General features: G+C 38.5%; 1 pseudogene; it reads right to left on the bottom strand.

Moving 5' to 3' along the window:
• Positions 1-39,330: 39,330 nt before the first annotated feature.
• On the bottom strand, positions 39,331-132,475 carry LOC149163308 (putative alpha-glucosidase Os06g0675700; annotated as a pseudogene).
• Between the last annotated feature and the right edge of the window lie 11,704 nt (positions 132,476-144,179).

Raw genomic sequence — 144,179 nt, 5'->3', positions numbered from 1 at the left:
TTGCTGCTAGTTGATACCATTCCACCTTATATGTTGCAGTCAGTCATGGCGACATTCTATATGCTGGCACCTGAGTTTGCAGTGTAGTGCCATCCTATTCCATCATGTTCAGTTGGTACCTTATGGGATCAGTCTTTGATTTCAGTGATCCGTTGCATCTTTCAGCATCATTGACAGTTTTATATGTGATATTCAGACATGTACTTACTCATTATGATCAGATGATCCATTATGTATTTTTACAGTCATTTATACTTGTATACTTAGTGGATCCGCTTGTACTTGATATGCGGACATGCTTTACTTTTCCTGAGCATGGGTATGCCCGCCTCAGACAGTGTTTCTTTCTGATCTCCTTTCGGTGGCTTGGCAGGCTGAATTCTGGTGAAGTCCTCCTCGGTTTTTCGGCAGAGTTCCTTTCCTTGTACTTACTTAATGTATTTCGGCCATCATGTTCCCCTTCTGACCTCATACATTAGGGGGCATCTGTTATAGCTCCAAATCTCACTCTTATGGTTTGTGATGCTGCACTTATGGCCTAGGGCAACCCCTCCTTCCAGACCTGGTCCAAAAATTTAAAAAACAGTGTTTTATTCCCTATACGCGACTTTGCCCTGTGTTAAACGCGTGTACACGCGGTTCTGTCATACCCAACCCGCGTGTATCTATTAAAACACTTAAAAAAAATATAATTTCCTCTTTTTCGGGCGGTGATCGCGGGTTTACCTGCTGGATCACCTGTTAGTGCCCGTGGCCTAACTGTTCCCAACCAACTCCTAACTAAAAAACTACTTTGGAGAGGGTATAAAAAGACATCAAAGGGAAGGCCAAGGAGAGAGAGAGGAGAGCAAGATTATTATGCTGAGATTTTTCCCTTAGACCAGGTCTGAAGTCCTTGGTGCATCCTGCACTTCCCCCATTTTGCATAGGAAACCCTTGTTTCCATGTGTATTGGTGATCATTCATCCTTGACATCATCATTGAGTAAGACTTGGAAGGAGCTCTTGCTGGAGGCTGGAGGCTGGAACGAATCTGGGAGGAAGCTTGCTTGGAGCCTGCTGAAGGTGTTCAGGTGATATCTTTCCGATATATGTACTTTATTTGCCTTTATATATGAAGAAACACGTCTTTGTTCCCGAATAATCTTTCTTTATGCTTATGAGATTCTTGTGTTGAATTCTTATGAAAGTAGTTACTTAAAGATTTTTTATAACTAACTTTATAACATAAAGATGATTTATACATAAACTTCTATACATGTACTGTTGTGTTCTTTGATTTGTTTGTCTTGCAGGTCAGAGAAAGAAGAAGGGAACTCCAAGAAGGGTTTGCACCCTAACGGTCTTCTCGAACGTCGGACCTTAGGTATGTACCCTAAACATTAGAATTTGCTTAAAAGTAAAAAAGATGGCTGTGTGTGTGTGTTTCTTTGTATAAGCAATTTTCAGTCTGGTAGAGTCTCAGCCCAAAGGACTCTAGGGGTAATTTCCCTTCAACCACCGAGAAGAATTGAAGAAGGAAATACTAGATGAATTATTGTCTCTTGACACAGTCATGCGAGCGTTATATTCCAAGTTTGGTACTGTGCATAAGGCAGTCATCCATTTCAATGGGTGGCAGCAGCGATGTGCTAGGAGAGCATGTATCTTGTCGAATGTGCATGCTGCTATTGATTACATGCAAACATGGATGATGAGATACAAGGGAGGCCCACTTTAGTTTCCTAAGATGATGAAGCCCAGAGCGGTCGAGCTGAAGGCACGCATCCAGAGTCTGATCCGGAACTATGAAAAGCTCCCACAACTCATCACTAGTCTATAGACTTCCCATGCACATGCATTCAAGAGAATGGATTTTGTTGTGTGCGCACATGTGATCCCATCTATTGGGACACTCACCCAAGCAAAGACAAAGGCACATGTCTGACTAGAGCTTGGCTTGTACTTTGACGAGTTGATGCGCATAGCCACTAGCCCAGACTTGTCATTTAATGCAGAAACCATGCACGAGTATGTTGCTAGTCCAGCTGCACTCAAGACAATGATGTGCATGCTATCAGATGAGTTGGATAGAGGAGCCCAAGCAGTGTGCCCAGATGCTATGGAGGCAAGAGTTAGGTTCCAGAAGGATGTCACCTTAGAGTACACATACACCATCATGGACTACCGATCTTGGCATCAGTTTGCTACTGTCGACCACCATGAGGATGTCGAAGAGATGGTCTTCCAAAAGTTTTCCGAGTCATAGCGATGTCTTGCATGGCTTGCTCAAGAGATTTTGTCTCACATGGGTACATGTGCATTGTAATGTAATGTCTTGTCAAGTGTAAGTTCAAGTGTCGATAGTTGGATGTAACAGTCATAGAGTAGATTAAGAGTCATGAGGGTATATGCACTGTCAGAAAGGGGAATGTCAAGGGCCACCGCACCCTTTGCTATAAATAGTCCCTCATAACTCATTGTATAGGCTTTTGGTCATCCAATCTTCCAGAGGACTATATTAGATAAAGCTTGGATAATATTGTAACGCGCCTTGGCTTCTCCACTGCATAGAGCTAGTATATCTCTTTGGAGGAGTACGCAATTGCGGCTGTAATGTTCCGCTGTCGGAATTAGTGGATGGACATGGATGTATTGTATGACTAGAACTTAAACTTCTTAATATAATAGTTCCAACACATTTCATGCATATGTTGTATTGTATTTCAGCTATCTTGAGTACTCTAAATGATATATGTATCTATTTTCTTACGCATGTATGTGTAGCTATTTATGCATACGTATGTATGAAGATTTTTGAAATGTGCTATTGGTTTAACCATCAATTTAGATCGCTAGATAACTTTCCTTCCATGTTGTGATGCATCTATGCGTTTGTGTTCCCTTCTTAACTATGTGCTATCATAGATTTCCAAGGGGCACACTCACCTCACCCTCTGTGTGTTAGAACCTCTCATACACCTTCCTTGACTTACTACATACGTCACACCCTTGCTACCAACAGGGTCATCTGACTTGCCTTTGTGCAAAACTGCGGTCAAGGCATTACCGTACGACCCACTGCTGGGACTCCTACACCAAATGGTCTGAGGTCTAATTGGGACTTCTTACCGGGGAGATCCCCTGACATGTTGGCGGGTCCAACACCATCAATAGAAAGGAAAAAAGGTATTTTGGCACATTACTTATGAAAATAATGGAAATTAGGAGAAAAGGAACATGAAAGGTCATAGGTTGCATGTGAGGAGGAAAATGGAGGAAAATAAAAGAAAATTGAAGAAATTAGAGGCCTCATTAATAAAAAGGTTTCTGAGCATCAATTGGTACCTTTTGTCAGTTTAGTTTTGGAATTTGCCTCAGAGAGGAGAAGAGCACCAAGAGGAGAAGGAAAGTAAGCAAGCAAGGAAAGGAAAGGAAAAGAAAGGAAAGAAAAGAAGGACAAGGAAAGAAAAGGAAGTCAAGATTCAAGCAATTTCGATAGGAATACTATAAGGTAATAAGTTGCATGTGTGATTTCCTTACTGGTTTTGATGTGCATAGTATGTGCATGTTGGTCTATGGTTATTTTTGAGTCGTTGAGATTGATTATTCTAGGATTGAGAGTTGATTTTAGCCTAGCATTTCCATTTCTAGATAGCCATGGTGTGATGGGATTATTCTCGATTTGAGATTTGGATTATTAGATGGTTTTGGAATCCGAGGTGAGGTGGTCTCAAGTAAATTCCCGAAGGCCTAGGAATCCCTTGACTGAAAATAGAGGGATACACGGTAAAACCTAAGGGTGGAGACAGGAAAATTCCTCAAGGATGGTGAAGAAATTATGAGGCATCCAAGCTTGGTTTGGTTTTGTGATATCGACACCAGTTTAGGTGTGATCACGGTATGGAGAGCATGGAGGTGGTTTAACCTCTAGATTCCCTTATTTGCCTTTGGTTTGGTTATCCCATGAGATACCACATTCATGCTTGGAATATGGCACGAGGGTGATTGGCTAAAAGAAAGATATGGTTCAGCCAATCTATTGTCAGGTGGAATGTGGAAGTCCCAAACCTAGTTGGTAATTGCATGTGGTTACTAAAGTCTAAGTTTCCTTTTACTCTTTGTAAAGAAATGTACTAGTTATTATATGGCTTTAATGGTTGTTCTTATGGTTATTTATTTGGTTGTATGTTGGTTATAAGCATGGTTATATGACATTTCTCAGTCATGGCTCAATTCATGTTTCTACTTGTACCTGAATAAATAATGAATGCAAGACCTAATTGATGATATGACAGCTAATGTGAGAAGGTAGAGACCCTTCTTGTTAAACCTCAACTAAGTTTTCAATCCCTTATGTTCAAACTGGCATTCATGACTCGTAGGTTGCACATCTACCAAGTGTTTGAAAAAATGTTAGTCCTGGATGGGGATGGTCAGGTCAAGTCCTGGTTCCAGTTTTGGTTTGTAAGCATTGTCTTAGCCCCAGCCTTGGAAATTAGCCTTAATTTTCACAGTCATTGGCACAACAATGGCAGAAAAAGGCCACAGTCACATTGATGCAGGCCTATGGGAGTGAATGGGAACCCATAATCGCATGGAGGCCTTTGTAAGAGAGCGATTGGGGCTCAAGGTTAGGGAAAAAATGATTTGTCTCAGGGGTTGGACACCCGGAGGATTTGGGTTACTCTTGGAGGTCTTCTGGCACATGAAGGTAGTCAGTAAGGTATTAAGGTTTCGACTCCGTTTTCTTAAGGTCACATAGGAGGTTGACTCATATCATAGTGACCCTCAGCTCATGTTTATGATGTAGGAGGTTGACGAAATAAGGTGATCATCTAAAAATAGACAAATGGTTACTCTATAACCAATCAATGTCGTTAAATGGATTCTATACATGGTTTACCTTTCCCCGAGGGTCCTGATTTTCCACTAAACACTACTGGTCCCACTTTGACTTTACCTTTTAATCAGTGCTTCACTCTGCATCATTGATCTCCTGTCTCCATATCTAACCACTATCAATTTCCCCAATCGCTAACTAGTCCATTGATTTTCCACCGTTGATTTACTCTGTTTAATCCAATAATCATTACGCGATCTTGCGCGGACTCTAGCACAGTATTTAACACTTCAGAGGCACGTGAGAAAGGCTGTTTTCTCCCTCCTCTGTCTGCTACGTGTCGAGCTCTAAATTTAATTGCACAGACTTGGAATATTACCACTTAACACTTGAAAGGCACGCGAGATACCAGTTATATTTTTCCCAAATACTACCATGTGCATAAATCAAAGCTTTAATAAAGCATTTAAATAGAGGTTTAGCGTTTAATCTCGATATTCACTTTAAACAAGAATCAACATTGATTTACGATAAAACACATAAAGGTTGTGGTTTATAAATAAAATGTTAAAAGAGAGGAAATACCTGTTTAGGGTCCAAAACACCGAGGCACAAACATGAATGAACTTTTGCACCAGAATTAACACACAGCTGCACACTTAATCAATTTATTCAATAAAATGGAAATTACAGGGCCTTGGCCCTCTCGGCTCAATTACAACAGTTTTATTTGACCTCTGTCACAACTTCAAACCCTATCTATCACTCAACTCTCTCTTACTCACTCAAATCCCTATCATCTCAGCTAATCCTTCCCCATTACATTCTTTTCTCTTTTATGAGTCAAATCCTAGACTAACTGCATTGACATCTCGATCCCTATCTTAATCAATCTAATAATTAAATCTCTATTCTCAAGCTCTATTACACATCTATGCTAACAACTTATCCCTTAGTTTAAAAATAATACAATATTCTAATTATTACAATAACTGAATATAAAGACACATACAAGAGACCCAACTCTCTCTATTAAACCTGATTTTTGACCCTTTAGGTCAATAATAGTCGTCTCATTTAGCCACAGGATGTGAACAAACAATCACATTGCTGGCTAAGTCCAGATGCTCTGGCATCAGACTCCCGGGGAAGAAAAGAATCATCCCTTAGACTTTCAGGATTTACTCCATACTTCTGCCACTCTGCTACTGTCAACCAACTAGCATCCTCCACATGTTGTCCTCTCCATTTGACTAGATACTGAAAATAAACCTGTCCTTTGGTTCTTTTGGATACTCTTTTCTCAAAAACAGCTTCCACCTCTTTCTTGACTGTCTTTGGCATTTGTTCTTCCCAGTTCAAAGTTTGAACTTCATCTTCTGTAGCTTCCTTCTATAGCTCTATCTCTGTCTCTTTGTATGGATACAAATCTACAACATTGAAGATAGGTGATATTCCAATTCCTTCTGGCAATTCAATTTCATAAGCATTAGTTGAAAACTTTCTTACAATTCTACATGGTCCTATCTTTTTCATCTTTAGTTTATTGTAAGTTTTAGCAGGAAATCTTTCTTTTCTCAAGTATACCATCACTAAATCCCCCACTTGGAATTCTTTTTCTCTTCGCTTCATATTAGCTCTTTGTTTGTATTTGCCACTACTTTCCTGCAATTTTCCTTTGACATCTTCTTGTAGTCTTTGCATCTGCTCTGTAAACTCTTCAGCTTTTGCACTTCTTGTCTCTTGTTTACCCAAATTTATGAGCTCATACACACCTCTTGGATTCATTCCAAAAACAATTTGAAATGGACTCATTCCAGTACTTTGGTTTGGAGTGTCATTATAAGCAAACTCTGCCTGAGCAAGTGCTAAATCCCACTGCTTAGGATTTTGATACACTAAACTTCTCAATATGTGCCCCAAGATTCTGTTTACCACTTCAGTCTATCCATCTGTTTGAGGATGGTATGCTGAAATAAAACTAAGGTTAGCACCTAGTTTCTTCTAAAGAGTTCTCTAGAAATGCCCAACAAACTTTGTATCCTTATCAAACATAATACTTTCAGGAAATCCATGTAACCTTACAACTTCTGAAAGAACAGATTAGCAATATGTGTTGCATCACTAGTCTTCTTACATGCAATAAAAAGTGCCATCTTGAAAAATCTATCTACCACAACATAAATGGAATCATCCCCCCTTTGAGTTCTAGGTAACCCCAAAACAAAATCCATACTAATTGCATCCCATGGTCGGTCTGGTATTGGCAATGGCTGGTACAATCCTATATTTTGGCTTCTCCCTTTAGCATGCTAACATATCCTGCACCTCTCAACAAATCCCTTAACATCAATTTTCATATTTGGCCAACAGTAAAAAGTATTTACCTGAGCAAAGGTTTTGTCTTGTCCAATGTGTCCAGATAGTCCTCCATTGTGTTTCTCCTTAATTATGTTTTCCCTCATAGAACATTTGGGAATACACAATTTGTTACCTTTAAACAATAAACCTCCTTGGATAAGATAATCTAACCACTGGCTCCTGTTATGAACTATTGGATTTTGTATAGTTGTATAAATATCTTTGAAATATGAATCATATTTATACATATCAACCATTTCTTCAAATCCTACAATACCAACTCTTAATTCTTGCACCATGAAATTTACCCTGCTCAAAGCATCAGCAAGCTTGTTCAACTTACCACTAGTATGTTTGATCACAAAAGTAAAGCTCTGTAGAAACTCTACCCACTTGGCATGTTTCTGGTTCAATTTTGGCTGGTTGTTTATGAATTGTAATGCATGATTGTCATAATACAATATAAACTCCTTTGGTAGCAAATAATGTCTCCATTTTTTTAAAGCTTATACAATAACATAAAAAATTTATCATAAGAAGAATACTTCCTCTTAGATTCATTTCGTTTATCACTATAGTATGTTATTGGTCTCTGTTCCTGGCTCAAAACTGCTCCAATTGCAACTCCACTAGCATTTGTTTCAACATGAAATACTTTTTCAAAATCAGGTAAAGCTAAAACTGGTTTATCTATGATTTTCTTCTTCAGCAACTTAAAATTTCTGTCTATTGCTTTTGTCCACTTGAATGGCTGGTTAGTCTCCTTGATTGTTTCAATAATTGGTGCACAAATATGACTAAAACCTCTGATAAATTTCCTATAAAAACTTGCAAGACCATGAAAGCTTCTTACCTCAAATATGTTCCTTGGAATAGTCCAGTTTCAAATCACTTAGATTTTCTTTGGATCATTTTCAAACCTTATTTAGAAACTACAAATCCCAAGTAAATTAATTCTTCTTTCATTAAACTACATTTCTTCAGATTTATTAGTAGTTTCTCTTTCTACAGAGTTCTTAAAACCAACTTAAGATTCTCCAGATGTTCTTCTTTGCTTCTACTAAAAACTAGAATATCATCAAGATAAACAATAACAAACTTGCCTGCATATTCCTTAATCCAAAATGGATTTTGGATAGATTCCTAAGTCTAAGTGTTCCTCCCAGAGGAAAGTGAAAGTCCAAGGAAGTTCCTGGAAATAGCCCCATTGTAAATATCTTTTCATTCTGAATCTACTGCAACTTGAATGGGAAAAAATGGACTTAGAATGCGGAAGTTATCACTAGAAGAAGTTGCCCTTTGTTCTTTGGAAAAAGAGTCAAAATCCCCTAAAATGGGCAAAAAACCTTTATAAAGGGAAATCGCATTGGAACAAGGAAAAGGGCCAGACTTAAGTGGAGGCGGAATAAACCTCGATCTGTAGATCCAATCAATTGGTTCGACGATAGACACATATGTGATATTAGGACCCTGGACCTGGTGATTGCAATCATGCGATTCACCGATCACTGATCATTGATGATTGGATTGGAGAATCGGCATCGGCGATGCACAAAACCCCAGGCTGAGCAATGTTGTGATCGCCGATATCAACAATCAGTGATCGATGACACCCAATGCCGATAAAAGGGTTGGACCCAATAAAATTATAAATGATATTTGATAATATTTCAAGTTCGGAAAAGGGCTTTTTCAATGTAAATCACATTTTCGGTAAATGAATGAAAAACCAATGAAATGCGAATAAAGTGATGAAACAGGACCCGAAAGGGTTTTTTAATGCAAATATATATTATTTCAAGTCCGATATGAGTGGGATTTTCATGTTTTAATGTATTTTTAAATACAAAGGGAAATCACGATACAAGCGGGATTTCGGGTGAGCCAAAGTCGGTATGTGGTTTTCGTCAGGCTCCGCTCGAGCCCATACACTGGCTGCCATGTGTCCAGGCCCTGGAGAGAGAAAACCATGATTTTCAGGTGGTTAACCCCTGTACGAACGAGCCGCCCGAAATGAACCTCAGCTGTTGGATCCAGATCTCCCAGATCAATGGTGGGGATGTGATAAGCGACATAAAGGCAGACCTGATAGGGTTATAGAGTGGATTTAAGGGATTTTCAAGTTCGATAAAAGGCATTTATGCAGATTTTTCAGTATTTCTGATGTATTTCTTTATGTAAACAAAGAAATGATATCTTTGGGATTTCAACGTGCTAGTGGCCTTTTCCGTTGCAGAACAGGTGGCCACCATACCATGGGACGTTAGCAATGATTGTTAAATACTCCAGAAGGAAGATGAAGGGATAGCGACTGGGAGCCAGAGAGCCTGAGAATTAAAATGAATAGACAGGCACCGATAGGCTTAAAAATCTGTTCACTGACAAAGACAGAGGGCTTGCTGAGTCTGAGAGCATGATTGAGAGGCATAAGCAAGCAACACAGAGAGCTGAAGGGGTGAGAAAGCTTGAGAGTACGATTGACAGGAAGCAAAGCTGCAGAAAGGTCACTGGAAGGTTGTTGAGGATCACTTGGAGGTCAAGCAGGTCATAGAGGCATGCATGGGCCAAGAGAGAGACCTCAAGATAGCCAGAGCCAAAGAGCAAGAGCCAGAGCAAGAGCCTAGAGCCAGAAAGCTAAAAGCTTCAGAGCCAGGGGATAAAAGGGTGTCTAAACCCATTGTTTCTATGTAAAATAGTGGAGTTGAGCCATGAGCTTGTAAAAAAAAATACTTTTCCATAATCTCAGAGAGCCTAGTCGAGTTGACTAGAGCTCAAGGAGATGTAGCCCAAGGGTTTTGGGTGAACTCCAAATTAATATTGTTGTTCTGTGTGTGTTTTATTGTTGCATTGTATCTGTTGTTTTTAATTGCTGCTATTTTCTTTATATCAGTTTAAGCAAATTAATTTACAACACCTGAACAGTTTAAAACAAACATAAGCATACACTTATATTGTCAAGCACACATTTAATTCTGCATTGGTTAATCAATAAGACTTGGGAATATTTAAAGCTTTGGAAGTGGGAGAGGTTCTTGTAAGTTAGACAAGAAGCCTATGTGCCCCATTTTCAGATCAGGTGGTATTAGAGCCTAAGTTTGATTAAACCCACCTTCAAAGAAGGTTATATCAGAATTCTTGATTAACAAAGCAAAGATTGCTTGTCTGAAAGGTGTTTAAACAATCATAGGTTGATTGTATGCTTGCTTGCAGACTGGTTATTGTTTGAGTTTGTAGAGGTGAAGGGAAAGCTACTGATAGCTCAGTCTAGGAAGGACAAGAAGGAAGAATGGTTGAAGGCATTCTTCTATTCCAAAGGACCACAAAGCAATCCTTGAAGCACAAGAGGTTTGTTGCAAAAGGTTGCTTAATAAAGCACTTTACTAATCTTGTTTGAAGTTCTTTTGTTCATTGGTATAATGACAACTTCTACAAGTGAATCCTCAAATTCCTTCTCCATCACAAGTCTCTCTGATGGAGACATGAAGCAAGACTTGTTCATCATGATGGACAAGGTGAGTGAAATGTATGAGGATGGAAGAAAGAGCAACATACTTAGAAAGTAGTTGAATTCCATGAAGGAAGAGAAGCAGTTGCTTTCTAACAGACTGCAGGAAATGGAGAGGCAACTTTATATTGCAAATATGAACCTGAAGAGGATGCATGAGTTGGAGTCACAGCTCTTGGAGTCACAACTCTTTGTTGCGAAAGAAGCCTTGGTCAAGTATCAACTTGAAGAAGGGGTAAACCATTCCAGTTTGTCTTCAAATTATTCTAAGAATTCTTATATTGGTTCTTTTGAAAAGAATAATAGGTTCCAAGCTAATGTCCAAGATGGGCTATGAAGGAAAGGGCTTGGGAAAACATGCACAAGGTGTTGTTGAACCAATAATGGTTGAGGAAAGGCCTAAGTATTTGGGTCTTGGCTATGGACAATATTATGGAAAGAGTTCCAAAGCTACCATGAAGACCATTAGAATAGCTCCAAGGAGGAGTTGCATTGCAGAGTGTGAAGATTGTGTTAAGGAGGAATGCAATAGCTTGAAACATCACTTGCAGGATGCAGGTGTTCAAAAGCACACACTTGAACCAGAGAGTTGTGGAAACTCTGAAAGCATTGAAGAGATTGAGGGTGTTCCAAAGGGAGCCACTTCTTCAGTTGCTTCACCTCCTCATGAAGGCAATAAAGGTGAAAGAGGCAAGTATAAATCTGGTTCTAAACATATTCCTTTTGATTTTGCAAAGCATGGTAAATTTCCACATAAGCATGGGAGAAGAATTGCATGTTCCTTTTGTGGTTTGGATAAACATCATGTTTCTAGATGTTGGAAGAGAATGGCCACATAAAGGGAACTTTTGAAGGAAAAGAAGTAAAATTCCAAAGGTCCATTGGACAAGGAAAATCATGTTGTCAAGAGGATGCACATGTGTTGCACTTACTGCCATAAGTAAGGGCATCTTGCTGAAAGATGTTGGACTCTGAATCCAACAATGCTTCCACAAAAGCTGAAGAAAGTGGAAAGAGAAGATGGCAAAAATAGAAAGGAAGTTCCCATGAATGATGTGTCTTAGGATGATTCACATGTTGATGCTAATGTGCAGACAAAGGAAAGGCCGTGGAACTAGATTGGTAAGAAATGGTTAGAGTTCCTTTCCAATTAAGGTTGCATTTCTATTGATGGACCTATTTGCATTTCTTTGTTGATGAGATGCAAATTGTAGGTTCTTACCAAGAAGGTGAATGGAAAAGTTGAGTAGGAGACTCACTTTATTGCTGCAACATTATATTTCATTTCAGCTTCGAAAGTATAGTGTACTTAAGTGAAAGTTGAAGGATGAAATGCATTCATGAGCATGATGTGCATGGACATAGGGATGTTGATGTTTTCCTTGTTTTGAACATTGATGTGTAATTAACTTGTAGGGATGATCTCTTTGACATGCATGTGATGAAATGTTGACTTGAGAGAAGTTAACTTGGTCTCCAAGATGGAGGTAATAATGAAGTGTTTCATCTTTTGAAAAAGAGTCCAAATGGTTTTTTTCTACATGCTTGACTTGAAGAGTCATTTGTTTAAATGAATGTTTTGTGGGCTTGTTATCTAGTCCATCATTTGTATGCAGATGTAATACATGGAGGTGTTCACAAGCTGAGAAATCTATTTCTTTTGTTGAAGTAGGAGTTTAGGCCATCCAGTTGTTGCCTGTGTTTGTGTTATTGTTAACAGTTGTTGTTGACAGCTTTTCAAATAGGTACAAATGAAAGCTTTGTGGAGTAGATGAACTTCACATTTGTTTGAGCCACCTTGGATTAATTATCAAGGCAAAGAAGTTCAAACCACCTTCTATGACCATTTCAGCAGGAAGGCAAGGAGGAAGATAGTTCTTCTCAGGTTGACCAGCCGATCTAGGAATGGAAGTGGTCAGAGACTTTGGTTCAGAGGCATTATGGAAGGCAAGTGTGGGGAGGCTTAAAGAAGAGAGTGTTGTTACTCTCAGGTATTGTTGAGATTAGTATATTAGTCTTTTGGAGACCAAAAGTTCTTTTAGTGGGAAGGCGTGATCCAAAATGGATTTTGGATAGACTCCTAATTCTAAGTGTTCCTCACAGAGGAAACTGAAAGTCCAAGGAAGTTCCTGGACATAGCCACATTGCAGAGATATTTTCGTTCTACATATACTGCATCTTGAATGGGAAAAAATGGACTTAGGATGTGAAAGTTATCACCAGAAGAAGTTGCCCTTTGTTCTTTGGAAAAAGAGGCAAAATCCCCTAAAATGGGCAAAAAACCCTTATAAAGGGAAATCGCATCGGAAGAAGGAAAAGGGTAGAACTTAAGCAAAGGCGAAAGAAACCTCGATCCACTGATCCGATCAATCAGATCAGCGGTAGACATATATGAGATATCGGGACGCTGGACTTGGCAATTGTGATCACGTGATTCGCCGATCGCCGATCACGCGATCGCTGATCGCCGATGATAGGATCGGCGAATCGAAATTGGTGATGCACATAACCCTGGGCCAAGTGATGTTGTGATCGCCGATATCAGAGATCAGCGATTGATGACCCCCGATGCCAATAAAAGGGTTGACCTGATAAAATTATAAACGATATTTGATAATATTTCAAGTCCGGAAAAGGGCTTTTTCAATGTAAATTGCATTTTCGTTAAATTAATGAAAAACCAAAGAAATGTGAATAAAGCAATGGAACCGGACCTAAAAGGGTTTGTTAATGCAAATTATATTATTTCAAGTTTGATATGAGTGGGATTTTCATGTTTTAATGTATTTTTAAATACAAAGGGAAATCACGATACAAGAAGGATTTCAGGCGGGGCGAAGGTGGTAAGTCGTTTTGGCTGGGCTCCACCCGAGCCCATACACTGGCTACCACGTGTCCAAGCCCTGCAGAGAGAAAACCACCCTTTTTGGGTGGTTAACCCCCATACAAACGAACCGCCCAAAATGAACCTCAACCGTTAGATATAGATCTCCTAGATCAGCGGTGGGGATGCAGTAAGTGACATAAAGGCAGACCTGATAGGGTTATAGAGCAGATTTAAGGGATTTTCAAGTCTGATAAAAGGCATTTATGTGGATTTTTCATCGTTTCTGGTGTATTTCTCTATGTAAATAGAGAAATGATATCTTTGGGATTTCAACACACTAGTGGCCTTTTCCATTGCAAAACAGGTGGCCACCATACCTTGGGACGTTAACAATGATTGTTAAACGCTCTAGAAGGAAGATGAAGGGACAACGACTGGGAGCCAGAGAGCCCAAGAACTGAAACAAACAGAAAAGTGCCGATAGGCTTAAAAAGTCATTCAACGAAACAAACAGAGGGCTTGCTGAGTCTGAGAGCACGATTGAGAGGCATAAGTAGGCAGCGCAGAGAGCTGAAGGGGCGAGAAAGCCTGAGAGTGCGATTGACAGGCAGTAAAGCTATAGAAAGGTCGTTGGAAGGTTGCTGAGGATCGCTTGGAGGTCAAGCAGATCACAGAGGCACGTAGGGGCCGAGAGAGAGGGCTCAAGATAGCCAGAGCTGAAGAGCCAGAGCCAGAGCCAGAGCCCAGAGCTAGAAAGCCAAGAACTTCAAATCTAGGTGATAAAAGGGTGCCTAAACCCATTATTTTTGTGTAAAACAGTGGAGTTGAGCCATGAGCTTATTAAAAAAAGAAAGACTTTACCATAATCCTAGAGAGCCTAGTCGAGTTGACTCGAGCTCAAGGAGATGTAGCCCAAGGGTTTTGGGTGAACTCCAAATTAATATTGTTATTTTGTGTATGTTTTATTGCTACATTGTATCTGCTATTTTTAATTGCTGCTATTTGCTTTATATCAGTTTAAGCAAATTAATTTACAACATCTGAACAATTTAAAACAAATGTAAGCATACACTTATATTGTCAAGCACACATTTAATTTTGCATTGGTTAATCAATAAGACTTGGGAATATTTAAAGCTTTGGAAGTGGGAGAGGTTCTTGTAAGTTAGAGAAGAAGCCTAAGTGCCCCATTTTCGTACAATTCCTTCAAGACTTCATTCATCAATCTCATGAATGTTCTAGGTGCATTAGTGAGTCCAAAAGGCATCACTAACCACTCATACAAACCATTGTATGTTTTTAATGCAGTCTTCCATTCATCTCCTTCTCTAATTCTTATTTGATGATATCCACTCTTCAGATCTATTTTAGTAAAATACTTTGACCCACTCAAACAATCCATCAAATCATCCATGTGTGGTAAAGGAAAACTATACCTGATAGTGATCTTGTCTATGGCTCTGGAATTAGTACACATATGCCATTCACCCCCTTTCTTTGGACTGAGTACTGTTGGTACAACTCATGGACTAAGACTTTCTCTGATTAGTCCTTTATCCATCACTTGTCTTCCAACTTCTGCATTCTCTTGAGGAGTTGATCTGTATGCTACTTTGTTTGACAAACTTTCTCCTGGTATTAGGTCAATATGATGACTAATACTCCTAATTGGTAGCAATGCATTTGGCAACTCATCCACAATAATATCAGCAAAATCATTCAACATAGTTTTGATTTCTTCAGGTAAATCATCTAAGCTTGTGGAAGTCAAAATTACTTTAGGTCTCCCTATGATGGCAAAATACATTTCTTCACATTTTCCAACCTCTTGCAACAGCTCCTTTCCACTCATCAGCATAACACTGTGTCTAGTTGTTCCTTTGTCAGCTTCATCCTTTAATGGCAGTAGTGTATGTTTATTCCCATCCTTCTCCAGAGTATAAGTATTTCTCCTCCCATTATGAATAGCTTTCCTATCAAACTTCCAAGGTCTTCCCAGCAATACATGGCATACATCCATTGGCATTACATCACACAATATCACATCTTTATAAGTACCAATCTATATCTCTACCTTGCATTGTTTTGTCACAATAATCTGATGTCCTTTTTGCAACCATGACACTTTGTAAGGAGTAGGGTGTACTATCTTCACTAATCCTAGCTTGTCCACCATTTCTATAGAAACAAGGTTATCAGTGCTTCCACTGTCAATTATCACTTTACAACATTTTCCTTTGGATTTGCATGTAGTTTTGAATAAACTCTTTCTCTAAGCTGGTTCTCCAGTCTCTTTCTCTGCCTTAAGCAATACCCTTTTCAACAATAGGGATTCTCCTACTTCAAGGGATTCTTCCTTGTCTACAATTTGAGATTTTTCTTCCTTTGCCTCAGCCACATTCACATTCCTCTGACTTGTTGCTTTATTATGAGGACAGTCCCATGATCCATGTCCCCATTCTTCACATGTATAACATCAAATATCTCTTCCTCGGCCTCTTCCTCTGGGTGCAAATCTCCCTCTATTAAAGTCTCCTCTCTATGGTGGTCTACTACTTGAACTTCCTGCTTCACTCTGATGTTGCTGAAACCTTGGTCTGGTAGTTCCTCTACCTCTTACTGAACTTTTCCCTCTATTCCTCTAATTTTGTTTCCTCAACATCTTCTCTTCTGCCTTCAGACCTGCTTGGTAGGCATCTTCAATTGTCTTCAGACTCAGCAAGCTAATCTCATCCTGTATGTCATATCTCAAGAAATTGATGTATCTTGCTACCTTCTCCATGTCATCCTCTACATGTCCTACTGTAATACTCAACCTATAAAACTCTTATGTATATTCTTTGATAGACATTCCTTTTTGCCTTAAATTCTGTAACTGTTTGAAAAGATTTAACTGATAATCTTTTGGCATAAATTTAGCTTTCACTTTACTCACCATTTTATCCCATTGCTTGGTCTTGGACTTTATTTTTCTTGTTCTGGATGTTTTTAGTTCATCCCAACAAATCGCTGCATGACACTTCAATCTGGTAACTACAAATTTCACCTTCTTTTTATCATCAACCTCTTCATAGTCAAAATATTTGTCCAATGCATGAATCCAATCCATCAACTCTTCCACATTGAGAATCCCTTCATACATAGGAATTTCCACCTTTGGTTTTCCACCTACTTTAGCCAACATCTTGATAACTTTGGTAGTCTCATTTTTCTCCTCTTCTTCTTCGTCAAAAGATTCTTCTACAGCACTGGCAACTCCTTCATTAGGTGCTATCCTCTGAGCAGTCTCCATTGTGTCCATCCTTGTATGCAGATTCTGGATCTCCTCCAGTAGAACTGCACTTTCTTCAGGTCTTCCTTGACCTATGCCAACTCCTCTCCTCGGTGGCATGTTTACTGCAGTTAAAATCAATCTCTGTGCTCTAATACCAAAATGACGCATGAGGTTGACGAAATAAGGTGATCAGCTAAAATTAGACTAATGGTTACTCTATAACCATTCAACTTCGTTAAATGGATTCTATACATGGTTTACTTTTCCTTGAGGGTCTCAGTTTTCCACTAAACACTACCAGTCCCACTTTGACATTACCTTTTAATAAGTGCTTCACTCTGCACTATTGATCTCCTCTCTCCAGATCTAATGGCTATCAATTTCCCCAATCGCTAACTAGGCCATTGATTTTCCATTGTTTATTTACTCCGTCTGATCCAATAATCATTGCGCGGACTCTAGCACAGTCTTTAACACTTCGGAGGCATGCAAGAAAGGTTGTTTTCTCTCTCCTCCATTTGCTATGTGTCAAGATCTAAAGTTAATCGCACAGACTCAGAATATTACCACTTACCACTTGAAAGGCACGTGAGATACCACTTATGGTTTTCCCAAATACTACCATATGCATAAATCAAACATTTAATAAAGCGCTTAAACAAAGGTTTAGCATTTAATCTTGATATTCACTTTAAACACAAATCGGCATCGATTTATGATAAAAAAACATAAAGGTTGTGGTTTATAAATCAAACATTAAAACAGAGAAAATACCCGTTCAGGGTCCAAAACACCGATGCGCAAACACGAATGAACTTTTGCACTAGAATTAGCACACAGTTGCACACAAACAATTTATTCAATAAAATGGGAATTACAAGCTCTTGGCCCTCTCGGCTCAATTACAACAGTTTTATTTGACCTCTGTCACAACCTCAAACCCTATCTATCACTCAACTCTCGCTTACTCACTCAAATCCCTATCATCTTAGCTAATCCTTCTCCATTACATTATTTTCTCTTTTATGAGTCAAATCCTAGCCTAGCTGCATTGACAGCTCGATCCCTATTTTAATCAATTAACAATTGAATCTCTATTCTCAAGCTCCATTACACACCTACACTAACAATTTATCCCTTAGTCTAGAAATAATACAATATTCTAATTATTACAATAACTGAATATAAAGACACATTCGAGAGACCCAACTCTCTCTATTAAACCTGACTTTTTACCCTTCAAGTCAATAAAATTCATCTCATTTAGCCACAACATGTGAACAAACAATCATATCGTTGGCTAAGTCCAGATGCTCCTGCATCAGTTTACCCTAGGCAAGCTGGTGAAAATGGGTAAATGTGGGAGGAGGTGTTACATAAACTTTCATATATGTGTATATATATATATGTATATGTATATGTATATGTATATATATATGTATATATATATATATATATATATATATATATATATATATATATATATATATATATATATATATATATATATATATATATATATATATATAGATAGATAGATAGATAGATAGATAGATAGATAGATAGGATGCCAAGATATGTCACTGTGGAAGAAGAAAAATATCAAACATAATTACTCACTATTGATTCCACTTTAGAATATGGTTGAAAATTCTTCTTTTGGCATCAAGGATCAACATAGGTATAAGACATATTCATATTCTTGTCATGAAAATCTTTGGAATATGGAGAAAATCCACAAAAAATATTTCATTGTTCCAAAGAACCTCATAGAGGAGAGACGGAACCCTTCACAAGTCTAGGATGGCTAACATTTTCAAGCCTTACGAATCTCAAAGATCTAGGCCACTAGCTACTTCAGAATGTCACCTTTTGATGTTACTCTTGTTCTACAGACTTTGATTTCCATTGATATATATGCCTTAGAATTCTTTGCTAGATTGGAGACAGGGCCTGCAACCAAATATTTATCCCAACAAAAATCGTTTAAGCCAAAACTATGCCATGCATAGACCTCGACTTCTCCATGAGAGAAAGTCTTGAAGAAAACATAAACATGGGCTCTTTCCTTTGTTATTCTCCAAGAGTCATAGAGATATATTTTTTGAATCCCTAACGAAGAATGAAACCTAAAACCCAAGTTCAAAATAAAAAAGAAAATAATCCCAAGCCTCTAGTTTGATGAACCTCTGCTCCATAGGGCAAAGATGGTTTCATAGCTCGATTACGTGATGAGATGCAGATCAATCCATACTTTGGTGATGAGGAAAATTGCCCTTTTTATATTATTTGGAGGGGCTCAAAGTAAAATTTGAATTTCAAATAAAGTGGAGGGAAAAATCCCTTAAATGTTTTTTGAATTTGAATTTTAAAAGGAGAAAAAGTATTTTTTCTTGAATTTAGATTACATTTTAAAATAAATTTGAAAACCGTAAAAAATAACCTTTTGAAATTATTATTTAATTTGATGGAGATGAACCAAATTACTTGACCATATGACTTGACCAAATAAGAGCTAACACATCATCACCGTTTGGAGTTTTTGTCGACATTATGGGTACTTCATCTTCAAACAACGATATCTCCAAAACCGTGAAGGCACTCATAGTGTGCCACATACTACCAGAATCGACTCGACGAGGAGAATCCAAAGGAAATGACCTTGATTTAAAATTCACTAAGCTTCATTTCTAAAAGCCTCAACAAGTGCAGGGTATGTCCATCGTCTAGAGAATCTAAACCCTAGATCTAGGGTTTTTAGCCATCCTTTCATTGGAGCTACCAACTAATGGAATCCAAACAAATATTAAGAGCATTAATTAACTACCGTTGGCATCGATGACAACACCATTCAACAATAAAGCCTTCAAAGTGTTGAGGAAGTTGATTATGGGGGAGTGTGAAGAAAACACGATTCATGAATAGATATGAAATCTGGTTTTATGTTCTCATTGGATTTCAATCGATTTAATAAAATTGCACGACTCTTTCTTTTCACAAGATATCAAATACAACATTTTTTTTTTGACAAATGTAATACAATAGATTATGGCAGAGCTCATATTGAGATGCATTAACATATTCAAATCCATTATATTTCTCCTCCTCTTGGCGTAGTCTATGATCTTTGCTGGTAAGAGGTTGCAAATAAGTTGAGAAAGATGTCATCAAAATTTTCCTTTTGGATTATAATTTGTAGAAGTGTGGAGGAAGCAATTTGTGGAGTGAAGGATGTGGGATGCAATTTGCAGGGTGCGGATGAAGCAATTTGGAGAGAGCGGTTGTGAGTGTTCATTTGAGTTTATGAGGAAGATGTATCGGATTTGAGAAAGTATTTGGTTCTTCATGCTCATTGGATTTCAGTTGATTTCATAAAATTTTCTGAGTCATTCTTTTAAGATATCAAGTACAACACATTATTTTGACAAGTGAAATATAATCAATTATGGCAGGGTTTATATTGAGATACATTAACATAGTCAAATCCATTATATTTCTCCTCCTCTTGGTGTCATCTATGATCTTCACTAGAAAGAGGCTACAAAGAAGTTCAACAAGATGTCCTCAAAATTTTCCATTTGGATTATAATTTCCAGGAGTGAAATTTGCGGAGTGTGGTTGCGTGTCACCATTTGTGTTCATGAGGAAGGTGGAATGGATTTGAGAAAAGATCTTATTCTCCATGTTCATTTGATTTTAGTCGATTTAATAAAATTGCATGATTCATTCTTTTCAAAAGATAAAAAATATGATGCATTCTTTTGAAAAATGAAATACAATAGGTTATGGTAGGGTTTATATTGAGATGCATTCACATATTTGAATCCATTATATTGCTCCTCCTCTTGGTGTTGTCCATGATCTTTGCTGGGTTGCAAAGAAATTGAGCACAACATCCTCACAATTTCCTGTTTGAATTATAATTTGTGTGAGTGCAGAGGAAGTTTTGATTATGCTTCTTATACACTCCGCACAACTTTAATCAATGTATTAATGGTACAGACAAATACTATGTTATATTGCAACCATTAATCTTGCTTCTTATAATTTTAATAAATTCTTAAATAATTTAAAATATCAAAATTTAAAATAAAATTCTACATCATCCAAAATAAACTGACAAAAATTGAAGAGAACAAAACAATGGAGCAAAGGATTACTCTTCTCAGTATTACGAACAAGTTAAATAAGATTACATTAGAAACACCAGTATTAAATGACTGGAGTGAAACTCGACTAAAACTGTATTAAGTGAAATTGAACTAGGACACTTGGAGGCATGATTTTGACACGTAACAGATGGTTAGAATTAGATTCTCCAACGCTCCCCCTTAATTACAACAACATAAAAATTTAATTAAGGTGCCTTTTGGTCTATGTCTCAGCTAGGCTTACAATTTAAAAAAATTGACTTTAACTACATTTTCTTTTCTTCCTCTCTTCTTCCAGATTCCGTAGCCTCTATATTGTTTCAACTTTTTTTTTTGTATCCTTCAAACCTCAGTTTATTCATTTGCTGGTTTAGGTCTTCCATTCTTCCAGGTTGTCTATGCATATCTTGGACTTCTTCAAAAAATGAATTATATGTAAGTTGTTGCCACATATTATCTTCTGTAGTGCACTTTTCATCATCAATATGTTGCAACATAAGATTATAATAAAATAATATTTCTTGAGGACTCCAATACTTGAAAATTTCATTAATATCTTCATCATGCATGTTGTCTTCAACATTCATTTCTGTACCTTCTATGCATACCTCATCTAGAAATGGTGTTGCAAGCCATGCTTCAACGAAATTTAACTATTCTTCAAAATCGTTTGGTGTACCTACACATTTGAAATCAATGGTAAGTGTAAAAACATCTGCAGAACCACATTAGTTCTATTCCTTGTGCTCTGTAATGAGAGCTTCCTTCTATTGCACTGCCTTCTTTGACTTCACCTTTGTATCTATTTTATTTTTGTGGGATTCCTTCTTTGTCTATTCCTCTATCTTTGTATCTGTCTCTATCTCTATCTTTGTCTCTTCCACTTCTATACTAACCTATGTTGTTGCAGACAAGTTGTCTTCCATTGACTCAAGTGGGGTTTTCTCACTGAATATCATCATGTCTATATGATTTTTTTGTTGCATCACCTGCAGCCATTCATGATTAGTGAAAAAATATTCATCAAACTTTACATCAGCAATATTAGTTGTTGGATTCAAAGAGGGAAGAGATTGAGCGAAATAGGAGCGTGGTAGGTTAGGGTTTCAGGGATTCTCAACCCTGCCAAACAAACCTGCAACAGCAGAAACCAAATGGAGGTTGCACCCGGACTAAGACGATGGTTGAGAAAGGGATGAGTAGCACGATAGGGGGGGGAGAGATCCCCTCCTACAGGAACATTGCAGTAGGCGAATCAAGCCAATATGGTGCCGCAGGTGGGAATGGGGGAAAGGGTAAAGGGATCTCGATTTTTGGTTCCAAATGGAAGGCAGGTTTGGGTGGGAGATGTCTGCCAAGAGGTGCAAAATAACCTAGATTCATCATCCTGAATAATAAGATGGAATAATATAGAAGGTACATGAAGGACTATTCCCCCATTTGCAAATTTATAGGGGCATGTTCGATAGAGAAAGAATTGATAAACTGGATCCAACACCGATGGCAGCCAAAAGGGCACACAAATCTCAAGATGGGAGCAAAAGGGTTCTTCACAGTAATATTCTCAAACTTGGAAGACAAAGAGAGGATATTTGAAGATGAACCATACTTCTTCAACAATGTCGGCCTCTTCATCAAGCATTGGGAAGAATGCTACAACTCGGACCAGGAAAAACTCCTGGCTTCCCCAATATGGGTTCAGCTTTTTAGCCTACTAATGGACTTCTGGGACCTAAAGATACTACAAGGCATTGAAAACTTGATCGACACTTTTGTAAAGGTAGAAGACTCGATGAGGAATGGCCGATACACCTCCTATGCCAGACTCTGTGTCTACATGAATATAACAAACCACTACTAGACTACATAGAGCTAGAGTACCGTGATGAGGTATGGCCACAACCAATCGACTATGAGCACATCCTGTTTCGGTGCCATAGATGTCATGAATACGGCCATCTGTTCTGAGCTTGCCCCTAAACCAGACAGTCAACCACTCGGTGGGGGAAAGGGATGGAGACCCGATGGCGAAAGTGGAAGGAGACATGTATAAAGAGGTGCAAAGGAGGAAAAGAACCTTGAGATAGGTCAGGAACCACAAAGCACACCAAGTAGAGAAGGAGCAAAGGTTTTAGAATAGATTTTCGGTCCTACAAGAAGAAGATCTAGAGGCCGATAAGGTGGACAACCCTCAGGAAAAAGAAAATCAGGATGACAAAGGAATAGAAGGAAAAAAGAGGAAGGAAATGATGATTGAGGTCGAGCAAGGACCCGAGGATAACATGCAAATGGTGGAAACCCTAATGGAGATAGACAACCAGAAAGATGACCTAAGTGTAGAAGAACAAGTCATGAAAAGGCTATTGCATGAATGAAGACATTTGGATGAAAGATTCATCCTGGAAGACTAGAAACAAATCTACAAAGAGTCCTTTTAGTGATATAGAGACAAGTAGGGCCCAACGATCATAAGTCAACCTGAACAACTAGGGGCCCAAGAAAATCAAGTACAAGAGGCGGGACACAGGGAAAAGGGGAGAAAAAGAGAGGTAGGAAATTGTTGAATGAATCCATACAAATGGTTGGGGAGTTACTCGTGAACTCAGGGAGAGTAGTGCCATTGTCGGAGGTTTTTCATCAGCGGATAAAATTGTTAAAATGATTATTACGACTTGGAACATTAGAGGCCTCAATATTAGAGGAAAATAGAGGTACCTTAAGGAGAGACTGAAAAAGGATAAGCCCAACATTATGATAATACAGGAAACTAAAATTAGCGAAAGAAAGCTAAAAGACATAATGGAAAACTTCAAGGCAGAATACCAAGTCATGGCACAGGATGAAAATGGGAGTGCAGGAGGATTGGTGATCCTATGGAATTCGACAGAAGTGTTGTTTGAAGACTGGGTAAGTATACCACGAATTCTCACAACAAAAGTTCGAAATCTAGGCTCTAGTGAATGGGTTCTGATGTCAGGGGTGTATCGCATCTTCCAGGAGAAAGAGGAGCCTTCCTTCAAAAGTTGAGTGACCAGAGGAATCTATACCTAGATGAGCTACGGGTAGTAAGGGGGAATTTCAACATGATCACAACCTTACGGGAAAAAACGGAGGAATGAGAAGAGAAGATTTGGATATGGAAGCCTTCATTGAAACCATTACTAATTTACACCTAGTGGATATAAGCACAATCAACAGAATTCATACCTCAAACAATAGAAGAGGAGGGGTACACTAAATATCATGCCGCCTAGATAGGTTCCTAATCTCAGAACAACTGATGAGTAAAGATATCTTCATAGAAGCAGCAATACTACTATGTATGGGGTCGAACCACTGGCCAATTTGCGTGGAAGCAGATCTAAAAGATCGACCTAAGAATAGGCCATTTAGGTTTGAATCCTTTTGGCTTAGGAACCCTAATACCCTAAAAACGATGGAGGAATGGTGGACACAAAGTATCCAACAGGGACGGAATAGGAGGCATACCCTCTAGCTGAAGCTTAAATAACTAAAAAAGAGGATCAAAAAGTGGAATAAGGAGGAGTTTGGTCACATCCTTAAAGACCAAATAGAAATCAGCAAGCATATGGTAGAGATCCAATAAAAACTGATAAAAGATGGAAGATCAGAAGACCTGGTGTGGGAAGAAGGGTTACTGATCAATCAGATAGAGGAACAAAGACAACGGGAGGAAATCATGTGGAAGAAAAAAACACAGCTTCAGTGGCTGAGGGAAGGAGAATGTAACACGAGATTCTTCCATAAAGCTATGGTGCATCACCGACAGAATAACCAATAACCTCATTTACTCTCTTAAAGATGCAAAAGGACAATGTAAAACACAACATGAAGAAATGGAAGGACTTTTGGTCAACCATTTCAAATACCTGCTTACGGAGAACACAGACAACAGATCGGAAGCCATCCAAAGAATCACACAAAAAATTCCCAAAATGATAATGAATGACTATAATATGGCACTGATGTGTGTTGTTACCAAATAAGAAGTAGAGGAAATAGTGAAAGGAATGCCAGAGAATAAAGCCCCAGGTGCAGACAAATTCGCTGCGGAATTCTACCAAGCTACCTGGCCTTTCATGGAATAGGAAATCCTGGAGGTTGTAGAGGAATCAAGATGTTATCAAAAGGTATGTCCTATCCTTAGCTCTACTTTTATTGCTTTAATTCCCAAGTTAGCTTAATCTAAGGATACTCAAGGATTTTGGCCAATTGCCCTGTGCAATGTCATTTACAAGATTATCGCCACTCTAATTGTCAAACCCCTGAAAACCATTCTCCCTAGTCTCATTTCCCCTAGACAAACAAGCTTTGTAGAAGGTCACCAAATCCTCAATGGCTTTATCTCATCCTAGGAGGTAGTCCATTGCCTCAAATCCCAGAAGCTATTGGGCATGATGATAAAACTGGATCTTTCCAAAGCTTATGACAGACTTAGCTAGGGCTACCTCGCAAGCATTCTCAAAGCCTATGGCTTTGCCCAAAGATGGATCAACTGGATCTTAGCTATGATATCCTCTCTTGTCTTCTCTGTCCTTCTTAATGGAACCCCCACTACGACATATAACCCATCCAGAGGCCTGAGACAGGGGACCCAATTTCACCCTTCTTATTTATCCTAGTAGCGGACGAGCTGTGCCGATATATAAAGTAGCAGATATGCACTTCCAAGCTCGAAGGGCTAAGAATTTGGGGAAATGACATGCCTATCACCCACCAACAATTTCTAGACGACATTATTCTCTTCTGCCAAGCCACCCTGAGGGAATCTCGTAGCATAAGTGGTATCCTTAACCCTTCATGGAAGCCTTGGGAACCAAGATCAATAATGACAAATCTTGCATTTTCTTTTTCAACACCCAAGGAAATGTTAAGACCTACCTAGCTAGAATCCTTGGGTTTAGCTCTGCAACCTGCCTTCTAAATACCTAGGTATGCCTCTCTCAGATAACCCTCTAAGAAATAACTGCTAGAAAAACATTCTCCAAAAATTATAGGATAAACTCAAGTGTTGGACCTTTTGATCCCTAAATATTGCGGGTAGAACAGTTCTTCTCAAAGCAGTTCTTTAGTTAATCCCCATATACCAACTATCTAGAATGGCGGCCCCAAAAGGAGCATGCACCAAGATGGTAGACATTTTCAAAAAATTCCTATGGGGAGGTGCCCGGCAAACCAGGAAATGGGCATTTGTATCATGGCAGGGCCTCGTTAAGAGAAAAGAAGACGGAGGATTAGGACTCAGAGACCCATACCTCCTTAACCAAACCATGGGCGTCAAACTATGGTGGTGAGGATGAGCGGGGGAATCGATATATGGAAACGTATATGGAATTGTAAGTATAATATGCCCGTGAGAACTAAGGTCATCATCAAATATCAGGACCCGCCCAAAGGCTCTGTGATTTGGAATCTAGTGGCCAAAAATAGATACCTTATCCACCAACATGCCTTCTGGGAGGTCCGCAATGGAAAAGCATCTCGATTTTGGATGGAATCTTGGCAACAAAGTGGGAAAATGGTGGAAAAATAGGAAATCAAGGAAATTTATCAGCAACCCCGGGACAACAATACGCAGGTAGTGAAATAGTACTGGAAGAAGGAGCAGGGGGAGGAAAGTTGGCGAAGATGGAAGACTAGGGAAGACTAGGAACATGCAACAGACACAAATCAATGGGGAAACTTAGATAAAGAACTAAGGACAAGGTAGATAATGATTCGTCAATACCCAGACATTTTGAGATGGGGCCACACTACCAAGGGAACCTTCACCATAAGCAAAGCCTACAATATCCAAGCCCAACATGAAGAGGAAGGACATGATATCACATGGAAAAAGTTCTGGAATGGGAGGTGGTGGTCATAGGTAGCCCACTTCCTCTTGATGGTTAGAAAAGGATGAATCTTGACCTGGGATTAGTTCACAGGGGATTCACTAGCGAAGCAATACCATACCATGTGAGTTCATATTGGGTTTTATATATTAAGGAAAATATGGCATAATATATTGGGTGATATATAGGGGCAAAGGGTTTTTATATTGACAAGTATAAAAAATGGAGCTCAATGTTAATGAAAAAATATAAAGGGGTAGAAAAAATGTTAATTAAAAAATGGATACCTTCAATATCTAGCTGAAGTAGGGGTTTTTTAAATTTGGAAGGTGTATTGGGTTTGTATTTGTAAGGGGTTAAATAATGTGATTTTTAAGGGTATTTTCCAATATGTAGTCAAATTAAGGGTGTTTTTTAATATACCACGAACGCACGTGATAGATCAGAGGTTCATTCAATGAAGCCCCCATGGATTAGTTACAGAAAATAGGCTTCCAAGGGCCCTCCTTTTGCGGGCTATGCCACCAAAATGGGGAAGACATGGAACATATCCTCAAAAACTGTCCATTTGTGGAGCAGAAATGGAGACAAATGCAAGAAGTTTTTGAAAGGATGGATAGAGACAAAAACAATATCATAGGAACAATCCTATTATGGTGAATCCACATCTATTACAGTATGGTAGTAAATAGGTCTTGGAACCTAGGCCTTGGATTCATCCTATGGGCCATATGGAAGGAGAGAAATCATAGAATTTTCAAGCACAAAACAACCTCGCAGGAAAAAGTATGGGAAGGTATTGTCCAGAACATAAGGGAAACAATCTTGGCAGAACCATGGCATGAAGAGGACTGGCAAATGTCGCCCCAAGAAGGTCGAATATTACAAAAGCTAAACCTAGCACCGGGGATGATCGACAGCAAAGCATGGAAGACAAGCAATGTGGGCATGAGCTCGGGGTCCCATTTCACCCCTCCAGAAGAAGGGTTCATAAAGCTCGACTTCGATGGGGCCTATAAAGGAAACTCAGGAGAGGCATGCCTTAGGGGCCTCTTTAGAGACTCCCAGGCCAGCACTTGTCTCATCTATGCAAAAAGTTGTGGGATTGCCCGCAACAATGACACAGAGTTTGTTGCAATTAGACAAGGCTGCTTAATAGCTATGAGAATCGGATACAAAAACCTGGAAGTGGAAGGGGATTCAAGCCTGGTAATCAATATAGTGGAAAAATTAAGAAATGGCACTAAGTGGGACAAACTTAGCTAGAGTTGGAGAACTACAAGACTAATTCAGGAGATAGGATAAATCATCCCCAAATTTGACTACATTCAGGTGAAACATGTCTGGAGATATGGAAACAAGGAGGCTGATTTCCTGGCTAAGGGGGGGTGTAACCATCAGTAAGATCGGATGGAAAAACAATGGCCAATTTGACCAAGGGACAGAACCTTTGAAACCCTGGAGGAAATCTTGGAACAAGATCTCAGGCAGAGCCAGGAGAGCAGGAGCCAAGCAATCCAAGCTCTCGATCGAGATGAGAGAGGGTGTTAGAGGCGACATCCCTTGAGGTGACATGGTTAGTACCAAGGTGTTTATTACAACTACACCCCACATGCTTAAGGTAGAGGGTGTGGTGTCCTCAGCCATGAATGCATGGGATGTGGGCTAACAAGGTGGGAAAGGAAGGAATATGAAAGGGTGGCAAAGATGGGAATGGTATTCGACATGTCAGGCAAGTGAATTTCACAGTGGAGAAGGAAGGCAGTTGAAAGCAGAAGAGAGGCGGAGGAACTTCGTCTGTAGGCTAGAAACAACTCTCTGGTATGTAATCCAGTCTTGCTCTTGTTTAATTTATATGCTCTAGTTGGGTTCTTGCAGAAATTACATGCGCTGGTGGGGGTTTCGATGGGGCGAAGGGAGAGGCAAGAGACTGTCCCAATGGGGCTTAGCACACTTAGGGAGAAAGCAAGAGAGGAAAGGAAAGGCCATGGCCTGGCTCTGTGTGTCATTCATATTGCTTTTAAGCCAAAGTTTTGGCAACGACACAGATAATATGGGGTCGAGCCGAGATACAAGTGCCTACCTGTTGGCTCAGACCGAGGGTATTGGGGATAGTGGGAAATTTATGTTTGGGGGGCCAAGTGATGCCGAGAGAGGCAAGAAAGTGCTATGGGTAGGGGGATGAGACAGTAACAATGCCAACAATTTGCTAAGAAAACCTTGGCATTTGCATATGCATGGTAGTAAGAGCGTAGCTAGGGACCTCGGGTGGAATAAGTGGCAGAGGGGTATGCACAACCTTGGAAGGAAATTGCTGGCTGAGGGAGGGGCATGTGAGTATGACAACAATTGAAAAATTTGGTTCTAGATTGGCCTAAAGGTCTAGCTCCAACTACAGCAGGTGACTAGCAACTACACCATGGCAAGGGGGAGAGGCATGGTGAAGAGATTGGGGAACCACACTTGGAACCTAATTCCCCTAGCCACTTGTGGGCACAGGGATACCTCAACTTGCCACAAGCCATGCATGGTAGAGAAGCAAGGCATGACTAGTCACGACAGGTTGATGCAAATGGAATGATGAATCTAACGGTGTTTGAATGTCTACATGGCATCAAGGAACATGGCATGGCTCCAACAAAATGAGGACGTGGTCGTGGAAGTAAGGGCTTGACGCCTCGAGAAACCAAGAGACCCAACCCAATGGAAGGCCACAAGGGCCGCAAGCCTGCTGAGTACCTCATAGTAGAGGCAGTTGTGGCTTGTAGGGATGAAACCAACAAAGGTATCCATAAGTTGATTAATGACTGGGAAGTTGAGATAAAACATAAAAGGGCACCAAATGATGATATAGAAGTCTGGAGGACGATGGTTCCTGACCCAGGGAATACATGAGGTAGAATTATGTAATTCAAACACACCCTGTACCTATAATTCTTGATGAAAAGTTTGCTTGGAAAAGCGACGAAAAAATTTCTATGGGGATGGTAGTCACAGTACAGGGATTTCCCAATTACAAAAAGACATGGAGAAAATACTATTTCAGTTGCACAAACAGGATATCAGGATGGATCGTATCGATCGTCACATCCCTTGCATAGTGGAGCTATATGGAATGCCAGAGGTAACTGCTAAAGATCTCGGCTCTGTTGGCTCATAATCTAAGGAGCAAAATATCAAGAAGGATTACTTCTTCTATGATTAGTTTTTGTTTATGCGGATTGCATTTGATTTTTTTGTTGTTTTTGTTAGATGTTATATAGTATTTGGACATGAGACTAAGACTTACCTAGCCTTGCTAGAAAGACTGAAGAAATTTTGTTTTTGGATGGCATATAATGCTGATCGAGTGGCCAACACACTCGGTTTCCCCTCGGGGTGAGTTGAGTCCACCTAGTAAAACTGTGTGGTGTAAATTTGCCTTATATATATAAAATAGAAGATGGATGGTCCTGCCAAGCATTACAATCAATATATATATATATATATATATATATATCTCTCTCTATATATATATATATATATATATATATATATATATATATATATATATATATATATATATATATATCTATATATATATATATATATATATATATATATATATTAGTTGTTGGATTCATCATAACATTGAATGCTCTAATGGAAAGTTCACTGTCATCAGCAAGATCTGTTGCTGGATTCACCAAAATTTTATCAGCAAGCTCTCTTTCTAGATTTACCAAATCTTCATCCATTTGCAACTGTGCATAGTGGGATGCAACCAACTTTTCATCTCAATATAGATCTGCTACTATATATCCACGATGCAAATTGAAGAGAACAAAAAGTGGAGGATAGGACTACTCTTCTCAGTATTATGAATCAGTGAAATAAGATTACATTGGAAAGATCATTAATAAATGACTGGAGTGAAACTCGACTTAAACTGCACTAAGTGAAACTGAACTAGGACACTTGGAGGTACGATTTTGAAACCTAATAGGTGGTTGGAATTAGATTCTCCAACACTCCCCCTTAATTACAACCACATAAAAATTCAATTAATATTCCTGTTGGGCTGTCTCAACTAGGCTTACAATTTAAAAAATTGACTTCAACTAAAAATCAAATGAAATACATTTGGTTTTTTTTTTTTTAAAGACATTTGTGAAAGTTTCTTAAAAAAGTTGAGCAACAAATAATCCATCACAAAGGCGCAACCACAGGTAGCTACTATGTTTTCATTGAAATTCATAAAAGAATTTGTGAATGACAACATTCTTCCCCTCATTTCAGATGCCAAGACAACCAAGGAAGCTTGGGATACCCTTTTGGTGTGAGGGGGAGTATTTAAGTTGAAGATGAAGGTTGATCTATAGCAGTAGATCTACAATGAGATGAAAATTTAGTGAATCCCACTATGCTCAGCTAGAAGTGGATGATGAATGAAGAATTTGCAAAAGAAGCATGGAGATGCTTGTGAACCCCAGTGTGCATAGCCACAAGTGGATGAAAATTTGGTGAATCCAAAAACAAAGCTTGCTGATGACAGTGAAACTGCCATTGGATAAGTCAGTGTTATAGTGAATCTAGCAATTAATATTGTTGAGGTAAATTTTGATGAAGAATTACTGGCTAAAGATGAATGGTTACAAATGATGCAACAAAAACATGATATCAACATGATGTTATTTGATGAAGGAATCCCACTTGAATCTGAAAACCAGGTGGAAGACGACCTGTCTATTGCAACACAAGTTAGTACGAAAGTGGAAGGGACAGAGACAGAGACAAAGATAGAGGCATAGACAAAGAAGGAATCCCACAAAGCGAAAACAAAGACAGAGGAAGAGGTAAAAAAGGAAGAGAAATAGGAGAAAGATCTCATTGCAGAGCAGAAGGAATGGAACCAATATGGTTCTGTAAATATTTTTAATTCTAACATTTATTTAGATTGTGCAGTACACAGAAAGATTATGAAAAGGAGTTATTTTTGCTTGAACCATGACTTGCAACACTATACCTTCATAATATAATAATTATTAATAATTTAATTTATATATAATTTGTTGAAAATGCAACAAGATGATGGAGCTTAGTGGAAAGGAGTCGCCTTCACTAAGTGGGCCCACAGGCTATTTTTGGCGCAAAGTCTGTTTTTAGACTATGTCTATTTTTAGACAAATGGATCATGGTCTATGAGTTGCAGGATGCTATTTGTGGATGATTGGTCATGTTGGTAAAAATAGATGGACTTCTATTTTTAGACATATGGGCGGAGTCTATTTTTAGACTGCCAGGCTAAAAATAGAACAATCGAATATTATTAGCTCCTAATAATATTTGGACTATAAACATTATCTTATCCTCTTGGAGCACTTCAGTTTGAGCTACAGATGTGGCACATGCAGTTGTCAGAAGGAAATACGCTTTTCTTATGAGTCAGTTGAGCTATTGCATGGTGGTCTTCAGTTAGAACTCAAGTGGTTGAGTTTGGTGGAGTTGATTGAGGAGTTGATGGAGTTCTGTTCAGTTTGACTTAGTTGAACTATTTGTATTTAGTCTAACTACAGAATACACTAGTGATGAGTGATGTGAATTAATTATTAACTCATAAAGCAACTAAAGAATACATCAGTTAACTCAGTGCATGGACAGTTCAGTGGAGACAGGTGTTAGAGTTGAGTGAAAGGGTAAGACAGCTGTCAGTTGTGACTATAGTTGTGCATGAGATTTGCACAATCAATGGATTGAGTATTGCCAATGAGGATTGCGTGGTTCAGCCAAGGGAAATACGAGTTTGGATCAGCCATTCTCATCTATTCTCATGCAGGATTGTGCAGTGGAGGCAGACAAGCAGTGGTAGAGATTTGAACCTGTGCTTGATTCAGATCTGAGCTAGTTTGTGTGTAACAGGTGGAGATAGTACTGAGTACTTGTGAGGAGTATTGTACTATGTATTGTTACATGTTCTCAATCATTATAATATACAGATAGTGTGGGGTTTTCAGCTGTATTCTTTCCCCGGGTTACATACTATATTAATGTGTGCATGAAATTGATGTTTCATTGTTTTTAATTCTGCAAAATTGATGATCAACGTAGAGGAGGTTATGTATTATGCATGTATTCTGCAATAGTGTATAATCGGATAATCTCTGTGAATAAGTATCATATTATTCAAAATTTCTACATAATTTTTTATATTTTATAATTTAATAATAGTTAAAGAAATTGTGTAAATTAAAATTAATTTTAATTATTATAAAATCGAATTTTATATTTTACATTTAAATTTTATTTTTTTAAATAATAAATAAGTTATATTATTATTATAATAAATATATTATTGTAAAACTTAATGCCTTATTAACTTATTCTATATTTAAAAAAAATATTTCATTTATTAATAACCTAGTTTTATTGAAATATCTAATTTTTCTATTATATTATGATTATTATCATTTGTGTGTAGGTTGAGGTTAGTGGATCAGCTTATTAGATGGAAGGAGTAGCTATTAACTTTTAATGAGATGTTTATGATGATGATGATGATGATGGTTAACGTCCGCTGAGACCAAATAATGGTCTATCGGACCTAAAGAAACAAAATATCTATTCTGATTTAAGATTTTATTCCTATGCTCAAAAAGCTTGGAGAGAAGCCTCCCGAGCTCACTATAATTTTGACATTGTAAAAGGCTAGGAAGGTCAGTATTGTAACAAAGATTGTGAAACTGAGATCTAATGTGGCTATACGCGGGGCACTCTAAGAGGAAGTGGTTTTCATCCTCGATGTTCCTATTCTCACATATATGGTAGATCCTTTCCATCCATGGTGTTTTAGGAACTGCCCAACGACCTGTTTCACTATGGAGCTCATGAGAATTCGTTCTAATCTTTGCTATATTAATTTTCTTCTTTGAGCTAGTTAAAATAGAGAGATACTTTTGATCTTCTAGGGTGGGGTTGATGACCTTCTTATAATAACTTAATTTTCTTTTAGCCGCCAAGTCTCTCTCACACCACATTTTTTCTTTGAACTTAGAAGTAACAATATATTTAATGTTATTTATGTTTTTCAATGCATCATTTTCGTTGATCTCCCAATAGTTTAACCAGGCCCTTGTGTCTTTATGCCACCCTCGATTAAGCCTTAGGTGGTTTTGGCTAGAATTTAAAGCTAGCTTAGGAAGTCTATGATCGTCTATGTTACTGATTTTGTGCTTGTACAACAGAAACCTAAGCATAGCTAGGCTCTCAATAGGGGAAAGACCTGCTTCTATAAGGAGAATAGGATAGGGTGTATTACTTTTAATTTTCAGGTTATAAGTTATAAAACGCTTCTGGATTTGCTCAATCTTTCTCCATGATTCTCTAGAGATGCTGCAACCCCAAACCTCACAGCCATATAAGATAACAGGAGTGACTAAAGTTTCAAAGAGGAACTTCTTTTTATCCCACATTACAAGGTTTGCTATTTTACAATTATTTTCAATACCAAAGTAAGCTTTCCACCCCCCATTAATCCTTTTCTCAATGCTATGGTTCCAGTTGAGCTTGTGATGAATATCAATTCCTAGGTACTTGTAAGAATACACTTCCTCCAAGTTATTATTGTCATACATAAAATTAGCGTAAGTGTCCTTCTTGGATTTGATAATCATAACTTTTGTTTTGTCAGTGTTAACAGTCATACCCATGGTAGAGCAGAAATCCTTAAGAAGCCTGAGTTGCTTATTAAGATCAGATGGGCACCTTGCCAAAAGAACAATATCGTCAGCATAAAGAAGAAGGATGATGACTATCCCAGCTAAGATCGTGCCATCACATCCTGCTTCCTATAAATAGCCTTCGAGCTTATCGATGTAAATGCCAAAAAGGGTAGGGGAGAGAGGGCAACCTTGTTTAACTCCGATGTTACACTTAATATCTTTCGACCACCCTTCATTGCTCTTTAGCTTGGCAATTACATTCTCGTATAACCTTATAGCGGTAGCTCTGAACTCGAGAGGAACCTTTAGCTCTTCTAATCTATTCCAAAGGTTGTATCTAGGAACCGTATCGAAAGCCTTTCTAAAGTTCACAAAGCAACAAAACAAATTAGATTTCTCGTTACGACATTCCTCCGCAATGATCCTAAGCGTAACAAGGTGGTATGTTGTTGAGTGGTGCCTTCTGAAACCTGCTTGGCCTTTAGCCCGCTTACCTTCACTTTCAAGCCATATGCTTAACTTCTTTTCCAAAATACTACCATATAACTTGGCTAAGAGAGGGCTGATCATAATTGTTCGATAATTAGAGGGGTTATTTGTATCCCCACTTTTAAAAATAGGGATAATGAGGCTCTCAGTCCAAGGTTTAGGGAACCCTTGCTTGACTGCTTGATTGAAAAGCTTGTGGATGTGGGGGATGAGGACAGGACATCCAATTTTTAAGATTTCCGCTTGGTAACCTTCAATGTCCTTAGCTTTCCCATTAGCGAGGCGATTAACCCCAAACTTAATGTCTTCTAAAGAGAAAACTTCTTTCGTTGTGAGAAGGGTTTCCAAATTATCCATGACATTTGGAGATTCATAAAGCTTTTTAAGATAGGAATTCCAATCGTGAAGAGCAATTTTATTATTATCCTTAATCTTCCTAGTTAGAATCTGCCTCCAAAATTTCTTAGGAGCTACCTTAGAGAGGTGTAAGAGATTCTCCTGTCTTTGACGAATGTACTCCCTCTTTTTCCTTTTAGTTAGGGCTTTGTATATTTTTATCTTGTCCATTTTAAGAGATTCATCAACAGCTTCCTTAATTGCTCTCCTTGCACTTTTACAATCTTTGTCATACCATGGATTGGTTTTGCTATTTCTTTTATTATTTGAAACTTCAATTGAGAACTTGTTAATAGAATATGAGAGGGTTGTAGTAAAATTATGATAGAGGTCTTCTATGTTGTCTATATTAGATAAAGGAAGCAAATTAGTTTTTAATTCATTTAGAAAGAGATCATTTTTATTTCTATCAAATATTAAGTTCTTTTGGCTATAAGTATTATTTTCTATGGGAACTCTATGCATGAGTCAGGTTCGTGGTGGTTTAAGATGTCAAAATTTATTATTTCGTTGTGAGAGATTCTAAATATCTCTTGAGAAATTTAATTCCCAAAAATAATTTATATTCTCAACTCTCTCCTAAAATATTAATATGAAATAAGTTTTTCATTTTTCCATCTATTTCTATCCTTTAAATTTACTAAATTACAACCTTCTAAATCTAAAATCACCACAATATGAAAAATACTCCGCAAATATTATGTTTCATAATTTCCTTCACTGTACTGGTGCTCTATATATGCAATCAATCTTAATATTAAAGCCAACATTTATAAACAGGCGCATGTATTGTGATCATAACATGAATATGCGATCATAACATTTTGTGAATAAAGTTGAACAAAAGGCGATCGTATGATCACGATAACCCACTACAAATTTTTAATTAATTTAATAATATTCAATCAAATGAAAAAACACTCAAATAATTTAATAATATTCAATCAAATGAAGAAACATTTCAAATGATTGTACGCAAGGAGAAGCTTGTTCATGATTAATGCAATGCTCTGAACATATTCATTATGTGAAATATTTTTATGTATTCCCATCACCCGTCGGAAGTATTTTTCATTGTCATTGCCATTTAAGCAGTCCACGGGTAGAACATGAAATATTTTTATGTATTGAGTTTTCCAACGAACTTCATCATTTTAATTTCCTCAAAAGTTTTATCCGCCCATTCATTGAATCAAACTCATGTCTGCCACAGCCCACATATAGTTATTGTTGGGTTTTGAGAGTGGGCATTCTTGTCTTCTCGTGATGCTACATCCTAATGTTTACTGGGTTGCAATAACGTGCACAAATGTAATAATATTATAGTGTATGAGAATGAATTTGAATAGGTTTGTCTATAGTTTGTTTATTATGAATGTCCCTACATGCTATTATTAGGGGGAACCGGGTTCCAGCGGTCACCTGATCAATTATTAACTCGGCTAATGTGCAATCAAGTGGAAATATAAAATGCATACAGCAGGCAGGAAAAACATGGAAAAAGGTGGCACCTCGGTACTCTTGATTTAGAAAAGGAAAAGTGTATGGGAATATGAATATGGTAATGCAACCGTCTGATTCATGCACAGGGAAGAGAATTGACAACCACTGTCCACACCTATGTTTGCCACCACTATTATAATCGACATTAGAACTTCGAAATTGTCAAACTAGAATGCATGATTGTGACCCGACTTTTATATATATATAAACAAACTACTCACAGTGTTTTCACTGCAGAATTATCTGTCCCATGGTTCACATAAATATATCCGTAGAAAGAAAAGTTCTGTTGAGTACTTGAAATGGTTGGTCACGCAAAAGATGGCAAAAGCTTTTTATTGTACTTCCACTACACCACCCAAAAAACAAATCAATAATTTTCTACTTTAAAGCGGCCGAGGTTCCACGGCATCCAGGTTCAAAGAATGTGAGTTAGAACTACAATCTTGAAGGCAACCATGTGGGGCCATTACACATATGGCGAACGAAAACTTTAAACTATTGGATAATTGCAAACCTTTATTGTGTGCCTTTTTCAATTTCGAGATATTTAAGGAATAAATTTATTCATGCGTATCTCTATACTAAGCTCACCGTCCCAGGCTCAACGTTGGAGACACTACTTTTATCCTTTACCTTGATGATATCATGAGAGAAACCTTCATGATCCAGATAACTAACGTAACTTAGAATCTTTCATCTTTACTATTCTAAGATGGATATGAATGTGAATACGGATAAAATTAAAATTATGATAACTAAATTTAAAAAATCAATTATGATATTTTCCTAGGCTCAACGTTGGAGACATTACTTTTATCCTTTACCTTGATGATATCATTTTTCCTGAGAGAAACCTTCATGATCCAGATAACTAACGTAACTTAGAATCTTTCATCTTTACTATTTTATGATGGGTATGAATGTTAATACGGACAAAATTAAAATTATGATAAATAAATTTAAAAAATTGATTATGATATTTTTATTTATGATAATAATTATTTGGAGATATAAATAGTTAGGTATTGAAATTTATCATGAGCTCAACTGGAACTATAGTATCTTGAAAATGATTATTGGAAGTTGCAAAGCTTACTATGAGTTTGAAAACAATTGTAAGTCAATGGATCTTTGGGTTTGGAGTAAAAAAAATCCCTCTTCGAGACTCTTATTACCCTTGTCATTTTATATGGATGTGAAGTTTGAGGGTGCATTATTTCTAGAAAATCGTAGAGAAAAATTGAGATGATCAAAAAACAATTTATAACTTACAACATCAAGATTAAAGGAAAATACTCCCTATTCTATTATCTTGATTGAAGCTAGTATTTCCCCCATTGAAAGCATGACTATGATTAGGTATATGATGTATAAGAGGAAATTATACAACATCAAAGCCAAGAGGCTCCCCAAAATTGTTTTTAACTCTAGTCAAAATGATGGCCCAGCCGAACGTTAACCAATGTATGGAAAACGTGACGTGGATAACTTGACCCACGTTGTCACTCTACAGGCCTCTCGACCTTTCGGTAATGGACTTTGGTAGGTGAATTGTCACTTCTTAAGGGTTGTTGTCAACTCTCCGTAGGCTCGACTTGATTGCAATCTGTATGTATTTATTACTAACCCTCCTTCCCGGTTGGGAATGGCCACCTGCCGGTTCACCCGGTCTATCCGCCTCCCCTTTTGTTAAACCCTACTCTTTGTGTTTCGGGTCATTTCACTTCCTCCCGTGCTCAGCTCAAACTCTGTTTTGTGGTTTTGTTGACGGTTCTCCGGGCTCGATCCTGGCTCTGCTCCACGGTGGTTTCTATGGGTGATACACCATACCCATGTCCTGAATGCTACTCTGCTGCGGCTCCTGATGGCTTGCTGTGCCTTCGGGCTTTCTCTGCTTTGATTATGGGTTTCTTGGGCGCGCGTTACCTTGCTGGTCTTCACCTGTGTGTAATGGTAAGTTTTGTTTTTATGGGCGCTCTCTGTCACTTGGTCTCTGCTTGTTCCGTTAATTAGTTGTTTTCACTGTACAGATTGACTACAACTTAAGCGCTCCCGGTTGGCTGTGTTCATCCTCGCCTCCGAAGGTAACCTATGGTTCTCTGTTTTACTCTATCCCTGCTCCTGTTGCAACTTCTCACGGTTCTTGTTCCTTGTTTCAGCTGGGGTTATCAGGGTCGGTTCCGCCGGTCTCCTTGTCAAATTGACTGTAAGTGCTGTGCGCTTCCTTCGTTTCACACCTCCATTTCTTTTTTGTATCAATTTACCTTTGGTTTGCCCAAACTCCGTTCTAACCTGGCTCTGTTTTGTGTGCAGGTTGTCTTGGTGGCTAGCTGTCGAGGGTTTGTCCACATTCAACCTTCGGTTACCACTTGAACCTGGCTAATCTCGCAAACTGGTAGGGTTTGCTCCGACCTTAATGTAACTGTAGGCTATGGAGGGTTTGATAGTTTAGGTGCTAGCTCTGTTATGGCTGTAGTGTGTCGGCCATGCCTCTTCCGGCGTTTTGTGACTCTCGTGTCTCTGTTCTAATGTAACAATTTATATGGCCGCATCTCTGAAGGTGTTTGGTGATTGACAAAGCTCAGGAAGTTTGTAATTTGTGTTGGTTTGTGACAACCCACAGTTATGTGGTGAATCGTATTAAATTAACCTCCCTTTCTGCATACAGTATTTGTGTTATTTTATAAAGGAAATGAAACAGTAGTTCGTATTTCTTGGTACCTGTTTGTCTTTGCAACAGCTGAAAGGTTCTGTACTTTTGCTTGCTGGAAATGTATGTCCGTAGCGCTTCCTTTGTTGTCTCGATTCAAATGGGTGTCTGTAGAACTTCTGTTGTTGACTCGATTTCAAATGGGTGACTGCAGAACTCCTTTCGTTATCTCGATTCCTGTTACAGTTAATGGCTATTTGTTCCAATCTCGTTCTTAGAACATACAGAAAGAATTTTATACACGCATGTGAAAATATCAACAGTAGGTTATTTCGTTGGGAAAAATAAGATATAGCATTATTGTATTATAGAGGTTTTGTTTTGCTGTCTCTTTCTCTTGTGCTGGAGGGGTCTCCCCTTTTTGTTTTTTTTCCCGTTTTTAAGTACATGGAGAGCATAACTGCTTCCCCTTTTTCGGTTGAACTGTTCAACCAGAATTTTATAACTGCCATCCAGTTTCTTTTAATAAAGAGTTAACTAAATGCTATTCATCTCCTAAGCTAAAACAACTTACAATTATAATGTTGTGGTCTCTAACGACCTTCTGAAAGAAAATGAAGCAAACAATAATTAAAAAGAAACAACAACAAGCCTAATGACCTGTCCACCTAAGCACGTAATCTTTGTCCTGTTTCTGTTCTCCTTCCATGAGTCAGTCAACTGCCATTCGTCTCCTCAGAGCTGGATGCTCCTGCATCACAAAATCCCTACCTCCAGCTTAAGCAAGGTTGGTATAAGGATGCCCAATCTTGGCTTGACCATTGGGGGATAAAGGGGGAGATCATCTTGGAGAATAAGGATATTATTAAAAACATTGTTACTTCTAAATTTAAGGATAAGTTGTGGGATGATAAGGAGTTAGAAGGAAAAATGAAGTTAAGGTATTTTAAGGAGTTGATAAACCCCACCCTCGCTAACCAAAGTTATCTTTTTGTCTTGACTAGTGCTAAGAAGAAAATAATCATTGCAAAGCTAAAAACTAATTCTCATGAGCTTCGAAGTGAAACTGGGCATTGGTCTATTTCCAAAGCACCTTGGGACAAAAGAGTCTACCCCCTTTGTGGTAATAAGAGAGTTGAAGATGAAGAGCACTTTTTTTCGATTGCCTAACTCTTACATCCTTTTTCTATTCCAAAACATTTGTCACACTACCAGCCTTCTCGACTTGTTCAGTCAACAAAACTACAATGATCTCAGAATGCTTCTCTCCCTTCTTTATGATCATAGAAATAAAATATTAAAGAGTCTCAGTTAATTGCTTACTTTCTTAAGGTATCATATTGGTCTTAGTGTATGTTAACCTCTCCACCAAAATCATCATCGTTATAAATATAATTAAACATGGTTATTTGCGATTGAATCAAAATTAAGTATAGTCAATAATAGTTTTATATAGCTAACTATAGTGAATTATATTTAAGTTTGATTTACTATGTTTATTTAATAAAAAATAATTATAATAAACTACGCTCAACTATGTTATTTATGTTAAATTATTTAGAGTTAACATTGTCTATTATAGGTAATCATATTTAATTATGTGTAACCATAAAAATATTATGATTCATAAGTCAATCATAAAAACATAATCAACCATATCTAGCCAAACACGACTAAACATAGTCAACATAAATCATGGTATAACATATCAACCACAATCAATCATATTTTGTAAATATTTTATTATTCATTATATTAATATTTTAATTGAAAATTTTACTATTAATCCCTACATACTAAATCATTAACTTATTAAATAAAATAACTATATAATTATAAGTGATTAATATATAGATTAACATCATAATTTTTCCAAAGTAAAAAATAATGCCATCTTTATATAATGAGGCTAATAAACTTTAAATATATTACTAGTCTTTGCTTGGACTATCGCATTCCCCTCGTGGTCAACTCTGCATATTTTATTTTTTTTTGCACTTTTAACCAAAGTTTCATTAAAATGATCAATATTTCTATTTTCCTATAAATTCAAAAATAATTTTGCAATTTTTTTGGAAGTCTTATTTCTAATTTTTGATTGGCTTAGCAATCTTTGATATGACATAGTTAACCTCGTGGAGAGCATTTTATTTTCGACATTTATCAACCCATAATTTATTTAAAAAAATAAAAATAAAAAAATACTAATTTTGTGAGTGGTCAGCTCATCGGTGAGTACTCTGACACTAACAATGTTATACTTGACCTTGCTATTCCTGACACTGTTACTGCTTTTCCCAATGTTGTCAGTCCCTTACGTTGGAGGGGGCTAAAATCTCTGTAGATTGTTGAAGAGCAAAGCTCTGCACACTAGTTTCCCATACATTATAATTCTCTGTACAAACTAGTTTTGGACAACTTCTGTATCCTCGCACAATACCATTTTCCAAACTCCCGTGTTTGTGTGAAGACATATTAACAATTAAAATACTCCAAAAAGCTATTAACTTGGAACACAAAGATTCCTCAGAGTGGCTTCCCGCACATTACAATTAAAAACCGTATATTCAAATTATAAAAATGTAATTGTAGCTCGATCTAGCTTTAAACAATATATTCAAATTATTAAAAATTTAATTACACAATGAATGAATGATTGTGTGGGAGTTTAGAGAAAGCACATTTCTCTGTAGAATCAACTTCTTTGCACTACTACTACAAGCTATATGCTATCTTTTACTATGCATATGCTTGATGTGAGAAATCATTCCTTTATGATGTTTTCTAATGTCAAAAACATGAATAAAACTATATATTCAAATTATTAAAAGCATAATTATTTTTTAATTTCAAAAACATAAAATAAAGCTATAGATTCAAATTATTAAAAGATTAATTGTAACTCATTTCTTCTTTAAACTATATATTCAAATTATTAATCCTTTATGATGTTTTTTAATTTCGAAAACATAAATAAAACTATATAGTCAAATGATTAAAAATGTAATTGTTTTTTAATTTTGAAAACAAGAATAAAACTATATATTCAAGTTATTAAAAACTTAATTACGCAACGAGTGAATGGTTGTGTCGAAGTCCACAGAAAACACATTTCTTCGCACAATCAACTTCTCTACACTACTACTGAAAACGATATCTTATCCTTTATTATGCATATGCTTGACGTGAAAAATCATTCCTTTATGATGTTTTTTAATTTTGAAAACATGAATAAAACTATATATTCAAATTATTAAAAACGTAATTGTTTTTTAATTTTGAAAATAAAAATAAAACTATATATTCAAATTATTAAAAACTTAATTGCACAACATGAGTGGATGTTGTGCCAGAGTGAGGAAAAAACACATTTCTCGAACAATCAACTTCTCCACACTACTATTGTGAATGATATCTCTAAGAATATTGCAATTTCCAAAAGCATACGCCTCCTCAAAAATTTGATAGAACATTTCATGTCAATTATACTATTGTTGAAGCTTGTGCAAAAAAAATTCACTATGTAGAGAGATTTGTGCAGAAGGCTTTCACTGTGTAGAGAGATGCATATGGTTGATGTGTTTGACTTTTTAAATTGGATATTTCGATTTGAACCATTTTAGCAGTGCCTCCACGCAATTAAAATGAAAGCAAAAATCTCCTCACAAACCATTAACGATACAAATGTAAATGAAAGCATAAAGAATAACTAATATCTATTAATTAGTTAGCTGCCCAGAATTAATTATGAAACTATAAACAATAGCAACACAACAGTGATAACAAAATGAATAGAAAATTGAACTATAACTATTAATAACTATAATAATTAAACAACAACAATAGTTTCCTCAAACTATCACAATTTTACGCAGTAAGGCTTTCCCTTTGAGAAAGACTCCCTAGGTCTTGCACCATTATGCACCTTCATATTTAATGTTAGATGATTGAACAATAGTCAACCGTCAAATTAATAGTCAGTTAATAATTAATAAAAAATTGAAGTTAATAGTGAGTTAATTGTTAAGTTAATAGTTAATAATAATTAATAAAAAAAATAAAAATTTAAGTCCTAGGAAACTCATTTTAACTGTTTTCCTTCTGTGTCTTCATATCAAGAGAGGGAGATGCAAGAGGTTCATGCATGGTATACTTGAAAGAGGATGACACTTCCAAATTTCCAGGCCGAGTTGAGGAACAGTAAAATAGTTCCTAATAAGCCCAGATCTTTTTGTGAGGGTAAGTTTATGGGGACCATCAAATTACCAGGGGAAAGACCTGAACCGTCTAGCACATCAATGCAATTAGAACCACATATGCATTCAAGCCAAGTTGTAGTAAAATCACCAAAGACAATTTGTAAAAAAGAGTCATTGGCAAGTTTCTTTGTTTCGCTTTGTTAGTTTATCTTTTTGCATTGGGATTCATTGAGTTCCATGAAAGGAGAAAGAGGACAATAGATACAAAAAAAAGCCAAAGTAGAGAATAAATACAATAGACACAGCAAGACAAATATGTAAACTTTGCAGAGTATTATCCTATCATAAATTTGCTAGCAATAACTTGCTTTCTTATTTTATTATTTCCATGCAATGTTTTGTGCAAAGTTTAAACCAATTGATATGACCGTGCTTTTGGGCACCTTTGAAGCTCTATGTTAGTATATTAGGTTTATTTTCTATAACTGTTATTAGCAAAAACTAAATATTCTTACGATTTACTATCTTTATTTCTCTAGAAAAATCTATGTATATAACTTGATCTTCCTTGTTTTCTGGGCATTTTAACAGTTTCATCCCCAATAATACTCTCAGTCTTGGAAGGTGCCAAGAGGACATCCTTTCCACAAAGCTTGTGACTAAATTAACCTAAGAAAAATAAGCTCGGTGCTATGGATATTGAAACTTGGGACTTGTAGGAGGCGATTTGAGATTGAAGAATATACCCAACCATAATAAAATGAAATTTGGAAGAATGAAAACCTTTTCATTTCCATCTTAGGGAAATTCATAGGATCTAGAGTAAAATCCTTGATGTTATCCATATAATCAATGTTTGTCCAACTCTCCATTTTTATTGACTCTGATACATTGTACAAATTGTACCAAGTTCCTTTTAGAAAATTGGCATCCATAGTCCTTGCTATGTGCTTTAAAATAGGGGAGACCAAGCGTAACATATATTTACCAACTATTAAACTTTATACATAAATAAAGATAACATGCAACCAAAATTTATTTACCCTTAGTTGACAACCAAATCTTCTCCTTTATCTATCTATCTATCTATCTATCTATCTATCTATCTATCTATATATATATATATATATATATATATATATATATATATATATATATATATATATATATATATATATATATATTGTGAATTTATGCAGACAAGATGGGTCTCAGTGAAGTAATGTGGTTTAAGGTCATATTTTTATTATAAAATAAATCTAGTAGCTCAGCTCTCAGTACATGATGGGTTGTCAATTTAATGCTCTGGTGTCCGACACTAGAAGGATTTGGTTACTCAAGACACTTGGCATCATTTGTTCCGTGCGATAAGGGTTTGGAAATTTGACGGTCCTCGACGTCCAGGGTTTACTGAGGTAACCGTTTCCTCTACCTCCTATGGCAAATGGAATCATTTGAGTTGTGTCATACCTTCGGTTATTTGCTCTGCAACTGAGAAAAAACTTGTTTGCAACGATGAGGGTTTTAGTCCGTCCAAGCCCGGTTTGATGGTGAGTTACAACATACACCACCCTACCGGTACTCCGCAACCTTTTTGCCTTTCTCCTCGAGTCATATTCTTTTCACCAGTTTCCATCCCTGTCTTGAAGGTGCACAAGCAAGATTTTATGTTCATTTGGTCTTACTATGCAAGTAATTATTGCTTCTGCCAGCTTTCCACTCGAAATGGAGGTGAACTCGGAGATATTCACGCTCGAAGAGCTAATCTTATAGTTTAAATAGGTTTTTGGTTTTATGTTCCTAACTAAGCGGCTACTAATTCTGTAATGGCATAGGTGGGCTTCACAACTCCAATTCCAACTTTCAAGTACCTTTCAGCTCAGCTGAGTTATGATTTGAAATTATCATTGAGGGATTCTTTTTAACAGTGTTTACATTGGAATTTCAGGTACCAACCCATATAGAACCACTACCCTTGCTGGTGTGCTAATCTCAGAGGCATCATACTCATGTATTGTTAACACCTTCTACCTTTCAGGTTGGTTTTACTGTTGAACCCCATGGCGGCTTATCTCTCTCATATAATTTTGTTTGCTTTGTTTCTACACATGAGATTGCTCCACTGGGTACTACCCTAGCTTTTCTGGGTGAAGACGTGAAGATTTGGCAGAGGCTACAAGCCAGACATGTTTTGTAATTATACACTTGTTATTTAATGTATGTTTTGGTCACTCGGTGAGCCGAGGTGAAATACATTCTTCATGGCACAGTTTGATATATGTTTGGCTCCTCTGAGGGTTTGATACTTGTCTAATTCATGATGGGTCTGCATAATTTGGCTTGTAAACTTTTCGAGAGTTGGATATGGTGTTGATGGAAGTAATTAGCACTTTTATGGTTTATTACTCTATCAATTTTTTTTTGGTTTCCTTCATTGAAGCTTGTCTGTCTTGGATACATCTGACTCCACAGAGTCTATGCATGGATCGTTTTTGGTTAATTTATGAAAGTATGGAGCTGCAATAACTCGTTTTACCAAAATATGACTGAGTATTGATCAACCATTGAATTCAGTGGTGAATTTTACCAGTTATTAAATTTAGAAAGAATTAGCTTCGCTCTTAACCTTCCTTACAGTTTTCATGTATGTAGTTTGATTCTCCCATCATGTGACTTTTTTGAAAATATGCTGAGCTTTTTACTTGTGGTTGTCATATATTTTATAAATGTATACTTTATTCAATTAGGATGTTGCATATGCAGAATAGTAACAATGCTCTGTTTAAATATATAAGATATTTTGTATGCAGAATAATAAAAATTCCCTGTTGCCCATGGGGTTTTGGATTGACGGTGAATGGGTGTCTTGTTAAGGCACTCCTTGCGATAGGTCACTGGTTCAAATCCCCGTGGGTACTTAGGTTAGTCTTAACTAGAAAAAAAAATAAAAATTCCCTGTTTAAATATATATGTTGTTTCGTCCTAGCTTATGACATAGAACAGACGATTCCAAAACACCTAGCACATGCATAATCCTTACAATAATTCATGTACTATTATTCATCAATCATCGTAGAATCATTATTCTAATACTGATCAATCATTAATAGCATAATTATTTCAATAATCATTAATTTATAAGAGTTTGAATTCTTATCTATTCATCGCCTTGTAGTTCCTCTTTGGGAAGATCTCACCACCCAACCGTGAGTCTGGAAATTACATCCAAACTCTCCCCCGAGCTCTTCCTCTTGCGAACAATAATATGAGTCTGTTACATTCAAGTATCTTGGGCAGCAAGACTCATTGTCTAACCTAAAGTCACATACCTCTCTGACTGTACTCAAGTTTTTCGCACTGGTTTATTCGACCTAGCTCAAGGAATTCTTGATAGCAATATTTTTCTCCCTTGACCCATCTTGTATTTTTTATTTTCTTGTCTTCTCCAGCCCCCTAGGACTTCCTTGAATTCCTCTTTTGAGGAGACAGGTGAGTAACCACTTTAACTATCTCAAGAGGTTAACAAATGTTTTTAGTTCTTGTCAAAATACTTTAACTCTTAATATTCATTAATTATAAAATAAATATGTTCTGGCCTCCCAGCCATCATTCCTTAATGTTCCGTGTCAATTATTTGATGACAAAGTCATAAAGTAAAAAGATAAAGTGATAAGTAAAACTTAGTAATCCAAATTAACTGTCTATGTAACATGGGGTGTTACATCTCCCCCCCCCCCCCCTTATGAGGAACATTGTCCCTAGTGTTCTTCTTGATTTATGAAAATAATGTTGGATAAGCTTTCCGTGTAAAATCCTCTTCTTCCCAGGTGGCCTCTTTTGGGCCAAAGTACTTCCATTGCACTTTAACCTATGTGACGGCTCGTTTCTGCAAGGTTGTTTCTCTCCGCTCGAAATATGAAGAGGTTCTGCCAGAAACTCTCCTTCTGGTTCGACCTACACATTTTACAACCTACTGTCATAAACTTTTCAAAAAAGAAAGTTATACATTATTTGTTCTATTAACTTATTACCTGTACATTTTCCTAGTTAATTATATGTTGAGGGTTGTACACATATTTGTTTTAACAAGGAGACATGGAAGACATTATGAACCGAGATATGACTTGGTAATGTGAGGTTGTACGTTACAGGTCCAATCCATTCCAAAACTTGAAAAGGACCATAGTACTGAGGTGCTAACTTAGCACAAACCCTCCACTGCAAGGTTCTTTTTCTTGGATTTGCTGTCAAATACATTTGATCCCCTACCTGGAATTTTGAATACATTCTTCTTTTATCTACATAAACCTTTTGTCTATCTTGGGAAGCTTTTAAATTCTGACGAATTTTCTTAACTGTCCCCTCCATGTTGGTTAACATATTAGGACGGAATGTTAGTCTATTGACAGGACTATTCCAATCTATGGGCACCCTGCACTTTCTTCCATATAACACCTCAAAGGGGCTCATGCCCAATGACTCATGGTATCTGTTATTATAAGAAACCTACACTAAATGGAGGTAATCTTCCCACTTATGCGGCTGTTGCATCACAAACATTCTTAAAATGTCCTCTAGAATTTGATTCACTCACTCTATACGACTATCTGTCTATGGGTGTTATGTAGTACTAAATTGAATCTGTGTATGCAATCTAGAAAAGAGTGTTTTCCAAAAATTAGATGTAAATTTTACATCCCTGCTAGAGATTACCACCTTGGGTATCCCATGCAATTTGAAAATTTCTCTCATAAAAATGTCTGCAATTTCAACAGTTTTGTAAGTGCATTTTACTGGTATGAAGTGAGCAGTTTTTCTTAGCTTATCATCCACCACCATAATTGAGTCATGTTGCTTCTTGGTGCGAGGTAAATCAATGATGAAATCCAGGGTAATTGTCTCCATTTCCACTCACGGATGGGCAACGGTTGTAGTAGCCCAGCGGGATGTTGATGTTCTGCCTTCACTAATTGACACTCCAAACATTTAGTTAGGTATGCAATAATATCTTTTCTTAAACCTAGCTAGAAACAACCTTTCCTAATAACAGAAAGTAGTTTCTGGTAACCTGGGTGGGCAACATATTGTTTCTTGTGAAATTCATCTAATATCAATTGTTTGACAGAATTTTGATTAGGAACATAGATTCGATTTCTAAAAGTTATCATTTTATCTAGATTTATGCCACATTCAGACTTTCCCCCTTCCTATGGGCATCAATTTCCTGCTACCAAAGAAACGCATACTCTAGATCCTTAAGGGATGCTTCCTTAATTATATCAGGGATATTTGATCATACCTGGCTGAATTGCACCTCATAGATACAATGAATTTTTCTTCTTAATGCATCGACTACCCAATTTTCTTTCCCCTTAAGGTGCTTCATTTAAAAGTAAAATTCACTCAAGAATGTTGTCCATCTGGCCTGTCGGGCATTTAGTCTGGATTGGTTAAAGAAATTTGTAAGACTACTATGATCCACTAATAGCATAAATTTCTTTCCCAGTAGGTAGTTTTGCCACATTTTAAGTGCATGCACTATTTCTATTAAGTGAAGGTCATAAGGAGAATATCATTACTCATATTCTTTCAATTTGCAGGATTCATAAGCTATAACTTTCCCTTCTTGCATTAATACTCTGCCAATGCCTTCCTTACTTGCATCTGTGCAAACCATGAAAAAATTCTCCGGTCTACTACCTTTAGTACAGGTGCAATAGTAAGTAAACCTTTTAATCGTTCATAGCTTTGCTGGCATTCAACTATCCACCGGAAAGTTCGCCCTTTTTTCTGTAACAAGGTCATGGGAAAGGAAATTTTCAAGAATCCTTCAATGAACCGATGGTAATAACCAGCTAGACCCAAGAAGGATTAACATTAGCAACATTCTTCGTGGTGGTCCATTCCATAATGGTTTTAATCTTCTTCGGATCCATTGTTATACCCTCTACTTATATGACATGACCAAGATACTGTATTTGGCTTTTGCAGAAGTCACACTCACTATACTTAGCATATAATTGATTGTCTCACAGGCTCTAGAACACCATTCTCAAGTAATTTTCATGTTCCACCTGATTCTTGGAGTAAAACAATATATCATCAATAAAAATCAACGCAAACTTATCTAATTATGGCTGAAAAATACCGTGCATTAGACTCATAAAAGTGGTTGGGGAATTTGTAAGGCCAAAGTGTAATACTATGAATTCGTAATGACCATAACGAGTTTGAAACACAGTTTTAAAAATAACTTCTTCCTTAATCCTTATTTGATGATAGCCGGACCTTAGATCAATTTTTGAGAACACACTATCTCCTCGAACTTGATCAAATAAATCGTCAATGCGTGGTAAAGGGTATTTATTTTTGATAGTTAGTTTATTCAACTGACGATAATCAATACACAATCTTAAAGTTCCATCCTTTCTTTGTACAAACAGTACGGGGGATCCCCAGGGGGACACACTAGGGCGAATGTAACCTTTATCAAGAAATTCTTGCAGTTGCATTTTGAGTTCTATTAACTCAAGTATGCTCATGCAATAAGGAGTTCTGGAAACAAGAGATGCACCAGGAACTAGTTCAATCATAAAATCGATATCACACTTAGGTGGTAGTCCAGGAATGGATTCAGGGAACACATCAACAAAGTATTGAATGATGAGAATATTTTCCAAGGAAGTCATTTTTCTCTTGGAATTTGTGTATCCTACATGGATAGTGTAAATCTGACAGCCTTTTCTAATGAATTTCCCCATTTGGTTAGCAGTAATAAGACACAAGTTAATATTTTTATTGATTCCTTGTCTTTCCTCTCTCTGTCTTGACTCAGTAAGGTAGCTAATAGATTTTTCCTTGCAATCAACTAAGGACCAGTGTCCTTCGAACTAATCCATCCCTATCAGTACATCATACGAACCCAAAGGGAGTATATTTAGATTAATGTAAATCTGTTGTCCGGAAATAGTTATAAGACAACACTATGTTTTTTCAGCTACCCTTCTCTTTGCCCCTGTGGCTAGTTGAACTAACCAAGGTTTTTAAAATTTACTGCTTTGCAGTTAGCATCTCTATACAACCCTAGCAAAAACATAGCTTAGGCTAGCACCTGGCTCAAACAAAATAGAGATAGGTTGATTAGAGATCATACCTTCACACTCAATCATGGTGGGATGGTATTCGTCTTGATGGTCATCAAGCGCAACATTAATTCTAGGCATACTCCTTGCCACCTCCCCCACTACGGAAGCTTCTTTCATGTTTGAAATTCGTTATGTCCTTGCCCTATGCAGGAAGTTTTTGTAATAATGGGGTTCTCCACATCCCCAACACTGCAGGGGCTCTTTATGTTGTTGATCATTGACAGGCCTATTAATCTGCTCCGTCTGTCTATTTTCAGTAGATGTTGGGACCTTTGACTGATTCCTTGTTGGAAATTTATTGAAGGGCCTTTGTTACACATTCCTTCCATTGGTAGATTTTGTTTGTCTACTTGGGGGTAAATTTCTCCCCCTCTGGCTCAATCCTCCTTTTGATCCTTCACTCTTACATTTCATTTGTTGATAATAGATACGGGCTTTTCACACTGCATCATCCATTTTCCTTAGGTAATCAACTTCTAGCTTTTCCTTCATAAAGTTAGCTAGAGTACTAATAAAACATTGAATCTTGGCCTTTTCTTCCTACATATACGGTACATACCGTAATAGGGAGGTAAATCGTTTCACATATTCATCCATGGTCAAGGATCGCAACCTTAAATTATGGAACTCCTTTTATTTTTCATCATAATAATGCTTTGTTAAGTATTTATCCTTTAAATTCTTTTGAAATTCTTTCCATGTAACTTGTTCTTCGTCAATTTTTCTTATATTTTTTATTTCCTTCCACCAAAGGGTGGCCTAACCTGTTAATTGATAAACTACCAGTCATGCCTTCAGTTTATCATTGTAGTCATAGATATGGAAATATTTACTCATGTCGATCAACCATGATTCTGCTGCTTCCTTGGACTCTCCCTCAAATGTTGATGGTTTTATATTTTTGAATTCCCCTTGTAATTCCATTTTTTGTCTTTTTGTTTTTCGCTGGTCAGAAACATTATCAGAACGTCCTTCTTCATCTTCCTCATATCTTTCTACCGACTCAGCATTATCTTCTCCTTGATGGACCGTCATGCTTTTCTCCCTATTACCAGCATTGGGGTCTGGTACCCATTGATTCTGTCGGTCGAACAAACTTATAAGGATTATTTCTTGCTCTTGCCATAACCATTTATTGTCTGTCCTTAAATTTATTATCTCAGCACGTAACTATTGAATAGTTTCAAGTAAGGCAACATTGGCTTCTCAAGATTCTTCTCCCAGATGTATCCACATGTCGGGGTTGGACCCTACATAAGTTGCTCTGGCTAGTTTGGTTGTCTTGGACCCATCTACATTCTGCTCCTCGGTGCTTGTCTCTGTGTTCACATTCACATTCACTTAGTTTGATTATTTTGTATTATACATATCCCAGAAGCCTCAATGTGTGAACTCGGTTTTGATACCACTTGTAACAGATATTTACAAACTATTAGACTTTATATGTAGATAAAAATAGCATGCAACGAAAATTTATTTACCCTTTGTTGATAACCAAACCTTCTCCTTTCTATATATATATATATATATATATATATATATATATATATATATATATATATATCGGGAATTTATGCTGACAAGACAGGTCTCAGTGAAGTACTGTGGTTTAATGTCATATTTTTATTATAAAATAACTCTGGTAGCTCAGCTCTCAATACATGATGGATTTCCAATTTAATGCTATGGTGTCTGAAATTAGAAGGATCTTGTTACTCAAGACACTTGCCATTATTTGCTCCATGTGATCAGGGTTTGGAAATCTGACGATCCTCGACGTACAAGTTTTATTGAGGTGATTTTTTCCTACTGTTATCTCGGTTATCTTCTCTGCAACTAAGAAAAACCTTCTCTACAACAATGAGGTTTTCAATCCATCCAAGCCTAGTTTGATGGTGAGCTGCAAGATACACCACCCTATAGGTACTCCGCAACATTTTTGCCTTTCTCTTTGATTCAGATTCTTTTCACCAGTTTTGATCCAGGTGGATATTGGTGGCCACCTGCCAAGTCCACCTGGACCCCCACCATTGTCTTTCTCAGCATTTTTAGTTTCCTTAATTGTAGCACAACTTACTATTTTTAGCAGTTTTTCGGGTCCTGAACTTCCGGAGCCGTTTTGAGGCCCTAAACGACGTTTTTTGGGGAATCCAGGGGCAACATGGGTCCATCAATGTTGCCCGTTCCAACAATGATAGTGCTCGGATAGATCTTTCACACGTCAAACGGAGATCATATGCCAAAGTTACGACCCCGGGAAGTTGATGTACCAATTTACCCCCAAACGGGGCCCACAGTTTGGCGTTTCATCTCCTAGGGTTAGGTTTTGGAATGTTAAGGGTTTTCCATTGTTTCTCAACAATAAATAGGCCTTCGAGCCTCATTGTAACACAGTTCAGAGGCATGTAGCCATCACATCTCTTCTCAGAGATAAGCTACCATCGCCCTAGCTGGTTTATTTCCATTTCTGGTTGTAAGCATATTTCAGTATTTTTCCATTAATGAAATGAAGTATTATTTCCGCTGCATCTTTGTGTATACGGTTATCTCTGTAATTTGTTGCGTTCCTGTTTAAATCCGGATCAGTGGTATCAGAGCGGTCTGCTTTTTCTCTGTTTTTCTTTGCATGTCCCCAACAAGGTCGGGATATAAGGAGTTAGGGCTTGAACTAGTTGAACCTTTGCAAGACCAGCCTCGCAAATCCCGACGACCTCCCATGGCGGACGAGAAGAAAGACGAGGGGGTAGGAGATCCCATCAAAATCTTGCTCGAAGAAGCCCTCGAGCGACAACGGAACGCGATGATGGACAGCTTTGCCCAGATCCTTCAGCGGCTACCCAGAAGCAACGCATCGGCTTCCAGCAGCTACTCTGGAAACACCACACCCTTTAAGGTACAAGTTAATTTTGAAATCCCCATATTCGAGGGTCAGATAGACGCAGATGCCGTAGATAAATGGTTAAATCTGCTAGAGGGTTATTTTTCTGTTCATGAATTTTCGAGTCGGGAAAAGATTGTTTTTGCTCTTCTCAAAGCAGCCCTCCACGTCAAGGATTGGTGGGAAACCTACTGCGAGCAGAAGGATGAAAGTACTGGCTCACTATTTTCAGCCGCACCCACCTGGGATTCGTTCCGGGATGCCATCAAGGAGCAGTACTACCCTGTCGGAAGCTATGAGGATGAATACATAAAGTGGACCATGCTGCGGCAGGGAAGGGACCAAGACGTGCCAGAGTTCACCAATCTTTTCCATACCCTTCGCACAAAGTTGGGTATCAAGGATTCGGAGCAACATTTGATACTCAAATACCGTGGCTGCCTGCACAAGTACATCCAGGAAGAAATACAATTCCTAAACATCCCCTCGCTCGGCGCAGCATACCGATATGCCGTCAAGGTCGAGCAGAAGTTTAAACAAAAGAAGCGAGACTTGGGTTCCGCGAATCCAAAGCAGGGGAAAGGTGCCCCTAAACCACAGAACAAAGGACAAAGCCAAGGCGGGACAGCCCAAGACAACCAGCCGAAGCCGCAAGCAAAGAACAGCGCCGCGAAGCCGAGAAAGGACACTGGGAAATGGTGCGAGTTCCATAAGAGCTCCACTCACAACACAAGTGAGTGTCGGGCCAAGCAGTCACTGGTGGCTGAGCTAAAGGTTTCAGAATCAGATGCATGTTCCGACTCTGAGTCAGAACCCGATAAGGGGTATGAAAAAGGGAAGCAGATCATTGATGCGGATCCCAGCGCCACTGTTGCTACCTCAAAGATCCAGAAAAATGAACCCGAAGATCCAGAGGAGGAGGAGCGTCTCTTCCACTCCCAGATGTGGGTAAAGGGCTCCCTGATACAGTTCATTGTTGATAGCGGGAGTCAAAAGAACCTCATTTCGGCAGAGGTCGTGAAGCGGTTGGGCTTACCGACCACAGCACATCCACAACCATACACCATTGGGTGGCTTCACCAAGGACGAGATCTTCGCGTGAGCCAGCAGTGTCGCCTTCCATACAACATCAAGCCCTTCACAGATGAGGTATTGTGTGACATTGCTCCCCTTGAAGTTTGTGATGTATTACTAGGACAACCATACTTGTGGAAGCGACATGCTGTGTATGAATCAAGGCCCCGTGCTGTTATTATTACATTGGGAAATAAGTTGTTCAGGATACCAGAGGTAGCACCACCTGCCGCCATCTCTTTGATTACTGCAAAACAATGCACTAAGATCATTTCCAAAACCAGGAAATTTGTTTTCCTGATGATACGCCCTCAAGGAAAGAAGAAGACAGTGGCCGCGGCCTCCAAACGGGGTCCCTCTGCACGACAACTACAGATGGACAAGGTTGTGGAGGAGTACGAGGACATCTTCACCTCCCCGGTAGGGGTTCCTCTGCACTGTCAAGTCAAGCACTCCATCGATCTGACCCCAGGTGCGCCGCTACCCAATGGACCAATTTATCGGCGCTCCGTTCTGGAGAACGATGAAATCAAGAGGCAGATTCAGGAGCTCCTGCAGAAAGGTCACATCCGTCTGAGTTCATCGCCCTGTGGGAACCCGATCGTGTTGGTACAGAAGAAGGATGGGACGTGGAGACTCTGTATTGACTATCGGGCGCTGAACAAGATCACTGTCCGTAATAGGTACCCGATCCCGCGGATTGATGACCTCCTAGACCAACTAAAGGGGGTGAAATATTTCAGCAAGATCGATCTGAAGTCAGGATATCACCAGGTACCAATCGAACCCTCCGATGTGTGGAAGACTGCCTTCAAATCCAAGGAGGGCCTCTTCGAATGGTTGGTCATGCCTTTCGGATTGACGAATGCTCCTGCAACCTTTATGAGGCTAATGGATGACATCTTGCGGCCATTCACCAACTCCTTTGTAGTAGTATACTTGGATGACATTCTGATCTTCAGCCAGAGTTGGGAAGAGCACCTCCACCACATCCGACAGGTTCTCCAAACACTGCGGCAACACAAGCTATGTGCCAATTTGGAGAAATGCACTTTTGGCATGACCCAGGTTCAGTATCTGGGATACAGCATTGATGAACAGGGGGTGCATGTCGATTCGGCCAAGATCCAAGTCATTCGGGATTGGCCCTCTCCAACCACTCTAACAGAGCTCCGCAGCTTTCTAGGTCTTGCCAACTTCTACCGCAGGTTTGTGTTGGGGTTTTATCATATTTCTTGGCCCTTCAGTCAAGTCACCAAGGGCGGGGCGAAAGCAAAATTCTTTTGGTCTGAATCTCAACAGAAGGCATTCAGGGAATTGAAGGATCGCCTCTGCACGGCACCAGTGCTCGCGTTACCAGATTTACAACAACCATTTGAGGTCGAGACAGATGCCTCTGACTATGCTATTGGGGCAGTCCTTACTCAACATGGACATCCAGTGGCATATCACAGTGAAACACTTTCAGACATAGTCCGGAAGTACCCCACTTATGATAAAGAGATGTATTCCATTGTACAGGCCTGCCGACAATGGAAGCATTACATTTTGGGGAAGGAAACGGTCATCCACACAGACCACCGACCTCTGCAGTTCATACAGACCCAAGGGAAGTTGCAGAATGATCGCCATCAGAAGTGGTCTACATACCTGCAACAGTTTCACTTGAATATCAAGTATAAAAAGGGCAGCACCAATAATGTTGCAGATTGCCTCAGTCGGCCACCGATCATGGCGCTAACCACCGTGCTCAACTCTTGTGGGCACGAGACTGCTGATTGGCCACTTCTCTACAAAAGCGACCCAGAATTCGGCCACACATACCAGACACTCTTGGAAGGTCGGCATGTTGCAGATTTTCACCTCCAGGACGCCCTATTATGCCACCTCGGTCACCTCTGTGTTCCTTCAAGCGAGCGTGCCAAGATGATTTGGGAAGCACACTACAGTCGGGCTGCTGGGCATTTCGGGGTCGAGAAAACAGTGGCAGTACTGCAAAATTATTTCTATTGGCCGAATCTTCGACAGGATGTTGGGAAGTACATCCAATCATGTACTGCCTGTGCCATTGCCAAACCGACCATTAAGAAGCACGGCCTCTATACCCCGTTGCCTACCCCTAGTTGACCTTGGGAATCCATTTCCATGGATTACATGTTAGGCCTTCCTTCCACTAAGCATGGAAATGACTGTGTTTTTGTGGTTGTCGACAGGTTCTCGAAGATGGCCATTATGATGGCCTGCAAGAAGAATATCACAGCAGAAGCCACTGCTAAACTCTTCTTTGAACGAGTGTGGGTGCCCTTTGGGATCCCACAGTCTATCATCTCAGATCGGGACAGTCGGTTTCTCAGCACATTTTGGTCCAGTCTTTGGTCAATGCTGGACACCAAACTCACGAAGTCCACAGCCTTCCATCCTCAAACTGATGGCCAGACAGAGGTTGTCAACAGGATGATTGTGCACATTCTGCGCATGTATAACTCAAAGCATCCACGCACATGGGACAAGAGCCTCCCCTATGTTTAGCACAGCTACAACCGAGCTCTTCACAGTTCCACTGGCCATAGCCCTTTTCAGGTAGGTTTGGGATTCCAACCACTATGCCCCATTGATGTGGCCATGCCCCGTGCAGCTACTCACATGAATTCAGCTCATGTCCAGTCCAAAACAGATAAGGCCACCAGCTTCATTGAGCGCATCCAACATATTCGCCAGCAGGTCCATGACATTCTTGAGAAATCAAATGCCAAATACAAGCAGCGACATGATCAACACCGGGTGCCACACAAGTTTCAGGTGGGCGACAAAGTCTGGTTGCATTTGCAAAAGGAACGCCTTACTGGAGCCTATCGGAAATTGAGACCACTCTGATATGGTCCTTACACCATTACTAAGGCTATGGGAGACAATGCATTTGAGCTCAGCATTCCCCCATTCCTTCGCCTGCACCCAGTGTTCAATGTGGACCACCTTTGGCCATACTTTCCACCATTGCTAGACACATCCAACATTGCAGAACAACTCAAACCCACAGAATTAAATCCAGATTGCATGGAACAAGCTGCAACTGATCGGATCATGGACACACAGATCAAGAACACTTGCCAACAGAATATCCAACTGTATCGAGTTGTCAAAGCAGGCCAACTCCTTCAGCAGGGCAAGTGGCTCACCAGGGAACAAGTTCAGCAGAAGTTTCCTCATCTCATGGAGGAGCTCAACGCAATGGGGACCATTGCTTCCTAAGGGGGGAGGAATGATCCAGGTGGATATTGGTGGCCACCTGCCAAGTCCACCTGGACCCCCACCATTGTCTTTCTCAGCATTTTCAGTTTCCTTAATTGTAGCACAACTTACTATTTTTAGTAGTTTTTCGGGTCCTGAACTTCCGGAGCCGTTTTGAGGCCCTAAACGACGTTTTTTGGGGAATCCAGGGGCAACATGGGTCCATGGAATGGACCGATGTTGCCCATTCCAACAATGATAGTGCTCGGATAGATCTTTCTAATGAGCTATTGTATGCGTCAAATGGAGATCATATGCCAAAGTTACGACCCCGGGAAGTTGATGTACCAATTTACCCCCAAACGGGGCCCACAGTTTGGCATTTCATCTCCTAGGGTTAGGTTTTGGAATGTTAAGGGTTTTCCATTGTTTCTCAACAATAAATAGGCCTTCGAGCCTCATTGTAACACAGTTCAGAGGCATGTAGCCATCACATCTCTTCTCAGAGATAAGCTACCATCGCCCTAGCTGGTTTATTTCCATTTCTGGTTGTAAGCATATTTCAGTATTTTTCCATTAATGAAATGAAGTATTATTTCCACTGTATCTTTGTGTATACGGTTATCTCTGTAATTTGTTGCGTTCCTGTTTAAATCCGGATCAAGTTTCCATCCCTATCTTGAAGGTGCACAGGCAAGATTTTATGTTCATTTGGTATTACTGTGCAAGTAATTCTTGCTTCTGCTAGCTTGCCACTCTGGATGGAGGTGAACGCGGAGATATTCGTGCTCAGAGAGGTAAGCCTATAGTTTAAACATGGTTTTGGTCTTATGTTCCTAACTGAGCGACTACTAAATTTGTTAAGGGATTCTTTTTAAGAGTGTTTACATTGGAATTTTAGGTACCAACCCATATCAAACCCCTCCCCTTGCTGGTGTGTTGGTGTGAGAAGAATCATACTCATGTACTGTAAATACCTTCTGGCTTGCAGGTTGGTTTTACTCCTTAACCACATGGCGACTTATCTCTCTCAGATATTTTCATTTTCTTTGTTGCTATGCATGAGATTGCTTCACTAGGTACTACCCTAGCTTTTCTGGGTGAAGGCGTGAAGATTTGGTAGAGGCTACAAGCTGGCCATGTTTTGTAATTGTACGCTTGTTATTTAATGTATGTTTTGGCCACTAAATGAGCCAAAGTGAAACACATTTCTCATGGCACAGTTTGATATATGTTTGGCCCCGCTGATTGTTCGATACTTGTCTAATTCATGATGGGTCTGCATAATTTGGCTTGTAAACTTTTTGAGATTTGGATATGGTGTCGATGGCAGTGATTAGCACTTTCATGGTTTATCACTCTATCGTTTTCTGTTTGGATTCCTTCATTGAAGCTTGTCTTTCTTGGATACATCTGATTCCATGGAGTCTATGCATGGATCATTTTTGGTTAATTTATGAATGTATGGGGCTGCAATAACTTGTCTTACCGAAATCTAATTGAGTATTGCTCGAACATTGAATTTGGTGATGAGTTTTACGAGTTATTAAATTTAGAAATAATTAGCTTCACTCTTAACCTTCCTTACAGTTTTCATGTATGTAGTTTTGATTCTCCCATCGTGTGACTATTTGGAAAATATGCTAAGCTTTTTACTTGTGATTGTCATATATTTTATAAATGCATACTTTATTCAAATAGGTTGTTGGATATGAAGAATAGTAACAATGCTCTATTTAAATATCTAGGTTGTTTCATATGCAGAGTAATAACAGTTCTTTGTTTAAATATATAGGTTGTTTTGTCCTATCTTATGACACAGAACAGACAATTCCGGAACACCTAGCATAGGCATAATCCTTACAATAATTCATCTGTTATTATTCATCAATCACTGTGGAATCATTATTCTAATACTCATCAATCATTAATAGCATCATTATTTCAGCAATCATTAAGTTATGAGTTTGAATGATTATCTATTCACCACCTTGTAGTTCTATAATTCCTCTTCAGAAAGATCTCACCACCCATCCATGAGTCTGGAAATTACGTCCAGACTCTCCCCCAATCTCTTCCTCCTGCGAAGAGTAATATGAGTTTGTTACATTCAGGTATCTTGGGCATCAAGACTCACTGTCCAGCCTCAAGTCACATACCTCTTTGACTGTACTCAAGGTTTTCCCACTGGTTTATTCCACCCAGCTCAAGGAATTCTGGATAGAAATATCCTACTCCCTTGACCCATCAAGTATTTTTCCTTTTCCTATCTTCTCCAACCCCCTAGGCCTTCCTTGAATTCCTCTTTTGAGGAGACATGTGAGTAACCACTTTAACTGTCTTAGGAGGTTAACAACTATTTCTTTCAGTTCTTGTCAAAATAATTTAAATCTTAATTTTCATTAATTATAAAATAAATATGTTCTCACCTCCCAACCATCATTCTTTAATGTTTTGTGCCAAGTAATTGATGACAAAGTCATAAAGTAAAAAGATAAAGTAATAAGTAAAACATAGTAACCCAAATTAAGTGTCTATGTAATGTGGGGTGTTACACCAAGACCCCTTTAGCCAATAGAAATTGGGTGTTGATTCCTATTGCATTAGGATCCTCAAGGAATGTAAAGAATATAGGCCTTGCAGTTGAAGATTGTTTAGTGTGAGCTTGAAATGCCAATGTGTAAATATATGGATGAAATTCGTACCTTAGACCTAATGCTTTCCTTGTAGGCATTGTGACTGATTTCCACAAGTAAATCTCTTGGTGCTTTGTTCCCTTCATTGAGTGATCTCTAGAAAAATGATAAAAGGAACCCAATTTAATCCACCTATTGCAAATCTCTTCCATTGTGTTTTGTGAAAATCCACAAATATGACAATATGAGGATCAACATTGTAAGTATGGAGTACTAGAGATCATCCCATTTTGCCAATGCACGACATGGAACCCTGATTCAAGAAAGGTGCAATGAGTTAGTATGAATGGCCTCTTGTTTAGTATTATTTTCAGTGTTGTGCTTGTCATAATAGCCTCTAATAACCCATATAAATTATGATCATTATACTCCAAGATATCATTATAGCGAACTACACTAGCAGCCATAGTTTTGTTACCCAGTGGTCTGTCTGTTCCAAAAGAATTTATTTTGCAAGTGGGATCATCCCATCTAGTGGTGTTCACATTGCTACAAACTAAGCAACAATCTATATGTGCATATTTCCAATGGAATTCCCCTTCCTCTAGCAAGTAACATGTGATGCCACTACATAAGTTTCTACCTCCATGATATCTTAGAGGAAGGTGTATTTTCTTTTGTTTTTGAGTGTGGCCTTTCCATTGGGAGGTTTCCTCTCATTCCAAAAATGTTGCAGCCAATTTCTTTGGTTTATTTGTTGATGCTTTGAATCATTTTGTACAGGTTTTAGATTGGTGTGTGATTTCTTGTTTTCGGATAAGAAGTTAGCTAGTGTTAGGAAGGAATTTTCTACTGGTGATATTGACTATGAACTATTCTTTTAGGTTAATTTTCGGTTGAACTTATTTAGGGTAGATCTATGTGCCTTGTTCTTGTAGGTGCATATGCTTAAGAGGTGTTCATTCCTCTTGCTTTCTATAATGTTGTTTTTTCTTTGACAGTCATCAAAGAGAGGTTTTATGGAAAACTTCTGTGTCCAGAAGCATTTGGAGTGTACATATGCTTAGGGACAATACTCAATGGCAAGCTTCACTGAGGGTTTTGGTTTTGGACTCAAGTAGCATCTATTTCTACTAGTTTGGATCCATAAAAATGAGTTGGAAAATATTCTAATTTTGAGATGAATCTTATTTCTCTAGTAATACCAATAAGATGTTATTCTTCTTTTAAAATATATCAATTACTGAATTGAAGTTCTTTTAACATCCCACAAAGATCAAATAGTCTACGAGAGCTAAATTAATTTCTATTTATAAGTGGAATTATATAAACTCGTATTTTTTCAATACCTTTTTTGTTAGTTAGTGGTGTTCTCTTTTCTCAATTACATCATTTTTGTTGCTTGGTTTTCATATTACAAGTTTCCCACTTAAGTGAATTATAAGTGAGAAATGCTTCCATATTTATTATTTCAAAACTATGTTTATATGTACAAGTATTTGGAAAAGTTCTTACAAGTTAAAGATTGGTTGAACATGAAAGGGTTCTATCAAAGTTGTAAGAATAATGCAATGATGCTCTACATGGAACTTTAGAGAGAAAAAATGGAATTTGGCTATATTTCAAAAAATGGAAAGGCAAGGTCAAAATTGTACTCATTTTGTTTAAAAAAGTAGTGGATCTCAATGAAAATTGTCTATTGTAGATTCTATGAATTTTGTGTCTACTTGTACTTATATTTACGTAAATCTAAGGCTTTACATTACTTAGTCACAAAATGATTTTCATTACTCAGAGCCTTTTACACCAATGTTTGAGTGGCAAAAAAAATTAAACATCACTCAAAACTTGGAGGAGAATGGTTATGTATTTTCTGGGATGTGGTTATGAACTTACACTATGTTTAAATCCAATCAAATGATTGGACAAATGCCAGTGATTTGGTTGAAAAATATAAACAACTGAATGATCTTGGAAGCTCAAGCTTATTGATTCATGTATTTTTTTCCCAGATTTAATTATCTTCATGGCTTGCTTCTGCTTTCTACTAAATGAAGGATTTTAACATTGGTAGGATTTCTTTTGTGCAAAGATTTTTCAATAGGTAAGATTGTTGAGCTGCTTCTGACATGACTTGGAGGTTGAAGAGAAAATATTTAATATGGTCATATTAAACTAATCAACCTAAGTAACTTTTATGTGGAATTTGATAGACTGAAGTGATGCAACTATGAGAGATATACGTTTCCTTAGTGCTATGTGCAAATTATGGTTGCCCTTGAATATATAATGATAATAAATTTTGAAGTCTCTATTGCATCAATTTTCTCATGCTGCTAAAATTTTAAGATCTCCATGTGTTGAATTGCAAATTCATTAGAGACTATCATAGAAAATCTAAAAACACATTGGTTATAAAAATTAGTTGTGTCATAATCAAAGCAGTCACATATATTCAAGGTCATTACCTATCAAAACAATGGAAAGTTAGTTTTTCCTCTATCAACATCCACTCAGACTTAGGTTGTCATTAGTTTGTGAGAGAAAGTATTATCTCCTTTAATTGTTTTGTAATTCAATCATGTATTCTAGGACCTTTGTTATTTGTAGGTTTCAACCCTGTACAGAAATTACCTGCATACGAATTCTAAAACACAGAAAATAAACAATGCAAGAGCATAACACATAAAACACATATACACAGAGATTTTCCCCTGGATCCCAAAACCGGGACTACCAGCTTGATTTTTCATTATATTCCTTTCAATGATACAATACATATTTATACATGTCGAAGCATCCAATACCATGGACCAAAAACCATCGCGTCCAAAAAACCATGGACCGAAAACCATAGGTAGGGTCGCCCAACCTAATATAGGGTCCAAAAAAAAAATTCCAGGGTGCTGCCCCGAACCCCGTAGACGGTGGCTGCCCGCCCCCCTCAAACCCCACGGATAGGGGGGATTGTCGCCCCCCTGTGACCCCCCTGCTGTGCAATCGGCGCAACGAAGGGGGGCTCTGCCCCCCCTCTAACCCCCTGGTTCACTACATAGGTTAGACGTGGAAAGAATATAACACAACCCAACAATCTCCTGCTTGTTGTTTTCTTTCCACAGGGGGCCACAGGAGAGCTTAGTCATTTTTCCAGCCCTGAAATTCCCATTGTTTCTCTACACCAAGAGAACTTCTCAGAGCTCACAGATTTTGTCAATGCATCTGCAGTATTCTTTAAAGTGTCCACCTTTACCAACAACACCTTTTTGTCTTCTATCATATCCCTCACAAAGTGATACTGAACATCAATGTGCTTTATATTTGAATGATAAGCAGGGTTCTTTGCCAAGAAAATTGCACTTTGGCTGTCACATTCTATTCTTATAGCTCCCTGTACTAACCCCATACTTGAACACAATCTCTGCAACCAAACTGCTTCCTTGCTTGCATGAGTGGTTGCCATGTATTCTGCCTCTGTAGTTGATAGTGCCACTACAGATTGTTTCTTACTCATCCAACTGACTGCACCTCCAAATAGGTTAAACACATACCCACTTGTAGATCTTCTCTGATCTAGATCTCCAGCCCAGTCTGCATCAACAAAGCCATGAATATCCAACACTCTGTCCAATCCTGGTCTTCCTTGGTAGCACAAACCATAATCACTAGTGCCACGCAAATACCTGAAAACCCGCTTCACTGCTGTCCAGTGCTCCTTCCCTGGTTTTGACGTAAACCTGCTCAATACTCCCACTGCATGTGTAATGTCGGGTCTAGTATAGACCATTGCATACATCAGGCTACCGACTGCACTCGCATATGGAACATGGGACATGTCCTCTTCCTCTTCTTGTGTCTTGGGACACTGTTCAGCAGATAATCTCACACCTACAGGAATAGGAACCTTCACCGGTTTACTATCCTGCATATTAAACCTCTGCAGTATTGTCTCGACATACTTCCTCTGGTTTAACCAGAGCTTCCTCTTTGCCCGATCTCTTTTAATTTCCATGCCCAAAATATAGTTTGCAGCACCAAGATCTTTCATGTCGAATTTGGAGGATAATTGGGTCTTCAAATCTTGGATAATTTCTTTGTCATTTCCAACCAGCAACATATCATCCACATAAAAGACCAGATAAATAACACGGTCACCAATTAATTTAAAATACACACAGTGATCTGCTTTGCTTTTGGTGAAGCCAAGTCCCCGTATAAATGTATCAAATTTCTGATACCACATCCTTTGTGACTGTTTTAACCCATACAAAGACTTCTTTAACTTGCATACCAGTTCTTTCTTACCCTTCACTGAAAAACCTTCAGGTTGCTTCATGTAGATTTCCTCTTCCAAATCCCCGTGAATAAATGTTGTCTTCACATCCATCTGTTCTACCTCAAAATCAAAAGCAGCAGCAACAAATAAAAGTAACCTAATAGAAGTTACCTTGGCAACAGGAGAAAAAATATCACCAAAATCAATTCCCGGCACCTGGGAATAACCTTTTGCTACCAACTGAGCTTTGTGTTTCTCCACGTTCCCTTCTGCATTTGTCTTCTTTTTGAACACCCATTTGCTGCCAATGGGTTTCCTTCCAGCCGACAACTCCACCAGATCCCAAGCCTCATTTTTGTGCAAAGATGCCATTTCATCAACCATGGCCTCTTTCCAGAGTTTTCCATCCTCTGAATCTACTGCTTCCTTCACAGTTCTGGGCTCATCATTAGTAATAGACAAAGAAAAATTTGAACAGAAAGCAGAAGGACTATACCTTTCTGGCTGCCTTCTTTCTCGAACTGATCTTCTCACAGTCGAAGTTTGTGGCTCTTCATCTTATGATTCCTCCTCTGCTGCAGAGTCTAATTCTTTCTCCTTTAGCTCAAACTCTATCTTTGGTTGGACTTCATGTTTAATAATATCTTTTACCTCTCTGAACACCACATCTCGGTTGTACACAACCTTCCGTGTGACTGGGTTCCAAAGATTATAACCCTTTAAACCATACTTATACCCAATAAAGATGCACTTTTCAGACTTACTATCCAAGTTGGTTCGTTTCTCCTTTGGAACATGTACATATGCATCACATCCAAATACCCTCAGATGTGAAAGAGAGGGTTTCTTACCAATCCATACTTCTTGTGGAGTCTTATCCTCCAACGATGATGAAGGTGACCTGTTGACCAAGTAACATGCAGTATCCACTGCCTCTGCCCAGAATTCATGTCCTAACCCGGCACCACTAAGCATGCTTCTTACCCTTTCTATCAACGTCTTGTTCATTCTTTCTGCGACTCCATTTTGCTGAGGTGTATATAGAGTAGTCTTCTGCCATGCTATACCACACTTCTTACAGAATTCTTCAAATTCCTTGCTGTAAAAATCTCCACCATTATCTATCCTCAGCACCTTTATCTTCTTCTATGTCTGATATTCCACCAGAGCCTTAAATTCTTTAAACCTGTCAAAGACTTCAGATTTCTTCTTAAGGAAATATATCCATGAATTCCTTGAGAAGTCATCTATAAATGATACATAGTACACAGGCTTACCCAGTGGAACCTTCACAGGTCCAAACACATCACTATGCACAAGCTCTAATATCTATTTCACCCTCTTAGCACCAGAGGGGAAACTCACCCTATTCTGCTTCCCATATACACAATTTTCACAGAAATCAAAATCTAGAGAGCTATTACTCATACCTTCTGCCATACCTTTACCATGAAGTATTCGAAGGCCCTTCTCTCCAATATGTCTAAGCCTTTGATGCCACAGCATGGTCTTCTCTACAGAGACCACTAGATTTTCAGCTCCACTTTCAGGAACCACAAAACTGTTGCACCCATCAACAACAGTGCTACCTTGTAGCTTGTACAGAGTTCCAGTCCAAACTCCCCGCATCAATACCAGTGCTCCTGAACCATCTTGTAGGTATCCTTCTCGAACACTATTTTTAAACCTGCATCATCCAACTTGCTTATAGAAATCATATTTCTGGCCAATGCAGGAATATGCAGAACACTCGGAAGTGTTCTAACCCTTCCACCTTGCAACTTCAACTTTACTTTTCTGCGACCAATGATTCTAGCCTTCCTATCATCTCCTAAGAAGACATCACCACCATCGTATTTCTCATACTCGCAGAACCACTCTCTATGGGGAGTGAAGTGAAAGGATGAACCTGAGTCAATCAACCATGCCTCATGATCTACATGTTTACTTGAAGAAGCCAAGTACACATCCCCACCTTCATTTGAGGAGGTTTTCACCTGTGCAGAAGGAGCATCATCAGATGCCTTTCATTTATCAGGATCTTTAGATTTACAGTCCCTTTTGAAGTTCCCTTCCTTTCCGCATTTCCAGCACACCACCTTTACAGGTTTTCCTGGAGATTTAGATCTCCCTCTAGATTTAGATCTTCCACTCGATGACTTATTTTTGTTTCTATTCTGGGATCGTCCTTGTACAGACAAGGCATCACCATTTTGGCTCTCCATATTTTTCCGTCTCATCTTCTCTGTCAGCAAGGCTGAGACTATTTCATCAAACTGCAAAGCAGTTGCATTGCTACCTATTGCAATAACCAGACTATCCCACGAATCTGGTAGAGAACACAACAAACTGATGCACTTATCTTCATCTGAAATTTTAATATCAACAGACGCTAACTGACTTACCACAGTGTTAAATGCGTTCAGATGCTCTGTCACCGAGTCTCCATCTTTCATCCTCAGGTTATACAGCTTTTTCCGTAGGAACAATTTATTCACCAGAGACTTAGATTGGTACAAAGTCCCTAACTTGTCCCACAAAGCCTTTGCCGTAGCTTCCCCTGATACATTCAACAATACTAAATCTGAGACACACAATTGTATTGTGCTCTTTGCCTTCCAATCCAACTTCTTCCATTCTTCATCAGTCACTCCCGTTGGTTTAGTACCTGGATCTACCGCGATCCACTGATATTTATCCACCAACAAATCCTCCATCTTGAGTTTCCACAACTCAAAACTCTGACCATTGAACTTCTCGATCTCTATCTTTCTGCTGCTCACCATCTTCTTTCACCACCAGAATCGATCTCACAGATCTCCCACTGAACAGGGTCTACCACAGGCCCGAGTGAAACCCCTCAGCAACAAAGGCGTCCCCTTGAAGCCAAAACAACTCTGATACCAAATGTAGGTTTCAACCCTATACAGAAATTACCTGCATATGAATTCTAAAAAACAGAAAATAAACAATGCGAGAGCATAACACATAAAAAACATATACACAGAGATTTTCCCCTGGATCCCAAAACCGGGACTACCAGCTTGATTTTTCATTATATTCCTTTCAATGTTACAATACATATTTATACATGCCAAAGCATCCAATACCATGGACCGAAAACCATCGCATCCAAAAAACCATGGACCGAAAACCATAGGTAGGTTCGCCCAACCTAATATAGGGTCCAAAAAAAAAATTTCCCTGGGGCACTGCCCTGGACCCCGTAGAGGGGGGCTACTTGCCCCCCCTATGACCCCCCCGCTACACAATCAGCGCAACGAAGGGGGGGCTCCCCCCCCCCCCCCCCCCTGGTTCACTACGTAGGTTAGTCGTGGAAAGAATATAACACAACCCAAAATTATTAATAATATTGCTGAAGATATTTCCTTTAAACTACAGGAACATTAAATTATGTCAAGTAGTACAAACCACCTGTCACAAGTTTTCACATGATAGAATCCTCTAATGGTGAGAGCAATTACTGGTGAAAAGATTTCACGGGCTAGATTCCTCTAATGGTGAGAGCCATTAGTCACAAGTTCTTTTGTTCAATTAAGTTATCACAATAGGGTTTACTAGGTACTCACCCATCAAAATTACCCAATACTTATAATTGACCCCAACTTCCTATTCATACCTATGGGCATTTTAACCTTAGGGGATGAATTAATTCCTTTGATCATATTTTTACATTTGTAATTATGACTGACAATCAAAGATGTCAGTGTATACCAAAATACATATTACATGTCTTAGAAAGGTTGAACATATTTTGCCATCAAAATAATGGTTTATGTCTAGATTGGATCTATAATTGAGATCCCTTTCAAACATTGCCTATAAATATCATTTGGAAGAAAAATTAATGATGTTGTTGATTGTGAGAAAATCCCATCAAAACATACTACCTCTGAGATGATTTTCATGTTCTTATCAAAGTAGAAAATCTGAAGGTGTCAATGTTTAATGTATTGAAAAATCTTATTTTAGTTGACGCGGGAATGTTGAAAATAGTCCATCGCTCAATGGAAGTGTTATGAAACCAGCTCACAAAAAGATAGAAAAGAGAGATCAATGCCTTAGAATTTAGCCTCTTCGAGGGGGCAACCTCCTTTACATTACACAAATGAGCAATTCTTGGATGATTCAAATCACAAAACCTCCTTTCTATATATAGGAGTCTAAGGAGTCACAATATAACCCAGCCGAACTAACAATAATAATATGAAGCCACAAAAATAACAATAAGGGGATTCTATGGGGCACAATAATAACAATATGCGGACAATAGGGGAACAACAATATTAATAAAGGATACAAGTACAATAGTAATGGGGTAATCACTAGTATTATAGGGACCCAACATGCCCCTCTCCTTCAAAAAAGTGTTGTCCTCAATGCTTGAGTAGTTCTGGATGCTTTTGTATAAAATTCTCATCCTCCCATGTGGAATCTTCAGCAGATAAGTTCTTCCACTTGATAAGATACTCCAAAATTGATCGATTTCATAACTGTCGAGTTCTTGCTTCTGTGACTGCTTTTGGTTCCAATATAATTTTTCCTTCCTCGTCAAGTTCTGGCAATGCTGTTTGAACTGGGAGCTTGTCGCCTATAACCTTATTTAAACATGAAACATGGAAAACTGGGTGCAATCGAGAAGCTACAGGAAGCTCCAATTTGTATGCCATAGTACCAATCTTTTGCAACACCTTGTATGGACCATAATACTTTGGTGATAATTTATTATCCTTCTTAGCTTTCTTGAGGGAAATTTGCTTATATGGTTGTAGCCATAGGAATACCCAATCACCTACATTAAAACTTCTTTCACTGCGATGTTGATCTGCCTGTTGTTTCATTCTATTTTGTGCCAACAAAGAGGTTATACTTTAAGAGTTGGAGGACCTGTTTTTGATTTTTGATGTGATGTTCCACTACTTGAACCTTAGAATTTTCTCTTAAATATGATGTGATGGATGGTGGCTGATATCCATAAAGTGCCATAAATGGGGTAATTTTTGTTGCTGTATGGAAGGAAGTGTTATACCACCATTCAGCCAGAGGCAACCATTTGACCCATTGTGTATGTTTATTAGATACAAAGCAACGAAGATATCCTTCCAAACATTTGTTTACTATCTCAGTTTGCCCATCAGATTGAGGATGATAAGATGAGCTATGAGCTAACTGAGTACCAAGACAAGAAAATAATTATGTCCAAAAATTTCCAGTGAAAATGGGATCTCTGTCACTTACAATAATCTTTGGGTTTCCATGTAGCTTTTGAATTTTTTCCATAAATGTAGTAGAAACTATACTGGCTTTAAATGGATGTGATAATGCACAAAAGTGTGCATACTTGGTAAGTCTGTCAACTACCACCAGGATGACAGTCTTTCCCTCAGACTTGCTTAAACCTACGATAAAATCCATTGAAACCTCCTCCCAACGTTGGCTTGGAATGGATAAAGGTTGTAATAGACCCGGTGTCTTAATTGTTTCAACTTTATTTTGTTGGAAAACAAAACATTTTGCCACAAAATTTTGAATATCTGATTTAAGGCCCTCCCAAAAAAATTCCTTCTTAACCCTATGGTAAGTTTTTAAAAATCCTAAGTGGCCTCTTAAGGGAGAAGTGTGCAATTCCATAAGAATATTTTGTTTTAGCTGGGAATTCTTACAGAGGTATAAGCGATCTTTGTACCATAACGAATCATTTTTCCAGCTAAATGTATCAGATGTACTGGAGTCTTGTTGTAACTTTCGAATAAGTGCCCACACTTCTTCGTCATTCTTCCATTCCTCCCTTGCTTCGTTTATCCAATCTGGTTGGATAATAGAAATGGCACACAACAATGCTTCCACATCCTCATCCTTTCTTGAGAGTGCATCTGCCACCACATTTTGCTTCCCTTTTTTGTAGATGATTTCAAAGTCATAACCCAACATCTTTGTGACCCACTTTTGTTGCTCTTCAGAGGATAATCTTTGTTCTAAAAAGTATTTAAGGCTATCATGATCCGTTTTTACCTTGAAGTGTCTTCCCATTAGGTAGGGTCGCCATTTCTTAAGTGCAAGGAGTATTGCCAACATTTCCTTCTCATAAATAGCTTTGTGTAAAAACTTTCCCTTGATTGGATGACTTTCAAAAGCAATGGGTCTTTCATCTTGCATTAACATTCCACAATAAAAGTTTTTGTGAAGTCTGGTGTAGCTAAGACCGGTGCTTAGCACATTGCCTCTTTAAGATGCTGAAAGGCCTTTGTTGCTTCTGGAGTCCATGAAAATGCATCTTTCTTCAATAATGTTGTTAGAGGTGTTGTTATTCTCCCATAATTCTTAACAAACTTGTGATAATATCCTGTCAACCCAAGAAATACTCACAGATGCTTTATGGATGTGGGGATTTTCCATTCCTTAATGGCTTTAATTTTGCTAGGGTCTACCTTAACTCCTTCATGAGATACAATATGACCCAGATATTCCACCTCGTATACTCCAAAGAAACATTTGGATCTTTTTGCATATAATTGTTTCTCCTCAAATAGTTGTAGCACCCTATCAACATGTTCAACATGATCCTTCCAAGACTTGTTGTAGATTAGTATATCATCAAAAAATACTAACACAAATTTTCTAAGGAATGGTTTGAAAATGGAATTCATCAAACCTTGAAATGTTGAAGGTGCATTGGTAAGGCCAAAAGGCATGACCAAAAATTCATAATGACCCTCATGAGTTCTAAACACTATTTTCGAAATGTCTTCAGTCTTCATTCTGATTTGATGATATCTTGAATGAAGATCCAACTTGGTGAAGTAAATTGATCCATGCAATTCATCCAGTAATTCATCAATGATAGGAATGGGAAACTTATCTTTAATAGTGATCTTGTTGAGATCCCTATACTCTGGACACATGCGACATGATCCATCCTTCTTGTGCACCAATACTACTGGAGTAGAGAAAGAAATTTGACTCGGTTGAATTATACCAGCCTCTAGCATTTCTGCAACCATACATTCAATTTCACTCTTTTGGGCATAGGGATATCTGTATGTCATGATGTTTGGAGGAACACTTCCTGGAATCAGATGAATAGCATGATCATGATCACGAATAGGTGGGAGACCTTTGGGAGTCTCAAATACCTTGGAATGATTGTCCAAGACTTTTTGGAGATCTAGAGAAATAGATGATTCCAATGTGGAAACATCTAGCGAACATAATTGTGCAATTACACCTCTTTGTTCCTTTTTTAGAAGCTTTGTCATACCATTAGAGATGATTATCTTTCCCAGTTTCCCTGCAATACCCCTTAGTTCAACTTCCTTTCCTTCCACAGAAAATTTCATGAAAGTTCTTGAAAATTAAAAGCAATTGTACCCAAGGATTGTAGCCATTAGACTCCTAGTACAACATCAGCACCTCCCATTGGAATGGAAAGCATTGGGCTAGTCAATACATATTATCCCATGGATAGCTTGATATTATGGAACTTTCCAGAGCAATTTATTGTTCCTTCATTTGTAACCATCACTTGACACTCTAGTGATGGATATAAGAAACAATTCAATTCTTTTGCTACCTTACAATGAATAAAATTGTGGGTACTTCCTAAATCAATCAACACTATTACCTTTTTCTTCTTGATTTGTCCTTCTATCTTGATGGTCTGAGGAGTGGTAATTCCTTCCAATGCATTACAAGATATGGTCAGATTCATTTCTTCTTTATCTAGGCTTTTTTCCTGGAGTATATCCTCTTCTTTTGACCTTTCTTTCTCCTTTTCTTCTTCCTCTTCACAATCTATGTAGAATAATTTCTTCTCAGCACACTTATGACCTTTAGTGTATTTGCTATCACAACTGTAACAAAGCCCTTTTGCTCTTTTTTCTTCCAATTGCTGTGGTTTCAACCTTATAGGTTGTGGAAGACTAGGGGCAACAACACTTCCATCTTTATAGTTGTGAGTCGTATGCTTCTTGGTTGCCATAATTTTGTTTTCCATTTTTCTTGCTAACCTGAATGCCTTCTCTAATGAATCAGGTTCCCAAAGGTGAACATCATGTTGGATATTATCCTTTAAAGTCCCTATGAACACATCAATCCTATGCTCCTCTGGAATATTTTTTACCCTTATGTTCAATTTTTGGAACTCCTCAATGTGCTCCATTATTGAACCCTTTTGTTTGAGACTTTTCAATTGGGTAAAAAAAGTGTTGCTTTTTGTATCCTCATAATGTGTTGTCAATTCTTTTGCAAAAATTGCCCAAGTGATAATTTGTTTACGAGAGCAAAGCCATTGATCCCATACAAACTGATTTGGTTCCAAATATAAAGTTGCAATACGTATCTTTTGTGTGTTTTGCACATTATTGAGATTGAAAAATTGCTCCATCTGTAATATCCATGTTGCGTGATCCTTGCCATCAAACTTCCTCATATCGGTTTTTGGAAGATGGTGGGTCTTCAATCCAACATTAGAGTCTATGGAATCATGATTAACATTTCTTTTGTTCTCATCATGAGTTTCCTTTACTACCCTTTCACCATTAGTGACCATTTCTTGTAGCAACTTATTCATATTTATCTTCAATTCTTCCATCTTATCATCCATGCCATCAATTTTAGCATCCATGCCATTCATCTTAGCTTCCATGCCATCCATCTTAGCTTCTACGCCTTTATTTAAACAATCCATCTTAGCTTCTACACCTTTCTTTAAACCATCCATCTTAGCTTCTACATCTTTCCTTAAACCATCCATCTTAGATTCTGTTGCTTTTTGTGCAAGTGACACTTGTTGCACTTGGTCTCGTAATTTTGATATATCATGTTGCATTTCTTCCTTTTTTTCATGAGTCATGTTAGAGCTTTCAGGTTGCTTACTAGGTGTTTGCATTTTCTTTCGTCAGGGCATCAATTACCAATTCAAACTAATTTTTCAAACCAATCTTGTGCAAAAATTTAAAAGAAAACTACATACCTTTTTTCACTTTGTAGAAGCTTGATATTGAACCTGATGTATCTCTGCAATTTCCGATCTTCCATTTCTAAAATTGTGACCTGTAGTAGCCCTCTATGTTCTCTTTCCAATGCCACCAGTCTGATCCAAATTGGATTTTCCAAGGAAGAGTTATGCACAATATCCCAAGCTGACCTGATTATAGACTAGTTCCGTAGAGCTAACTTGTATGACATGCCACGAGTCACTGTTTCAACCTTTGGCTCTAAAAAATATATACAAGAAACTACAGTCTGTCCTCTTTTTGTACCTTCTTATGAGATTTCAATCTGATGCTTAGAGAGAAAGTTATGACGATTTTTCCCAGGTCACCTGTTTGGAATGTAATTTAGGAGTCTGCAAAAAGACCAACTTCCTCAAATCATATCTCTGTAAATATAGCACGAAAAGCTCTAAAATTTGGACCCGAGATTCAGCACGATCTCTTCTCAAATGGGTATTTTTTTTTAGCTTCTGAAACATCGCAGAAAAAACATTATAGTGAAAATGTCACGATGACCTGTTTGGAGTAGCGAAACCCTAGAATCCGAAGCTCTGAAACCAAATGTTATGAAACTGTTGCACAAAATATTGTCACCATGACATTATGGAATCAGTGTGAGTCTATCACCACTCACACTTTCCTCCTTTGCAAGTCTTAAAGCTCAGTTCTTCATGTCAAGCCTTGAAAAATAAGAGAAAGCCCTTAAAAATCTCTAAAACTCTGGTTCCGCACTTTCTTTTAGCATTACTTGCGGTCCCGTACCTATTGGTCATGACTCCTGCGTACTTGACCGCTCTGTTTCTATGTAATGGGTGCGGACCCCTGTAAAAGTAAAAAAGGCACAAGTGCATTATTAAAAACTCACTTTGGGTTATTTCTGGAAGCTTCTAGAGGGAATCTTGAGGTGGCAAGTTTGCTCCTTTAAGGTGCATGCATCCCATACCTAAAGGACCTAACCCCTTGATGTGAGGAGCTTATCCCTTTGAAGGAGGACTCTATCCCCTCATAGGTGGACCTGTAACCTCCTTCCTTTGCACTATAAAATGAGGCATTGGGATAGTTATTGAGGAGGTTAAAAGCTGAATATTTTTTAGGGTAAATGATGTTGGAATTTAGTCTTCCTAATTGAGCTTGAGAGGAGAGATTACATATCTTTTTGATCTCATTGGGAAGAGTGTGAGGATTGTCAAAGTAGAGGAGATTATTTCTTGGACCCTGGGAGGAGATTGTACAACATCAAGGCACCAAAGGTTGTAAAGTTCTTATTATTTTCAATGTTAATACAATCAAGTTTATTTTTCTCAATAAGTTGTCTATTATGGTTTATTTCATGGATTCCTTGATCACCATAATGAATATGATTTATTATATTAGCTATGCAGGTGTTATTTGATGTGTGCTTGTTTGTGATTGCAGGTTCTTAAAAGGAAACTTGTTCGGACGGTTGAAGCGTGGCTGCCACAAACTGGCGTTGGACTTAAGGTAGGGTCTAAAACACCTCTTGGTTTTTATTTATAAATCGCAATATATTTAGAAAAGGGTAGATTTTCTTATTCTGCTTGTCGCTAGATATCTGTTGATACTAGGGAGATCGGTCTTGTCCGCAAGAATGATTTATCCGGCCAAAAAATTGACGACTCCGCTGGGGACTTGAATTTTGGTTTTTGCCTTTACTTTTACTTTGACTTGAGAAGCTTTTTCTTGTTTCTGATTTTTGCCTGATGTATGTGGGATTGGGTAGGTTTTAGATTCTGATTTTTTTTTTTTTTTTTTCACATTTTTGAAAGAGGACCGCACATTCTGTTTGTAACACAGTGCGTACATCCGCGCACTGTTACTTTACTACACAGAGTGGTACCGCATCTGGATATACCAGAGGCCTGCGGACCCTGTCAAATTTTCGAAAAAGCTAAAATCTTTTCATCCAGTTATGCTTAGGATTTGTTTATGTTTTTTAGCCTTTGCCCAGATTTGCATGTGTCCTGTCAAAAATTTCTTGTAAGTGAATTCCATTGGCATTTTGGTTTTAGGTGATTTTCTAGAAGTTTTACGTGCTTGGTTTGATTTTTTCTTGGTCTTTGTAGTAACTCAGAGATTAGAAGCCTAAGAAACCTCAGATTACCCTGGTATTTTTGGTCTTCTTGATGAGTCTGACTGATTTGTGAAATCTGCCCTTGTTGAGAAATCGATCTCGTTTTCTCTTAGCAAAGCTTTGAACGAACTTGTTGGAAAGTTTTGAATTTCATTTTTTAAAAAAGAAAACATAGCTGGGTGTTTTTTGATTAATTTGTTATTCTGAACGAATTAGTCCTTAGTTTGCTGAATAACTAGGTAAAACGTCCTCAAAAAGAAATTTTTAAAGCTTTTTGCTTCAATTAGGTTTTAGAAATTTTTAGATCTCAAGCATAGTTTTTTATAGTTCTGAGTGTTTTCTAGAAATTTTAGAATCTCTTTTGAAAGAAATTGTTTTCTGTAGTTTTTGAGTGTTGAAAAAGAAAGGGATTTTTTCGTGAGAAAAATTTGTAGTCTCGTTTTGAGTTTATTGAAAAAGACAAAAAGATTTTCTTTTCGTTTATATGTTGAAGAAAGATTTGTTTTTCAAAGAATTGCATTCTCAACTCTTTCTTTAGCTAGAAATTCATTGAAGAAAAATAATTGTTTATCATCTTAGGTGCATTTTTAGTGTTTTGGAGTCGAGTCTTCACACCATAAAGTTTCATCTCCATTCCTATTGACTTAAGAAACAACCTATAAAAATAACGCTTAAAGTAAAATTGATCTAGCAATATTTTTGTTTTTAGGGCTCTTATCACCAACATAGCTTAGCCTAGTATCTTGGTGTAGGGAGTAATTAACTCTCCAAGATAGTTAAAACAAACAAGTAACTATATCTTGCGGTAGGAAATAAATTCCAATTGTTACATCTATGCTCTGGGAAGCTCCTCTTAAAGGAGTCAAGCATGAAATCATATCTGAACCAGTGGGGTAATCAATCCTTCCTCATTGGGAACAATAGCATATATACACGTATTAAAAATGGTAAACCTCGGATTGACCATTGTCGAGGAGCCTGGGGTCACTTGTTGGTAAACCTTGGATTATGTCAAGGATCCTTCAAGGGGATTGAGCTTTGTTACTCTGCCCTTGCGTGTGTATCAGATCGTAGACTGTTCCCGTAGGTATATTTGTTTCTATTGGTAACCTTAGTGGCTATTATCTATAGGATTCTTTCCTAAGGTGACGGTGGAGGGAAGATCCCACTGTACCTGGGGCAGACATCGACTAGACTCACTTGGATTCTCTGGGGGGTTCTCTTCACTCGAGACGGTTTTGTGAAGAAACTTGTGCCAGTCTGTTTCATTAAGCAGGTTGTTGGGGTAACTGTTCCAACCGCCCTTTCTGTATTGAATTCTGCGACATTGGATTTCATCACCAACTAGTGTTTTTCGTACAAAAATTTACTGTTTGTGTGTGGTTTGAACTCTTAGATTTTTTAGGTGTGTGATTCAATTGTTTGTTTCTTTAGAGACTTTAGGTGGTTTTATTGAGATTTTCTTTGTTTGCATGTGAAGTAATTAAAATATTTAATCGTGGCTGAATTACCGAGACAATCCCGTAAACTTCAGAGGCAACCTCCCGAGTATTCACCAAGCCAGCTTGAAGGGCTACGAGCTCTTGTAACTCCTAGTGATAGTAGAGTTGGGTCACTGGAAGATAGAGAATATTCTTTAGTTGTGCATCCTCATTATCAAGTTCAAGCAACAGAGTATATTTCTGAACCAATTTCATTTTTCGAAGTTACTAGTAGTATTTCTTCTACTAGTCAATTAGCCGAAGAACCTAAAATTTCTGAGCCTAAAACTAAACCTGCTACCACTCCATCCTCAGAATTTGCTTCTCCAACTTCCAGTGGTCCTGGTTCACCCAGGTAGGAAGGATCATTACCCAAAATCTTCCTTCGGGACTTATTTCTATTGAAGAACTTCTTAGTCCAGAAGAAGATATAAGTCTCACTGAAAATCAACCAACTTTAGAACTTAGGGAGCGTGAATCAATTTTCTACAGTCCACTTAGGAGGGATGCTTGGTACCTCTCATTGACCAACTTTTTAGAAAATTTGGGTCTTAGTTTTTCACCACCTCGAATTCCTTTTCATCCAACACCTAGAGGTTATTATCCTCATTTGAATATATTGAGACAGTCATCCATATTTTCCCAATCACCAGAAGCATTTTTATATGGCGGTCCTTCTATTCCTTCTGGGTATCAGTCACTCACTGGTACTTTTTCGGGAGCATCTCCTCAACCCATTGAACATGGGATATCAACTGGTAATAACAGAACTCAACTGTTGAGCGTAGAAGAAATTCTTATGATGTCTAGTACTATTCCAAATCCGCAACCTTAAGGTAGTCAGTTACCGCCCGGGGGGCAACCTCAAGGTACTCAATTATTGCCTAGGGGGCAACCTCAAGGTAGTCAGTTACTGCCTAGGGGGCAACCTCAAGGACAATACATTCCTTCGAGACAGTACATTCCTCAAGGTCAACCCTAGACTCAATATATACCTCAAGGTCAACCCCAGTATCAATATATACCTCAAGGTCAACCCCAGTTTCAGTACGTGCCTCAAGGTTATCAACCTCAAGGTCAGTACCCAACCCAAGGTTTCCAACCACCTTCTAGTCAATCATTTGTACAAGGAGCTGAAAATGTACCTATGAATTATCAGCCCTATGCTCAACCTTCTATGGGTCCATACCCCGGAATGAACATGGTGTGGGATCCATCTCAAACTCAACAGATTTTGCAACCTAATGTGCAGTTGTCATCTCAATTTGGAAAACCTTTGGTTTCTGGTTCAACCCAGCAACCTGTCCAGCCTACTATTCAAACTTCTGCACCTGGTGTAGCTCATCAGTTTGGGCCTAGTTCACCTCAAACTCTGCCTCAAATGACTGCTGCAACTATTGCAGATTCTGTTCAATCTACCCCACCTACTTCTGGAGTATCGACAACTCCAGTTTCTACTGTTCCTACATCAAATCCTCAAACATCTTTACCTCAGTCCGGACCTACAATTTAGACTTCGGTTTAGATGCCTGTAGGACAACTTGGTCCAAGTATGGTTGTCACAAGTCAACCACAATTCACTTATCAACTGTACCAGGGACAGTACCAATTCGGTCCTGCTGTTCAAAGCCCAGTTTTCCAGTATCAACTGTATCCTGGATATACTTATCAGCAACCTCAACAACCCTAGTTTGGTTTGGTTAATCCTGGTTTTCTGGGAGGATATAATATCCCAAATGCGATTCCAATTCCAAGCTATCCTGGATATCCTCCTCCTGGGGCTAGTCTAATTACCCAGAGTTTTCATGACCCTAACCATCAGTTACCATTTATTGCAACTTTGGACTTGCCTGATTTGTAACACCTTACGAACGATCCGATTAATTATCTTCCGTTTTGGCCGCCAATGCCCAATAAGTTGCCCAGTGATATCCCAAAGTTTGAAGGTAAATCAGGAGAGGATCCATCAAACCATGTGATGACTTATCACCTCTGGTGCGCGTCTGATTCCATTATAGATGATTCAATTCGCTTACATCTTTTTCAACGCACTTTGATTGGTCTTGCAGCCAAGTGGTACATTGAGTTATCGCGAGCTTCTTTTTATAATTTTAGTCAGTTAGCCACTTTGTTCTTAACTCATTTTCAGTTGCCTATCAGATATGACAATGGCACGGAATTATTAACTTCATTAAAACAGTCAATGTCCACATATATTTTAGATCATATTCATGAATGGCAACGTCGATGACATTTAGTGAAAGTTTTTATTCCGGATCAAATTTTAGCAGAATGGTTTGTTAAATCATTGTTGCCTTGAATCACTGAGGATGTAGCTAAGGTAGGAGTTATTACTGAAGAGAAAGTAATTTCTCAAGCTCAGTACCTTGACCTCGTTTATACGCAGTCAAGTACTTTACACGAAAAAATCCCCAACCTTCTGAAACAAAATCAAATAACTGCAGCTCCTTCAGGGTCTCGCTGACGGTATGATTGGTTCAGTTAACACCAAAAGTAAGAAGAGATATTTAAAGAATTCTTCTCCTATTATAACTTTACCAGATTTCCTGACAGGAGACTCTTCTGCTGAAATTCCTGCTGATATTCATGTCGTAGAATCATCTACGACCAAATCAAAATCCGACGGTAAAAAGAAAGGGAAGAAGAAAAATAAAAAAATTCGAAAGAGAAATCAGATGAAACTAAATCTATTGACGAGAAACATAAACCTCGCTATCCTTGTCTCATTTGTGACGAAGAGCATTTTATAAGAGACTGCCCTCATCACGCTGAGGTTGTGAAAATCGTTAAAGGTTCTCAAATGCCTACTGTCTTGAAGGATCCTTTTCCTAGTCAAGATAGTAAGATGATTGATTCTTTCTTAAATGCCTTGGAAGAACCCATAATGATGATGCCTCATGTTAGGATTGCGACGTGATCACAATATTATGGCAGTAAAAGTCCTGTTGGTGGTAAGGAAGTAGAATCTTCTAATTCAAACCCATCAACTTCAACTCCTTCTGGTTTTGATCCACTACAGATTGAGAAACCTAACCCAGACTTAGTAATCAAACCGCCTGCTAAAGGTATACTTCGGAAGTCAGCTTTCAATCCGCATGTGAGAGCTGCTCAGAATTATAACATTGTTGAAGACTTAGCTATTTCCCCTTCAGCAATGTCGGCTTTGGAGGTGCTGTAATCATGCCCAACACAGCGTAAATTACTTTTGTCGGTTATAGGAGCTGTTGATATTCAAGACTCGAACCTTATAATCTTTGATTTAGAGAATAGTACACCTCTCTTACCTCATAAAATGGCTTTCCAAATTCCAGTGTTAGTAAAAAATAGACCCTGCTTTAGGACTATAATTGATGAGGGAGCATCTACATGTATTATGTCGATCCAGTGTTGGAGATCACTTAGTTCTCCTACACTCAATCAATCCCTGACAATTCTAAAGGCTTTTGATGGCCGTGGGTTCCATCCTTTTGGCATTCTACAAGATTTACCTATAGGGGTTGAAGGCAAAACTGTTAATCTAGATGTGGAGGTGGTTGATGCCCCTCTAGATTACAACCTTCTTTTGGGTCGCAGCTGGTCTTACGCTATGACTGTTGTTGTTTCATCGGTCTTTCGGCTTATAAAGTTTCCTCATAATGGAAAAATCATAACCATAGAAGAGCTGACTTATTTTTCATCTAACCCAGCCTCTTCTGAAAGTATCCAACATGTCGGTAAAACAACTATCCCTTATAAGGATGTTGGGGTAGGATTGGTTAAAGATTTTGGTTCACTAGGAACTTTTTCTTTTCCTCCTCCTAACATATCGCTTTCTACTACGACCATTCATATGATTTCATCAAACACTATTGTTTTGGATGATCCGTGGATCATACCTTCAGAATCTGAGGTGGATTCATTCGGTGATGCGATGCCTTTGAGTCCCTATGAAATTGCATATCAGGCTGTACAGTCATTTTCCGACCCTTCTTCAACCAAAATTGATCTAATGAATGTGGTCCATGGAGAATCACTTTCAATATCAACCTCAGATTCAACAACGTTTTCCGAGTTTGTTCATACAGAAGAGCAGATTCATGAAATTTTGTCTGTTGATGATTTACCATGGGAAGATCTTCATCATCAATCTTCGTTCTTACCTGAGCTTGATCATTCTGAAATTGATTTTTCATCTATTTTTACTACTGATTATGTCAAAGAACCACAGAATCCATTGCAATATCCAGATTCTGAGTTAAATTTGGGAAATATTTATCGAACGGTTCCTATTGACATTTCAATTAAACCTGGAATTGTTGAAAACATTCATATAGGTGCTTCCTGTACGAACAGTGAACTCCAAACTTATAAAGCCCTATTTCAAGAATTCCATGACGTGTTTGCCTGGTCATACGAAGAGATGCCAGGAATCAATCCAACAATTGTTGTTCATGAAATCAAAACTTACCTAGATGCTAAACCTGTCTGGCAACATTTGCGTCAGATACATCCGTGAAAAGCTGCTGCTATTAAAGAAAAAGTTGAGAAATTACTTCGAGTAGGTTTCATTTATCCAATTCCCTTAACAGCTTGGGTATCGAATATTTTTCCTGTTAACAAAAAGCAAGGAACGATAAGAATATGTATCGATTATAGGGATATTAATTGAGCTTGTCCTAAAGACAATTATCAAACCCCCTATATCGATCAAATCATTGATGATTGTGCCGGTAATGAAATTTTCTCCTTTATGGATGGTTTTTCCGGTTACAATCAAATTAACATACTCCCTACTGATCAACCTAAAATGGCTTTCATCTGCCCATGGGGGACATTTGCTTATTGCAAACTACCTTTTGGATTAAAGAACACTGGAGAAACTTTTCAAAGAGCTATGTCTTACGTGTTTCATGACATCAAGCACATTGTGCAGCCCTATCTTGATGATTTACCCGCCCATTCGTTAGAGCCGATCATCTCACTCATTTACGAGCAATCTTTATGAGATGTAGGCATTATCGAATTAGGCTGAATCCACACAAATTTGTTTTCTTTATAGAAACGGGTGATTTACTGGGATTTGTTATTTCAAAAGCCACCATTCGTGTCGATCCCTCGAAGGTTGAAGCTATTGTCATATTGCCTCCTCCTTCGACTCTTCGCCAACTCCAAAGTTTGCAAGGGAAAGCAAACCTTTTACGTCGTTTCATTCCTAACTACGCTGAGATAACAAAGGGTTTTACCAGGTTATTGAAAAAAAATACTCCATTCTTTTGGGATGAGATAGCTGAAAAATATTTTGATGCACTTAAACACGCGTTGACCCATGCACCGTTATTGCATCCTCCCAACTACAACCAGGATTACTTCTTGTACCTCGCTGCTTCTCATTCCACCATCGGGATGGTTTTAGTTCTAGAAGATGAATTCAATAGTGAACATGTGATTTACTATCTTAGTCGAACTTTGAATCCGACTGAGCTTAAATATTCACATGTGGAAAAATTGGCCTTGGCATCTGTTCAAGCTGTCCAAAGATTTCGTCATTACATCTTACTACACAAAACTACCGTAATTTCTGACTGTAACCCTATGATCTATATTTTGACCAAACAATTGCTAGGGGGCAAGTATTCCAAATGGATAGTTATCCTACAGGAATTTGACTTGGAATTTGAAAAATCCAAGGCAAAGAAATCTTTGGTTTTTGCGGAACTGATGTGTGACTTCCCCCGTGCTGATACTGAAGCTGTGGCAGAAGAGTCCATTGCGGACGAATCCTTGTTTCTTATGAGTACTCTTGATCCATGGTATGGAGATATCATTGTTTATCTCTAAACCCAATCTTTTCGGCCTAAAATTTCATGATCTCAGTGATGGAAAATACGATTCCAATCCCAACAACACAAAATTATTGGAGATACACTCTTTCGTCATGGGGCGGATTCTATTTTCCGACGCTGTTTAACTCATGAAGAAGCTGAAAAGGTTCTAAATGACTGTCACTCTGGAGCATGTGGCGGTCATATGTCTGGGTATGCCATAGCCCAAAAGATATTGCGCGCTGGTTATTTCTGGCCATCTTTATTTAAAGATTGTATTTATGCGGTCCGAAAATGCCACAATTGTCAAATTTTTGATCGAAAGATGCATGCTCCACTTGCTCCTCTCCACCCTATAATTGTCGTTGGCCCTTTTGCAAAGTGGGGTATTGACTTTATTACATGTAATGCTCACTTGGCCGGGGGGCATGCGTATATCATCCTTGCGGTAGATTATTTTACTAAGTGGGCCGAGGCGATGCCTACATTTTCAGACGCAAAACTGTTGCAATTTTTGTTTTCAATCATATAATTACTAGATTCGGTGTTCCTCAAGCGATTATCACTGATCATGGGAGTCATTTTCAAAACATCATGATGACTGAACTAACAGATCAACTTGGCCTGCGTCACGATAGTTCTACTCCATATTACCCAAAGACTAATGGTCTAGTTGAAGCCATCAACAAATTTCTAGTCATTATGATTCGACGAATCATTGGTATTCATAGGTTGAATTGGCATCACATGTTATTTTCAGCGCTTTGGGCATATCGAACCTCAGTAAAAACATCAACTAGTTTCACTCCTTTTCAATAGGTTTACGGTTTAGACATTGTGCTACCCATTGAATGCGAAATTCTGTCATTGCAAATAGCCATAGAGTTACTCCCAACCACTTCCAAAGAGGAGAAACGTTTGTTGTAATTAGCTCAGCTAGATGAGAATTGACGTGATGCTGCATTAGCAATCGAAACTCATGCCAAACGAATTAAAGCTCAGTACGATCGAAATGTTACACCTCGTAATTTTTCGGAAGGAGACCTAGTCTTACTATATGATCAAGCAAACGATAAGCTAGGGGCTGGAAAATTTGTACCTATGTGGCACTGTCCTTATGTTGTTAAGTGAAATCTGGCAAAAGGGGCCTATGAATTGGTAGATTTTGACGGTGTCACTTTGGGTAAACCCAGAAATGGTCTTTATCTGAAGAGATATTATGCTTAAATCTGGGTGTGGAGATTTTAGTTAGATTAGTTTCTTTCTAGCTGGTGTGTTTTAGATTAGAAAAGTGTGCTTAGTTTAGAGAGTGTTTTTATCATTATTCCTGCTTATCTTGATTTTACTCTTGATATTGTAGATGTCGACATATCTTGAAACATACATTGGTTTCACTGATGGTGCTTGTCGTAATACATGGAACATTTCTTCTGCAGCTTCGGTTATCTATTCACCCTCTGATGAGTTGGTATCTATGCATAGGGTAAGCCTCGGTCAAACAACGAACAACATTGCAGAGTATAGTGCAGTGATTGAGTTATTATCTGAATCCATATCATTCAGGATTCAGAGTTTGATTGTTAGGTTAGATTCTAAATTCGTTGTATTGCAGCTTAATAGAGTTTATGCCATTAGAAATCCAGTGTTATTAAGATTATTTTTGGGAGTTCTTCTCTTGGAATGTGAATTTGACTACATTGAATATCAACATATTCCAAGATATTTAAATACATTAGTAGATGCAATTGCTTCTCAAATGTTAATAGACATTTGCAATAATCAAATAGTAAATTTAAAAACATTCCATAACATGTTTTACAAGATAGCCAATAATAGTGATATAGCATAGCATAGAAGTATGTCAAATATACATTGTCTTCGATCATAGGCTGAAAAACACCTTATGATCGGCAAAAATGATAGTACAAAAAGCAAAAATGTCATATGAGTCTACAAAGGTGATCATCCTATCACTGGTGATGATCACAATAAGAAACCACTGCTCAGGCCACCCTACAAAGGAACCTCCTAAAAGGTCCTGGGACTCCAATCACATAGTGTTGTAACCTAAGTGGAATATCATCTATGCTAGTCTCTGGAATATCTGTTGTCAAACGCTCTAGATGATTTTCCAATTCAGTCAGGGTCTCTATAGATTCATCCCATGGGGTCAGTACTACTGCAGCTAGGTGTCTCCTCTCATAGGGCCAGAGAGTGGCTGGTCACCGTGGACCCACATCTGCATTTGAAATTTTTACTATTAGTTTTCGACGATTTAAAAACAAAAAAATGTAAAACTTAGAAAATGTTGAGAATGATTTTACCTGAGTCATCCCATTGCTCTCCTGGTGGAAGACTCATGTCTAGATCACCACGATAATCCATCCCATCATAAGGAAAATCCTGAATCACGAAAAGTTGGTTCTCCAACCAACGAAAATACTCAGGCGGAAATCGAACAACCTCTGAACCCTCCTTAGGATGACAGGCCATAACTGTAACCCAACGCATTAGCTTAGGTTCACGGGGAAGCCCAACTCCAACAGAAAGATGTTGTGGGACCAACATCAGGACCCTCTCTAGACCAAAGCTCACAACTAAGAAACCATATACAAAGTTTTTTAGTTGTCCATTCTTTGCTCTAGTTAGTTGGCCTTTTACATTCACCAACACAGCTTCGCACCAATTGAATATGGTGCCTCGATAACAGTCTACTGCCATTCACATTTGGGATCCGGTAGTTACATGCAGTGCTGCGCTTCCATAGAGTCTGGTGATAGTAAATGCAATCACTTTAAGTTCAGGACGGGAGATAGTTTTGATATCAATCCCTTTGTCCTTTGTTTGGTCATTACAAAACTCTAGTCGGAGACTATCGACAGACTGGCCACCTGGCCTAGTCCCGAATAGAGATAATCATTCACCTCTCTTGGGCAAACCAGTCAAAAAGTAAATGTCCTCTAGCTCCATTTCGAGCCGGTGGCCACCAATAATGAAACACTGGTCCTGTATATTCCATCTGTCCACCAGCCACTGCAAAAAGTCTACTTGGGCCCTCATGCCAGGTATGGCCCAGAATTTAAATAGGCCACATGCTCTCAATTCATCTATTGAGGGCTGATGATTAATTGTAGAAAGGTCCTGTTAGCTACCTATACCAATAGGTTTCATGTTTCATGATTAGCAGGGGAAGTGCCAATATGATCTGCTTTGGTGATGCAAAGATCTCATATTTTGCTGAAAGACACATGTTTACAGTTGGTTGATGCTGCTCCACTTCTGAATGGGTGATCCAACAGTCTAAGCTGGGTCATGCCATGTTTCAATTTTTGTTGTAGATTAGAGAAAGAAATCTGTCCAAACAGTTCAATCTTGGCAGATAAAGTAGTCAGGTAGAGAATGAAGGTTCTCAACTGTTTAATCTGGGGCCTTGGAAGTGATAAGGCTAGCCTTAGATAGAAAATCAAAAGAAAAATCCAAAGGAAAAGAAAAGGCACATAAGGGTTTGCAAGTCTAAGTGCACCCTCCTTGGAGTAACAAAAAATGCTAGGCAATAGAGTGGGTAGGTAGATGGGGTTGCAGAAGCATGATTTCTTTTATGTCACTGGCCCGAGCAAAGGAAAAACATGGTGCCATTGCAGGTCTCTTATTCAGCAGTTTTGCAGTAATACAATGAAGCATGTCTAACTCCCTGATTATCCCCCATTACATTCATTGCTAACATCCCAACACGACCTATGTTCATGAAAGGAAGTCAAAGTCTTTTGTTGGTTCTTGTTTCTTTAAAAGCCACATTTCTTGTGTAAAAATTCTTTTCATTTTGATCTACTTCCTAAACTAAGTTGATTTCATATAAAACTTAGTGTTTTTCCCCCCTCATCCACCTTTTCCACTCATATTAACTCCTAATTTCTTACTACTTAATTCCCTATGTTTCCCTTTCCCTATTACTATAACACCATGGTGTATAAAACCCCAGCAATATGTATATTCCCTTCCCCTTGGCATTATAGCCATATGTCCAAAGTCAGGGATTAAATTGACCTCTGGTCAGTTTAATAACCTAAGCCCTACTCCTTTTTTTCCCTTTACAACCCTTAGAAATCATTTACCCACTTTACCTACAAAAAACCTTGTAAAAACCCACCTTTACCCCTTATCCTAAGTTTGCTGTAATGTGCATTTCAACACAAAAAGCACCAAATAAACCCATTTTTCCTTTTATCCAAAGTTTGGATGTATAGCGCGCTTTACACAGAAATACATTGAAAAACACATATTCCTTTGGTCTTCAAAGTACCGCCCGGGCGCACATTTCAAGGAATATAATAAAATATTCCCGCCCCGCTGCCGTATGGTCCTTGCATGTTATTGACCCATCGACCGTCGGATCTGGGCTCTCCCATCCGACGGCCCACATCCATATCGGGTCGGCCCCGATGGCTGGGCGTTACCTCCCGAGAAATGGCAGAGGGTGACGTCAGGCCTCTGCAACGCGTCGCTCCCAAATCTCATCGGGAGGCTGCCTGCCATTACCACCACCATACCATAAGCGGTCCGATGGAACCGCTTACCACCCTTTGTATACCGCTTGCCCACATCATCGCTACGTCATGCCCACGTCATGTTAACTCAGCACCGTGTCAGCGCCTGGCCCGCCACTGCTCCAACCTGTCCGCCACCCCACCAGTCCCTGTGGACCACTCACAGGCCGCCACGTCACCCTTCTGTACCCGACCCCACCCCGATGATGTCATGCTGACGTCATCCAAAAAAAGCGCCAATAACTCAAAAAGTCCATATTTTCGCCAAAATTCATGTTTTTTGTCACTTTGGCCAAAAGAACTATTGCTCCGGTTTGCATGCAAAATACGATCTTCTCGCCGCCAACCTGCAGAATTCAACTTAAAGACCGTGGGCGCTTCCAATCCACCTGCATTGTAACCATTGCCGGCAATTCACCAGGTATTTATCCGAATCATTCCCTTCGCGCCTGGTTTTGTCCATAATTCTCCAAAGCTTGCTTTAAAAGAGTGAGGAACAGTGTATTTACCAGCAAATCCCCGTTGACCAGCATCCATTTTTAGTTGTAGGGTCGAAATTTACCTGCACAGTCCACATTTAGCCAAGTTTTCATAAAACTTACAGTCAGTCCGCGCATTCGTGGACTTGAAACCTGAGCTGCACTAATTCACCGGGAAAACAGTGGTACTAGTCCCAACAGTTGCTCATTTAACTCTCTTTGGAGCATTTCAATTGTTCTCGCCACAATTTACCCCGTTTTCCCCTGCAATTTGCCTCACTCTTGCAAAAATACCCCTCTGTGTTGCTCAGTCCAGTAAAACAAGTCCTAATACAAATCAGAGTCCTAATTAGCCATGGAAACACCAGTAGCACTGAACATTCCACCTGCAAATGCCCCACACAGAGAGTTAGAGTGGAAGGCCCTAGGTGATAAAGATTATCAGATGACAGAGTCATTCTCAATGAATTCCAAGTTTAACATCCATATGCTAAATGAGTTAAAGGCTCAACACCTCAGCGGAGCTGATATTTTAGGGATTTGGGACTCCAATTTGCCCATTTTCAACCTTCCTCAAGTCAATGTCCTTCCAGACTTGATCCATAGATGCTGTGAGAACTATGATCCATGTCAAAGAGCTATTCTCAGCCCCTCAGGATCAGTTTTGTTCCATATAGCCCCTGAGGCCATAAATGAGATGCTGCACTTTCACACTGCAAAGCCTCTAACTCCTCTTTCCATGATGGACTTGTTAAAGAAGGTGGCAAGCTGTCCAGTGCCCAGATCATCAAGATTAATCAATTATTTGTTCAGCCAAGCTCTGAAGCTATGAGAACACCTCCTATTGGAAATCCATATCTAAATGACTTGGGCAAAATGCTGGTGGACTTGATCAGTTATGTCCTAGGATACAGGTCATGTGAGGATGTTGATGACACCATTATGGCCATGCCGTCCATTTTCTCCCCTGGAAAGCCTCCTGCTGTGCACTATGATTATGCTACATACATTGCCAATAAGATTCATGAGCAACTGATGAATCTAGAGAGAGAAAAGGTGTTTAGATACACCTCATACATCTATCACTTGTTCTTATTTTATCATCCTGACAGTTTCCCTATTCCTCTCAAGAAGCTTAATGCTCAGGGAAACCCGAGGTCTGTGGTATTTTGGACTTCAGTTTTTCATCACACCTCCTGTTCACCATACACCTACTATGAATTCATAGACCTTTTTATCCATCCAGCTATGACCTTGTTATTTGGTGTCCCTCCTCCAAGATTGACCGATGAGATGCAAAGAATACTCCAGCTCTCAAAGGCCTACAGCATTGGTGATTGTTACTTTTACCAACACCATACAGTGATCAGAATATATGGCTGTGAGTTGGACCCTTATAGGCTGCCAAGATTTGTCCCTATGAGACTCTTTGCCTTGGAGTATTTCAGGCAGTTTGGAAATGCAGACCAGGTCCATTTCCACAGTAAAAACAAGAAGGTGCAACTAAAGGTCAGGAACTAGCTAGGCCCATTTCTTTACAACAAAAGGGAGGAGGGATGGAAGGAAGTGGATAGGATCCTAGAGACCCTCCAATTAGAAACCAGTTTCCGCTGGGTACCTTATGACCCTAATCATTTCATTTCTCTCAGGAGGGTAAAACATAAATTGGGTGGCTATGCTCACATCAGATTGCCTCATATTGAGAAATATGCCAATTTATTAAATTGGAAAGAGGGCACTATAGAGGAGGCAATCACTAGAGAGAAAATGCTACAAAGAGAGGCAAAGAATATTGAGAAAGAGGCTGACTTGGAAACTTATGGGCAGGTTTCCTCTTCCTATCAAAGGCAACTTGGAGCAGCTGCTTCATCCTCTACAACCCACCAGCAAGCAGCTAGAACTGATCATCAGGTATGAGACAAGGGTAAAGAAAAGCAGATGGAGCAGGAGCAACCACCCCCTACAGCAAAACAACAACAAGAGCAGCCAATGCAGCAAGAAGAAACAGCTGAGGCCCCAAAATCCAAAGAGCAGCAGGCTCAAGAAACTGTGCCTCCTAGGCAGGAAACGACAGTGGAGGCCTCGGTACTCCAAACTCCACAGAATGAAGAAAGAAACCGAAAAAGGGATAGAGAGCAGGAGACTCCCCTCACCACATCCACAACTCAAGGGGAGAAAAGGCAGAGGATAAATCCCCTTTCAGAAGAAGAGATGCCTATTGGGCAATCCTTGGGCATGGACCCACCAAGCATGGAGGCATCTGCCAGTTCCTTTTAGCAGGAACAAGAAAGAATAATCGAAGGAGAGGTCAGCTCCTCAAGTCAGCAAAGGAGAGCTGAAACAGGCATCAAGCAACAATTCATTGACATAAAAAAGAGAAATGAGCCACTAAGGCTCCAACTCTATAATCAATTGCTTAAAATGGCCCCTACAAACGAGCAGAGGCTTATGTCAGCTTATGACATAACAGAGGGGAAAATGACCATGAGTCATTTCATGCCAACCATGCTGCAGCCACAGTCAGCTGCAGACTATATAAGGACCAACCTTGAGGTTCTTGCAAAAGACATCCACCCTATGGATCAAATAGAACTTCACAAGCAAACGGGTGAGATGGTCTATTCGACGCTGGCAGACAATACATTCTTGGCACATAGGTTAGAAAATAGCCTGAACAATACAACTGCCCAACTTGAGTTGGAGAAGGCATCCTCTCAGGCCAAAGACAACAGGATCAGGTCTTTGGAGGATATAATCATAGAGCTTGGGCATGACCCAAAGGACCCTAAAGCTATAAAGGAGCTGCTAAAGATAAGAGATTCAGACATTGCAGCTTTAAGAAAGATGATAAAGATCCCAGCAACCCTTCACCCTCAAACAGAAGAGGTTGCCCAGCGAAGGCAGGACCAAGATGTAGCAGCCATGCTGGTATCACTCCATAAACAACTTGTCCAGACAGAGGGAAAATTGGTAGAAACAAAGGCTGCATTGCAGGCAGCCCTACAACACAAAGAAGGAGGCCAAATATCTCAGCCCCCTCAGCAAGTAATCAACCTTGAGGACCCCCCTCAAATTGTCACTCCTCCTACAGTACAGACAGTTGAGACAGCTCCATCAACATCAGCACCAGCACCAACATCAGAGCAGGCTCCACGCCTAGACATGCAGAAGTTGATGAATGAAATTCAAGTCCTAGAAGCCCAGATGGCAGAGCTGAATGAAGCCAAGGAAAAGCTAGCTACTCTTAATGAAAAGTATGACAAATCCAAACAGAGTGTAGCTGAAAAAGGAAGAGAAATAAAAGCTCTTAAGGAGAAGATAAAGGAGCTGGAGAAAGAGCTCACTCTTGACAAAGTGGTGGCTGAGGTCAAAAGAGTTTTATGGGCCAACATTGGCCAATCTATAACAGATCAATGGCAGTATATAGAGACTATTCATGGGCATATGGAGCTCATAGGCAAAGCACACAAGGAAGTCCAAAGAGCAAGGGCATCTCTAGGCAATATGCTTGAGATAGCCAACAGAATGATTAATGTTCTCAATAACCGCACAGGTCCTCAGCTAGCAGCAATAGGGATCCCCAATAGAACTGAAACCATCTTGATGATAAAGAGGGTCCTCACATTGAGAAGCCTGGTGTAAACATTGGATAGAAGAGGCCAAGAAATGCAGATAGAAGTAAACAAATTCATGGATAAGTTTGCAGCATTACAGAGCAGAGGCCTTCCCAGCTTACTGAACAGCGCAGGAAGGCTACTATCACATGAAAATTATGCCAAGAGGGTGAATAATTTTGCCACCAATCAGATCACTACAGGACCAAGTACCTCAGAGGAAACAGGGCCAGCATCCGGGCAAAGTCTCTATGACAGAGTAGAGAACTTATTTTTTATCATGAATGAGATCAAACATTTTTTTGAAGTGCCTCCCAATTTCTATAAATATATAGAGGCAGACGAAACATTAGGTGCAATTTTGAGGCATCAGTTGCCTACACAGGAGTGGTGGACCAGCATGATACAGACATTGCTGTGAACAAACAGGTTTGCACCAAGTTTTTGCATTGGAAACAAGTCATTTTGTTCAGACAGTGGACACATCCACTATGACGGCAAAAGAGTGGACTGAGCCAACTCAACAAACCAATTCGGCCACTAAGAGCAAAATTGACAAATATAGATGACAGGGCCGAGAAAGTTATAGCTCGACAGAACATTAAAAGCGTATCATTCAGTATCAACGCAGAAGCACTCAACCGACTCAGTGGCCTCCAAAGGTCAAAAAGATCTTTGACAGAACTGAAAAGCCATTTATTGTATATTTAGAGTAGCAATAACTCTTTTATCTGCTGTTCTGAAAGTTGGTGAATGCATTTATTGAGTAATTGACTCAGCGTTTAGATATTTTGTAAAACTTATTGTATATATATCCCCTCGCATAAGTTTGCAGAGGCTGTTGATTTTCTATTCAAGAGAGCCTATGTTGTAAATTTTCAGAGTTTTAATACAGAGAGCTAATGGAATTTCCAAAGTTCTGTGTTGTCTGATGCGTTATGGTGTGTTTGCTGAATGCTACAGGATTCCTGCGTATTTCATGGAACAATAAGTTTTCTTTAACCTCTTCGTTATGTTTGTTATCTCCTTCATAATCCATTCATGTTCTATGTTTCACAATTTAATAGCAAAGAAAAAGAATAGTTTCAGGATTTATTCTTAGAATACCCTGAACTCAATCTATGCTGCTATGAATGTTTTCCTCAGTTATAGTTATAAGAGTGTGATTCTTAATTGCTGCACCTTCAGACTGTACCTTTCACAGTGATTGGTGTTCAGGAATTCAAACCTGCTCCTGAGCAATACATCTCTTTTTCACATCACCAGCTTAGTGGAAAATTCTTAATTGCCTTCCACTGGTTAAACATACTTCATCATCTCAATTTCAAGTTTGTTTCATGAAATATTTAAATGGCCCTGCAGTTTCAACAATCCCACTCAACACTTCAAACAATCTGTAACCTCAGACTCCATTGCCCAATGGACTAAAACTATCTGAAGATATCATCTCAGGTACTGAAAGACATCATTCAACCAAAATATAAAACCAAAACCCACACCTCATAGCTAGCCTAAGATCCCCTAGGCAATAGTGAAAAATCATAAGAGAGAGCCCTCTCTGATTACAGGTTGGCTAGAACCTGTAATCCAAAGCTTGGTTAGTGGTTACCCCGGCCGTATTCCCTCAGGAGTCAAAGGGAAAAACCTGGGTGATAACATAAATGGCGACTCAGCTGGGGACCTGGATGAACTTTGCAACCTCCTGTCTGATTCTTAATGCTGTAGATAAGCCTGAGTGACAACCAGATAGCCTTAGAAACTGCCTCTGCTTTGCATTTGCAGGAGTATATAAAAGCTGCCTTAGACAATCTTTATTCAGTCTTAACTTTCATATGGTTGTGCTATAACTGACCATTCCTTGTCAAAATATCACTGCCTCCTTAGAAATTCTCTCAAAGAAAATTATAGAAGCTGGCTCCTAAGAAGAAAACTCGTTACACAAGATCAAACCCAGATCCTGATCCAGCACTTGAGTTTCAAAATCCAAACTTGATTTCAAGAATCCTCAAGAGACACAAATCAGAAGGGACTTTATCAGATTCAAGTTCTGAAGCAGGTCTCCAAACTGACATTCCAACCCCTGCTAAGGCTTCTCTACATCCCCATACAACCAATCCACAATCTCCTAGTTCTTCATCCACTTCACAAGGTATCCTTTCAACCACTCCATCAACTACACACACCCCTTTCATCCCATTTCCTCCACTTGTCCCATTCATCCCTGTTATCCCTATTGTCCCACCAAACATGGCTAATAGATATGCCCCACTGCAGTTACCTGCTAATCTAGGGCCTATGCCTCAAGATTATCAAACCAAGATATCATATTTCGATGGTACTGGCTCTTATTCAGCCCTTCAACATACTAAAAAATTGCAGGACTACTTTGAGAATTATGAGATAGATGATGATGGGGTGAGAATGAAAATTTTTGTGCAAAGCCTAACAGGAGATGTAAGAACATGGTTTAGGTCACTTGCGGCAAACTCTATAGCTGACCCTGAAGCCCTGTATCAAAGCTTTATCAACCGATGGGAGAAGAAAAAGGACCCACTTCATATTTTATCTGAATACAATACTATCAAAAGAGGTCCACAAGAAACTGTCCTGGACTACTGTGCTCGGTTCAACAATGTCTACAATGCTATTCCCCAAAATCTTAGACCCCCACCAGATCTGGCCCTATATACTTTTCCCGATGGGTTTGATTCAGATATGGCATACCAATTAAGAGAAAGAGCTCCTCGGACTTTAGCCGAAATGCAAGACATAGCAGTGAGTGTGGAAGCCAACCTGATAGACAAGAGGAATAGGACTAGAACTGAAAGAAAAACTACCTTTAAAGAAGATCCTTCAGGCTGGGATCAGAAATTAGATGCAATAATCACTGGGATGCATAGATTAGGTGACAGAGTAGAATCAGTTGAGAGGAAGTCATCATGGGAAGCACCACAGAATAACCCTATCAGGAATCCAAATTTTAGGAGAAATCAAAACCCTAACGTTGGCAAGGCCAGTTCTGAACCAGAGATTAGACCCCCATTCCAAGAAAATTATACAGAAGCATCCACTTCTAATGAGCAGATAGATGACACCCACATTAACCTGATGGACCTGAATGATGATCAACAAGTTTTTTTGAGTCAAGAAGATCATAAGGACGATGAAATTAAGCAGTTCCAAACCAAGTCAGGTGAGTCATTTGACTTTAAACAAGGCTATGACACAGCTGTTTATGAAGTTCATAAGCAATACAAGCTAAGGAGCAGAACTATAAATGTGACACAGCCTGACAATACAAAGGACACTCTACTGCCTAAGAAAACTATTGTCACAGAGCCAATTGACAAAACTGATTCAATTACAAATGAAGTAACAATTGAAGAAATAATTGAAGCATCTCCCTCCAAACAACAACCAATGGCTACTTCACCCTTGCAGCATAATCCAAGCAACACTTTTCAAAAGGTGAGTAAAAGGGATAAGTCTCAAGATCAAAATGAGAATCAAGAAGAAAGCCCTAAGAATTCAATTGAAAAAGAAAAGGTTGTTAACCACAACACCAAGATCCAATCTAAAAGACCTTTTGACTTAGAAGCTGAAATTGGAAAATTAAAGATAGCCATACCTCTTTCAGAGTTAGCCAAGCATAGCATCTATAAACAACAAATCAAGAAATCCCTGCAACTCACTCAAAATAAAGATGATGTCAATGTGTTGGATGACACCCCAGAGCTACTTTTCGGCCCAGAGGTTGATGGAAAGACAGCAGGTACAGGAATCTTACCTTTTTATGTCAGCCTGCATATTCATGATAAGGTATTACATAATGCAATGTTTGACTCAGGCGCCTCTCACAACCTGATGCCCAAATCAGTCATGGAAAGGCTAAATCTGGATATTACCAGACCATATAAGGACCTATTTTCGTTTGACTCCAGCCAAGTTAAGTGTTTAGGCCTGATAAAGGATCTCTGTGTGTCACTTGTCCAATACCCAAATAAGACAATCTTGATGGACATTGTAGTTGCTGATATCCCACCCAAGTATGGAATGTTGTTATCAAGATCATGGGGGGCTAAACTCCAAGGTTCCCTGCAATTAGACATGTCATATGCTACCATCTCTGTCTTTGGGCAACCCAAGAGGCTATACAGAGAATCACTCATGAAATACATGGTAAGCAGTGAAGAAAAACCTCAAAGTTTCCCTATCTATGCAGTCCATTCAGATATGGACTCCTTTATTCTGTTTAATGATGATGTAAGTCCAATGGGCAATAACAAATCTATCATGCTTGAACAAGACCTGCATATAAGTGAGGAATCAAGTTCCCAAGAAAACAAGGGTGTGCAATCTAGTAATGAAACTGTTCCAGGAGGCAAACCAGGTGAAAAACAAGAACTCCAGCTTATAATCCCAAGTCATAGAGAAAATGTTGAAAATCCCTTAAATCAAGAGATCCTATGGTTCCTTGAGTTTGATGGATCAGTCAACAAATTAGGGGCAGGAGCTGGAGTGTGGATTCATAACAAACAAAGCAATCATGCAGAAGGCCGAGCTTTTAGGCTCAATTTCAGATGTACTAACAATATGGCAGAATATGAAGCTCTTCTACTAGGCCTCAAACTGGTTAAATCATTGCAGGCCACAAAAGTTTCAATCATGGGAGATTTAGACCTCATTATTCAACAAGTAAAAGGCAATTTTGTCACCAATGACAAAAGACTAAGGTCATACAGGTCTGCTGCTATTGAAATGCTCAAAACTTTTAATGAATTTCAAATAACCAAAATAGCTAGAACCCACAACCTTCATGCACACAGTTTAGCCACATTTGCTAGTACATGCAAATTGCCTTTTGCACCTAACCATTGTTTTGCAGCTGAGATAAAACACAGACCTTCTGTCCCAAACAATATTAAAGACTGGCAAGTCTTTGAGGATGACACACAGATAAATAATTTTTTAACCTTGCAGCATGAATTTTCAAGCTTGAACATTGATGTTGACACTGTGAAAGACACACAACCATTGAGTGAACAGGACCAAACAGCACTATCACCCAAAACAACAAATCAAATGCTTTGTCCAACTAACTTTGACAAGGAGAAAATACAAGAACTTGAACAATGCCATTTTGATGAAGCAGCTGGAACAGAGGCTGAAATCATAGAGCTAAAGGACAACTTTCTACCAATAGACCTAACTCCATTGGAGGACATTTTTGACTCAAATGATGTCCCTAGGAAACCGAAAATGCATCCCCTCAATGCTGTCATTGAAGAATGCAACATTGGGACTCCTTAAAAACCCAAAATAATCAATTTTTTTGCATCTTTACCTCCTGACCAGAAGCCTAAATACATTGACCTCTTTAAAGAGTTCCAAGATGTCTTTGCATGGAGTTATGAGGATTTAAAATCCTATGACACCTCTGTTATCCAACACACCATCCCTCTCAAGCCTAATCAAAAGCCATTCAAGCAAAAATTGAGAAGGATAAATCCTATGCTTCTCCCTTCAATTGAGAAAGAGGTACAAAAAATGTTTAAAGCAGGTATCATAGCGCCAATCAGGTTCTCAGTCTGGATTTCAAATTTGGTGCCCACAAGAAAGAAAACCGGTGAGATTAGGCTTTGTGTTGATCTAAGGAATTTGAACCAAGTATCCCTCAAAGACAATTATCCCTTACCTAAAATGGATCACATTCTCCAAAGAGTGGTAGGGGCTTCAAGAATATCATTACTTGATGGATTCTCAGGCTTTAATCAGATCCTAGTCCACCCTGATGATCAAGATAAAACAACATTCACAACCCCATGGGGAACTTTCAAATATGTTAAAATGCCTTTTGGATTGAAAAATGCAGGAGCTACATTTCAGAGAGCAATGGATATTGCTTTTGCTAAAGAGATTCATGATTTCCTTGTTATTTACTTAGATGACCTCACACCTTTCTCAAAATCTGACCAAGAACATCTAAAACACTTGAGACAGATATTCACAACATGTAGGAAGTATGGAATTTCATTAAATCCCAAAAAGTCTCTATTCGGTTTGGAAGAAGGTAAGCTGTTGGGTCATATCATTTTGAAGGATGGCATTAGAATTGACCCAGACAGAATACAGGCCATCCTGCAAATGCCCCACCCAAGAAACATCAAAGAATTACAGGCCTTCTTGGGAAAGATCAACTTCTTAAGGAGGTTTATCCCAAATTTAGCAGAATTGATCAGATTACTAAACAACATGCTAAAGAAGGATTCAAAGGTAAAATGGACAGTAGAAGCAAATCAAGCTTTTGAAGGTATAAAATTGGCCCTTACCCAAACCCCAGTCCTAACAAATCCTCAATTTGACAGAGAGTTTATCATTTTCTCTTTTTCCTCCCAGCATACCATTGCTGTTGTCTTATTGCAGAAAGATGACCAAGGAAATGAAAAACCTATTGCTTTCTTTAGTAGAGCCCTCAGAGATGCACCTCTCAAATATCAGATCATGGAGAAGCAAGCTTATGCTTTGGTCAAAGCCATCAAAGACTTTAGGATCTACATCTTATACTCCCATGTTATAGCTTATGTACCAAGTCCCATTGTGAAAGACATACTCATTCAAGAAAACTTAGAGGGTAGGAGAGGAAAATGGATTGCCAACATTTTAGAATTTGACATTGAGATAAAACCTACAAAATTGATAAAAGGGCAAGGTTTTTCCAAACTACTGTCTGAAGCAAATTTCCAAGCCTTGGATATAAACCAACTGGACAATGAACCGGAGCATCAATGTAGCCTTTGAACAATACCTGTGGTATTCTGATATTTGTTATGTATTGCAAAACCTGTGTGCTCCCCTAGGATTGTCCAGAACCAAATCTAGATTTCTAAAAATGAAAGCTTCAAAATTTTGTGTTATAGATGGTAATTTACTATGTAAAAATCATGAAGGTATACTGTTGAACTGTTTGAATATGGATGAGACTAACAATGTTATGAAAGAATTTCATGCAGGAGATTGTGGTGGACATTTGTACTGGAAGTCCACTGTGGATAAGATATTAAGAGCTGGTTACTATTGGCCTACTCTGTTCTATGATGTTAAAAAATTTACCACTTCATGTCACAAATGTCAAGTGTTTGAGGGAAAAAGAAAGTTACTACCACTGCCTTTAAAGCCTATTGCAACAGAAAAACCCTTTCAGCAATGGGGTTTGGACTTCATTGGGGAAATTCATCCTTCATCCTCAGGCCAGCATAGATGGATTCTAACAGCCACAGATTACTTTACTAAATGGATTGAGGCTGTACCATGTAGACAAGCAAATGACTCTACCATTATTCAGTTCCTTGAGACAAATATCCTCTCTAGATTTGGTTGTCCTGACAAGATTATAACAGACAATGCTGCTGCTTTCAGATCTAAGAAAATGGTCAATTTTTGCCACAAATTCCACATTACCTTGGGCCATTCTACTGCATATTACCATCAAGGAAATGGGTTAGCTGAATCATCTAACAAAAGTCTTATCAACATCATTAAGAAGGCACTAGAGGAGAATAAGAAAAATTGGCACAAGAAGCTTGTGAATGCCTTATGGGCAGACAGGCTAACCACCAAGAGATCTATAGGGGTCAGCCCATATGAATTGGTTTATGGATTGGAAGCCAAATTTCCTTCATCATTAGGGGTCCCGGTCATGAAGTTACTTCAAGAGAGTCAAGCTGAACCAAATGACATGCAAAGAAGGGTAAACCAAATTATATGTTTGCAGCAAACCAGAGATCAAGTGTATAACAGAGTTCAAATCCTACATGAGAAGCTAAAAAAGGCCTTTGATAGAAGAACCAAGGCTGAAGATTTCTTTATTGGTGATAAAGTGCTTAAATGGGATTCAAGAAGAGAAGACAAGGGCAAACATGGCAAATTTGACTCACTTTGGAGAGGGCCTTTTGTGATTCAAGCAGTACAAGGAAATAATACTTATTTCTTGGAAAGTCTGGATGGCACTGAAACTGAAGAGGGCCCTGTAAATGGCCGGATGTTAAAGCACTACTTTGATTACTTCCCATGTGTATAGCATAGCTTCTCCCCTGTACATAATCTGTTGTATATACTATTTTCTTTCAGCATGTAAATAGCTCAGTTTAAGAAGTATTGTATATAAGCAGGAAAAGGCTTTTAGTTCAGCAAGTTCCACAAGTGTGGCAGATTCCAGTTTTGAAGTCCAAAGAGAAAGTTTTCAAGTTTTGAAGAGAAGTCAAAAGCCAAGGCAGTCTGACCTGCTGTTCTTGGTCTTTCAAGAAGAAAAACCATCCCCAAGTGGAGCCACTGTTAGCTACCTATACCAATAGGTTTCATGTTTCATGATTAGCAGGGGAAGTGCCAATATGATCTGCTTTGGTGATGCAAAGATCTCATATTTTTGTGAAAGACACATGTTTACAGTTGGTTGATGCTGCCCCACTTCTGAATGGGTGATCCAACAGTCTAAGCTGGGTCATGCCATGTTTCAATTTTTGTTGTAGATTAGAGAAAGAAATCTGTCCAAACAGTTCAATCTTGGCAGATAAAGTAGTCAGGTAGAGAATGAAGGTTCCCAACTGTTTAATCTGGGGCCTTGGAAGTGATAAGGCTAGCCTTAGATAGAAAATCAAAAGAAAAAGCCAAAGGAAAAGAAAAGGCACATAAGGGTTTGCAAGTCTAAGTGCACCCTCCTTGGAGTAACAAAAAATGCTAGGCAATAGAGTGGGTAGGTAGATGGGGTTGCAGAAGCATGATTTCTTTTATGTCACTGGCCCGAGCAAAGGAAAAACATGGTGCCAGTGCAGGTCTCTTATTCAACAGTTTTGCAGTAATACAATGAAGCATGTCTAACTCCCTGATTATCCCCCATTACATTCATTGCTAACATCCCAACACGACCTATGTTCATGAAAGGAAGTCAAAGTCTTTTGTTGGTTCTTGTTTCTTTAAAAGCCACATTTCTTGTGTAAAAATTCTTTTCATTTTGATCTACTTCCTAAACTAAGTTGATCTCATATAAAACTTAGTGTTTTTCCCCCCTCATCCACCTTTTCCACTCATATTAACTCCTAATTTCTTTCTACTTAATTACCTATTTTTCCCTTTCCCTATTACTATAACACCATGGTGTATAAAACCCCAGCAATATGTATATTCCCTTCCCCTTGGCATTATAGCCATATGTCCAAAGTCAGGGATTAAATTGACCTCTGGTCAGTTTAATAACCTAAGCCCTACCCCTTTTTTTCCCTTTACAACCCTTCGAAATCATTTACCCACTTTACCTACAAAAAACCTTGTAAAAACCCACCTTTACCCCTTATCCTAAGTTTGTTGTAATGCGCATTTCAACACAAAAAGCACCAAATAAACCCATTTTTCCTTTTATCCAAAGTTTGGATGTATAGCACGCTTTACACAGAAATACATTGAAAAACACATATTCCTTTGGTCTTCAAAGTACCGCCCGGGCGCACATTTCAAGGAATATAATAAAATATTCCCGCCCCGCTGCCGTATGGTCCTTGCATGTTATCGACCCGTCGACCGTCGGATCTGGGCTCTCCCATCCGACGGCCCACATCCATATCGGGTCGGCCCCGATGGCCGGACGTTACCTCCCGAGAAATGGCAGAGGGTGACGTCAGGCCTCTGCCACGCGTCGCTCCCAAATCTCATCGGGAGGCCGCCTGCCATTACCACCACCGTACCATAAGCGGTCCGATGGAACCGCTTACCACCCTTCGTAAACCGCCTGCCCACATCATCGCTACGTCACGCCCACGTCATGTTAACTCAGCGCCGTGTCAGCGCCCGGCCCGCCACTGCTCCAACCTGTCCGCCACCTCACCAGTCCCCGTGGACCACTCACAGGCCGCCACGTCACCCTTCCATACCCGACCCCACCCTGATGACGTCATGCTGACGTCATCCAAAAAAAGCGCCAATAACCCAAAAAGTCCATATTTTCGCCAAAATTCGTGTTTTTTGTCACTTTGGCCAAAAGAACTATTGCTCCGGTTTGCATGCAAAATACGATCTTTTCGCCGCCAACCTGCAGAATTCAACTTAAAGACCGTGGGCGCTTCCAATCCACCTGCATTGTAACCATTGCCGGCAATTCACCAGGTATTTATCCGAATCATTCCCTCCGCGCCTGGTTTCGTCCATAATTCTCCAAAGCTTGCTTTAAAAGAGTGAGGAACAGTGTATTTACCAGCAAATCCCTGGTGACCAGCATCCATTTTCAGTTGTAGGGTCGAAATTTACCTGCACAGTCCACATTTAGCCAAGTTTTCATAAAACTTACAGTCAGTCCACGCATTCGTGGACTTGAAACCTGAGCTGCACTAATTCACCGGGAAAACAGTGGTACTAGTCCCAGCAGTTGCTCATTTAACTCTCTTTGGAGCATTTCAATTGTTCTCGCCACAATTTACCCCGTTTTCCCCTGCAATTTGCCTCACTCTTGCAAAAATATCCCTCTGTGTTGCTCAGTCCAGTAAAACAAGTCCTAATACAAATCAGAGTCCTAATTAGCCATGGAAACACTAGTATCACTGAACATTCCACCTGCAAATGCCCCACACAGAGAGTTAGAGTGGAAGGCCCTAGGTGATAAAGATTATCAGATGACGGAGTCATTCTCAATGAATTCCAAGTTTAACATCCATATGCTAAATGAGTTAAAGGCTCAACACCTCAGCGGAGTTGATATTTTAGGGATTTGGGACTCCAATTTGCCCATTTTCAACCTTCCTCAAGTCAATGTCCTTCCAGACTTGATCCATAGATGCTGTGAGAACTATGATCCATGTCAAAGAGCTGTTCTCAGCCCCTCAGGATCAGTTCTGTTCCATATAACCCCTGAGGCCATAAATGAGATGCTGCACTTTCACACTGCAAAGCCTCTAACTCCTCTTTCCATGATGGACTTGTTAAAGAAGGGTGGCAAGCTGTCCAGTGCCCAGATCATCAAGATTAATCAATTATTTGTTCAGCCAAGCTCTGAAGCTATGAGAACACCTCCTATTGGAAATCCATATCTAAATGACTTGGGAAAAATGTTGGTGGACTTGATCAGTTATGTCCTGGGATACTGGTCATGTGAGGATGTTGATGACACCATTATGGCCATGCTGTCCATTTTCTCCCCTGGAAAGCCTCCTGTTGTGCACTATGATTATGCTACATACATTACCAATAAGATTCATGAGCAACTGATGAATCTAGAGAGGGAAAAGGTGTTTAGATACACCTCATACATCTATCACTTGTTCTTATTTTATCAGCCTGACAGTTTCCCTATTCCTCTCAAGAAGCTTAATGCTCAGGGAAACCCGAGGTCTGTGGTATTTTGGACTTCAGTTTTTCATCACACCTCCTGTTCACCATACACCTACTGTGAATTCATAGACCTTTTCATCCTTCCAGCTATGACCTTGTTATTTGGTGTCCCTCCTCCAAGATTGACCGATGAGATGCAAAGAATACTCCAGCTCTCAAAGGCCTACAGCATTGGTGATTGGTACTTTTACCAACACCATACAATGATCAGAATATATGGCTGTGAGTTGGACCCTTATAGGCTGCCAAGATTTGTCCCTATGAGACTCTTTGCCTTGGAGTATTTCAGGAAGTTTGGAAATGCAGACTAGGTCCATTTCCACAGTAAAAACAAGAAGGTGCAACTAAAGGTCAGGAACCAGCTAGGCCCATTTCTTTACAACAAAAGGGAGGAGGGATGGAAGGAAGCAGATAGGATCCTAGAGACCCTCCAATTAGAAACCAGTTTCCGCTGGGTACCTTATGACCCTAATCATTTCATTTCTCTCAGGAGGGTAAAACATAAATTGGGTGGCTATGCTCACATCAGATTGCCTCATATTGAGAAATATGCCAATTTATTAAGTTGGAAAGAGGGCACTCTAGAGGAGGCAATCACTAGAGAGAAAATGCTACAAAGAGAGGCAAAGAATATTGAGAAAGAGGCTGACTTGGAAACTTGTGGGCAGGTTTCCTCTTCCTATCAAAGGCAACTTGGAGCAGCTGCTTCATCCTCTACAGCCCACCAGCAAGCAGCTAGAACTGATCATCAGGTATCAGACAAGGGTAAAGAAAAGCAGATGGAGCAGGAGCAACCACCCCCTACAGCAGAACAACAACAAGAGCAGCCAATGCAGCAAGAAGAAACAGCTGAGGCCCCAAAATCCAAAGAGCAGCAGGCTCAAGAAACTGTGCCTCCTAGGCAGGAAACGACAGTGGAGGCCTCGGTGCTCCAAACTCCACAGAATGAAGAAAGAAACCGAAAGAGGGATAGAGAGCAGGAGACTCCCCTCACCACATCCACAACTCAAGGGGAGAAAAGGCAGAGGATAAATCCCCTTTCAGAAGAAGAGATGCCTATTGGGCAATCCTTGGGCATGGGCCCACCAAGCATGGAGGCATCTGCCAGTTCCTTTCAGTAGGAACAAGAAAGAATAATCGGAGGAGATGTCAGCTCCTCAAGTCAGCAAAGGAGAGCTGAAACAGGCATCAAGCAACAAGTCATTGACATAAAAAAGAGAAATGAGCCACTAAGGCTCCAACTCTATAATCAATTGCTTAAAATGGCCCCTACAAACCAGCAGAGGCTTATGTCAGCTTATGACATAACAGAGGGGAAAATGACCATGAGTCATTTCATGCCAACCATGCTGCAGCCACAGTCAACTGCAGACTATATAAGGACCAACCTTGAGGTTCTTGCAAAAGACATCCAGCCTATGGATCAAATAGAACTTCACAAGCAAACGGGTGAGATGGTCTATTCGACGCTGGCAGACAAGACATTCTTGGCACATAGGTTAGAAAATAGCCTAAACAATACAAATGCCCAACTTGAGTTGGAGAAGGCATCCTCTCAGGCCAAAGACAATAGGATCAGGTCTTTGGAGGATATAATCATAGAGCTTGGGCATGACCCAAAGGACCCTAAAGCTATAAAGGAGCTGCTAAAGATAAGAGATTCATACATTGCAGCTTTAAGAAAGATGATAAAGATCCCAACAACCCTTCACCCTCAAACAGAAGAGGTTGCCCAGCGAAGGCAGGACCAAGATGTAGCAGCCATGCTGGTATCACTCCATAAACAACTTGTCCAGACAGAGGGAAAATTGGTAGAAACAGAGGCTGCATTGCAGGCAGCCCTACAACACAAAGAAGGAGGCCAAATATCTCAGCCCCCTCAGCAAGTAATCAACCTTGAGGACCCCCCTCAAATTGTCCCTCCTCCTACAGTACAGACAATTGAGACAGCTCCATCAACATCAGCACCAGCACCAACATCAGAGCAGGCTCCAAGCCTGGACATGCAGAAGTTGATGAATGAAATTCAAGTCCTAGAAGCCCAGATGGCAGAGCTGAATGAAGCCAAGGAAAAGCTAGCTACTCTTAATGAAAAATATGACAAATCCAAACAGAGTGTAGCTGAAAAAGGAAGAGAAATAAAAGCTCTTAAGGAGAAGATAAAGGAGCTGGAGAAAGAGCTCACTCTTGACAAAGTGGTGGCTGAGGTCAAAAGAGTTTTATGGGCCAACATTGGCCAATCTATAACAGATCAATGGCAGTATATAGAGACTATTCATGAGCATATGGAGCTCATAGGCAAAGCACACAAGGAAGTCCAAAGAGCAAGGGCATCTCTAGGCAATATGCCTGAGATAGCCAACAGAATGATTAATGTTCTCAATAACCGCACAGGTCCTCAGCTAGCAGCAATAGGGATCCCCAATAGAACTGAAACCATCTTGATGATAAAGAGGATCCTCACATTGAGAAGCCTGGTGCAAACATTGGATAGAAGAGGCCAAGAAATGCAGAGATAAGTAAACAAATTCATGGATAAGTTTGCAGCATTAAAGAGCAGAGGCCTTCCCAGCTTACTGAACAGCGTAGGAAGGCTACTATCACATGAAAATTATGCAAAGAGGGTGAATACTTTTGCCACCAATCAGATCACTACAGGACCAAGTACCTCAAAGGAAACAGGGCCAACATCCGGGCAAAGTCTCTATGACAGAGTAGAGAACTTATTTTTTATCATGAATGAGATCAGACATTTGTTTGAAGTGCCTCCCAATTTCTATAAATATACAGAGGCAGAAGAAACATTAGGTGCAATTTTGAGGCATCAGTTGCCTACACAGGAGTGGTGGACCAGCATGATACAGACATTGCTATGAACAAACAGGTTTGCACCAAGTTTTTGCATTGGAAACAAGTCATTGTGTTCAGACAGTGGACACATCCACTATGACAGTAAAAGAGTGGACTGAGCCAACTCAGCAAACCAATTCGGCCACTAAGAGCAAAATTGACAAATACAGATGACAGGGCCGAGAAAGCTACAGCTCGACAGAACATTAAAAGCGTATCATTCAGTATCAACGCAGAAGCACTCAACCGACTCAGTGGCCTCCAAAGGTCAAAAAGATCTCTGACAGAACTGAAAATCCATTTATTGTATATTTAGAGTAGCAATAACTCTTTTATCTGCTGTTCTGAAAGTTGGTGAACGCATTTATTGAGTAATTGACTCAGCGTTTAGATATTTTGTAAAACTTATTGTATATATATCCCCTCGCATAAGTTTGCAGAGGTTGTTGATTTTCTATTCAAGAGAGCCTATGTTGTAAATTTTCAGAGTTTTAATACAAAGAGCTAATGGAATTTCCAAAGTTCTGCGTTGTCTGATGCGTTATGGTGTGTTTGCTGAATGCTACAGGATTCCTGCGTATTTCATGGAACAATAAGTTTTCTTTAACCTCTTCGTTATGTTTGTTATCTCCTTCATAATCCATTCATGTTCTATGTTTCACAATTTAATGGCAAAGAAAAAGAATAGTTTCAGGATTTATTCTTAGAATACCCTGAACTCAATCTATGCTGCTATGAATGTTTTCCTCAGTTATAGTTATAAGAGTGTGATTCTTAATTGTTGCACCTTCAGACTGTACCTTTCACAGTGATTGTTGTTCAGGAATTCAAACCTGCTCCTGAGCAATACATCTCTTTTTCACATCACCAGCTTAGTGGAAAATTCTTAATTGCCTTCCACTGGTTAAACATACTTCATCATCTCAATTTCAAGTTTGTTTCATGAAATATTTAAATGGCCCTGCAGTTTCAACAATCCCACTCAACACTTCAAACAATCTGTAACCTCAGACTCCATTGCCCAATGGACTAAAACTGTCTGAAGATATCATCTCAGGTACTGAAAGACATCATTCAACCAAAATATAAAACCATAACCCACACCTCATAGCTAGCCTAATATCCCCTAGAACATAGTGAAAAATCATAAGAGAGAGCCCTCTCTGATTACAGGTTGGCTAGAACCTATAATCCAAAGCTTGGTTAGTGGTTACCCCGGCCGTATTCCCTCAGGAGTCAAAGGGAACAACCTGGGTGATAACAGGTCCACATCTTCGTGCTCCCGTTCCCGCCAAATGAGCATTGTGTATATCCTACATTGAAAAAATGGCGGATTAGAACATTTTAGTTCAAAAATTTTTGGGCGGAAATGAAAAAATTGAAGTTTTAAAACCTATTTCGCGAGGTCTGCACCCTCCAGTTAGGGACAGTGGATAGGTATACACTCTGCCCAAGCAGCAGGTGCGGGCTCTTGGCTCTTTCCTTTGTAGGAAAAAGTCGGGGTCTGTAGGTTTCACATGTTGCGCCTGCGGACCCCTGCGAGCGGTCTTTTCAACTAATTTTTCTCTAAAAAATCAAAATGGAAGCCTAAAAACAAAATTCAAATGGTTGAAATGCAAGATTAAAGTGATGTGCATTACCTGGAGGTGACGATTTTTGATTCCAATGGATGGATTTTCCACAATCTTCACAGGAATTTTCTTACCCAAAAGCTCTATTTTCTCACTTTGAAGTCAAATGGTAAAAATGAATTTACAAAAGCCCTTTTTATAAGCTTTTTTGAATAAATGAATTTTTAATTTGTTTATTTTTCACTTTAAAAAGGTAACTTTTTGATGCATTTTTATTTATTTTAAATAGGTACGAGTAATGTTTGAGTTTTTTGTGCAGAATATTGGATTTTTTAGGCAAAATTGATCATTTTCAACAAAAAACATTAGAGTCCTCTTTAAGCTCTTTTATGACTCGTAAAATATGAAAAGATTGCCAAGTTTTTCTTTTTAATCTCGTTAAAACGGAATTAAAAGGACGGTCCACTTACAGCTCTTTTCTGACCGTATAAACATGAAAAGATTGCTGGGCTTTTGTCGTTTCAAGTTCGATATTGGTTATAAAACGACGAGTTCTTGATCGTTTTTCTACCTTTTCCGATCAAAGACACTAATTATGAAAAGTATTCCTTGATCGTAATGGTCAAGCAGATCTCTCAAGTATTATTTTATACTTTTTCGGGCTTGGGAGACACAAATTTATGAAAAAGGACAACCATGGAGTTTTCTTAAGTTTTTCTTCTAACTCCCTAAAATTGAAAAACGCTGAGTTTCTCCTATACTAGACTCGTTAAAATGTAACAGTAAAGGACCTGTTCAATTTCAAATAGGAACGGACCACTCCTTAGGGTTCGAATTTTAAACTAAGTTGGACTCATCCGAAGGATGAGTTTATAAGCAAGCAAATGTTATCCTCCTCAAGCTTGTCAAAAATAAAGAGGTACTTGCCAGAAATGGTGGGGGAAAAGAGAGAAAATGAACCTCTTTGTTATACTTTGTGTCTTAGAAAAGAATTCAACCACTCTTGAACATGACACTTTTTGTCCACCTAGGTTGGGAAATCCTTTGCCTAACAGTTAATCAAACCATATTGAAAGTCTTCAGCTGGTTTCTGGGTATTAGCCTTGGGTCAATTGTCACCAAACCATCTGCAGGGTCATTGTGTGTTCAAGAGGTCAGTTCAAATAAACCATTCATCTGCAAAATATTTGTCATCCATCTTGACCATCCTTGAGTTAGTCCTTGCCAAATATATTTCTTCAAACTTGATCTATGATTTTGTGTTGTGGGCTTGCCTACGACAGATCGCTTTCTATCAAGTTCAGCTCATTATCTAGAAAGATGTTCTAGAAATCGTCAGTACCTTGGAATCTGCATGCCTCAATGGCAGGTTTCTCGCCTTCGACGACAAGTTGCATCATTGACCTTCAATCAAAGGATTCTATGACATGTTCGACATCAGCTCATCTATTCACATTTCATGGATTGCACTGAGTACTTTGAGAGCCATTGACATTACTGGTGGTTTCTCTCACACTTGTTAACAATTCACATCATTGATTGGTAATTAAGTGGTTTCTACCATGTTCGACTTCGATACATTCATTCACATGGATAGAATCGTACTAGTTCAGGAAGCAGAAATCAAGACCCTAGATCTAGTTTCCACCATCCAGGCTACAAGGAATTTTGTTATTCATTATACAGTGGACTATTCATAAATAGATGGATGCGCCCATACTGTGTCTACATATGTCTATACTTGTGATGTATTACAAAATCATTCCTATATCAGAGCAGTTTAGTTAGTTCTTTAGTCAATTTTGATATGAGTATGGGAATGCCTACCTCAGCGATGATATGTTCACATATATATATATTTTGTATTGAATGTTTTTACAGGTTCTGACCAAGCTGTCCACAGGATGATCCTTGAAATGATAAAGTACTTCACTCTTCTTAGATGACAAATGTTATCCTCATCTATTACAAACTTCGCACTTTAGGGGGCAATCTATTGCACAAAATATTGTCACCATGACATTCTGCAATCAGTGTGAGTCTATCACCACTCACTTTCCTCCTTTGCAAGTCTTAAACCTCAGCTCTTCATGTCAAGCCTTGAAAAATAAGAGAAAGCCCTTAAAAATCTCTAAAACTCTGGTTCTGCACTTTCTCTTAGCATTACCTTCGGTCTCGCACCTATTGGTCATGTCTCCTACGTACTTGACTGCTTTGTTTCTATGTAATGGGTGCAAACCCCTGTAAAAGTAAAAAAGGTGCAAATACATTCTTTAAAACTCACTTTGGGTTATTTCTTAAAGCTTCTAGAGGGAATCTTGAGGTGGCAAGTTCGCTCATTTAAGGTGCATGCATCCCATACCTAAAGGAGCTAACCCCTTGATGTGAGGAGCTTATCCCTTTGAAGGAGGACTCTATCCCTTCATAGGTGGACCTGTAACCTCCTTCCTTTGCACTATAAAATGAGGCATTGGGCTGGTTATTGAGGAGGTTAAAAGTTGAATATTTTTTAGGGTAAATTCTGTTGGAATTTAGTCTTCCTAATTGAGCTTGAGAGGAGAGATTACATACCTTTTTGATCTCATTGGGAAGAGTATGAGGCTTGTCAAAGTAGAGGAGATTCTTGCTTGGACCCTGGGAGGAACTTGTATAACATCAAGGCACCAAAGGTTGTAATGTTCTTCTTATTTTCAAAGTTAATACAATCAAGTTTATTTTTCTCAATAAGCTGTCTTTTATGGTTTATTTCATGGATTCCTTGATCACCATGATGAATATGATTTATTATATTAACTATGCAGGTGTTATTTGATGTGTGCTTGTTTGTGATTGCAGGTTCTTAAAAGGAAACTTGTTCGGACGGTCGAAGCGTGGTTGCCACAAACTAGCGTTGGACTTAAGGTAGGGTCTAAAACACCTCTTGGTTTTTATTTATAAATCGAAATATATTTAGAGAAAGGTAGATTTGATTGTTCTTCTTGTCGCTAGATATCTGTTGATACTAGGGAGATCGGTCTTGTCCGCAAGAACGATGTATCCGGCTGACAAAAACCAGCTCACAAAAAGATAGAAAAGAGAGATCAACACCTTAGAATTCAGCCTCTTCAAGGGGGCAACCTCCTTTACATTACACAAATAAGAAATTCTTGGATGATTCAAATGACAAAACCTCCTTTCTATATATAGGAGTCTAAGGAGTCACAATATAACCCAACCAACCTAATAGTAATAATATAAAGCCACAAAAATAACAATAGACGGATTCTATGGGGCACAGTAATAACAATATGGGGACAATAGGGGCACAACAATATTAATAAGGGATACAACTACAATAGTAATGGGGTAATCACTAGTATTATAGGGACCCAACAGGAAGAATGACACATGCCACTTTTTTCATCCTCCCTCTAATATACATCCTTTTAAAATATTTTTCTAAAATCATTAATCATCTGAATTCCAAAACAACAGATGAATTTGAGGATGGCATATCTATCAAAGAGATTGTTATGGATAAGCATGGAATATTCGGTCTGTTATTGAATGCAACGATCACTGAACTTATCATTTCAACAATGGCATTCTCCTATAGGAGTTGGGCATAAGTAAGTTTTTTGAAACAAGGCAAGGATAGAAATATGTAAATACCACATTTTTTAAGCAAATAATTATAATACACATCGGTAGGCATAAGTGTAAAATAAATGGCTTACCTTCCTTGAAGCAACTGAAGATACAATAAAATCATAGACTCAGACTAATTACCCTCTAGCTATAATTTACTTGTGACAGAAAGACTGAACAAGGTACTAAATGCATTTGTCAATTAGATCCTTCCCATTTAAATTACTGTCATTAACAGAAAATTATTTAAAGACACAAGAAACAAAAAAAAAATACATTGTCAATGTTCATTGAACTACAATTGCATTTATAAGCATATGCAATTTCATTTATAAGCATTGGTAGAAAACACTAAGAATATTTTTTGCATTAAAAGATTGCCATTTACATTGAGTTCATTCTTTTGTCATTTTTTGTCCACTTTTTGTTATTTCAGAGGATAATATTTTAGGGAAAGGGACTAGACTTCAAGCTGCATGTCATCTGTCAAATAAAGGTTGAAAGTTATGCCTATCATTCATGAAAATTCCATGTAAAATAATTCATTGAAAAAAGGTTTGGGCTTCCCATCAACCTTCTTGATGTTATTTTCTATGTTTGAGTAAGCCTTGTGTGTGGAAGCAAGAGGAGATCATTGTGACTGACATGTATATGTTCAATTGGAAATCAAGCATGTGGATTTAAAATAAACAAAAGAGTGATTTCTATGTAAACTGTTCCCTCGATCCATAACAACTAGTAAGATTGTCATTCCACTGGCCATCATTAGCTACTGTATATGTTAAAGGCACCGTGACCATTATGAATGTGGAATTGGTTAGTACGAATGGCCTCTTCTTTAGTACTTATTTCAGTGTCGTGATTGTCATAATAGCCTCTGATAACACATATATATTATGATCATTGTACTCCAAGATATCATTATATGGAACTACACTAGCAACCATGGTTTTGTTACCTAACGGTCTGTCTATTCCATAAGAATTTATTTTGTAAGGGGGATCATCCCATCTGATGGTGTTTGCATTGCTACTAAGGAACAATCTGTCTATGCATATTTTTGTGGGCAATCCCCTTACTTTGGCAAGGAACATGTGATCCCACTATAGAAGTTGGAAACTTCATTCATATCAAGAAAAAGGCCATCAAATTCAATTGTCTCATGAAACTCAAAGATTTCTTTTGTATAAAATTATTGTGTATTGGGATAGAGAAAATATGGAAAGGCCCTAGCCACACTTGTGCCAAATATGATACACCTTATTGTTTAACAAAAATGTCATCTTGTATCCCTCTTTAAAAAGTCATGTGTGCTTCATTTAAGCTTATTCGTGCACAATTAAGCGAATGATTTATATGTTCAATTCTTTTTCCTTTCTATATGTTAGTTTTCTCCAATTTTAGGACAATAACAAATTGAATTGTATCTAGATCAATAATGATAAAATATTTATGCCCATTAGTATGGATTCGTTCAACAAAATTTTGCATTTCCATTTCAGGGAAATTCACAGGATCTAGAGTAAAATCTTCAAAGTCATCCATATAATCAATGTTTGTCCAAATCGTTTATAAAGGAATTTTTGCTAATGCATATCCATCTACAACTATTATGCAACCAACTCACAAAATAGAAGAAAAGATAGATAAACAACTTCAAAATAAACCTCTTCGAGGGGGCAACCTCCTTTACATTACAAAAATGAATAATTCTTGGATGATACAAATGACAAAATATCCTTTCTATATATAGGAGTCTAAGGGGTCACAATATAATCAAACCCGGCATAGCAATAATAATATAAGTGCACAACAATAAAAATAGCGGGCTTTTATGGGCACAATAATAAAAATATGGGGACAATAGGGGTACAACAATAACATAAAGGGCTACAATGACAATAGTAATGAGGGAATCACTAGTATTATAGGGACCTAACATGCCCCTCTCCCTAAAGAAGGTGTTGTCCTCAAGTCTTGAGTAGTTCTGGATACTTCTGTATAAAATTCCCATCCTCCCATGTGGAATCTTCAACGGGAAAGTTATTCCACTTGATGAGATACTCTGAAATTGATCGATTTCATTGCTATCAAGTTCATGTTTCTGTGACTGCTTCAGGCTCCAATATGATTTTTCCTTCCTCATCAATTCTTGGAAATATGGTTTGAGCTAGGAGCTTATCACCTATAACCTTATTTAAGCATGAAACATGGAAAACTAGGTGCACCCGGGAAGGTTCAAGAAGCTCCAATTTGTATGCCATAATAATGTTGAAGCCTCGAAAATCAGGTCTACAACAAGGGGGATACCCACCCAGTCCGGATCTTGGTTAGCAACTCCTTTTCTGTTTGGTATAGTGGGTCCGACTGGGGATATGGGACTAGTTTCCCAATATATGTGTGTGTGTGTTGAGAATTGATATTTCTTTCCTAATGATTCCTAAGTAAAATGATTTTTATTCTAAATCTAATCTAACAACATGCAATTGTATTCTAATAAATAGAAATATCTAATTCTAAACTAACCCGGGATGTAATCTTTTTATTATGCGATATAAAATGATTTCAAACAACAGTTGGTAATAAAGATCATTCAACTGCTATGAGAAAAGAATTCAATCAAGATAAACCATTTCATATAAAAAGTTAGATGAAACAGTTGTGAAAAACATATTGCATAATAATTACTCATATATTAAGCATAAATAAATAACTATCACCGTACAAAAGTGCGAAATGATAACTCAAGCATTTAAGCATTCATATATGTTGGCATTATGTTTCAGGAATGGCTATATATGTTACAGATGTTGTACTTGATGGCAACTCCCATGACAAGGCTCTCTTTTTATTAAAAAATAAGAAGGACGCAGGAAATCAGTTCAGAAGGTGCGTACCCGCAGGTACACCTTGCAGGGACCGCGTGCAGAGACGCAGGCCAGCCATTCAGGAGGTGCGTCCACCCAGTGCACACATTTCAAGGTAGAGAAAAGCTCACGTGGGGGTTTCTTGTGTTTTACTCTTGGTATCTAGCCGACGGTATTGTGTTATTATGGTGTCGGCTCGTGGTATTGTTCCATGTTTTGAGGAGGAGCTTGCCTATATAAAGCAAAGGAGATCATTTGGATTTTGTATGTCTTTGGTTGAATATCTTATGAGGTGAGATCTGGTCTAGATCTAAAAGGCGAATCTACTGAAGGACTGAGATCTCTTTGGCGCAAGATCAGATCTGTAGATCTGACTGTTTGGGTTACACTTAAAGTCTTGAAATCATTCATACCCGAAAGGACGCAGGTACAGTGAAAGGAAAGTGCGCCGGGACGCAGTGCAGTAGAAGGATACCTGCGTGGCGACGCAGGGTAGACGAAGTTCAGGTGCGCCTGGGACGCAGTTCAGTATCTGGAGATCTGCGTGGGGACGCAGGGCGACCAAGGTTCAGGTGCGTCCCTGAAGCAACAGGATGCGGCACGATAGTGTCTTTGGGCGTGTCTCTACAGCAACAGGACGCGGCGCGATAGTGTTTTGGGTGCGTCCCTGAAGCAACAGGACGCAGACCAGTTGAAGGAACAGTGCGTGGGCACGCAGTGCAGCAGAAGGATCTCTGCGGGTGGTCGCAGGAAAGCAGAAGGTGAACTGCGTCTATACGCAGGTCACAGAAGGGAAAGTTGTGTCTCTGTATTAAGATGTTCTGTTGATTGAATTTCTCTGTTGATAAGGTGTTCTGGGTTAGTTCTGTTATTGCTGATCTGATAACTGTAGTGGACTGTAACTAATATGTACTTGGTGACCATTTGATCCTTGTATGAAAAGAAGTAGGGGGTTGTAGCTCCCTTCCAGGAGAGACTGGAAAACGAGAGAGAGTTGTAGCTCTCTGCAAGTTGCAGCCTGCGTACTGGTAAAGGACTGCACCAGTACAAAATCATTGTAAAAGGAGTTTCTAATTTGAAAGAAGATAGAGACATATTGCAGTAGGTGGTTTTCACCCACATTGGGTTTCCACCTTACATCTTGTGTTCTTTGGTGTGACTATCTGTTTTCTTTGTTCATGCTCATTATTTTATGGTACTGACATGCAAAAATAATTCAAAGATCAAATAAGGAAGATTTATTAATTGCTAGATAATACTGATTCACCCCCCCCTCTCAGTATTATTTCCAACAATTGGTATCAGAGCAGGTCCTTCAGAGAAGCTTGATCGCTTGAAGGTAGATCGTTCATCATGAGCAACTACGAGAGAGAAGCATCAATCAGGCCACCAGTTTTTGATGGGACAAACTTCAATTATTGGAAGGTAAGAGTTACTGCATATCTTCAATCTCTTGGTACAGAAGTTTGGGACATTGTAGAAACAGGCTATGCTTTTCCTTCAGCTACTCCTACAGATCCAGCTGAGAAAAAGAAGTATGAAACAAATGCAAAAGCAGTCAGTACTCTGTTAGGATGTATATCCCAAACAGAATTCATGAAGGTAATGCACTACAAATCCGCAAAAGAAATATGGGACAAAATTGTCACAAGCTATGAAGGAGATGAACAGGTAAAGCGTGCTAAACTTCAAACTCTCAGGATTCAGTATGAGACTCTCAAGATGTATAATGATGAAAGTGTGGCTAACTATTTTCTTCGGGTAGATGAGATTGTTAATTGTATGAAAAATTTGGGTGAAGAAATAAGAGAGGCTATAGTAGTTGAAAAGGTTCTAAGATCTTTGTCTCCCAAGTTTGAATCTAAAGTATCCGCTATAGAAGAAAAGGAAAATCTACGAATTCTTACTATGTCTCAGCTACATGGAATTCTAACTGCTTATGAAATGAGAAAGGGAGGTCCTTCAGACAGAAGAGAAGCTGCTTTCAAGGCATCAGGCAAAGGAGATTATTATGAAGCAAGCCACGTCCCAGAAGAAGAGGAAGAAGAATCAAATTTTGTCAGAAATCTTCAAAGGGGTTCTGGAAGGTTCAGAGGTAAGTTACCTTTTAAATGCTTTGCTTGTGGAAGAGTAGGTCATTATGCTGCAAAATGCCCTTATAAGGATAAAGGAAAAGAACCTGCTAGATGGAACAAGAAACAGAACGCAAATAAGAAAAGCTACTACACTCATGAAGATAGTGATGGTCTATCAAACAGTGATGAAGATGAACAAGGTAATGAATATAAGTTGTTAATGGCATTTGAAGATGATGATTATATGGATGCTGTAGATGTGGATAACCTTTATGATGAAATTACTAGACTCAAGAGATGTATAGAAGAAAAGAACATGATCATTGATACTCTACAATTTCAAATTGATGAAAAGGAAAAACATCTTGAAAAATTAGAAGGTGAAATTGTTGGTCTTAGAAAAGAGATTGAGAAAACAAAAGCTATTAATCTCAAATTTGTCAAAGGATCTGAAACTTTGGATGAGATTATCAATGTGCAGCGATCTCCTCTAAACAAGACAGGTCTGGGCTATAATGGAGAAACTTCTCAAGCATCCACCTCAAAAAGTTATCTTGATGCAGCAAGAAGAAATGAGCAAAAGCAAAATGAAGATCATCAGGTAAAGCAGGGACGAATTACAAACAGAAACTATCAGGGGCAATCCATCTTAAGGGTGAACAAAAGCTACAACCAGCCACAGGTAAAATCTTCTCAATTTGGTTCAAGAATGGATGACAATAGAAATTACAATCATTCGGCCGGTAGATTTGATAAACACAGAAGTTTCTTCAATGGACAATTCTTTTCTTGCCATAACTTTGGTCACAAAGCAGCTCAATGTGTTGCATATAAAACAATCATGACTAGGGAAGCTCAAAAACAAAGAAGTATGACAGGGATTACAAAAAGGACATATAACAACTTTTCGGTTCTTGAAAATGAAGTTGAATGTTCTATTTGCAATAACTTTGGTCATGAAGACTCTGAATGCAGGAGCAGGTTTCAGCAGAAAAAGGAACAAGCCTCAAGCACCAAAACATGGAGAATAAAGGAACCTCAAACAGAAAGATGTGGGATAGCTTTTTATGCAGAGGGACAGGAAAATCTATGGTACATTGACAGTGGATGTTTGAAGCATATGACAGGTGATAAAGAAAAACTTGAATCTTATTCTGCTCTAGAAAAGGGAAAGAAAGTCTCTTTTGGAAATGATACTCCTGCAACTATAAAAGGAAAAGGCATTGCTCAGTTAAAAGAAAAGGTCAAGGCTGGAAATGTTTTGTATGTTGATGGATTGAAGCATAATCTTCTAAGTGTCAGCCAGATGTGTGATCAAAGAACCGAGGTTATATTCAGATCGAATGGATGTCTTGTTCGTGATCTTGATATAGGTAAAACAGTGCTCAAAGGCAAAAGAACTCCAAATAATCTGTACATATTTGAAGAAGGACAACAACAATGCTATCTGAGAAAGGATGAAGAGCACTGGTTATGGCATCGAAGGTTGGGACATCTGAGCTTCTCACAAATAAGGAAAGCATGCAAATATCAGGCAGTTCGCGATCTTCCAGATATCAAAATTCCTGACAACACCATATGCAAATCATGTCAGTTTGGAAAACAAACCAGAACTAACTTTCCAGAAAAAGAAGGATCAGCTAGCATGCCTCTTGAGCTAGTACATACAGATACATGCGGTCCCTTCAGAAAAAGAACACCTCGAGGAGAAGAATACTTGATATTATTCATTGACGATTTCTCCAGGTTTGTCTGGTTAGGACTTATGAAGCACAAAGATGAAGCATTCGAAAAATTCAAATCCTTCAAAGCCTTGGTGGAAAATGAATCAGGTCACAAAATTAAGTGCCTCAGATCCGACAGAGGTGGGGAATTTACTTCAAATGAATTTTTCGATTTCTGTGAAGAACATGGGATAAGAAGGGAATTCTCTACAGCAAGAACTCCCCAGCAAAATGGAGTTGTGGAAAGAATGAACAGAACAATCCAACAAATGGCTCGTGTTATGCTTGATGAATCAGGAACTCCCGCTACTTTCTGGGGTGAAGCTGCACATGCTGTAGTTGTTATTCTCAACAAAAAAAATGTCCGGGTGAACAGCACTCAAACTCCTCATGAGCTTTGGAATGGTAGGACTCCTTCGGTAAAGCACTTCAAAATCTTTGGGAGCAAATGCTATATCAAGAATACTGATGAGTAGCTTGGCAAACTTGAACCTAGAGCAGATGAAGGCATTCTTCTTGGTTATTCTCCATATAGCAAAGCATACAAATGCTACAATAAAAGACTTGGCAGAATTGTTGACAGCATTGATGTAGTGGTTGATGAGAAGGGATACATTCCTAGGCAAGTACATCGTGAAGACATCGAAGAAGATGAAGGCTACCCTCAAAGACAGAATGATGAAGAAGAAGAATCTCAAGAAGAACCTCAAGAAGAACCAGAGGAGCAAACAAGAATAGAAGAAAAGACTCCATCCAGATATGTTCAGAAGAACCATCCAGAATCTCAGATTATGGGACAGAAAGAAGCAGGTGTACAAACTCGAAGAACAATTGCAGAAGCTTCAAGCTATTTAGCATTACTCTCCTCAACTGAACCACAAAATGTGAAAGAGGCATGCAAAGATGAATGTTGGGTGAAAGCAATGGATGAAGAACTTGAGCAGATCGAAAAGAACAACACTTGGGAGCTGGTTCCTAGACCAAAAGATAAGAATGTTATCGGGACAAAATGGGTCTTCAAAAACAAATTGAATGAAAATGGAGAAGTAATTAGAAATAAAGCCAGACTTGTTTGTAAAGGGTATGCGCAGCAAGAAGGAATAGACTTTGAAGAAACCTTTGCTCCTGTTGCAAGACTTGAGGCCATCCGAATGTTTCTTGCTCTCTCAAGTTTTCAAAACTTCAAAGTATTTCAAATGGACGTGAAATCAACCTTTCTAAATGGAGACTTGGAAGAAGAAGTATACATTGAACAGCCAGATGGGTTCATTCTTGGAAATGATCCAAACCTTGTATGCAGATTGAAAAAGGCCGTCTATGGTCTCAAACAAGCTCCAAGGGCTTGGTACTACCGCTTGGACAAATATCTTCATCAACAAGGTTTTTCAAAAGGTTCAGCAGATAGCAATCTTTATATAAAAGTTGAAAATGACAAATTGCTAATACTTGTTGTGTATGTAGATGACATTATTTTTGGCAGCAATGAAGAAGCTAATAGTCAAAGCTTTGCCTCGGTCATGCAGAAAGAATTTGAAATGTCCTTGCTAGGAGAACTGACATATTTCCTTGGTTTGCAAATCCAACAAAAGGAAGGAGGAATCTTTTTATCTCAAACCAAGTATCTCAAACAGATTTTGAAGAAATATGGCATGGAAGATGCAAAACCAGTATGTACACCCATGGTCACAGGATGTAGTCTCAGTGCAAATGATGAATTTGCAGCAGTACATCAACCAACCTACAGATCTATGATTGCAAGTTTACTTTATTTGACAGGTACCCGACCGGACATCATGCATGCAGTTGGAATAGTTGGAAGATTTCAGGCAAATCCGAAGGAGACTCATCTTCAGGCAGTAAAGAGAATTTTCAAATATCTTCAAGGGACTCAAAATTATGGCTTATGGTATCCTAGAGATACAGATCTTACTCTTCATGCTTATACAGATGCAGATTGGGCTGGAAGCGTGGATGACAGGAAAAGCACAAGTGGTGGTGCGTTCTTTATGGGTTCCAGACTGGTATCTTGGTTCAGCAAGAAACAGAGTTCGATTGCCTTGTCTACAGCTGAAGCGGAATATGTTGCTGCTGCATCTTGTTGCACCCAAGTTCTTTGGATGATGCAGACTTTGCAGGATTTTCAAATCACTTGTACACCACCTATCCCCATCTTATGTGATAACACAAGTGCAATCAGCATCTCAAAGAATCCGGTTATGCATTCAAAAACCAAGCACATACCAATCAAGTATCATTTTCTCCGGGAACAAGTGCTTGAACAGAAGGTCAAGTTGGAGTATGTTCCTTCTAAGGAACAAGTTGCTGATATTCTCACAAAACCATTGCCCAGGGACACCTTTGAATACCTCAGGCAAAAGATGGGGGTTGCTGATGCATCATCTTATTGTTGAATCTTTTCTGATTGATGGTACAGGTTCAGGGGGAGCATATAATGCATTGTTGGCATTATGGAGGATGGTCAGAAGGAGATCTTGGAAATAGCTGCAATATGTCTCTATCTCTTTCATGGAGGATTATGGTTCTTTGTTGCAGATCTGGTTCAGGGGGAGCATGATCTTAGGGGGAGCATACCCTTTGCCCTTGATGTCAAAGGGGGAGAATGAAGCAAAGTTTGTGAGGTTGCCATCAAGTCCAAAGGGGGAGATTGTTGGCATTATGTTTCAGGAATGGCTATATATGTTACAGATGTTGTACTTGATGGCAACTCCCATGACAAGGCTCTCTTTTTATTAAAAAATAAGAAGGACGCAGGAAATCAGTTCAGAAGGTGCGTACCCGCAGGTACACCTTGCAGGGACCGCGTCCAGAGACGCAGGCCAGCCATTCAGGAGGTGCGTCCACCCAGTGCACACATTTCAAGGCAGAGAAAAGCTCACATGGGGGTTTCTTGTGTTTTACTCTTGGTATCTAGCCGACGGTATTGTGTTATTATGGTGTCGGCTCGTGGTATTGTTCCATGTTTTGAGGAGGCGCTTGCCTATATAAAGCAAAGGAGATCATTTGGATTTTGTATGTCTTTGGTTGAATATCTTATGAGGTGAGATCTGGTCTAGATCTAAAAGGTGAATCTACTGAAGGACTGAGATCTCTTTGGCGCAAGAAGATCAGATCTGACTGTTTGGGTTACACTTGAAGTCTTGAAATCATTCATACCCGAAAGGACGCAGGTACAGTGAAAGGAAAGTGCGCCGGGACGCAGTGCAGTAGAAGGATACCTGCGTGGCGACGCAGGGTAGACGAAGTTCAGGTGCGCCTGGGACGCAGTTCAGTATCTGGAGATCTGCATGGGGACGCAGGGCGACCAAGGTTCAGGTGCGTCCCTGAAGCAACGTGTCTTTGGGCGCGTCTCTGCAGCAACAGGACGCGGCGCGATAGTGTTTTGGGTGCGTCCCTGAAGCAACAGGACGCAGAGCAGTTGAAGGAACAGTGCGTGGACACGCAGTGCAGCAGAAGGATCTCTGCGGGTGGTCGCAGGAAAGCAGAAGGTGAACTGCGTCTATACGCAGGTCACAGAAGGGAAAGTTGTGTCTCTGTATTAAGATGTTCTGTTGATTGAATTTCTCTGTTGATAAGGTGTTCTGGGTTAGTTCTGTTATTGCTGATCTGATAACTGTAGTGGACTGTAACTAATATGTACTTGGTGACCATTTGATCCTTGTATGAAAAGAAGTAGGGGGTTGTAGCTCCCTTCCAGGAGAGACTGGAAAATGAGAGAGAGTTGTAGCTCTCTGCAGGTTGCAGCCTGCGTACTGGTAAAGGACTGCACCAGTACAAAATCATTGTAAAAGGAGTTTCTAATTTGAAAGAAGATAGAGACATATTGCAGCAGGTGGTTTTCACCCACATTGGGTTTCCACCTTACATCTTGTGTTCTTTGGTGTGACTATCTGTTTTCTTTGTTCATGCTCATTATTTTATGGTACTGACATGCAAAAATAATTCAAAGATCAAATAAGGAAGATTTATTAATTGCTAGATAATACTGATTCACCCCCCCCCCCTCTCAGTATTATTTCCAACAATATATAAATAACTGAACATGAATATCACCATAACACATAAGCAGAAACGGTTAAGAGATAAAAGTACCATTTATAACTAGTTTTACTCATGAGCTCCAGCAATAATGATCTATCTCTTCTTAATCCAACATCCACTAAGAGTACAAAAGTGCAATATCAGTAGTAGATATCAAACGCAGATATCAATAAATCCTGTTCCATTCATTCATCAAAACCTCCTCGGAGGGTGCAAAAGTGCATGTTCTGAGGACAAGTCTTTGATAAATTTCTGGACCCTTCTCTAAATGCATGAGAAGGGTTTAAATACTACTAACTAATTCCAAAAATAATTTATTACAAAAATGTCGGATGCGGTTTAAATGACCGTCCTCATTTCAGGCCAAAATAAAGCAAAATTAAAACTAAAATTGAATCTAAAACTAAAACTAATAACTCACTATCTATGTATCTGTTCCTTGTAGTCGCAAGCATTCAACATTTTCTTGAGGAAAGTTGGTTGGCTGACTTCCGACTTTAGTTTTCCTACGAAAATGGAATCGGTAAGAGTTGGCACCATCTTCTCGATAGAGTTGATGATACATTTGAGAGTCATGCACTGGCTATGTGGTTTTACCAAGTATGTACAGTAAGAATCCCGATTCAACTTGGTTAACCTTTGGATTGACTCTGTCCTTTCTTGAGCCTTCTGTTTCCAGCTTGTTTGTAGATGCTGTACATTTGGTAGATATTTACATACTATTTGAAGATAAATACCACTGGTTTTGAGTTCCAGTTTTACCTTCCGTCTTTAGCGTTTTTTTCCTACAAATTTCTGAGCTTACAAGCGACTGAGCAATTTGAGGCTTTCCATCTCGAGGGGTTTTTCTTGGCACTAATCGCAAATCAAAAACTGCCTCTGTTTCACGATCCGGGCTTCCCTGATGCGATTTTCGCCTCTTTTTCGCTTTTTGTTAGAGGATATAAAGCTTAAATTTTGTGGAAGGAACGACTTATACATTCTTGGTTCTGAGTTTTGAATTTTCTGTTTATGATATCAACACTATCTAGTATCCATTTAACCATGTCCATGTACGAGAGAATTTTGGGCCTTGCCACTATCCTGTGCAAAAATGAATATGCTAGATCTGTAATAGATTCCTCAGAGGACCCATGTGAGCCTGCAGTAGCCGTAACCTCGATTACCTTGGGATCTTCTTCCTCAAGTAAACTATACATGCCTTCCCAAGTAGTAATACCGACATCTTTTTTACAGGTGGTGTCTGTGTACAAGGGAGTCATCTCTCTATCTTCAGAACTGGGAGCTTTACCCTTCTTTCCCATAATATCTTGAACTCTGCTCTATATACTTTTCTGCTCTTCACTCCTGCAGTTTACAAATGAGGTGAGAACGATGATAAGAAAAAGGTGACAAGAAAGCTTTAAATGCGGAAAACATATAAAATATACCACCTTATGTGAACTGGCTCCTTGATAAGATCAAAACCATATTTTATTAATGATTGCCAACTAACTCATTAATTAACATTAATGCGCATAACTGGGCCTCGGTTTTATGAAAAAAAACTTTCTCGAACAATGGGCCCTACAGATCTTAGATAAGGTGATTTTGCGATTTGCTTCGCAATATCGCAGATCATAGTATCACAAATTGCAATATTGCAAATCACAATATCGCAGATCATAGTATCGCAGATCGCAGTATCTCAGATTACAGGATTGCAGATCGCAATATTGCAATTCCATTGCGTGTGGTAATCATCCATCAATGTGTTTTATACGAAATGCGATTCGCGATATGCGCCATCGCATATCGACGGTTTAAGGAATTTCAACGTAAGTGATGTTTGAGGCATGCGATGCGATGAGGGTCTTCTGATGCGTGATTTTGCATTGCAATTTTGCACTTTTAGAATTCCGCTTGTAGGAAGGCATCCATTACACTTTTTGTGATGAGATGCATTTTAAGGAGTGATTTTATTCTAAATTATCATAAAAATTAAGTCTTTTTAGATTTTTTGAGGGTATTCTCCTAAGTTTATGATAGTAAGTTTTATTGAAAAAGGAAATACAAGCATTAATCTATTTTTTAAATTTTTGAATAAGGGTCCCCATTTATTTAGTATTAGTGATAAAACTAAATAAGAAGGGGGGTTGTTGCTGGCCACACAATTGGCGATTCACTTGGAAGAACCAGTTATCTCTGCTTTTCTTTTGAATTTCCTAAACTTCCAAAACAAATTTTTTCTAGAAAATCAAACTTTATTATAGAAGGATAAAATACATTATGCTTTTCAGCCATCAATAATAGTTTGTTTCTTCTATGTCAACTTTGCTTATTTACTTCCTAGAGCTAGTCATTGTATCTATATCAGTCACTACTTATTTTATAGAGATAAAAACAAAGGCTTCTCTGTAAATCAATTTTAAATATGCTCATTTGTCGTAGGTAGAGCCTCTGCTGCCAGCAAGTGTTTATAGCCTCGACAGGGTTACCGGTTACCCAACAATGATCCTGTATCCCACTTGGAGAAATGTACAATTTTCAAAGAGAAATCCATATCTACATGTATTGCTTTCATTTTCTTTTAATCCTTAAAGAACAATGCCTTGGTTTGATAGCCAAATTATGACAGTGCCATTCACTTGATTTATAGCTTTGCTGAACAAGTTGGCTCGTGATGAGACCTCTTGTCTTTTGGTTGCAACAATCTTGAGTCATTGCCCTATTGTGGTATGCAGTTTTGGCAAAGTTAGCAAGCTATAATATCTATGATCATGATAAGTCGGCTTGTTATGAGACCTCTTATTCTTTAAGTTTAAAGTGTATCATTGGATTATTTCTTGAAGGTTTTGATTCCTTAGGTGGGAAGGAAGTCATTGTTTCCTTAAGAATAGCTCTGGAAGACAATGGTAGAGTTTTTAGAAAGATCTTTTCTACAGAGAATCTTTGTTTTGTTATTAATACCTTTCATTTGACTGATACAAAACAAATTCCCACTAAAGGTCATTTTTTATCAAAATTTACAAGGTTGAAACTAGTATCATATTCAGGCTTATAGCTCTTTGACTGTATCTTTCAATAATAATGACCAACTTTCTAAATTATTTCTATTTATACAAGCGAAAAAAAACAAAATCTAAAAGAAATACTTGTCCTTTTCATGAATTCCAAATGTAACCATTTACAACTAGTTTTATTATGAAAATAAAGGAAAAACTAATCGACAAAAATAGAAGAATGATCTCCTATGGAAAGTAATTTTTGAGGATCTGCGCATTAACAGGTAAAGATTCTCTTTTTCCTGTTAAATCTTGTAACATAAAGGTAGATGGGCCTATGATTTCTGCGATTTGGAAAGGGACAAGCCACATTTGTTGAAACTTCGTATGTTTGCCCTTTTCCTCATGAGCCTTGTCCCATTTTAAAACTAGATCCCCTATCTGAATGTCTTTTCTAGACATCATGTTTGAGTCAAAAGAAGCTTTTACTAATGCTTGGTGATGAGCATGAGTTATTTTAGCTTGTTCTCTTTGCTCTTCTAGCTTAAAGATTTGTAGCTGCCTTAGTTGTAAGGAAGAAGTTGGTGTTTCATCAATATATTGAACTAAGGCCAAAGAGGGAATTGCTAGATGAGTTGGAAGAAAAAATTCTTTCCCATAAACTAATTTAAAGGGAGAAGTGCTAATAGAGGCTTTTTGCGTTATTTGGTCTGCCCATAAAGCATATATTAAAGACTTGTGCCAATTCTTATGATTCTGGTCAATGGTTCACTTAATGATTGTGATTAAGTTTTTATTCGTAGATTCAGCTAACCCATTGCCATGTGGGTAATAATTGACAGAGTATTTAAGCTTAAAATCTCTTTTGAGTGCAAATTCAGTCATAGCATTGCCAGAAAAATATGATGCATTATCAAACATTAAAGCAGAGGGTAAACCAAATCCAGTGATTATGAACTGATCTATGAAATCAATGATGTGTTCGGCATTAGCTGTCTTGAGAGGAACTGCTTCTACCCATTTAGTAAAATAATCTGTAGCTGTAAGGATATACCTATGCTATTTAGAAGAGTGAGGAACGATCTCACCTATTATATCCAATCTTCATTGATCAAAAGGTTGTTCAATGTTGACTGGCTGCAAAGGTAATGATGGCTTCTTTTGTCTCCCAGTAGCAGTTTGACAAATTTGACATTTCCTTACGTAGCTATGCGCGTCTTTGAAAAGTGTGGGCCAGTAATAGCTTGCGCAAAGGATTATATGTGCAGTAGCATCTCCAGCATAATGTCCACCTGTTGGTCCATCGTGGAGTTCCTGCAACACCTTTTCAGCTTCAGATTTCTCAAGACATCTAAGGAGAACAGAATCATAATTCATCCTAAAAAGTACATCGTTCACGAGCTGATATTGCTTAGCCTTCAACCCTATAGCTATTTTCTTTGTATAATCGAGGTTTGAAGGGGCATATCCATTCTTTAGATAAAATATGATATCAGCGTATAATGAATCAACATCATTTAGGCTTACCTCGTACATTTGTATCTCTGTAGATGGTATTTCGGAAATAAGCGATGCTCCAGCCAGCATTTTGCAAAAGCCTTGACCTTTAACAATATTTGCTAGTTTAATTTCAACGTCATATTCTTGTAATGTAGTAACCCAATTGGCTCTTTTCTCACCCACATCTTTCTGTACTAAAAGATTTCTTACCACTGGAAATGGTACTATGATCTTTGTATGGGTTTTAAGCAGAAAGGGTCTGAAATATTTTATCACTTTGAAAACAGCATATGCTTGTTTCTCTACGTCTAAATAATTTAACTTAACCCCTTGTAGATTTGAACTGAAAAAAGAAATTGGGGCTTCTGCTTTGTCTTGATTTTCTTGAGTGAGTATCACAACATATGATCTATCAGAGGCAAATGCATATAAAATGAAAGGATCAGAAAAATTTGAAGTTGCTAAAGATGGAGCGTTAACAATCGCTTGTTTGATCAAATTGAATGCTTCACATTCATCTTGGCCCCATTTGAAGATTGAGTTCTTTTTAATCATTGCTTGTAAAGGAGATAAGATTCTTGAAAAATCTAGAACAAACTTCTTTACAAAGTTAATCTAGCCAAGGAAAGATTGCATAGCTTTCTTGTTGTGAGGCAAAGGTATTTCGGAAATCTCCTTGAATCTGTTAGGATCAATATGGATTCCAGATTTTGACACTATGAATCCAAGAAGTTTTCCTTCACTTAATGCAAAAAAGGACCTTTTTGGGTTAAGTGAAATTCCATACTTTTGACACCGTTGGAAGATCTGTTTTAAATCTCTAAGATGTTTGCCTCGCTTCTTGGAATATACAGTTATATCATCCAAGTAGATTACTACTTATTTGTTTACTAATCCCTTAAATGCGATGTCCATGGCCCTTTGGAATGTGGCACCAACATTGATCAGACCAGAAGGAATCTTTTGATAGGCATAAGTACCCCATTTGGTTCTGAATGTGGTCTTTAATTGATCATCGGGATGGACCAAAACTTGGTTATAGCCGGAGAAACCATCCAAGAAGGACATTAATTCTGATCCTGCAACTATCTGAAATATTTGCTCCATAGGAGGCAAAGGAAAATTATCTTTTTGGCAGGCTTTGTTAAGATTTCTAAAGTCAATGCAAATTCTAATGTCTTCATTCTTCTTTCTAACGGGAACCATATTTGAAACCCATTGAGAATGTCGCACGGGGAAAATGATTTTGGATTTCAATAACTTATTGAGCTCAGATTTCATCTAGTTTTCTAGATTAGGATGGATCTTTCTCAACTTCTGCTGGACAGGTTTCTCATCGTTTATCATTGGGATAGTATGTTGGATGATAGAAGTGTCGTAAGTCTTAAGTTCATCGTAGTTCCAAGCAAAGACACTTTTGTATTGTTTCAAGAGACGAACATACGCTAATTTTTCTTCAGGAGCTAGGCCAAGGCCTAGGTTGATATTCTGTGGCTTGGTATCAGTTCCTAGATTTACTAATTCATAGTTCAGAGTTGAACTTTGAAGCTTTGAATTGGTAGATCTTTTGAATCGATCTTTCAAATCATATAGATCTTCTAATTTGACTACTAATTTTGGCATAGCATTATTAGTGCTATCTTGTTGCAATTATCTGTCATGTTGGTCCTCATCAATTATTTGATTGGTGTAAGATCCCTCAGAGGTGAGGAAGCTTACAATATCAGGATCATCGTTGAAAATTCTCCAATTTGTAATGTTATCAGGAATCGAGGGTCTAAAGATTAATTCGATTGAAAATCTATCGGGGCTAAAGTCTTCTGAGGGAATAAGCTTGGAAGCTACATTTGCCAAGAGATCAGCACTAGCATTTTGGAGTCTAGGAATTGACAAAATATTAAATGCTATAAAATGTTTAGTCAAATCTTGTACTAAAGATTGGTAATGCTTTAAATGACCTGATAAACAATGTATAATATTCCATACCTATCTGATAACAATTTCAGAATCTCCGAAGAGTTGTAGATATTTGATGTCTAATCCGATTGCTTTGTATAATCCTTGGACTAAAGCCTTGTATTCTGCAGTATTATTGGTGCAATCGAACTCGAGTCTACAAGTTAGCATAGTTTTGTTTCCCTCTGGACTAACTAATACGCATCCTGCTCCTGCTCCTTCATTAGACTTAGAACCATCAAAAAGTAACTTCCAAAATAAAGATTTATTTACAGGATTATCTATAAAATTAATACATTTAGAACTATTTGTTTGAGAAAAAGTTTCTACTTGAGATAAAAAGAATGTTCTAAGTAAGGTGAAGTGTGAGCATTAAAATTTCCTAGGAAATAATCAACAGAATAGTTACCAATTATATTGTTGTTATATGTTACCTGTTCATTTTCTCCTTCCAATTATGTTATTATGTATTTCTGATGTCTTTCTTGCTCAACCCTTATCTGATTTGGTTTACCAGTGTAAGGGAGCCACATGTGCGACCAATCAGATGCAAAGTATCCATGAAGTTTTTCTGACCAATCCCTCCTAATAATTAAGCCATAGAATTCTGGAATTTCTACAACTAAAATATCGATAACTTGACATACCTTTGTATTAGATGACAGCCTTATGGTAACCTGATTTAATTCACCGATCACTTCAACTTGCGACCGATCTAGATACACTATGCGCACAACAGATTTTTGAGGTTGAACATTCAACTTTGCACAAATTGATTTAGGTAAGATATTGGATGAAGCTCTTGAATCAGCTAAACAATTATGCAAATTTTTATTGAAAATTTTATAAGTAAGAAGAAATGGTGGAGTATGAGATCTTGACCTTCCTCCAATTAGAGCAATGTCATTTGGATCAACTTTATTAATCACAGTATTTGGAGGTCTTCTCATCTCATGGGAAGCTTGCGAGATTACAGTGGCGGGCAGAGGTGCAACTGACACTACATGTAATTCTTTCAAAAGGAGCTGTTGTTGATGTTTTAACTTGCTCAATTCATAAAAAGTGATGTTATCCCTAGTCTTCTTCATGTATTCTATGATATTATACTCCATTATCCGAACCAATCAATGTTTTAGATGGAGTTGGTGAATTTGTTTGGACTGGGCTTGTTTGAGTCGCTTTGGATGTCATTTTCTTAGCTGCGACTTTATCCTTAGGCATTGAACTTGTGCTCTTTGAATTAGGAGTAGGATGAGGAGGATCGAGTTGATTTCTACTTCGAGTACTAACTGGCGATGCCTCTTGATCCTCTTCATCAGGGAGGATGAAATCCCACATACCTTGTATATCTACAAGTTATTCTTCATCGGTAGGTTCTTCGGTAGCAATTTCCTCTTCTTTTTCCTCTGATTCAGCATTTGTAATAGTGTTAGGAGGTTTCGAATCAGTCAAAGGATTTCTTCTACAAGGCTTGTAAGTCTTTTTAGAAGAATTCTCTGCTACTTGTTTCTTTATGTCAACCATTTCGTTAGACATGGTTTTCAAAACATTCTGCAATCCCTCTAAATCAAATGGGTCTTTGGGCTATTTTTTCTTTGGATCTTCTTTGAAAGAAACCTTTTTAGATTTACATTCTTCAATGACATTTTTCTTTTCTAGAGCTATGATGTGTTTCTCTACCGCTATTGCTTCCTTCATATTGTCAGCTAAAGTTGTTTTGTTAGCTCTATCAACGAAGATTTCTATGTTTGATGGTAAAGCAGAGATGTACCATTCACTTCGCACTTCTTTGCTAGGTTTAGAAGCAGTAGGAATTTTGTTCAACAGTTTATTAAAACGCGAGTTAAAATATTTGATAGGTTCCTTTGACTCAGCCCTAAGGTTAGACAGGTCATTGATTAATGTCGTAGTGGACCTGTCATCACCAAACTTAGTGAAGAATTGTTCTTGGAATATATCCCAACTAGTAATAGACCCAGATGGTAATGAGAAATACCATGATCCTGCTGCTCCTTGCAAAGTGTAAGGAAAAATCTGAACGATAGCGTCTTCATAAGTGACCCCATTGAGATTTATGGATAACATAAAGTTATTTATGTGTTCTTTTTCTAGCATGCCTGCTTCAAGATTAAACTTAGGCAGCCATGTTTTGGGATGGGCCAGTAATTGACTAAAGGGTGCAGGCATTAAGACTGCCCCTGGGTTATTCCATGGCATTTGGGCCATAATTGAACTGCTAATAGAGGAAAGCACAGAAGATGATCCCTGTGGTTGGGAACATGAGGATATTATAGTTCCATATGTTTGAGAAAGAGATGTTGAAGTTCCAGTGGTTTGGTGGACGATGATTTGAAGTGGAGGAGTGGATGGTTGACTTCGCACTAGAGAGGTTGAGATGGATGATGATGACGAAAGAGTCTCACTATCAGATCCTTTAGGTGATTTCCTTGCTTTCTTCCTTGTAGGTAGAGGTAACTTGGTTGGCTCAATACCAAACTTTTCGCTCTTTAATCTGGTGAGAGGATGAGCAGGGTTATGTTGCGAAGTCACACTGCCTCGAGATTTATCAGATTTTTGAGGAGATATTGAAAATCGTTGAAGTTTATGAATCAAAGATTCAACTTCATGAGGTTCAATAGTAGATTTGTCTGAAATGTCAGGTTTTGTGGCAGTGGTTGTTGTTCTTTTGACTTCTTGCTCAAGATTTAAAGATTCTAAATGTGATGGAGAAGTCAGGGGAGATGGTGAGGGTGATTTACTCTTAGAATGGTATTTAGATTTAGACTTACTTTCCATTCATAGTTCAGGGCCCTCCTTTTAGCGCCAAATATGTTGAAGCCCCAAAAATTGGGTCTACAACAAGGGGGATACCCACCCGGTCCAAACCTTGGTTAGCAGCTCCTTTTCCGTTTGGTATAGTGGGTTCGACTGGGGATATGGGACCAGTTTCCAAATATATGTGTGTGTGTGTTGAGAATTGATATTGCTTTCCTAATGATTCCTAAGTAAAATGCTTTCTATTCTAAATCTAATCTAACAACATGCAATTGTATTCTAATAAAAAAAAATATCTAATTCTAAACTAACCTGGGATGTAATCTTTTCATTATGCGATATAAAATGATTTCAAACAACAATTGGTAATAAAGATCATTCAACTGCTATGAGAAAAGAATTCAATAAAGATAAACCATTTCATATAAAAAGTTAGATGAAACAATTGTGAAAAACATGTCACATAATAAGCTACTCATATATAAAGCATAAATAAATAGCTATCACTGTACAAAAGTTCCAAATGATAACTCAAGCATTTAAGCATTCATATATAAATAACTGAACATGAATATCACCATAACACATAAGTAGAAACAGTTAAGAGATAAAAGTACCATTTATAACTAGTTATACTCATGAGCTCCAACAATAATGATCTATCTCTTCTTAATCCAACATCCACTAAGAGTACAAAAGTGTAGCATCAGTAGTAGATATTAAATGCAGATATCAATAAATCCTGTTCCATTCATTCATCAAAACCTCCTCAGAGGGTGCAAAAGTGCATGTTCTGAGGACAAGTTTTTGATAAATTTCTGGACCCTTCTCTAAATGCATGAGAAGGGTTTAAATACTACTAACTAATTCTAAAAATAATTTATTACAAAAATGTAGGATGCGGTTTAAATGACCGTCCTCATTTCAGGCAAAAATAAAGCAAAACTAAAACTAAAACTGAATCTAAAACTAAAACTAATAACTAACTATCTATGTATTTGTTCCTTGTAGTTGCAAGCATTCAACATTTTCTTGAGGAGAGTTGGCTGGCCGACTTCTGACTTTAGCTGTCCCGCGAAAACAGAATCAGTAAGAGCTGACACCATCTTCTCGGCAGAGTTGATGATACATTTGAGAGTCATGCACTGGATGTGTGGTTTTACCAAGTACGTCCAGTAAGAATCCCAATTCAACTTCTTTAACCTTTGGATTGAATCTGTCCTTTCTTGAGCCTTCTGTCTCTAGCTTGTTTGTAGATGCTATACATTTGGTAGATATTTATATACTATTTGAAGATAAATACCATTGGTTTTGACTTCTTGCTCAAGATTTAAAGATTCTAAATGTGATGGAGAAGTCAGGGGAGATGGTGAGGGTGATTTACTCTTAGAATGGTATTTAGATTTAGACTTACTTTCCATTCATAGTTCAGGGCCCTCCTTTTAGCGCCAAATATGTTGAAGCCCCAAAAATTGGGTCTACAACAAGGGGATACCCACCCGGTCCGAACCTTGGTTAGCAGCTCCTTTTCCGTTTGGTATAGTGGGTTCGACTGGGGATATGGGACCAGTTTCCAAATATATGTGTGTGTGTGTTGAGAATTGATATTGCTTTCCTAATGATTCCTAAGTAAAATGCTTTCTATTCTAAATCTAATCTAACAACATGCAATTGTATTCTAATAAAAAAAAATATCTAATTCTAAACTAACCTGGGATGTAATCTTTTCATTATGTGATATAAAATGATTTCAAACAACAATTGGTAATAAAGATCATTCAACTGCTATGAGAAAAGAATTCAATAAAGATAAACCATTTCATATAAAAAGTTAGATGAAACAATTGTGAAAAACATGTCACATAATAAGCTACTCATATATAAAGCATAAATAAATAGCTATCACTGTACAAAAGTTCCAAATGATAACTCAAGCATTTAAGCATTCATATATAAATAACTGAACATGAATATCACCATAACACATAAGCAGAAACAGTTAAGAGATAAAAGTACCATTTATAACTAGTTATACTCATGAGCTCCAACAATAATGATCTATCTCTTCTTAATCCAACATCCACTAAGAGTACAAAAGTGTAGCATCAGTAGTAGATATTAAATGCAGATATCAATAAATCCTGTTCCATTCATTCATCAAAACCTCCTCAGAGGGTGCAAAAGTGCATGTTCTGAGGACAAGTTTTTGATAAATTTCTGGACCCTTCTCTAAATGCATGAGAAGGGTTTAAATACTACTAACTAATTCTAAAAATAATTTATTACAAAAATGTAGGATGCGGTTTAAATGACCGTCCTCATTTCAGGCAAAAATAAAGCAAAACTAAAACTAAAACTGAATCTAAAACTAAAACTAATAACTAACTATCTATGTATTTGTTTCTTGTAGTTGCAAGCATTCAACATTTTCTTGAGGAGAGTTGGCTGGCCGACTTCTAACTTTAGCTGTCCCGCGAAAACAGAATCAGTAAGAGCTGACACCATCTTCTCGGCAGAGTTGATGATACATTTGAGAGTCATGCACTGGATGTGTGGTTTTACCAAGTACGTCCAGTAAGAATCCCAATTCAACTTCTTTAACCTTTGGATTGAATCTGTCCTTTCTTGAGCCTTCTGTCTCTAGCTTGTTTGTAGATGCTATACATTTGGTAGATATTTATATACTATTTGAAGATAAATACCATTGGTTTTGACTTCTTGCTCAAGATTTAAAGATTCTAAATGTGATGGAGAAGTCAGGGGAGATGGTGAGGGTGATTTACTCTTAGAATGGTATTTAGATTTAGAGTTACTTTCCATTCATAGTTCAGGGCCCTCCTTTTAGCGCCAAATATGTTGAAGCCCCAAAAATTGGGTCTACAACAAGGGGGATACCCACCCGGTCCGAACCTTGGTTAGCAGCTCCTTTTTCGTTTGGTATAGTGGGTTCGACTGGGGATATGGGACCAGTTTCCAAATATATGTGTGTGTGTGTTGAGAATTGATATTGCTTTCCTAATGATTCCTAAGTAAAATGCTTTCTATTCTAAATCTAATCTAACAACATGCAATTGTATTCTAATAAAAAAAAATATCTAATTCTAAACTAACCTGGGATGTAATCTTTTCATTATGCGATATAAAATGATTTCAAACAACAATTGGTAATAAAGATCATTCAACTGCTATGAGAAAAGAATTCAATAAAGATAAACCATTTCATATAAAAAGTTAGATGAAACAATTGTGAAAAACATGTCACATAATAAGCTACTCATATATAAAGCATAAATAAATAGCTATCACTGTACAAAAGTTCCAAATGATAACTCAAGCATTTAAGCATTCATATATAAATAACTGAACATGAATATCACCATAACACATAAGCAGAAACAGTTAAGAGATAAAAGTACCATTTATAACTAGTTCTACTCATGAGCTCCAACAATAATGATCTATCTCTTCTTAATCCAACATCCACTAAGAGTACAAAAGTGCAACATCAGTAGTAGATATTAAATGCAGATATCAATAAATCCTGTTCCATTCATTCATCAAAACCTCCTCAGAGGGTGCAAAAGTGCATGTTCTGAGGACAAGTTTTTGATAAATTTCTGGACCCTTCTCTAAATGCATGAGAAGGGTTTAAATACTACTAACTAATTCTAAAAATAATTTATTACAAAAATGTAGGATGCGGTTTAAATGACCGTCCTCATTTCAGGCAAAAATAAAGCAAAACTAAAACTAAAACTGAATCTAAAACTAAAACTAATAACTAACTATCTATGTATTTGTTTCTTGTAGTTGCAAGCATTCAACATTTTCTTGAGGAGAGTTGGCTGGCCGACTTCTAACTTTAGCTGTCCCGCGAAAACAGAATCAGTAAGAGCTGACACCATCTTCTCAGCAGAGTTGATGATACATTTGAGAGTCATGCACTGGATGTGTGGTTTTACCAAGTACGTCCAGTAAGAATCCCAATTCAACTTCTTTAACCTTTGGATTGAATCTGTCCTTTCTTGAGCCTTCTGTCTCTAGCTTGTTTGTAGATGCTATACATTTGGTAGATATTTATATACTATTTGAAGATAAATACCATTGGTTTTGAGTTTTAGTTTTACCTTCCGTCTTTAGCACTTTTTTCCTACAAATTTTTGAGCTTACAGGTGACAGAGCAATTTGAGGCTTTCCATCTCGAGGGGTTTTGCCTAGCGATGCGCAATTAGCGCTAGGCACTAGGCGCTAATCGCGCATCAGAAACTGCCTCCATTTCAGGATCCAGGCTTCCCTGATGCGATTTTCGCCTCTTGTCCGCTTTTTGTTAGAGGATATAAAGCTTAAATTTTATGGAAAGAAAAAGTTATATGTTCTTGGTTTTGAGTTTTGAATTGTCTATTTGTGATATCAGCACTATCTAGTATCCATTTAACCATGCCCGTGTACGGGAGAATTTTGGGCCTCGCCACTATCCTGTGCAAGAATGAACATGCTAGATCTGTAATAGATGCCTCAGAAGACCCGTGTGAGCCTGCAGTAGCCGTAACCTCCATTACCTTGGGATCTTCTTCCTCAAGTAAACTATACATGCCTTCCCAAGTAGTAATACCGGCATCTTTGTTATAGGTGGTGTCTGTGTACAAGGGGGTCATCTATTTATCTTCAGAACTGGGATCTTTACCCTTCTTTCCCATATATCTTGAACTCTGCTCTGTATACTTCTCTGCTCTTTGCTCCTACAATTACAAATGAGGTGAGAATGATAATAAGAAAAAGGTGACGGGAAAGCTTTAAATGCAGGAAACATATAAAATATGCCACCTTACGTGAACTGGCTCCTTGATAAGATCAAAACCATATTTTATTAATGATTGCCAACTAACTCATTAATTAACATTAATGCGCATAACTGGGCCTCGGTTTTATGAAAAAAACTTTCTCGAACAATGGGCCCTGTAGATCTGCGATAAGGCGATTTTGTGATTTTCTTCGCAATATCGTAGATCGCAGTATCACAGATTGCAACATCGCAAATCACAATATCACAGATAGCAGTATCATAGATCGCAATATCACAAATCGCAATATTGCAATATCGCAATTCCATTGCATCTGGTAATCATCCGTCAATGTGTTTTCTGCGAAATGTGATTCGTGAGATGCGCCATCGCATATCGGCGGTTTAAGGCATTTCAACGTAAGTGATGTTTGAGGTATGCGTTGCGAAGAGGGTCTTCTGATGCGTGATTTCGCATCGCAATTTCACATGTTTAGAATTCCGCTTGTAGGAAGGCATCCATTACCCTTTTTGCGATGCGACATGTTTTAAGGAGTGATTTTATTCTAACTTATCATAAAACTTAAGTCATTTTAGATTTTTTGAGGGTATTCTCCTAAGTTTATGATTGTAAGTTTTATTGAAAAAGGAAATGCAAGAATTAATCGATTTTTTAAATTTTTGAATAAGGGTCCCCACTTATTTAGTATTAGTGATAAAACTAAATAAGAAGGGGGGTTTTTGCTAGCCATAACAAGTAACTATCTTTTGCAACACCTTGTATGGACCATAATACTTTGGTGATAATTTATTATCCTTCTTATCTTGCTTGAGGGACATTTTCTTATATGGTTGTATTCGTAGAAATACCCAATCACCTACATCAAAACTTCTTTCAATGCAATGTTGATATGCCCGTTGTTTCATTCTATTATGTTCCAAAGAGAAGTTATCCTTTAAGAGTTGGATAACTTGTTGTTAACGCTCGATGTGATATTTCGCTGCTTGAACCTTATAATTTTCTCTTAAATATGATATGATGGATGGTGGATGATATCCATAAAGTTCCATAAATGAGGTAATTTTTGCAGCAATATGGAAGGAAGTGTTATACCACCATTCAGCGAAAGGCAACCATTTGACCCATTGTGTCCAAACATTTGTTTACTGTCTCAGTTTTCCCATCAGATTAAGGATGATAAGATGAGCTATGAGATAACTGAGTACCAAGACAAGAAAGTAATTATGTCAAAAAATTTCCAGTGAAAATGGGATCTCTGTTGCTTACAATAATATTTCGGTTTCCATGTAGCTTTTTAATTGTTTCCATAAATGCAGTAGAAATTGTACTGGCTTTAAATGGATGAGATAATGCACAAAAGTGTGCATACTTAGTAATTCTGTCAACTACCACCATGATGACACTCTTTCCTTCAGACTTGAGTAAACTTGTGATAAGATCCATTGAAATCTCCTCCCAAAATTGACTTGGAATGGATAAAGGTTGTAATAGACCTAGGGTCTTAATTGTTTCAACTTTATTTTGTTGGAAAACCAAACATTGCATCACAAACTTTTGAAAATTAGATTTAAGGCCATCCCAAAAAAATTCCTTCTTAACCCTGTGCTAAGTTTTTAAAAACCCTGAGTGCCCTCCTAAGGGAGAGGTGTGGAATTCCATAAGAATCTTTTTTTTGAGTTAAGAATTCATACATAGGTATAAGCGATATTTGTACCATAGCGAATCATTTTTCAGTTAAATGTATCAGATGTACTGGGATCTTGTTGTATCTTTTGAATGAGTGCCCACACTTTTTCATCATTCTTCCATTCATCCATTGCCTCGTTTGTCTAATATGGTTAGATAATAGAAATAACACAAAGCAATGCTTCCACATCCTCATCCTTTCTTGAGAGTGCATCTGCCACAACATTTTTCTTCCCTTTTTTGTAGATGATTTCAAAGTCATAAACTGACATATTTGTGACCCATTTTTCTTGCTCATCTGAAGATAATCTTTCTTCTAAAAAGTATTTAAGACTATCATGATTTGTTTTTACCTTGACGTGTCTTTCCATTAGGTAGGGTCACCATTTCTTAAGTGCATGTAGTATTGCCAAAATTTCCTTCTCATAAATAGATTTTTGTAAATACTTTCCTTTGATTTGATGACTTTCCAAAGAAATGGGTCTTTCTTCTTACATTAAAACAACACCAATACCATATCTTGAGGCATCACATTCCACAATAAAGGTTTTTGTGAAGTCTGGCATAGCTAAGACTTGTGCTTGGCACATTTCCTCTTTAAGATGTTCAAAGGCCTTTGCTGATTCTGGAGTCCATGAAAATGCATCATTCTTCAATAATGTTGTTAGAGATGCTGCTATTCTCCCACAATTCTTAACAAACTTGTGATAATACCCTGTCAAACCGAGAAATCCTTGCAGATACTTTATGGATGTAGGGATTTTCCATTCCTTAATGGCTTTAATTTTGCTAGGGTCAACCTTAACACCTTCATGAGATAGAATATGACCCAGATATTCCACCTATTTTACTCCAAAGAAACATTTGTATCTTTTTGCATATAATTGTTTCTCCTCCAATAGTTTGAGCACCCCATCAACATGTTCAAGGTAATCCTTCCAAGACTTTTTGTAGATTAATATATCATCAAAAAATAATAACTCGAATTTTCTAAGGAAGGGTTTGAAAATGGAATTCATCAAACCTTGAAATGTAGAATGTGCATTGGTAAGGCCAAAAGGCATGATCAAAAATTCATAATGACCCTCATGAGTTCTAAATTTTGTTTTCAGAATGTCTTCAGTCTTCATTCTGATTTGATAATATCCTGAACGAAGATCCAACTTGGTGAAGTAAATTGATCCCTGCAATTCATCCAATAATTCATCAATGAAAGGAATGGGAAATGTATCTTTAATAGTAATGTTGTTGAGCTCCCTATAATCCAGACACCTGCACCATGATCCATCCTTCTTGTGCACCAATACTACTAGAGCAGAGAAAGAACTTTGACTAGATTGAATTATACTAGCCTCAAGCATTTCTACAACCATACATTCAATTTCACTCTTTTCGGCATATGGATATCTGTAAGGCCTAATGCTTGGAGGAACACTTCCTAGAATCAAATGAATAGCATGATCATGATCACAAATAGGTGGGAGGCCTTTGGGAGTCTCAAATACCTTGGAATAGTTGTGCAAGACTTTTTGGAGATCTGGATAAATAGATGATTTCGATGTGAGAACCTCTAGCGAACATAATTGTGCAATTGCACCTCATTGTTCTTTCTTTATAAGTTTTTTCATTCCATTAGAGCTGATAATATTTCTTGGTTTCCCTGTGATACCCCTTAATTCAACTTGCTTTACTTTTGAAGAAAATTTCTAGAAAGGTTCTTGAAAATTAAAAGCTATCGTATCCAAAGTATGTATCCATTGGACTCCTAGTACAACATCAACACCAGCCATTAGAATGGAAGAATATGGCTATTCAATACACATTCTCCCATTGATAGCTTGATATTATGGCACTTTCCAGAGCAATTTATGGTTCCTCCACTTGCAACCATCACTTGACACTCTGGTGTTGGATATAGGAAGCAATTCAATTCCTTGGCTATGTTACAATGAATAAAATTATGGGTACTTCCGGAATCAATCAATACTATTACCTTTTTCTTCTTGATATATCCTTCTATATTAATAGTTTGAGGAGTGGTATTTCCAACCAATTCATTACAAGACAGGGTCAGATTCATTTCTTCTTTATCTAGGGTTTTTTCCTCATTTATATCCTCTTCTTTTGATATTTCTTGTTCCTTTTCTTCATCCTCTTCACAATCTATGTAAAATAATTTCTTCTCAGCACACTTATGACCTTTAGTGTATGTGCTATCATAACTATAACAAAACCCCTTTGCTATTTTTTCTTCCAATTGTTTTGGTGTCAACCTTGTAGGTTGTGGAAGGCTAGGGGCAACAACACTTCCATCATTATAGTTGTGAGTGGTAGGCTTGCTTGTTGCCATAATTTTGATTTCCATTTTTCTTGCCAACCTTAATGTCTTCTCCAATGAATCAAGTTCCCAAAGGTGAACCTCATGTTGTATGTTATCCTTTAAACTCCCTATGAACACATCAATCCTATTCTCCTCTAGAATATATTTTACCCTTATATTCAATTTTTGGAAGTCCTCAATGTGCTCCATCATTGAACCCTTTTGTTTGAGATTTATCATTTGGCTAAAAAAGGTGTTTCTTTTTGTATCCTCATAATGTGTTATAATTTCTTCCCTAAACATTTCCCAAGTGACAATTTGTTTATGAGCGAAATCCATCGATACCATACAAACTGATTTGGTTCCAAATATAAAGTTGTAATTCGTAAATTTTGTGTGTTTTGCACATTATGGAGATCGAAATATTGCTCCATCTGTAGTATCCATGTTACGGGATCCTTTCCATCAAACTTCTTGATATCGATATGTGGAACATGGTGGGTCTTCAATCTAACATTAGAGTCTATAAAATCATGATTGCTACCCTTTCACCATTAGTAATCATTTCTTGTAGCAACTTTGTCAAATCTATCTTCAAATCTTCCATGTTGTCTTTCAGTTTTTCTTCTATACCATCCATCTTAGCGTCCACGCCATTCATCTTAGCTTACATGCCATCCATCTTAGCTTTCATGCAATACATACTAACTTTCATGCCATTCATCTTAGTTCCCAGTCCTTTCTTTAAACAATCCATATTAGCTTCTGTTACCTTTTGTGAGAGTGAAATTTGTTGCACTCAGTCTCGTAATTTTGATATATCATTTTGCATTTCTTCCTCTTCTTCATGAGTCATGCTAGAGCTCTCAGGTTTCTTACTATGTGTTTCCAATTTATTTCTTCGGGACATTAATTATTGATTATTATGCTTCATTATTCCCTTTGAATCACTTCAAAATAATTTTTCAACCCAAACTTATGCAAAACTTTAAAAAGGCTACACACCTTTTTTCGTTTTGTAGGAGCTCAATATTGAATCTATTGTATCTCTATAATTGCAGATCTCTAAGGTCTAAAATATTTTCTTGCAGTAACCCTCCTAGTCCTCTTTCCTATGCCACTAGTATGATCGAAATTGGATTCTCCAAGGAACAATTATGCCCAATCTCCCAAGATGACCTCATTATATACATTTACAGAAGAGCGAACTTGTATGAAGTTCCACGTGTCACAGTTTCGACCTTCGGATCTGAAAATGATACATAGAAAACTAAATTCTATCCTCTTTCTGTAACTTCTTACGAAATTTCAATCTGATGCTCAGAGAAAAATTTATGACGATTTTCTCAAGGTCACCTGTTTTGGATGTAATTCGGGAGCCTGCAAAAATCCTAACTTCCATGGATCATATCTTTGGAAATATAGTGAGAAAATATCTGAAATTTGGATTTGAGGCTCACTGAGATGTTGGATCAAATGGGTTTTAATTTTAGCTTCTGAAACATCATAGAAAAAATTTATAGTGAAAATGTCGCGATGACCTATTTCAAGCAGCGAAACCCTAGAATCCAAACCTTTGATACCAAATGTTATGAAACCAACTAACTTAATAGAAGAAAAGATAGATAGGCGACTTCAAAATCAGCCTCTTCAAGGGGGAAGCTCCTTTACAGTACACAGATGAATAATTCTTGGATGATACAAATGACAAAACCTCCTCTATATATATAAGAGTCTAAAGGGTCACAATATAATCAAAACCAACATAACAATAAGAAAAAGGATTTTTTATGGCCCATCTATATGTCTCAACTGCAAGCAAGCAGAGGAATCGGCTTTACATCTTATGCAGACTTGTCAAATAGGACGAAAGCTATGGGAAAAGGTCAGCTTCCGTTGCCAAAAAGAAGGCAGAGTTCATGGGGACATTAAAGCTACTGTTCGTAACTGGAGTCAAGCGCCTTACCAAAGAAAACTCCTCAACACTCTTTGGCAGCTTATTCCTGGTCTACTGATGTGGAACATCTAGAAGGAGCGAAATCGCAGGGTATTCAAGGACCAATCCATGTCTACAGAGCAGCTCTAGACTAGGCTATGCTAGAACATTAAAGAATCCCTATCCATTAAGCCCTGGTCCCAAGAAGACTTTCCAATGCTACCGCAGGAACAATCCATCTGGGCCAACTGGAATATTCATCTGAATCAAGAGCCTACATTCAAAGGCAGTCCTTCTCTGAGTGATCAAATCCCGACAAGATGGATTCCACTGCCCAGCAATATGATTCAGCTCAATTTCGACGGAGCCTCAAAAGGCAATCCAGGAAAAGCAGGATTCGGGGGAGTCTTTAGAGATCATCACGGAACTCCTTTGCTGCTCTTTCTTGGATCAAAAGGTTGGGATTCTAACAACTCAGCGGAACTGGAAGGATTATGGCGAGGTCTCATTTTAGCTCAGGACAGAGGACTTTTCCCACTCATCATAGAAGGGGATTCGCAAATTATCATAAACATGGTTACAAAAATCATGCAGGGTACTCCCACACACAAGGTCAGCAGCAGTTGGAGAATGGCTCAAAGACTTGAGCTAATTGACAAATGGCTTTCTCAACACAGGGAAATTTCATTCAAACACACGAGGCGAGAAGGAAACAAGCTGGCTGATTTTCTAGCTAATATAGGAGTGGAATGTGGGTTGGATTTCTTTGCAGGTTCGCTCTCCAGCATTGCCTCAAAGGATCAGCTCTCAAATTACCATAACATTGTGAAGAATGATATGAACCAGGAAGTAGATACACACCCGGATGCGGGTGTCCTCGAGGTGCATTTAAGGCGGGTTAACTCTCCGCCGGCAGCTGTCTTCGCACCTGGCGATCCGGCACAGCTCCCACAAACTCACCGCGATTGATATGAATGCAATGAGGTACAGGATGATGGTTAAGCATTCGACAATGAATGCGCGCCCTGTTCGAGATCCCGCGCAGGCTGTTTTATTCATGGCTCAGCTTCTGGTTCTGGCTATCGCTCTCATCGGCTCCTTCCATATCCGTCTGCTTTTTTTCCCGCATCCCTGTTTCGCTCTGGCCGCTTGGGGGCTTATCCGGAATCTGTTCTCTACCTGGTTCGCCCACTCTTGGCCCTATTCTGTCTGGTCTTGCTTAATCCCCTTCTCAGGTCTCTCTGTTAGTTTGAAGATGGTGCGACGCCATGGTGTTTCTCGCCGTGGAGGCACCAGTGGTAATCGTGGTCGTGCTTCTCAGCCTGCCCCCCAGAATATCATTCCGCTGGCTTCGGCTTCCCCGCCCTCTCCGCCCTCTGATCATGGCAGGCCCTTCCCGCACAACTCTTTCCAAACCACCCGTTTCAAATTTCACAGTCGGCTCAATAAACCCGTTCTATCAGCCAGCATTACAGTTATCTTGGCTGAGGAGGAGGATAAGCCCAGCAGCTCTGTTCATACCACAACGTCTCAGTCTCAGGACGACAGTGTGCTTCAGGGAGACGTGGTTGGAACTGTGTTCAATTGTGACAATGTGCAGGAAGAGGGGAATGTGCCTGAGGCACCTCAGCCTCCAGTTGATTCTACACAGCGCAATTTGCCTGCGGTCGAACCGGAGCACCCTTCTGGTGGCAATCTGAATTTGGAAGCTCCTCCAGGTGGCGGCGACATGGGAGATGGGGACAATGCCGTCGACATGTGGATGGGCTCTCCTAGCCAGGTGGAAAAGGACGCTCCGGACTCTCTGAAACATGCTTGATTTCTTCGGTACAGTGCACACTGATGGCAGTCTCCCTTCTGGTCTTTATATCATTTTGCTATGCTTCTCTGGATTATGTCAATTCTGTTCTGTTTCAAGTCCTGGTTAGGTATCGATACCAGCCATTATAGTCTAATGAGTTGTATCAGGTCATGGCTCAGAAAGCCATTGTTTTTGCTAAATTTTGTATATGGCTATCAGGGCAGAATGATTATTAGTAACGCCATAGTCCTCGATAGTTTTGCAG

The sequence above is a fragment of the Pinus tabuliformis genome, chromosome 5_1 (genome assembly GCF_031772625.1).
Source record: "Pinus tabuliformis cultivar Carrire ecotype Pingquan chromosome 5_1, CPIR1, whole genome shotgun sequence".
Lineage (NCBI taxonomy): Eukaryota > Viridiplantae > Streptophyta > Pinopsida > Pinales > Pinaceae > Pinus > Pinus tabuliformis.
This window is presented reverse-complemented; position numbering and strand designations above follow the sequence as displayed.